We start from the raw sequence: 144,179 nt of genomic DNA on the forward strand, positions 1-144,179 counted from the left end.
CAGAGTAACTGTGAATTAAGGAATAATAAGCTCCTCTGAAGTGAATTTTTAATTACTGCACTGCCTCACTGCGATTCACTGGTGGCATGAATGTCATCCAGGATATATTTTTTAACAGCTTGCTTTTCCTTTAATGCACCTTTCTGCTAAGAACAGGTGACATTTTATCATTACTAAAACTGAAGTGCTGCAGGCATATCCCTTGTGAGTACACTTAAGTTGTTATTTACTGTAAAACATATAGGAGATTTAGACTTAGTATTAATTACTTTTGTGAATTTTTTCAAGTGTTACTTCTGTTAACTGAATTCTGAAAACAAAATATTTACTTTTATTTCATCAGTTAATGAATTTAATGTCAAATAATCAGTTAATGCCAAAATAACATCTTCTAGTTAATATGTTTAAATAACATTAGGAAAAGAGGCTATTTTTTGCCAAAAGTACACACTGACCATCTTTCATTCTGTCATTCAAGGCGAATTCCTATTTACAATTGCCAAAATTTTCAAATCAACCTGATGCACTCCCTAAAACATCCTGCATAGCATGTTCTGACTTTTGTTTAACCAATTGAAGAGCTCATGTACTGATCTCACAGAAAAGAATCAGCTTAAGAAAATGTTATTTAAAGTTTCTTAGTAGTAAGTTATACTTCCTGTCAATTTTATGGTACCTAGTCTCTCAGCAGCATACCAGGCTCAGGATCTTCACTGTGACCTGTATTTGTCTTTTCATGTCTATTACTTCCCAACACAAATGCTTTATCCATGCAAATGAAGTTATATAAACCATGGTGACTTCAACTGAAGGTAATAGTAGACAAAAGTCACATGATATCTGTAGGTGTAATACAGAGTTCTTGTTTGACAGCATCTCTTTTGTACAATGTAAACCTCAGCCGGTTTGATAAGAGCATGCTGCACTTGGAAGTGTTATTTGCAGGAGAATGAGTTCTTTCATTTGCCATTGAAGTGCTGCACTGGGTCTTTGATTTGCATAAAACCTAGTTACATTTAGCATCTCTTCATGTATTCATGCTAAATCAACATTGCGTCCTTGGCACACAGAGGTTATCCTTCTGCCTTTACTTCTTATAAGATCTTCCTAAGACTTCTTACTATTAGAAGGTATCATATTTCAGTTTAAAAATATGCATGAAATTGTACCTGTAATTCTCAGGGTACTCATGTCTCCTAAAATCCTGTCTTCCTGTTGAATTTGTTCTTCAACCTGCAATAAATGTATGCAACCAATATTCATTCCTCTGGCAGCTGTAGTGACTCCTGAGGTGCACAGAGCCTTTGTAAATGTATGAAATGATCAAAACTATAGCATCATAGAAGGTTAAAGGGTTTGAGGAGACCTCAAAGATCATTTAGTCCTCACCCTCCCCTGCCATGGGCAGGGGCACATCCCACTACACTAAAGGCTAAAAGCCTTGTCCAACCTGCCCTTGAACTGCCAGTGCTGGGGTATCCACAACCTCCCTGGGCAACCTGTTCCAGTGTCTCACCACTCTCACAGTAAATAATTTCTTCCTAATATCCAGACTAAATTTCCTCCTTTCCAACTTGTATCCATTACTTCTTGTCCTCTCTCTACAGTTCCTGAAGAAGAGTCCCTCTCCATCTTCCCTGCAGTCCTCTTCAGATACTGGAAGGTTGCTACGACATCTCTTCACAACCTTCTCTTCTCTGGGCTGAACTGACCCAGGTTTCTCAGACTTTATTTGTAAGGGACACATTTCAGCCTTACGAAGTTTGTGGCCCTGCTTTGAACTTGCTCCAACAGTTCCACGTTCTTTGTATGCTGAGGACACCAGAACTGTACACAGTATTCAATATGGGGTCTTCATCAGAGCAAAGCAGAGGGGGAGAATCTCCTCCTTCACCCTGCTGGCCACACTCCTTTTGATGCAGCCCAGGATTCTGCTGGCTTTCTGGGCTGTGAGCACACACTGCTGACTAATGTTCAGTTATCCAGCAATCATAAATCCCAAGCCTTTCTCCACAGGGCTGCTTTCAATTGCTTGTCTGCCCAACCTGTAAGTGTGCCTGGGATTGCCCCAACCCAGGTGTAGGACCTTGCACTTTACTTTGTTGAACTTCATGAGGTTCACACAGGCCCACTTTCAGGTCCCTCTGGATGGCATCTCTTCTCTTCAGTGTGTCAACTGCATTACACAGCTTGGTGTTGCCAGCAAATTTACTGAGGGTGCACTTGATCCCACTGTCCATGTCACAAACAAAGATGTTGAACGGTTTCAGCCCCAGTACTAACACTTGAGAGACACCACTCATCACTGGTCTCCATGTGGACAAAGAGCTGTAGACCACAAGTCTTTGCATGTGGCCATCGAGCCAGTTCTTCATCCATTGAGTGGTCCATCCATTAAATCCTTGTCTCTCCAATTTGGAGACAAGAATTATCATCCAGTACATTGTCAAACACTGTGCGTAAACACTTGTCCAAACTTTGTTAAACATTTTGCATATCCAGGTAGATGATGTCAGTTTCTCTGCCCCTATCCACCAATGCTCTAGTCCCATCATAGAAGGTCACCAGATTTGCCACGCATGATTTCCCCTTTGTAAAACCATGGTCAGCTGTTACCAATCACCTCTTTGTTTTCCATGTGCCTTAGTACAATTTTCAGGAGAATCTGCTCCATGATCTTGCCTGGCACAGAGATGAGACTGCCAATCTGTAGTTCCCCAGGTCTTCTGTTTTCTCCTTTTTAAAAACAGGGGTTATATTTTCCTTTTCCCAGTCGTCAGGGACTTCACCTGACTGCCACAAATTTTCAAAAATGATGGGTAGTGTCTTAGCAACTTCATCTGCCAGCTCTCTTGGGATCCACCGAGAAATCTTATTGGGTCCCATGGACTTGTGCACATTCAAGTTCCTTAAGATGATCTCAGACCTGATTCTCTCCTACAGTGGACTTAGAGTCTCCATTCTCACAGTCCCTGCATTTACCTTTCCTGAATTGGATGGTATGGCTGCACCACTTGCCATTAAAAACAGAGACATAGAACTTGTTGATAATCTCAGCCTTCTTTTTGTCCAGGGTAGCCAGGTCTCCTATTTCCTTCCAGAGAGAGCCCACATTATCTCTAGTCTTTCATTTGTTTTCAACTCTTGTATAGAAGCCCTTCCTGTTATGCTTAATATCTGTGGCCAGACTCAGTTCTAACTGGGCCTTGACTTCCCTAATTCTGTCCTCAGGTTCATATACAAATTTCCTGTATTCCTCCCAAGTCATCTGCCCTTGTTTACACCTCCTGAGACCTTCTTTCTTTTTCTGTGAGTCTACTCAGCAGCTCCCTATATATCCACAAATATCTCCTAGCATTTTTGCCCTATTTCCTTCTTGTCAAGACACATTGCTCTTGAGCTTGCAGGAGGTGATCCTTGAAATTCAGCCAGCATTTTTTGCACCCTTTGCCCTCCAGAACTCTATCCAATGGGACTCTCCCAAACAGATTCTTGAAGAGGACAAAGGCTGCTCCCCTGAAGTCTAGAGCAGTGAGCTTGCTGCATGCCCTCCTTCACTGCCATGAAGATCAGAAATTCCACCATCTTGTGATCAGTGCAGCCAAGGCCACCTCAGAGCACTACATTTCTCACCAGCTCCATCCTGTTGGTGAGCACAAGTCCAGGATGGCACCTCTTCCTGTCAACTTCTTAATCATTTGTGTAAAGAAGTTGTCATTGACACATTCAAGGAACCTCAAGGATTGCTTGTTCCCTGTCATGCTATCTCTCCAACAGATATTGGAGTGGTTGGAATCCCCCATGCGGACCAGGGTTTGTGAGCATGAGACTGCTCCTCTCTGCCTATAGAGGGCTTCACCCACACCATTCTCCTGATAAGGTCGCCTGTGGCAGACTCCCACCATAACATCATTTGTGCCTGCTGTCCCCTTTATCTTCACCTATATGCTCTCAGCTGGTTTCTCCATCCTTCCACAGGCAGAGTTCCATAGGCTCCAGCCAGTCATTGATGTAGACAGCTACACCCTCTCCTCATCTCCTAACCTGTCTTTCCTAAAAAGCCTCAAACCTCCCAGTCCAATGCTCCAGTCACAGGAGACATCCCACCGTGTCTCTGTAAGGTGCATGATATCACATTCCACGCAGGCATGTGCACGTCTCTAGTTTGTCTTGTTTGCCCCCTATAGTACGTACATTTGTGTGGAGGCATCTGAGCCCAGGAATGGATAAAACCATCCTCACTGGCTGGAGTATCTGGAATGCCTTTGCAATGTTCTGGGAATACATTACAGGTGTTAGCATTCAACTTGCAAGATTGGGATAGATAGGTGCCCTCCCACAACAAAAGTAGTTGGAAACCTGCTTCACCAATCTGGCAAGTCACCAACCAAAGAAAATTTTTCCCTTCTTTGTCAGATGGACCTCATCACTGCCCAGTAAACCAAGCTTGAAAAAGCATATGCTATGGTCTGAGTAACCAAAAACCTGACTACGGTACCATTGCTCTAACCATTTGTTTACCTGCCTAATTTGACTGGTCATTTTGAGCCCCTCTCCTTCTGGAAGGGGGTTACTAAATTATCTGGCTTTGGTTTTCTTAGAGGATACAATACTTGATCTCACAGGTGGATTTTTAATACATTGTCACATTAGCTAGTGATATCTTTAATTTTGTCCAGGTCATAACACAAAGTACATCACTGAGTTCGTGCACTAGTGTGTGGTATGTGTTAGTATGACAAAAATCATGTCCTATGCACAGCTATTACGGTTGGTTATTAGGACAACTCCTTTGGGGACAAATGCAAATATTCATAGAAGATTATGACATCAATGCAAAAGTAATATCAAACCACAAACATATGAAGAGGGCATAACATCATTCCTTTCTGTGGTATCTAGGCACTTTGTCATAGGCAAAAAGGAATTATATTAGGACAACATCCTAAATTTACAACAAACGGGTAGGTCTTGATTTGTCTACTTGATAAATAGAGAAATAATTGGAGTGGAAATGTCTTACTAGAAAACTTTGAACTCAAACTACAAAATCAGTTCTAAGAACCTTACCTTGAGTGGTTAGGAAAGGAGAGTAAAAATGTGACCATGTTGTCCAGTATAGTGGCAGAAAGGTACCTTCATTTCACCCTTATTTAGCCTTTATAAGGTCGCATTCATCACTCGGAGACATTGCCTCTGTATTATAAAGGTCAGTTGAACAATATGAGCATAAAGAGTTACATACACAGGAATACATGGGTTATAATTAAAATGTGTGTGATAAGAGAGCTCCTCAGTTTTCCACTCCTTGAAGATAACAAAAATTGGGCTCCTGTTGTAGAACGGAAGTGAATAAGACAAAGACCACAGATCTGCAGGGAACTGGGAAACAGACAATGTATGGAAAAGTATTTTACCTAGCCACATATAATTTATATTCCTCATTTTTCACAGTCCTGGCTGACAGCATTTATTATTTTTTTAGAAATATACTTTGACTAAAATGACCTTTTCATGTTTTACAAGTATGGATAAAATTTTCCAGATTAATAAGAACAACCTGAACTCACTGGATGCCAAAGATGAAAACAATACAACCTCTTACTAGGAAATGAGTAGCAAGACTCATTCTCTGCTACATCAGTGTTATAAGAGGATTTAACATATATAAATATATGAAGGAAGGGCATCAAGACGATGCAGCCAGGCTCTTCCCAGTGGTGGCAAGCAATAGGACATGAGGCAATGGGCAGAAACTGATGCACAGGAAGTTCCATCTGAATATGGAGAAGAAATTCTTTTCCATCAGGGTGACTGAGCACTGAGACAGATTGCCCAGAAAGGTTGTGGAGTCTTCTTCTCTGGAGACATTGAAACACTACCTGAACACAGTAATGTGCTCTAAGGACACCTGCTTGAGCAGGTATGCTTGACTTGTTGACCTTCAGTAGTCCCTTCCAGCCTTAAACCTTCTCTGATTCTTTGAAAAGTCATGAGTAATTCTTACATAAACAACAGACCCATATCAGGATAAAACTTCCATGGCTCAGTCTCAGAACCTATACATTTGTGCTGGCTTCTAACAAATGAAACTCTGTTTAGGAGCAGAAAGCTATCTGGGTTTTGCTGGCAGGTCCTATCAGGCCCAGGTCAGCTCATTACAGTACAGTGCCTCTGATGGTCTCACAGTTCTGGCAGTCCTAAAATAGAACACGAAGGAGCTACAATCCACAGAGGGAAGTTAAAAAGAAGATAGAAGCTCAGAAAGGACAAGAATTATTCCTGGTTTTAAAAGGTGGTTAAGAAAAGTTTTATTCATATTATAGAAGATCTTGTTCACAAATGGAGTGAAAAACAGTGAGGATGCCCTGCTTTGGAAGCACTTGGTCCTGTTGGTAGCAGTTGGTGTAAACAAAAATACACGCATCTCTACAAAAGTACTGCACACCAATGCTTCCCATTGTTGATAAGCTACAGAAAGTAGAACTTTTGCCATAGACACTAAATTGGGAAACTTATGTTCTCTTTTCGTGATAGATTCATATTCCTTATTTTAAGAAAGAGGTGCCTAAGCCCACAAACTTAGATTTTCAGAGCAGTTAGGCACCTTCTCTTTGAGCATGGCTGAAAGTATCGTGTGTATTTGAAGCCTGAAATTCTTGAGTTGCACACTTTGAACTTGGGTGAGAATTTCAGAGTTCCCTATCCAGCAGCTCCTAATATTTAATTTTGTCCTACTTGGTGCAAAATCCTTCTGAAAAATCTGACTACTATGGCACTCACATGGAAGTATAGTCCATAGCTCACCCAAAGGAAAATGAATTTCCACTGCAAGACTTAATACATATATTAAATAAGAACTGTTGCTCTAACTACAACTGTCTATGTCCCATGCTTTTGGTTATAAGAAAAATGCATCTGAGAAAGTACAGTTTTACTACATACTTTCCTTGAATTCTCTAATAGTAAAAACACCTTTTTTGGAATTTTCTTTTCTAAAAGTTGTTGCAGAAACCTAGAAAGTTTGAAAGTCCATATTTTTTTGCTACAAAGTGCATGAAGATAGAAGCATTAAGTGGAATTTACCACGCATCTTACCTACCTACCATACCTTAATACTGATTTTCCTTGCAAGAACAAGACGTAAATGTGTACAGTTTTGCTTTCAGTCCAGATCCTGAATCACCTGGCTGAGAAAATGATAGTGTACGTATATGCTAAATAAGCAAACCCGACATTTTAACCAGTGTGTTTGTTGTATTATCCATCAAAGTAAACACCAAAACACATCACAACCATCTTCATTAAGATAGCCTCAAATGGAACCAAGTAATTTGTTACCTTACCCAAGTGGTAATTTTGGATTAGCAAGTGCATTTATATAGAATTCATGATGGTTTACATTAAGATTTTCATAACATTGCTTATCAATGAGAAAGAACACCCTACCTCATACTGGGTAAAACCAATGGCCCAGGATTAAGCCAAGTATCAGGACAGTCATTAGTGGGCCTTGTTTATCCTTCTGGACAGCAAATATCCAAAGTATATTAACCTCTCAGGTATGAGTTGGGAAAAAAAAGACAGAATGGCATTAACTGAATAATGATTAAGAAATTACAGAATGCAGGCAAGAAGATGAGGCTGATATATTTTCAAAGGGAATAGAGAGAACAGGAAAAAATCCTTGCCTTCGTTCCCAGTATGGGTTTCTTTTCTGAAGCTGTAGGCTATGTATGTGCCCAAGGGCCAATACTCTAAACCATGATGTAGAAAAGCATGAATAGCTCTCTAACTACAGGGACAGAGAAATAAGCATTCTTTAGGAACTCAAGCTCTGACAAGCAGGAAAGAGAAACACAAGTAAGCAGAGTCAGATGAGTCTTTAAACACAGACAGTGAGGATGCAAGGGTCTGTAGGTTTTATGAATGACATGTTTACTTTTAGTTTGACCTAAACCACCTTGATCACAGTTGCACTAAACTAGCAAAATAACATGGCATGCTATCCAGCCAGCCATGGTAATATTTTAAAGAGAGAAAAGATCAATACCTGAAGTGCCTTTCACAGAAATATTGAGTAATTCTGAAGGTAAATGCCTACTTCTCTGCAAGAACAGCCTTGGACTTGGTTATCATGGTCTGTATGACCTGGATAACTAATCAATATCAATACCATTCAAGAAAAGATACTGACCACTGCAGATTAGCGTTGCAATGTCTAATACCATAGTCATATGAATTTTGTGTTACTCTTCTGTAACTGAGCAGAGATCAATTCTGCAAAAAGTGGGCTTCAATTCCATAATGGCACTTCATGAAAGAGCTTGACAAAACATAATTTTGATTAACGTATTTTACAATTTGTTCAGGTTTTTCACCTGGCAAGCAAGTGGGTGATGGTGATGGGGAATAGACAAAAATGGGCAGTAGGGAATTAAGTCCTGCAAATACAAGAGGGTTTTGAGCTGAAGCAGTAATTGGAGTGCTCTTACCAAAGTCAGTCACAACTTGCCTTCTGTTGTACAGGAAATTGAAGTGTGTTCTTAAAAAGGATAGAATGAAAACCTAGGTCATTCCCTTCTCTTTTATCCTCCCCAGCATCATATTTACCATGTTAGAAACATTTAGTACCCCCTGAGACACCATTACTCAGAAAGTTTTCTAGTGCAAAGCACCAGATTTAAGTACCAAGAGATCTGATCTCAAAGCACCTGGAATAAGCTCCAATAAGAAGAACTTTAACTGCATCCAAATCTGTAGCCATCAAAGCACTGTTGGCCACTGCAGTCTTGGCAGAATCAACCTACATATTTGGGCTGCCTTCACCTGTAGACTCTGAACACCTGGGATTCTGCAGTCAAGTATCACTCTGCATTAAAACAAGGTCCCTGTACCATGAAGTTCCTGAGCAGTCAACCAAGTAGAACCAGAAGACAAATATCAGAAAGATCTTTATGAATATAGATTAGATTGGATTAGATTAGATTAGATTAGATTAGATTAGATTAGATTAGATTAGATTAGATTAGAGCTCCAGCTGAGTTCAAGTGTGATTTTTTTCATACACAGTTAAGTTCTACTGAACTAGAACTGAGTTACACAAAACATTAAGAGGCAAACTCTCTAAGCATAAACACATACAGCTCTGTTTAGTTCAGGTATTGATGCCATGTTAAGTATAAGCACAGCTGTTTCCAAAATCCAGGTCTAGCCTAAATTACTTACACATGCAAATGCCAAAATGAATATGTGGAACAGTAAAATACACACACACATACTCAGAGCAAATATTACCCTCTCTCAATTTGGATGTACCTGAAGTGCCAGCAAGCAATGAGGTAAATGTGGGTTTCTTTTATTAGACTGCAGGAGAAGAAACTATCCTACTCTTATGAGAACATCAATTTTAGGTTTTAATTATTATTCCAATGGAATAACTTTCATTTGCAATTACACATTTCATTTATGATTTAATAAATCATCACATTATAAATCAGTAGACATTCATGCTTCAGCCTGAAATTTCTGATGTAATTTGCATAAAAGACATCATCTCAGGGAAAATACACTACTGGTTATATTTTCATATAGTGGAAATAACTGCAAAAAACTACAAAGCTTCATCAGGAACAGATTTATTTTAAAGAAAAGTCACATTGCTAAAATTTAAATATAATTGCATGATTTTATATAGCTCAGAAGTAGAAAAACTTCCTACTTAAACTCGTGATCTAAATGTTTTCTGAAATATTACATCAACATCTTAAAAAATCTACCCACATAGAAGTCATTAGTTTACTAACACTAATGCCTTGCATCCATAGGAAAAATAACTGAAAAATTATAAGTATTACTAAGCAGGAGTGTGCTCATGGATATTAAGTAGGTTGCATGAAGGAGCCACATTGTACCAATGACTTAGAGAGAGGGCAGAGGTTTTTGTAAGTCTTCATTCTTATAAAACCCAATTACTTACATTTTCATATTTTTTCTTCAAAATTAAAAAATACAGTCACAAAAGAGAAAAAAAGATTTTGATAACAGTGGTGCTTCTTCCAACTTTTAACTTCAGGTTGGAAATCAAACAATATATTGATGATATAGTACAACATATTATAAAATGTTTATGAAACTCCAAACAAAAGGATGTTGACACAGATTGAACCAACAATTCTCCCTGCTTTTTATGTAATTCCTCATCTTTATTTTACTTATACATTAGAGAGCTTTCAAATAAACTAGTTTTTAAACACAAATATATGCAAATAAATTCACAGGAAAGTATGTTCTTACTGGAATAGTCTTATTTCAGAAATTTAATACAGCAGTTGAACCCTGTATCAGATTTTTTCTTCATACCAATTGTTTTTCTACCTAAAGACAGTCTCCAAGAGCATCATTAAGATGCATTGTTTCTTTCTAGAAATGCAAGTAAACCAGAATGCCTCCAGTTTGGAGGAAGTCAATGATATCTGAGGTCTCTAGCTTGACCCACAAAAACAATACTAAGAACAATTTTCGTGCCTGTGATAGGAAAGGAATAAAAACTAGTATTTCAGTTTGCTGGCAGCATAAGATCCATAGAGTCATAATAAAGAGTTTCTCAACAGGGGGCATTAAGTGAAGATTTTATGGGGAAAAAAGGAATAAAGTCTCAATTGTTACAATACCTTTGCTGTTCTTTCTTTAAAGTTTGAAAGTTGAACAAGATTTCACAAATTAGTAACAATCCTCATAAAACTAGGAGAGCATTGAGACAAGAATCAGGAGGAGAAAATAGCTGGGATGCTAATTCTTTTCACCAAGAAACCAAATTTATGGATTAAAAAGTTTGAAATCATCATCATCATGGCCAGGCTTTGCAAACATGGATTTGGGCAGGGCTCTCCCCACGTGGGTGTGCCCTTCCAGCCTGCGCAGTGGATTTTTTAGGTGAGGCACAGCGTGCGCAGAACTGGCCCCACCCTTCTACTCCTGAGGTTCATCAGCCACGGCCAAGCGAGATTGGACAGTGACAGTGAAGTCCTCAGGACTAGAACCTACAGCCCCCGGTATTCCCAGGAGGTCTCTCATCCAAGCATTAACTGGGGTTGGCTCTGCTGAGCTTTCGAGAGCTTACAGGATTGTGTGTCAGGGTGGCATTTAACTGCCAAAAAATTTGAAATACAGCAGAGTAAAATAATGTGAAAATTCCACGGAACTGAGAAAAAAAAAGTGAAAGCAAAATAAAAAATACCCATAACTACAACATTTGACTCAGAAATGGGAGAAATACACAGACTATTAGAGTACCAAGTACACTCTTTACTCAAGAAAAAGATGAAAGATATTTCTTTACAGCATAAAGCATGTAAGCAGAGGATATGCATTAATCATACAGAAGCTATGCAAAAGGAAATGCATAAATGCAAAACTAGAGAGATGAACAAAATGAATTGCTTGAGCTGGTATAAAGAAAATGAAAAATGCACAGCCTAGTGAGCCACGTGGTAGCTGTGTTGCTGTGCTAAAGCTTGCAGGAAAGAAAAAAAATTCACACACTGAAAGCAAAAGAGCATCTTGGGGGAAAGTTTCTGGACTTTATTACTTTGATGCAATGTAAAAGAGTACAAAGAAATGGTTTCTAGACCTCAGACTAGTACCAGATGCAAGGACAAGACATCAATATGTAAACAGTAAACTGAGTGCCAAGCAGATAGTGGGGCACCAGGAAATCCATGAAGCTACAAAAAAGATATGGAAGGGAGAAAAGATGCAATTTTTCAGTCTCACATATGGAGCATTCAGCAACGCAAATTATAGGAAAATTTCTGAGGGGGCTAGGAGGGAGGAAAACCAAGACATGCTAAAATTTTAGGCAGGAAAAGAAAGGACATGAACCATAGAGTACATAAATATACATACAGGCAAAGCCACCAGTGCTAACAACATTCTCCCATGGCCCATAGTAACCACTGGCATCGCTACAAAGGTTTTAGAAATTATTATGGCATATTTACAGGACAAGAGCATCCTCTCGATAAACACACTAAACCAGATAAAAACACCTTAAGCAATACAGCATCCAGTTCACTGATTACTTTTTTGATACTAGAGTAATAGAAAGAGCAAATAGGAAAAGAAGACATTATCAGTAACATCATTTGTGCCAAAGAAATATTCAAATAAAGGGAAATAAGAGTCACAAACAGATTAGTCGGTGTTTGCAAGATTAAGAACACAGATGTTTAAGATGGATTATAGTCACAAAAGAATGTCCCAAAGAAACCTTTTAGTAATGGTCTGAAAACGTAGCATTCTCACTTCCCCAGGTTTGCACAGTGCCAGAGACTAACACCATGCTTTTTATTTAAAACTACCACTTTGTGTCTAAAATAGTTATACAGCTGGCCAAGAGAATCTGGACCACCTGGGAAAACAGAACTTAACTAGTTCCATGGCTTCAGAGAGAACAAAACTAAAACAAAACAAAAAAGAGAAGACTTTGTAAGATTATTTGCATCTGATGTTCTAACAAGCATCCACTTCTGAATGCTCTGCACTAAGATCATCAAGTGAGAAAACTGTCACTGTACAATACAGCATTGAAGTATTTGAGATACAGAATTCTCCATTAAATTCTTTTAAATTTATTGGGAATAAACAACCAGCTCTAAATAAATTTGACTTTGAAGTCAAGCCTACTACAGGCAGTTGTCAAGTATGACCACAGATATTCAACATACAGTGAGCAGTTGGTGGCACATATCAGGAAACACAATACAAGCAGCAAAAGCCAAAAGTTTCTTGAAAATTGTGTGCCTTCCTAGTTTTGGGGAGAGGAAAGGGGAGTTCTTCATTGACTGATGGACTTGCTGTGAGCCAAAACAGCATGGCAAATGAATAAAACAGAAATATAAATCTGCTTCTCAGCCACTAAGCACATGTTTTAACTTGCAACCTATTAAGTCAAAATATGAAGTTAGTAATGCACTACAAAGGGTGCTAAGGTAAAATACTGCTGGTTTGATTTCTATTTGATTTGAAAGATTGTAAGCACCCACAGCATTCAGGAACTGATTCACATTTCCTTAGTCTTGAGGCAGGAGCAGGGCATTTCCAGATGATATAGTCCCCATCACCACCACAAACAAATTATATTAACCATATGCCACTACCTTAGAAGTAAAGACATAACTGAAATGAACATATATGTAAGATTAACTCAGTTGGTTGGAGTATGGCAGTAATAATGCCAAGATCATGGTTTTGATGCCTGTACAGGTCATTCACTTATGAGTTTGATGATCCTTTTGTGTCCCTTCCAACTCTGTGACTACCTTGAGTAAATTCCCTGTATTGTTTCTATTGTGAGAATAACAGCCTCTACCTAAGAGGATTATGCAAGGTTGATCATGACCACCTTTGTCATCACCACAGCAAAAGCATGAAGGACACCACATCATCGGTTTCACTTAGACTTTGAGGTAGGCTTCATTCAGACTTTGAGGAATGTGGTGTCCTGCAGATGTTCTTTGCACAAACTCATGACAAGTGTCTGCAACACTGCACAAACTGTATTGTTTGACAACAGATGGCTGTTTTCTAGCAACATGTTCACACTCTTTAGCCAGGAATTCAGTCATATCACTATATTACAGCACCACACCCAGATAAAAGCCAAAGATTTTGGGTCAGCAGCTAAAATTTTAACCTTTTAACAGTTGCACGAAGCAAATAACTATGTCAAACCAGCCTTGAAAGAAATAACTGCACATGAAATCTCATTTACAAAGTCTCGACAAAACATTCAGTGTCAAGATGCAGGCCTGGATATCTGCAGCAGGACACAAAAGTGGAGTCAGACATACTACACAGAGGGGTTGTGAAGTCTCCCTTACGAGAGAAATACAAGAACTATTTGGATGCAATCCTGTGCAGCATGCTCTATTATGACCCTGCTTGAGCAGGGAGGTGGGGCCACATGACTCAGTGTGATCCCTTCCAATCTGATCCATTCCATGATTCTGTGATTCAGAGTGTGATGTTATGATGACACAAAACTTCCCAGGGACGCTGAGAGGAGAAAACTGTTTTCTAAGGATAAATTATGTTCTGGAAAAGAGCTGCATATGTGAAACAGAAAGCTGTATGGAGTTTGGTTTGTTCAGGTTTTGGTTTAAATGAATAGGTACATCTTTTTCAAAAACTACATATATGGACAACCATTATGAAAACACACATCCATAAAATACACGGAATCAGCAACCCGGGAAAATCATCTGCACTAATAAGTAGCCAGCATCATTGATGACATTCTCAAAACCACTGTATCTCCACAAAAAAAGAGCAAGAAAAGATACTGAAAAAAGAGTCCAACTACATGCACAAAACCCAATGCTTCATTCAACATTAGGACATAAAAGGAAAAACTTTCAGAGCAGACAAGGTTAGTTGTTAAACAGAGGGATGGAGTTGAATGCTGAGTTTAAAAGAATGAGGATAGTGATGACAAGTTTTACTATAATGAAAAAAAGACAATAAATGTAAGCAAAGTACAGTAGCTGAATTTGTCTTCTGTTGTGTAAACAGGGCAAAAGAGATATTACAATAATCAGCTACCTGACAACAAAGGCATGTTGTATGAGTGTACCAAGGATCTTAAAATATTAGCACTTGAGGGTATATAAGAAAACCAGACCTGTTCAGCTGTCTTTGTACATTCATTTTGCACTTCACTGATCCTGAATCACAGAATCACAGAATATACTGAGTTGGAAGGACCCATAGGAATTTTTGAGTCCAGCTTCTGTTTGAAGACAAATATCTTTTGGCTTTCAATACAGTTACAACAGAGAATCACATTGCATCTTCCAAGCCAGTCTACTGATAACATATAAAGAGAGGAGGAACTGAAAAAAAAAATAAAGTGAACTTTAAAAATGGCAAAATGAGTGAGACAAAGGATGCAAGTCTTTCAGCAGAATTTCAAAGCACTGAGTAAGCACAGAGGCTTGTCTCATTCTGTGCACAGATGGCAACATATGAAGACTTTGTTTTGCTGAGAAGCTGATCCAGTAACAGTTTCAGTTCCTTTTTTAATGCTTAAGACCTCTTACTTTATCTGAAGTATACAGTTAATCCTATAAAAATTATGGCACTGACTTCTGGAACACCAAATTAGAGATTTTGCTGTTAGAGATTTTTATTTCCCAAGTTAAAATTAATTAAAGCTTGGGTTCTTTAGAAAATACAGAATCTGTTGATCTTATTTTGTCTCATTGTCCCTATGTGTAGTCTGAATTTACCCTCATTTAGTTGAAAACCATTACCCCTTGTCTTATTTTTGCTGGCCTTATTAAAAAGTTTGGCCCCATCTTTATTTTAAGCCCCTCTATTAATAGGCCAGGTGGACGCCTTTGTTCAAAGAAGTCCTTGCTTTCTTCAAGAAATCACTTCAGTCATGTTTTCAAGGTTTTCTCTAAATATTGACAGCTGGAAATCTTTTTAGGATGACAGCTAAAGCTTACATGTAACCATGAACCCAGAAACATAAGCTGCAAGTCAAAGTAGTATATGAAACTGACATATTTGAGATGTGAGAAGCACATACAGATATGCTAGATTATTTGATTGTAATCTACATCCATGCCACAATATTGGAGGAGGATTTCATCAGCCTGAGAGCTGTTCAGTTTTTCTTTTCTGTTTAACACAGCAGGTATCAAACCTCCACATTTTTCATCATCATCCTGCAATTTGTTCAACCTCTTATGCATTCAAACCTATTTAAAAAAAGAATTTTTACATATGTTTGTTCACACTTCTGTTGTTACTCACTGAGAAGATACGAGGAAAAATATCTTCTAGTATATACATCTTTGAATAATCTAGGTACTTTTAAAAAATCAGCAAACTACCCCCACATTTTCTACAAGCTTACTTCTTTCCCTAGGAAGGGCACATAAATACAAAAATTACCAAGGCCTCCAATTACATGAAAAAAATACAGAATCAATATAATCAAGTGCTACTGGATGGAAAATATTAAAAAAACTATTAAATATTCCCTAAGATTGTTTACCCAGAATAGAGAAAGTTTTGACAGTTCTGGTGTATGAGCCGAGGCACATAGAATACAGCACTGGTATCTAAACAATTGATTTGAGCTTAATAAGAAATGAGACTAATTTGTTACACACAGAATTAGTAGAAGCATTTCAAAAAACAAATAACCAGAATCCACAGTTCCATGTAATTTATTACTCATTTTCCTTTCTAAGATTTTTAGTGTACCTAGTAATAAAACTTTGAAGCGGATAAGAGAGTAATTAGGTTTTGCATGGATTTTCTTTATCTGACAGTAATAGGAAGCTACACTGCCAGCTCATGGAATGCTACAAATTATGTCTAAGGTCCACAGTGAAAGAAAAGTGAACACTGTATACCAGATTGAAACAAAAAACCCTACCCACAGTTTTCTAGAACACAATAAACTGCAGTACAGCATGGCGGACTTTAGTCTGACAGACAAAAGCAACAAATGCATCCAAGTGTTTTGTGTTAATAATTATTTTTCAGCAAAAGGTTCACTAAGATACCTCACTGCCAGTACTAATAAACTGTGTATTTAGTCCTTATTTATGTTCATGACAGAATTTTACTTTTAAGGAAATGTAACAGAAAACATATGCCTCATCACATTAGTCTGTCTTGCTGTTTAACATCATCTGTAATGATCTTTTGAGAATCTGACTGAAAGCCTGGAGTTTCTCTACATGATGTCCCTTGGAAAACATCACAGAATTCCTGCCGTGTAAAATTATGCCTAATCTTAATTATCTTGCTGTTTCCTGAGCTTAATTAACTTTTATGAGTGCTTTTCTACATTGCAATGAGGACTAAACCCATTTCAACTTATTGAGCATTTCATAATTTTTTTTCTCACAGCTCCTAGGACAACAAAAACTCTTCATAGTCCTAATTGTTATGGCAAAAGCTAAGGTATGAAACTGAAAGAAAGCTATATCAAAAAATTGGTGAACATTCAGCCATGTATACAAATAGAAGGGCAGAAATCTGCACATGTTTAGAGAGAACGTACTGCATCCTCAAAACTAACAGACTTTAAATATTTAATTATCTTGTTAAGTAAATTTAGATTATAATACTCAAATCCTAGTCATTATAGGTCATGAGGCTGTTTTAGGTGAAGTACAAATTTTCTACAACTCACAATGCTCAGATAAATTTACAATAATACAGTAGCTAATTTACCCATATGGTCAAGGCTTCTCTCTTACTGCTTATTCAAATTTTCCTGTGATCTGGCCACTTTTGTCAAGAGAGAACAATACAAGGAAAGCTGAGCATGTACTGTAACATCTCACTTTCCTACCACTTGAATTTTGCTTTTTTTTTTTTTTCAGATTATAAAAATGATCCATATTCTTTGGGGGAAAAAAACCCACAAAGACTGCTTACTCCATTGTTTTCCCATTCATGGGAAAAAACTGAAGTTTTATTTAAAGGGACTCTCTAAAAATCCAATATGTTTCTTAGAGTTAAAGGAAAACTCTTTCAAGGTCAGATAACCTTCATTAGGTATTACAGTGCATTTATTACATATGATCCTCTCCATCTCCACCATGCCAGCAAGAAGTAGAGTTGTTTCCTCTCTAAGTAGGATCAGAGGAAGAAAACTCTGTGAATGATTAATCAATATGCAAATGTTCAGCTAAACTACTTTTTAATAACCCCAAAGGCAGAACAGACAAATGAAAATCCAGTAAGTGGACAGCAGTCACCCTCTAGATAACAAGTTTAATATCTACTAAATCTAAAGAATATTTTTTTGACTTCTCAGGATTTGATCCTGTCACCATTTTGACTATCAACATCAGAACACAGATTCAGACATTAAAATAACCAAAACTAAAGAAAAATAAATCAGCTCAAGCATCCATCCATAAAACAGGGAAATCGAAGCAATGCTTTCTGTTGCCACTTTTTCCATAACACACATAAAAACAACTAAAAATCCTAGCAATAACTTCATCAAAGTGAACAAGAAAGCCCAACAATCATAAATGACTAACATAAAATTAGCTATTGCCTCTCCTGATGAAGCAATAAGTCCATCCACTTGCCTCTTCTCTTCTGTCAACCTGGATATCAATAAAGTACCTTTTATACCAGAAAAAATGCACTGCAAGAGGAATAATGAGTGTCAAAGTTCAGGTCACTTCACTGCATGAATTTGTTTGCATGTGTATTTCAATCTTTATGATTGATCAAAGCCTCCCGCTTGTCAGCTGAGAAGTCACACAGGGTCCCTTTCAGAAGTTCTGGACTAAAACCTTACAAGTACTGCTGTCCCAAGCTCTCCATGTTTTAGTGATAACTTTCAGAATGAAGTTGCAATAAGGGTATATGGATGTACTGAATGACTAGCATTCTCTCCTTCAGCATCAGGAAGAGACATCAAGCACAAACATCATAACTCCTGGCTGTTATACAGTAGCTATAGTATACTTTACACAGTAGATCGTATTGTAAATCATTAATACAGTGCACATGTGTGCAATTGCACACCACACCTGTTACATCTAACCTAATCTTTGAACTTCATGCTAATGCTTCCCTGTCACAGGCTATGCTATGGCTTTATCAGGACTTTATAAGAAAGTAATAAATTGAGTTATGGACCAGAATATTTGCAAAAGCAGGTTAAAGAAAAAAAAGAGAGAGTCTTAATATGACCTATTATAATAAAGAACAAAATAAAGGAAAAAACAACTAGACTTCTACTAGACCTAGTTTCTACTTAATTTTTCCACATTAGTTTCCACAAACTTCAGTACTTAAACAATGGGTAACTTCAGTCTATATATGATCACTAATTTCCTGACTTTACTCTCCCTCCTCCAGATCACCAGAAAAGATGTGAAAAAAGGCAAAGGCTACTTAACAGAATGAAAGAGTGATCCCAGGTGGGCAAACTCAGTCTCAGAAGGAAGCAAACCAGGCCCCCAGGACTGGCACTACCAACACACCCAACCCTGACAGCTTGGCAGTATATAGAAAAGGAAGTCCCACCAGGAAAAGTAGCAAGCAATCGCTCTCTCCAACTTGTGAAGTGGGTCCAGGCTTGAACAGCTTTGGGCAGCCTTGTTATGCCTGTGTCACTTGTCCATAGCACAGTTTTGGCACATGGCTTATACACTTAACAAAGGTTGGCCATTTTACTTTAGAAATTTCAAGCTCAGCATGCACTGGAACAAAGTTTCTTCTGGATGCTTTGTAAACTGAAGTGCCTTTCCCTTCCAGGCAAATTCCTCTCAGGAAACAGAGCCCACAACAACTTACTAGTGACCCATTCTGAAAAGGTCTGTTAAGCCAGGGATGCTCACACTGCTCTGAACTCTGATCTGTCAATACAGAAATACCAAAACTTTAAGGCAGCTGAAAAGGTTTATTTCTATTTAAGTGACAAGGTGAAGGTTAGAGCTTTAATATATATTAAAAAAAAAAAAAAGAAAAGAAAAAGAGAGAGAGAAAGCTTAAAAAAAAAAAGAGAGAGAAACAACCTTCTCCTTAAATGGTTTAAGATTCAACTCACAGTTCCAACAGTCTGTGGACTTCTAAATTGTTTTCAGTTCATGAAGCAATTGTATTAATTTCCACTAAATTAAAGGGCAGTTTGATTAAAAGATCAAGCAAAATATTTGTCAGTTCCGAGCCTTCTAGCAGTAGGGTAATGGTGTAAGAAGCCGTTGTCTAGGCAAAGCAAAAGTGCTATGGTCCATAAACATATCACCTTACTGAATGTATTGTCTTTTGAAGTCAGTAATGTGCTCTGGAATTCAATTGTCATTGACAGATGGAGCCAAATATATATACATGTGTAAACCCTCTTGATGTATATATGAAAAATATGGGGGAGGACAAATATGTATATCCCTAGCTATTTGAAATGAAGAGTCTGAACAACTGGAAAAACTCAATACATGTACTCATATTCTCATATTTAATTACAGAGAGCAACAGGCAAATAAGTGCTGTGGAAGAAAGAATCACAGAAGTTCCGCAAGTTGCTTTTTCACAAAGAAAAAAGTGGCTGCATATTAAAAGTGAGAGTGTAGGTTTCACACCCATGCATGCTCCTTACAAAGCAGTATATATTCTGCTGTCTCTCTCATACAAAACAGGTTATTAGAAGCAAACAGATTGAGAGACAAATGTCATGTTGGCTAAGAAAGTAAGCTCATGTCATCCCAACTGCACCACCATAACACTTTCAACTATTACTTGCTTATCACAGTGAAGCAAAATGAACAACAAGGGAAACAAACAAGAACTAAAATAAACCCTTGATAATAGCACCTCAAAGCTTTTTTAACTAAAAAAAAAAAGGTTTCTAGAAGCAGTTAGGAAAATTTGCTCATGTCTGTATATGCTGTGAGTTTCCAGGTACACTTCATGATTGCTAGAAAATATATTAATTTTATTTGATCTAGATGAATGGGACAAAAAATAATTCCTGCATCTGCTGAAGCTACTAACAGCTTTTTTATATGTTCAACTGAGTCACTTCCAGGTTTTCTCTGCTTCATTAACATTTATCTTGGCAATAAGTAGAAACAACAAAACATAGTATTTCAGAAGGTAAGGAAAAATCCAATACATAGCTAAAAGAAAAACACACATGAAACTTCAGGCAACCTTTTTTCCTGTGCTTTTGCTTTTTCATCTTAGTGTGTGTCCCGATAGTTTTCTACAGTTATGTCTTTACAAAAGCTACCATTCAAATTAATATTAATTTAACATCTTAACGTATGCACACATTTCTCTGCTCTTGCAAGTCACAGATTTCTTCATGTATTTTATGGGGGTTTGAGATTACAGTTGCCATAAGACACAGAAGCATCACTTGACACAAACATAATGCACAAACATATCTGTGCATAACACACACACAGAAAGCTTGTGTCCATTCATTGATTCTTCTCTTCCCACCTGGCTTCCATAGCTACACAAGCGAATATACAGTCCTTCACTTTACAGATTCCAATAGACTTTAGCTTACAATATTTCCATGTAGAGATATTCCTAAGGTTTTTCTAGAAATTAAAACATTTTCATGACAAAAAAGAGTTATTAGAACAACATGCTTCTATGAAATGAGCATTATTTCTGAATTCTAACACCTCTGGGATAGTTTTAAATAGCATTGTATTAAGATCCTTTGTATACAGGGCTGACATAAATCAAAGGCAGGACCACTTTTTAATGTAGTCAGGGTAGATACATATATATTTATGTACACATAAATATATCTATAGCTGTATATATCCTGATTATTTTTAAAGGTAGTGTTGTGTTTGATTTATATCAACTGGTTTGCCATATAGTAGATAGCAGGATCAGAGGGAGTCCTGTGATTGTCGTGTGTTACTACTTTTTTTCAACCCTGACTCTCCCCTGTGATATTTGCAGCCTTAAGGACAGGCTTACTACATTTTGATCTGGCAATGTACTGAGATTTCCAAAACTCTGCAGATCCTACTCTTGTCCTTGATACCATTAGCTGAAGTCAAAATCAGGAAGCTGTGAGAGCTGAATATTCCATTGCTGTGAGACCTGAATATTCCATTATTTCTTTTCATTGTGTAAGTGGAATTTGCAAGAAACATGAATACCTCTTTTTCTGCCCTTCTTATCTGCATAATAATAACAAGATACACATCACTTTAAACACAATATACAAACACAAGGAAAGAATTCAGTCATCTATTTACCCTTTTCCAGTGTAATATTTTTTTGTTTTCAGTTACAAACAAATCTGCCGTTGGGCCCTGAAAGAAGGAAAGGACAATTCCAGTGTCCTAGTTTGAAGGAAACCGGAATGTGTATTTAAAATAGAGAAGGGAACTTCTTCTTCATAACCAACACTACACCCCTATGTGGGGAATAAATATATAGTATAGAACACTATTATTTAGATTATTATTTAGATTATGATTTGATACCTGTTGGAGGACAATTCTTATGAATTCAATGTGAAATCCAGATTTTTTTTCAGAAAAAAAACAATACAAAGTGTAGTTTTATAATATCATAAATGTGCATCTTTCTGTTACATTCAGATTCTGGAAAGGACCAAGTAACTGAAAACACAAGTTGAAAACTTGTGGCACAGTACAAATTGGTTTGGCTGGCAAGGTCAGAGTTTATGTTGCTTTCTGAGAGTACTAGCAGTGTCAGCCAGGCATCCAGAGTTGATGAGAATGTGCAATTCCCATGTTTAACAACAGAATGGAGCAGGATATAGGCTAGTTCTTCCCAAACACAGGAGCATCCTTTAAATACAAATATGAGACATAACCCTGGCTTGGAAGTGACAGAAAATAAATGTGGAAAGCAACTTAGATGAAGATAGGATAAAAATAACATTTCTGGTTCTTAGGAAGAGAAGCATGGGGAAAAAATCAATACCCTTCAGGAATGCAGACTTCTATAACCCTACAGCTGTGGTCACTGAGGTCTTCTGGGATGGATGTCTGGAAAAGAGAAGGAAATGAGGAGAGCTGGTGACCTGTAAGGGGCACAGGTGCAAGTTATCACAGTTGAATGAAAAGACAAAGAAGACTTGGACAGCACCAACTTGGCTAATTCAGTTTTTCAGTGATTTCAAAAAGAAATCTCAAAGTAGAAACTAGGTTAGATTATTCTTTAATACCACTAGTAATTTGGTGGTCCCGTGGTGTAATGGATAGCACTCTGGACTTTGAATCACAAGGTCCTGAGTTCGAGTCTCAGTGGGGACTGTCCCCTGACAGTTCAATGCCTCCCTGCCATCTGATCCTGTCAGATCTTGGATGCTCAGCAGGGTCAGCCCTGCTCAGTACCAGGTGCTGTGACAGTCCTGAGGACTTCACTGTCACTGTCCAAGCTCACTCAGCCGTGGCAAATGGACCTCAGGACTTAAACGGTGGGGCCAGTTCTGCGCACGCTGTGCCTGACATAAAAAATCCACTGCGCAGGCTGGAAGGGCACACCCACGTGGGGAGAGCCCTTCCCAAATCTTTGTTCATGAAGTTTGTCCATACATACATAACTAGTAATTTAAGGGAAAAAAAAAAAGGAAAAAAAAAGAAAAAAACACACAAGAAGACAATCTATAAAGACCAATCTTTGAAGAATTAAGGAGAAAATAAACATATTAGGTAAGTAATTTGATAAGAGGACAACCACAAAAGAGCTGGCTTGATACAGAGTGGAGAGGAAGCTCTGCTTTACAGTTCTCAGTGACTGATGTGTTCAATACCAGTTTGCATCCTTCTTCACTCAAGATGTGAACAATGTTTAACATGACCAGTCCAAGTAACAGAAAGGTAAAAACTCCACCAGGTTTAAGAGCAGCTCTGTTGCTGGCAGAAGTCAAGGATTTTACCTGTAACCACTCAAGAAGGGACATAACCTTGTCTTGAGGAGAGTAATGACTCACCGGAAAGCAAGAAAATGGAGTTACTACTATTCAATGTCTCATTTTGCAGGCTCTGCTAATTGAGATATGTGCTACTCAATAAATACATACCACACATGCTGTGAACACTTACAGGCCTTTTTCTGCCTCAGGTGTTGTGGAACCTGCAGTTTTAAAACAAATTGAATGTCATGCTCAAGATTAATTGAACTGGTGTTTTCTAAAGGCAAGGGAATGACTCCTTTGTGGTTTTGCAACAAAGTGTAGCTCTTGTGATTCGGAACCCAGTTTTTAATCTTCAGTTTCTTGTGATATCTTTGTACTCCATTCCAAAGAACTAGCACAGAATAAAAATTTTACTGTCACTTTATTGAACCAAGAGTATATTTTTAGAGTATTAATTTGAAAAAAGTACTTGAAAATACTATATAGCAAAACAGACATGGCACATGAAAGAATGAAATAACGTAATACAGATGCAAGTCACTGGTAGATCAGTTCAAAGCTCCTGATGCTTGATATGGCTATTATAATTAAATTATGGTTATGAAGTAATAAGTTTCAATACAGCTTTAGGACTTGCTCATGAAGCGGCAGCTAGACCATCAAGAAAATCTTCAGGATTGTGGCAAAGGTATTTCTGCATGTGTGAATGGTCCAAAATGAAAAAATTAATGAATGGAGTTCTCTAGGGAGTGCTTAATTTAAAATGTTTATAAGACACAACAGAATTTGTAGCTTTGCTCTCTGAATTTTAAATATAAAATGAAAGCATAGGATCGCATGCAAAGAAATGGGAGGCAGGGGTTGTATGCCACCCATTTGTACTGTTTTCAAAATGCACTTAGTGGTTTACTTCCAGTTGCTCATACAGAGCAGACATGAGCAGACTGCTGAAATCTGGGAGCATCACAGGAACTGTCCAGGTCAGAAAGAGTGCTGCTGAAATCACACAACACTTCTGAGGCTAAAGTAGAAGGAACTGGATGGTTTCCACATGGTACCTAGGACTTACCTCCTTTCCACCCCTGCAGCCAGTCCCAGCAGCTCTGCAAGCCCCTGGGGCTGTCCTGCCTCCCTTTGGGCACACATGGTTTCCCGTGGTTGTCCATTCTGGCAGCAGCCTCTGCTCTGGCCATCCCAAGGCTGCTGCATGCCCAAATCCCAGAAGGCCCTCCTAGCCCAGCTTGCACATGCAGCATAAATTACAATGTCTAAGGTAGGAACCACTCCACAACTCTAGGAGACTGGGCACTGGCTGCAGCCCCAACTCTGTCCATCACAACTCTGGCTCAAGCAGGCTCTCCCGTGGGAGCTCCAAAGCCACCACTTCAGCAAGGACAAGCACATTGCTGCATGTAGGACAGATTCCCAGCTGGGTAACCTCCTCAGTGGGGCACTTTGAGGCCTAATACTGGAGTCTTCCCTCTTTATTCCCAGTTGCCATCTCCTACAGACAATGGGATGTTGCCCTGCCCTGCCTGTGCCTACAGTCTTTCACAGCACTTGGATTTACTGCTCGGCTTCCGAGTCCAAACACTTGCAGCTCTGGAAATGACAAGCTTCCCCTCTTTTGTGCTTCAGCATGTCAGGACATAGGCTCCAGGCTGTGATTTCACCACCATGGAGCATCACGGTGATGTTTGAGAGCTTCCCCTTGAAACTTGCAGCCAGCCAGTGCCAGTGGTATTTGCTGTCTGGCAGGACAAGTCCAGCTGCCTAGGGACATACCTACAACTAGGAACCATTCTGCTCTAACCCTGAGAAGAATGTTCCAAGAGGAGCTACCTCCAGGAGAAATATCATTTGCTTCTGCTCAGAATGAGTTCCTTCACACAGAAGACTCAGTTTTTCCTGTCCCTCCAGGATGGGACAAGGGAACACCTTCTAATGCTGATCTAGTATCCCTCCAGGATAAAAAGCATTTCCAAACATGCAGTGATGGCCAAAGCATGAACAGAATCTATCCCCTGGGTTCAGAGGTGTGCTCAGGTGAAGCCGGTAACTTTGCCTTTCTAAAAAACTCTGGAAAATCGTTCAAAGCTGTTGGAATTTCATATGGTATTTCACCTAGAAAGCAAGCTATATGCTGAACTGCCTATGTAAATTAGTGTAATGTAGCTTTAAGAACTAATTAAGGACATAAAAAATGGGTGCTGCCTACTTTCTCAGCAGATGTGCATGGTCAGCCAATTATGAGACGTTTTGTAATGTAAACAGCATTGTTAGCCAAAAATCAGTGCCAAAGTGTCAAGCAGCCGCGGAAGAATACATTTTTAAAGGTGTGTATAAGTGTATGTGCGGATGAATAAAGTGGCCTGTTGCTGTTAACTCCTGTGGAGTCGTCTCTCAGGTCCAAAAACCTGTCTCCCTCGGTTACACAAACCCACCAGTTTCAGTCCATTTGTTGAGTTGATGATAGCATCTGTTTTACCATTGATGAAGAAGCCTTCTAAAGGGAAGGGCTGGCATGTAGAGAACTTCAGAGTTTTTTAAACTGACAGCATGAAGCTTCCCTTGCCAGCTCACATCTATTGATTCACCAAAATGCAACATGGCTCCAGTTACATCATGGTGCCCAGGGACTGGGGTCTCTGCCCAGGCTGAGGACCATGTCTGCAACTTTCCCATGTGCAGGCTGCCCCAGGAAAGAAGATGAGCACCTATCCCAGAGACACACACAGGAGACACAATATGTTGATGCAACCAGTCACACAAACTGCCACAGTCAAGGTATTGTGGTCAACAGCATCCAAGTACAGGATTTACGTAAAACTTAACACACACTGAGCTTCCTAGATTTACCTGCACACATACATTTCTGGATTCCAAGAGCAACAGCATGTGCCCTCAACTCCTCTCATGGATCGCTGCATGATCTTCTTAAGAGATCCCTGCATGGATCTCAGCCTACATTTAATTATGCATCTTCTGCAGTATAAAATGGAGTGTCTGCAAATTGAAGTTCTGATGTGGCACAAGTGCTGCCCTTAAACTGGTGCACAAGTCAGACCAACCACTTGCCCCCATATTTTTTCAAGAGTGTGCCAAAGTACGGGGTCTAATAGAGTTTTATGATCTCTCAGCACCTTGGGGGGAAGGTGGGGGACGGGGGGGAGGGGGAGAGTTTTTTGGTTTTGTTGGTTTGGGTTTTAACTGGTTTTCTTTCGGGGTTTGGGTTTGCTTCTTTTTGCAACAGTTGACTCCTTTGCATGTTTACAAGGACAGGACTCACTTCTGAGAATACACCTGAAATTACATGGACATACACAAAGTTATAGCATTTAGGCATCTTGGAAATTTACAAATTGTCCCTGTGGTTCAAGATGTGTAGCTATACCTGGGTTCTCTGTCTTTTATTACTGTGTTGAAATCATGTCCTAGCAATATCAAGGTTCAAGAATGTGAATGTATTTTCTAGCAAGCTTCAGCTGTCTGCACCCTAATTTCTGACAAAATGAAAGCCCAGTATTGATCAACCAAGGCATAGAATTATTTGATTTGGGGAAAAAAAATTACTGTAACTATACAAACCGTAAATTAGAGCAGACTGTTAAAAAAAAAGAAATCTTTCAAATTTTTTAACTTTTTCAGTATTAGCTGTATTTTCAGATACACTAACATTTTACAGGTGTACCCATTATCTCAGTTTAGAATGGCATTTAAAACCCTATGTGTGAAATGGCAGAGACTATTAGTCTGTTGAGTACAGCAGGAGCACGTTTTTTATCAAAAGAACCAAAGCAACTATGCAGAGACTGAATGAGACATCAAGAATAGAAGCTGAAGCCTCAGAGGGCAGGCACACATTTTGATGCTACATAACCCAAAATCAAAAGGCAGTGCAGGACCCAGTGCAGCCTTTGTTGTGTGCCCTCAGTATAAGCAACACAGGACAGGACAGATTTGCTTTCTTGGCTCCACTCCTTGCACATTTCACTAACATACTCTTTAACCTTTTAAAGGTTATGTGTTCTGAACCCTGGAATGAAAGCAAGGCATCATGAATTTCATATACCAGCTGAAGCTCCTCTGAGGATAAGGAGAGGCATGTTCAGCTAGTGAGACGGTCAAAAACTACACGATCCCAGCATGGGGAACAAAACTGGAATCCTTTATTGAACACCTGACTACTTTTTAAGGTTTCAGGGAGACACATGCTAATAGGTAGGAAGGGTTATGGTAATTTCAGGAATTTATGGAGGGAAGACAGCAGGAAATTACAACACAATCTGATAACATTCATTCTAGACTCTTTTCTTATGTTAAGGCAGGAGATAGCTTATCTTCAAGTTGAGTATTACCAAGACTTCCTCTGTTCTTGGTGATGGAATTTCTCTCAGCCTTCGTTGATCAAGGCTTGCTGTTTAGATTTCTAGCTCTTTATGCTGTAAGCTGGATTTCAGATTCCCACAAGCTAGCAGTTTTATCTAGCTTTATAACAGGCCTTGGAGATTGCATATCACCATCTGCACACTTTGGATTTAATTTCCATGGTTTGGGATGAGCTGAAAGGCCAGTTTGCCAACAGCACACAATTGCCTGCATTTTGATTGACTGGCAGATGAGGGAAGAGTTTTGTATTTATTACAATGAAGTTCATTGAATAAATAACACGGAAAGCATTACTAAAATTAATGGTTCTTTCTTGCCAAGGGTGTTGATTGTTGCAAAGAGTGTGCTGACACCTTTCTGCTTTCCTGCACACAAAGGCATCATCCAATAAAATCAAACACAATATGAAATCAAAACACCTTCAAGTCTTACTAGCACATCCAGTTGTTACCATAACAGCGACAAAAGGTACAGTGGATGAGACTTTATTTTCAATACTGAAATATGTGAAGAACTACTTTCCTCAGGAAAAAAATCAAGAGGATACTAAATATTCTTCTTTTGCAAAAGGATGGCAATCCTTTACAACTGAAAAGCTGTTTGGAGGAGGAAACCTACAAGAATATGAATGCAATTTAACAGAGGAAAAATAATGTGCTAATAGCCAGATTTGGAAAATCTGCAGCAAAGTTTTTTCCAGCCTTAACACTCCTGCTGTGTTGAGGTCAAAGGTACTATGCCAAGACACACTTAATGTAAAATAGAAAGATATTTAGTCCCTTATCTATGTAACTAAATAATGAAATTTAGCCCTTATGATGAAAAAGAGCTCAAGGACATTGAATCCCTCTATTAATTTGTGCAATACTGTTTCTCAAGCCTGCAAAGCTTCCTCTTATAAGCAAAAGTATAAAATATTTTATGTAAATATTATGCAAATATAGCTAGTCAGCAGTTCTAGCAATCCAGAATCCTGTCTATGGCCTTCGTGGCTATATGTATGCAGGAGGCAGAGCTACTCACAGCTTAGAAAAATTGGGCAAAAAAAATCAGTCTCCAGATCAGGAGATGAAGTTAGACACTGCAGAAGCCTTGAAAAGTCATGAGTTCATAAACAAACAGATGTAGGTAAAATGAAGGTAAAGTAGAACATATCAGCATATTTTATGGCAAAATTGATATTTCTGATCTCTCTTCCATCCATCTCCGTTGAGAAAGTGCAATTTATAAAATGTTGTTCAAATACTTTTGATCCTAAACATGCTAAATGGAAGTTTGGAGTACTTTTAGCCAGGGGGTGAGAGGTTGTTTTAAACACAAAAAAGCCAAAGGAAGGAAATCACACAATTTCGCCCCCACCCCCCTTTAAATAATTTTAAAGAGTTTGCATTGAATTTTCAGAATTCAGATATATACTCACTTCCACATATAATTTCAAGTACACTAGGTGTATCACTACAGGGCAAAAGCAAAAGTCAGATCCCAGAGATCTCGCAGTTACACAAAGTAGCCTCTCTGTCTTGATCATGTTTCTGTGCACCATCCTGGCAAAAGAAGCACCGTTATCAATGGGGCCTCTCCAAGCACGAACATGGCAACAACCTTAAAACCTAGTTTGGTCCACTGATAGATTATTGCACCATTTGCATCTGCAAGAATGTATCAGAGGCAATTTGAATCAGCTTTCATTATGTTAACAAATGTATTTCAGAAAACAGACAAACACTGGATTACACAGTTATCATGAATGGTTTGTGACTAAGCATAAATTCCCTAGTATATACAAAAGCAATTCTCCTTTCTAACGTCAAATTCCAGAAAACCTCCTTTGATGACACTTTTTTCCCAATCATATTCAGGACATACTCAATTCTTGTGTTTTGCAATCAGATCAGATTAGGATCTATTATGTGTCACTCTTCATAACTAATTCAAGACACGTGATTTAATATACCAAACACATAATATTTTAAAACTCTTTCATATGAATTGGATGATGAGAAATACCATGAGACCTAGAAAAGCTCGAGATTTGGGTCCATGGGAAGCTCATGAGACTTAACAAGATGATCTTTAATATCCCTTCCAACTATTCTATGATTCTGAGTCTATGAGTTCTTCTCCGTAACTTATACTTAACAAACCACAAACATTTACGTCACAAAATGAGACACAGCTTCTGTAGCAGATCTCACAAGTACTTGCTCAAACCTGATGGGCACATGTTCTATTCTGTTATCCAGCAATCTCAAATGTAGAAAATGCAATATTGACACATAATGTAGAGAACATTGAGTAAAAAGCCACATAATAAATCTTTTTCTCTATAAAGTAAAAATTTATAAAACTTCCTCCAGTCTATAAATTTCTTGCTTTATGTCATTTTCCATTAAAATTAGCAAATAACTCATAAGTAAATTTAACTAAACACTTGTTTTGATATCTGGCTGCTTTCAGATCTCAATTTTCTCACTTGTTCCATCATTCTTAGCTCAGCCTCTTAGAGTAACTTTAATTTCTATTTTTGCAAAAATAAACTACATTTAGACAACATTTTATGAGCCAGAAGGGGAAATGGATCACAGTGTAGTTTTCTTTGAAAGAAAGACCATTGCTGAAGACCTGTCTTAACTATTAATAAATCCACTGCAGGGAAAATCAAGAGCGTTCTCAAATGGGGAACTTTTGTCAAGGTTGCTTTTAGTCGAAGTGTTATCAGAATAGTTTTTAGAACAATTAAATAAATCAGTGGATTACTAAAGATCCAGAACTCACCCTAAGCTGGAGAAAAGTCATGCACTAAGTTTTTGCATAGTGTAGTTTATCATTTCCATTAGCCGCTATTCCAGGGAAATAGGAACTGGTAGCTGAAGTACCAGCAAAAGAGGTGCGGGGTGTGGCGCCCTGACTGCCGTTCCCAGGGAAGAGGCAGACGTCCCCCAGCACAGACCACCACGATGGCAGGACCCACTAGATGGTGCTGTTCGCCTGTATTTAGTACCTTTGCTTTAAAAGAAAAAAAACTCAGAATAGGAAAATAACCCACTGCGGGGAGCGGGTTTTTTTGGTTGATTAGTTGGTTTTTTGGAGGGGGGGGCGGGGAATAGGTTAAAACTTCAGAATAGTATTTTATCAGCTTTCTCATTATCTGTGTGAGTGGTGCTGTCTCCATTGCATCTTTTTCTTGAGGCAACATTAGATCAGAAAATTAAACTTTGCCCTAGTGTTACAAGCTTGGACAGGTGGTCTCCCTGTTTTAACTGTTGTCCTATAAAATAATCCAAGGTTTAGGCTGCTCCAATGAAAATGTATATTATTCAACCAAATACTACTTTATACCTTGGGAGAGTTTTCTTATTTTATTAATTCAAAGAAATAGTCAACAGGTTTGAAAATCATTTACACAGAAAATATCATTTATAATGCAGATTTTTTAAAAAATTAGATTGAAGGGAACAGAACCTGACCTTTTGTTTTCTGAACCTTTTCTATTTTACTCCCTGATAAATGTCATAAGTTCACTGCGCACAAAGAGGAAGACTATTGTTTCCAAATGGCTTATTCCTTTTTTATCTTCATTTCAAACAGTCTATGCATTTCCATAACCCTTGAGGGCATACCAGGAAGCAGGAGGAGGATATGTAGTATTTTCTGGAGATCTTGTTGTAAAAGTGGCAGCTGAACCACAAAAGGTGGTAATTTTATCGAGAAAGAAGTAAACTACACACACACACACACACACACAAAAACAAAAGTTATACATGTAGGATTGGTGAGGAGGAAGAACGGGTTGAGTCATAGGGAAACTTTACCGGATGTGAGAGGGAAAAAGTGTGTGAACTACTAAGCCATTGACACGCAGCAGACTGCATCAGAAAAATAGTCATAATGAAAATAAGTGGCAGAGCAATCATTAGCAGAGTCAATAGAATTTAGAAAATAGATGTCTTATTGCTGGAGGCTTAATTAAAATTTGAGAAGAATTCTAGATAGCAATTGCAGATTGTCAGTGAAGAATCATATTACAATCTACATTTCCTGGCTTCTCTGGGTAAGTCAGAAACAAGGCTGAACCCAAAAGCTAGCTTCAACATGTTGAGCTAATTAAAAATACAGTGCTTGTCTGAATAACAACACACAGAAAGAAATCTGCTGATGAAAACTGCTGCTACACATGCAAAGTGATCATCACACCCCAAGAACCTAGTGTAAAACAGTGAGTTTTAACAGCATTTTTAAGGGCATTTTTTAGAGATAGGACATAGCCTCAAGCTGTGCCAGGGAGGGTTGAGGTTGAATATCAGAAAGTTTTTCACTGAAGCGGTTTTAAGGCATTAGAACAGACTGCCTAGGGAAGTGGTGGAGTCACCATCCCTGGAGGTGTTCAAGAAACAACAGGACGTAGCACTTAGTGCTAAGGCTTAGTTGTCATAGTGGTGTTCAGTCAAAGGTTGGACCTGGTGATCTTGGAAGTCTTTTCCAACCTTAGTGATTCTATGATTCTGTGACACAACATTAGAATGGTGGATATAAAATCAAACTTCCTAAACTATGCAACCACCCTGATTATAAACCAAAATTGATACAAAATATTACTCCAGTGGTTTAATTTAGATATAAAACTGACAAAAATATTAAAGGTTACCAGCAAAACTAGCAAGTGAGGAAAAAAAGTATTTCTGATATTTTCTGCATTTCCTTAATACAAATAATTTACTATCAGGTTAAAAATTCAGCAAATTAATAAGAAATATTTATTACTATTTTAAATTGCTAGTTTAAATTAGGAATTTAAAGCTACATGTTATAAAGCCTTGAAGTGTTGTTTTCCATTTTACTGGAACATTGGACTATGTCTTCTGTTTAAGCATAAACAGACTTTATTCACTTAGGGTACTTTTGTATTATCATTAACAAATTAGTAGCTTGGCATAGCATATTGACACATAAATCTATACTTAATTTTCAACGTACAAGATTGTTCTGTGCACATCAACAACTTATTTGGGTTTCTTATGTTATTAGCTTACCAGGTAGTTTATTACAATTTTTTTCTTCACTGTGGAAGGTATTTTTCAATACAACACAATACAGATGGAAATTCCAATCCATCTCATTTTTAATAATAAACTATGTAACCACTGAAAAGTAAAAAAAGCTTGTTCTACTAGTATAGAATTTAAAAGTGCTTCCTTATATTTTCAAACTAATGACTAAAAGGCATGTGTGCAGAGATGAACAGAGCAAAATTACCATGGTTCAGTTCTTTGTAGTAGTACTACCTACTGAAAATTGAGCCAAACAATAGCTTTATGTAACTCATCTAAAGTATTACGTGCTTCAAGGACACAGTTCTGTATTGCTAGTCAAACTGAAGGCTCTCCCTGCCTCACTTTGAGTGACATTGGCTGCTTGAGCAGGCTTTTCAAACACTCAGCATTAATTGGTTACAGAGACTAGATCAAAATCAGTCGAGCTCTTTTAACCTTCCCAAAATACCTTCACATCTTCAAGTTTCACTTAATGTAATTGTAAAAACAGGTCTACTGTTATTCAACTCTCAAGGGTGGCATTACTTCATTAGGTGCTGTTTGTACAATGTGTTAACCTTCTCATTAGAACATGCACAGAGGTATTTTACACTAATGAGGCTCTATTGTTATAACCTATTCCTGCATAATTGCAATTTCTTTATAAGTAGCTAATGTGGTGCAAACTCTCTTAAATGGTAAATACTGGCCCAAAAACCAGTTTTAATTGATGTGTACTTTAAAATAAATCTTCCCATTAGGGACATGCAGGCTGTATGCCTACAAGCTTCAGAGAAAAAAAGTATTCTTGAAAGAAAAAAGAAAAAGAAAAATCCTGTCCAACACCTCACCCACTTGCAGAAGAGTGCTGCAGACTCCTTCCCTGCTCCACAACCAGACATACAGCAGCAGCAGATATGCTCTACAGCTACCACTGAAATAAAAGCATGGAATCATTTAGGCTGGAAAAGACTTCTAAATCATCGAGTCTGACTGCTAACCCAGCACTGCCAAGTCCACCACTAAACCATGTTCTGAAGACCCATATCTATGGGTCTTTTAAACACCTCCAGGGATAACAGAGTCCAGTTCACCTGTGTTTTTCAGCAGTAGCCTTTATTGACACATTCAGTTCAGGTAATTCACTGCATGAAGTAACTCACCCTAGAGGTCCAGATAGACAGTCTTCTCTCTCACGGGTGCACGGCACAGGGCCTGAACTGTGATATTGCAACTGTGCTCACAGAGTCAGGAGGGATAGATGGAGCCACTCAACTTGGCAAATGCCTCAAATAATGCTCTACATAGGAAAAGTATATACAGCAATTCACTTGAGATGAAAGAAATTAAGCAAATCAAGGGAAAAACAAGACGGAAACCAAATAAATAAATATCCAGGTTGCAAACAGGAATTTTGTTTCTGAACAATGTAATTTCTGTGCTCTTCTTTGTCTTTCATGCAGAAAATATCTGAGGCCTATGTAAATAGAAATTGTGCTAAATATAATAGCTTCAAGGGAAAAGAAATACACCTAAACCTTAATTCCCTTTTTGAACTGACAAGGCTCCTTCTAATGGTCATGTCTGAGCAAAAAGTGTTTTGCCTTTAACACAGTTACACAGAGAGAGACAGTAGATAAAAGCAGATGTCTGCATATGCAGGGATAGAAATATAAAGTTAAAAGGAATTCAAAAGGAAAAAGTTTCTTTCCAACAAAATACATACTTTTATTTTACTTTCAGGAAGCACTCTACTGGGCAATCATGTAAGATTAATCTTGTCTTTCCAAACCTTCCTCCTATTGTTTGTGTTAAATAAAAATATATGGTAAGAGCTAGGAAGGGAACACTTGAACAGCTGAGCTCATAATCTGATCAGGACTATGTCAGAGCAGTAAACTGCCATTTTTTTATAAGGAACAGAAAAACAGGTTTCAAGGCATCTGTTTGCCTTCCTTATGGGTTTGTCTAATCACTCCCTGAGAAAATCAAAGCAACCAAATCCATTACTTGTTCAGATCATCTTTATTGATTACTGTAGGCAATTTTCTCTCAAGTGACGTTTTCCTGTGCTTCCTATGTGCAAATTAAGTTCACTGTTGCAGCACAGGGTTGTCTGACAGTGACTGGATAAGAAGTCTGATGAAGCTTCTGTTCAGCTAGGCTGGATTTTGTGTAATGCCTCAAATGCCATTCCTGCTTTAACAATTTGTTACACTGACATACTAAAGCTGGCCTTGGAGTTTTATTCCTATTGACACCTTGTTGTTTTACTGACAACTGTATTACCAACTGTGATCTCGCTGATATTATTACTGTCTCATGCAACTTCTTGGTGCTGCTGCACTAGGTAAACACTGCTGGAATTTCTTGTTTTATTCACTAATGCCTTTGGCCATGCAGTGCTCAAGAGGAGGTGTCACTATACAGTCAGCAATGATATTTTGCACTATACAAACCAATACTTCCTTTACCAAGTAAAGTATTTAATAAAGCAGAGGTCTAGCCAGAAGACAGATAGCGTAAGTGCACCTCAGAGATCACGGCACTATGGATAAGGAGAAATCTCCAACATTTCACAATGCTGCTTACTGAATTTATCTCTTCCTTTCATGTCAGCAGCCACCAGCTTGGCAAAATATTGTCACTTCTGATTTGCAACAACATTTTAGTTCACATTTGACTGTAATCTTCATCACTACTACAGAAAGTATAAAATCATGACCTGGACAAACTCATCAGATAGAGCTGCATAAATAAAGATATTATTCGTAGTATTAGTATTCCAGTACTGAAGAGAATAGATTAATTCATATTTTTAGTGCTTGGACTGATATTACTTCAAGCTTCTAGCAATCACTTCAAGAATGGGAAAAGTAGTCATTACAAGGCTGAATTTATTTAACTTTTTAAAGCATATCCTGCAAATATCCAGGCTTTATAAACAGCAGTAATTTTTTACTCAACAAGACAATGTGGTTTTTTCTGCTAATTACAAACCCAAGTCTCTCACTCACACAGGGCAACAAACTCAGAGAATTTTTGTCTTATATTTCCCTATTAGTCCCAAGTTCTTCAGCATTAAAGTTTGACTTTTTAGACTTTGGCAAACTTTTTTCCCCTCTATTAAAAGAAAATTTTACAAAGCCTGATCTTCTAAGTTAAAGGTGCCTTTCATAACCTGACTACATCAGACCCAGTTCTCCACCCCAAAGGCTTTCTTCTAATTTCATTGGGTGATGGTTTTTTTTTAAAATAGGTTTTCCTGCCAGGAAGTAGAAACATCCAAATCCAGATATGCTAAAATATGTCAAGTGGGTTAGTCTCAGCTATGTGCCTCCAGAAGCTGAGCATGGGGGAGTTCTAGGGGGAAGAAGGGGATTAGCCATACAGTGGAGTAAGCAAAACAGCATCTCCTGAGGTGACCACCATGCCAGGGAGCGGAAAAGAAATAGTTTTAAGTGTACATTCCTACAGCGAGATTACTAAAGAGAAAAACAGTCACTGGCTTTCACAAACATGACTACCACACCATTCAGATCATTCCTATGTAACTCTAGGTGTCATTCTTCTATGTTACATATTCATCTACCTCTCTCACTGCACCTGACCAGTTAAGAAAATTTTCTGTCTCCTTGCTCTTTAAATGTGTTTGTGATTCTATCAGTTCTGGTCTTCTTCAGCATTCAAAGCAGGACAGAAGGATATACAGCAACCCATGATATCATTCAGTATCATCCCACATACTCAACACAGTATTTGTTTAAGGTTAAGCAGAAACAGGCACAACTCAAAACTTACTACATACAATCTGGGTGTATCTCGTTGCAAATCAAGCATAGAGTAGAACAGATCAAACCCTAGTTCAAGAGGAAAACCAGGAAATGTAAGAGTAGAGAAAGAAGTATCAGAAACTAGATATAAAACTTATCCAAAAATGTCCAAACCAATTTTAGAGTGCACTACATCTGATCCATATTTCCTCCTGGAATCATCTGTGGATAGGTGCACTTTCCAAATGTACAGGTCAGAGAAAAAATACTAATTTTTGCACAGACTTAGTCCAGGCAGCAAAAAGGAAAACAAAAATTGGAGGCAATCCTAACCATGAAAGACAATGTCAGTTCTGAATCAGAGAAGCTGCTTCTCTAAAACAAAACAAAAATTATCCGCACTAAACCTGTAAAGCAAGAACTCAGTTCTTCAGGCCACTAGTTAAATGTTGCTTCACCTATTCCCCTCCTGGTTATTCTAGAGATAATTATGCACAGTCTTATTTCAGTTTACAGGCCCAGAAGTTCAGAGACTCAGAACAAACTGATAAAATGCCCACTCATCTACTCCCTTGCTCTTTATCAAAAAATCTGTACAGTTTTATAGCTGCACTCCAGCCAAGATGTAAATTCTTATGTGATTCTTCATAATAGTGTTCACTACCATCCCAAATCACTGGTATGACATTCTGCCACAAGTACAGCAGCCGGTTTACTGTTGATTTGATTCATTCTTGTTTGGTAATAAATTTAAATGTTTTGTTCAGAATATGTTTCCCAAAATTTCTTTACGCATTTTGGTGAACATCTCCCTTTATCATCACTTCCACTTGCAATCTGCATGTAGTTTCTTAGCACTTACCTATCACATGGCACAAAGGCTTTCCCAGCATAAATGAAACCTGTTGTTCTGAATACAGAGATTTCATCACTTTTTTTCTTTCTATCTAATAACATGAGAACATTTTAGTAAAGACATAAGGGTGCAACACAATCAGCATTGTTAATATATTTCAAAGTATCTCTATCCTCAGCAAAAATACTCCAGGGTCGAGAAAGCAATAGTAATCTACCATTTCTTTTCCTGGAGTTAATTACTCCAGGAAAATTACTTTATTGTAAATTAAAAGAAAAAAAAATGCAGTAGTCAAGAGAACAAAAATAAGACAATAAATTTGTACATTTTTCAGGATAAATTCTAACCTTTTTGTGATGACTGCTGCAGACTGAGAATTAAATTGCATGAGGTTCAAGGACATCAACTTTTTTTTCCCCTCTGCTTGCCTATCAGAAAGAATTGCAACAGTGCTATACTCCACAAGATCTAGTCTAGCAGGTAAGCAATAACAGAGTGTCAGTGACAAAGGTCAGAATTAAAGGCCATAGTTTGATTATGAGAAAAAGAAGGGCACTCTGGATTGAATATGAATATGGAGTTGAAGAAAAGTAGACTAAAGGAAGAGGAATATAAAGGGGAAATACTGTTTTCATTGTATGAGACAGCAAGAGACAGAGTAAAACATGTATTCAAGCTTAGAAACCACTGAGTTACCATTTTTTTAAGAACATGAAGAACAATTCTCTGGGGAGAAGTCTGTGTACAGCAGATAGCCACACCATCAGGAGTATCACGTTCTCTCCACACCTGATCCACTGCATCAGAAAGAAAAAAGATATTGGTGTCTGTTAACTACTGCTAAGAGGTTTGAAGTGAGCAGATAAGGAAATTAAGTACTGTATCTGCGCCACAACTCTATGCATTAAATTTCTGGTGGTATCTATTTCCCCAGAAAACAATTATGGATACCAGGAATCAGAAAGATGGGGACAGATTTACTGTTGTAAAAATTTGCCTAGTGGTTAAAAACTACTAGGTTTGCTTACACTTGCACCAAAATAGGGCAATCCCAAAGCTGGTCATGCAGTCTAGATCCCCTTGGAATACAAATGGCATGAATTCAAGTCTTATCTTTTATACAGGCACTGTGAGGTCAGCCCTTTTGAGCTCCTAACTGCAGACAACCATCTGCTCTTTTCCAGCCCTAAAGCAATCTCCAAAACATCTTAAGATCACAGATGTGCAGAGCCACTAGAAATCAATAGTAAACTCAAGTTTTTACGAGCCTTATGATAAGGAGAGAAAATCTCTATCTTTGGGCATATGACAGCACAACCAGCACTACACTTCTCTGCTCCCACCAAAAATGTGTCTCATAGGCCTGCTCCTCTTTGCATCAGTCCAGGCAGTTATTGCTGCAATATTCAAGAAAGGTAAGACCTCTTAATAAGCAGCAGCGGTAAGTCTCAGGGTACTGTCACGCAAGCCTGTTTTGCTTTACATAACCATACAAAACACCACATGCCACTGCAACAAAGTTCAAAAGCAGACTCAGCAGTGCTAGGTTTAGAGTTGGACTTGATTTTAAATGTCTTTTTGAACATAAATGACACTATGGTTCTATGTAATCAGCCTGAGATAGACCTAAACTAGCTCAGTAACACCAGCTGTATAGGCATGAGAGCATTAAACACCCTGGCCTAGTACCTGACCTGGTTATGGCACTGGCAAGAACAAACCTAGAGGCCCTTTAGTACAGACATATGCAAGTAGTCATGTAATTGCAGGCTGGAAAGCATAGACTTACCCTGTGGTAGCATAGGATGGTTTAGAGGCAGGCACAGTACTCTGTGAGAGAATTTAACTGTTTTGTAGACAATGGCAAAGATGCATAAAATTGAAGGAAAAAACCATGTTGTAGTTGTTCCTTGCTAAAAATGTTCCTGTGATTACCCATTTGTGGAAAAATTCAATTGCTCTCTCTCTGTACTTGCTCTTTAACATATAGAATAAACACAGTTGGCATTTTGAGAGTTTTCATAACATTTTACTGTTCAAATAGACTGTTTTCAAAGATAAGTACCCCATATTAATGATTTATGAGCTCACCACGTCACTTAAGTTCTCTAATCAATTTTAAGAATGCTATTTTCTTGGAAAAGAACAAAGATGGTGAACAACAAAGCAGAGCCAAGGCAAATTCTCCCTGTGACTAGAGAAGGGAAAAGCTTTTATTTACTGTGTTTATTGAAGGTTATATCACCTGTTTTATGGAGGAGGAATAAAGTACAGAGACTTTGCCTAGCTGGCCAGCCCTTTGTAGCCAGTGATCATGCAGCACCAAGTGCAGAGTAACAAAGGTCTCGATGTCAGGAAACCAAAGGTGTACAGCACAGCTTCTCAAGGAGGCATTAATTCAGATTCCAAGTAGCTTAAATACAGCTCCTTAAGTACAAGTTCCACAGGAAAATACCTAAGATGATGAAGAGCATGTATTTCATTCCTTTTCTGCCTTTTTTCTTTCACAATTTCCACATTTTTTGGAACTTTTCACTTCCAAGCAAATAGTCATTTCATCTTTCCCTTTGTTTCTGAGCTATTATGCTAATATGGTATTTCAAGAGTTATTGTTTCACATATTTACAGATTTCATTACAGTTTTTTCAATACAGGTCACAAAACAAATTTTCTATTTAAAAAAGACCAGATATTTAGTTATGCAAAGAAACCAGAGACAAAAACTAAATCAAAATGAGAAATACATCATGGCTTGATAAAATGCCTGTAAGTTTATATAAAACCCCCTCTGAACAGTCCAAATTTATTTGTACCGTTTCACAATCTATTTATAGATGCTGAAAATAGAAAGCACTACATTCAACATCTTTGTTCAGTCTCATGCAGAAACCCTCATTATCATGCAGGTCCTAAATGAAGTTTAACATTCTGGACACCTTGAGTGCTGAACTGGTTGGTACTATAAAAGGATTTGCAATCTAAAGAAACATCACTGATCATTTCCTTGACTAGCTCAATCAACAAACAGGAAACTGTGCTAGTTTGTAGTTAATGTTTGCCAATTTCTATGGAAAAACTGGTTAGGCAAACTGGTTTTGCCCAGTTGCTGTTCAGGGCACTGAGAATTAAAATACTATCCATTTTTAAACTGAATTGCAATGATTTGACTTTATAGCAGCTACATGAAAATGTGTGCACAAATTTGCCACTGGAGTAGTGCAATGTAATAATTTGACATGTCAGGATGCATGGATGTAGTCACTTCTGAAACATATACATATGTTATTCAAACTTGGGTACTTAGAGACAGGTAGATAACTCACAAAGTAGAATGTATGACAGATCATGTTACAGTTTTTGGTAGAAACCTGTCAACAAGACATCATTTGAAATACAGTTCTTGTTTTACATTCCTTCTTAATACATCAAAACAAGTTATTGCTATTAATAATGACATTTCAAAGACAGAGTGCACCTAGACTTGTTTTCAAGTGAACTTACAAGTGCTGCAGATAAAAAAGAAACTCCCGTATGACATCACATCAATATGTTACTCATTAATAGATTTTTAAATCTGGCTTGAGCAGGAGTTGCACCAAGGCAGCACTTCCTACGCAGTGAAAGGCTGTGCGTTTCAAGGATCACTCTAGACTGAACTTACCCAAGTCTGCAGTTAACTCCATTAAAATGCTGAGAAAAGGAAACTCCTCGGAGGACTCTGTTTTTCATTCTGAAAGTTGGAACAGCTTCCGAAATTCAAGTAATGACACCCCAGTCAGTCCTACAGAGAGTACTGGATCAGTATTTATAAGGTAAATCCCAATATGTTAGACTGTATGCATTTGATGACAGGGGGAATAGGGCAGCAACACAGGAGGGCACTGGGACAAATTCAGCAATGACAATACTCAGATGAGGAAGCTTAATATGAGAAGGCAATGCAAGCAGAAATGATGTTATGCTACTGATTGCACTGGGAAAGGGAGTGCTACTGTAAAGGTGAATTTTTTAATGGGGGACAGAAGGTTGTTGTTCTTTCCGTCATTATCTGTGACACTAAAACAGGGGTTTGAATGTGTAAAACACTATTTACCAGTAAACTCAAACCCTAAAGTGACCCCTGCGAGGTTATCCAAGTATCTGTGATATTGGAGTGAATCTCTGTAAAAAAACAAATGTAAGCTTTGTTAGATCAGGGAGCTAACAAAATATTTTCATGTGTGTTTTGGCCTATAGGAACTTTGCAATGCTTATTAAATTATGTTTCAAGAGAAAAGCTGCCTTAATCACAAGGAGTATCCATGCAAATTGAACACTTGCATGAATGAATGCTGCTAAAGTGTTTCCTGACAGATCAATAGTAAAAACCGTTTTAAGGAGAAATCTGTTTTCTTACTTTGGAAGAGTGGACATTTTTGAATGCAGGCCCCCACTGTGGTGGAATGTCATTGCCATGAGGAGTTCTGGATAAATCATGAACATTTTAGACAGCACAGACAAATATGAGAAGGCAATGTCAGAGGGCTTCTGACACTTACAACTTATCCTTCCCCCTCTACCAAAGAAGCAAGAAAACATTCACAGTATTTATGTCAACCTATCATGAATAAAATAGCTATAAAAAGATATTCCAATATATTTTTAGACATTTATTGGTTCTTACTCCACTTGAAAATTCTTTACCAAACGCTTGTCCTTAGTATGTGCTAAGTGCCAAATAACCCTGAGGAGTGATTTGGAAGGATAACCTCCACATAACCTTTGTGTGGCTGAATTATATTTCTTTGTGGTTGTGCACAAATACTTTATATGGGATAACAGCTCATATTAGTAATTGGGTCACTACTATAAATGAGTCTGTTGGCCTCATTTTTTCTCTTTTGAAATGTTATTAGGGCTTTTTAATATTATATCTGCATATTGTACTTTCTTCCAACTCAGATGTCAGAGAGATAGTGTCCAACAGTTTGGAGAGATAATACAGAATCAGAAATTTTAAGTTTTAATTGGAACTTTCAAAGAGTCTTACCTACAGCTAATAATTTAGAGCTTTTTTAAAAAAAAAAAAAACAAACAAAAAACCAAAACCAACCAAATAAACAAAACCAAAACAAAAAAAACCCATGTGTTTTCATATGCGTCTCAGTCTCATTTTCCAATCAGGCATGGGTCGTAAGTCCATGCCTTGGCATATGGATGGACAAACAGATATAGGTGATGTTTAATCACTTCCTAAACTGGGCAATATAAAGTTTGTCCTCTTTTCTCTGTCCTGTCCAGAACACTGGGCAGACAAATTTACCTGCTTTTTTATTTACCTCTAGGCAACATTACACAAAAAGTTACCATATATGCTGTTAGCAGCATGACCAGCCCTTTACTTCAGAACAGAGTCCTTTACGTCAGATTTCTCAATATCCAACCTGCCTGCCAAGGATAAAGTCAGAGGGGCATAGGGGCAGGCCTTCTAGAAATTCAGTTTACTCAATTTCGGTTTCAGTAAGGATAGTATGACCATAAGGGCCTGCTGTGAACCTATACCTCCATCAATAGCAAAGACGGACTAGCAGAATGCAAATACTAAACAATCCAGTAAGAAGAATGCATGATAGCATAGAATGAGCTGGTAGCTGTACTGAGCTCTCACCAAACTTGCTTTTCACGTCTTTGTCACAGTCATGATACATTTATTCAAGAATGGGCCTGATGAAAAATCAGGTAAAATGCTCTGGGGAAAAATAAATGCAGGCTCTGCATTTTTAGGTACTATTTTCAACACAGTCCTGTTTTTCCTATATATGAAGATGCACCCACAGCAAAAAATTACTGTATTTAATGACTGTTCTTGTTCATCCTAATTATTCATGCCTGAGGACAAAAACTGACGATATGCCTAAGTTTTCATATACCTCTGTTTTCACCTCACTGTAATTGGCACCATGTGGATGAGCATGAATTTGCCAGAATCCAGGGGGTTATTAACACTTTATAAAGGGGAGATTACAGTTTATTACCATGACAGCATGTTATTCCTGACATAGAGCAGAACTGACTTCAGAAGCAAATTAAGTCTCTGGAGCTATAGCTGAGGTATCAGCCATGCATTATAGATCAGAAATTTGTGTTGATAAAAGTATTGGCCACATGTGTATGCAGCATTTTATCAGCATGAATATATAGAGTTGCTCAGATATTAGAAGAAAACCTTTTCCACTAGTCCAGGTCAAAATATGGGCTAAAACAATAGGGATCTCAACCTCCCAGGTGGAGCCCACCCCTATAACATGAGTATCCATGTCAGCATCCTTGTATTTCTAAACTTTAGAAAAATCTCAAGTCTTTTGGGTTTTACCAATCTTCAGAGTGATTCTGGGGAAAAAAAAAAAAAGTGATTTTTTTTTTCAGCAATTTAGATCAGGACTACTGACCCCTAGGTCTGTGAATGTCATACTGCTACATATGTTTACAGCAATCCTACAAATAATCACCTTGCAATTTGGATATTAAATGATTGGGGGGAAAAAAAAGATTTGGCATTTGTCAGTAACATCGATATTATTTCATATTAGGTGAAGGTTATAAAAAACCCTTTTAAAAACACAGAAAAATTTACAGCTTGGAGAGGTCTGTTTTCTAAATGTAAACTAATGGAAATGGGAGTCAAAAGAAATCTCAACTCTAATCCTGGCTGGGCAGCTCATTTGTTCCATTACAATACATAAATAAATTAAATACAATACTCATGTTTTGGATCTGTAATCTGGCATTAATATTTACCTATCTTTTGCGTACAGCAAAATAAGAGAAAAACTGTGAAACAACTAGTAACACACACTTTAAGGGTGGTTTTGTTACAGGTGGGTTTTTGACTGGACACAAGAAAGTATCCCCGCATTGAGGTTTTCTCTCTGAAGATTTTTTGATAGAAAAGCAAACTTTTTAAAAGTAGTTCCTGTATTGAAATCATACCACTCAGAATCTTCCAATGTACTGCTATAAAGTTGAGGCTTAGATCAGATTAAATCAAGCAGTCATGTCAAAAGATAGGCACATACTTACCACCTTCTAAAATGTGTGTTGTCTTTATAGTCCAATTATGACCACCTGGAACACTGGCAACCACTTTACTAATCAATGGCTTGCATCTGGGTTTGGCATTCACCCTTTGCAGCCTATGAAGACATATTTACATTTGGCGTTTTATTTCCCTGAGTAATAGAGCTCTAATACAGCCTCTCAGAGACAGAACAGTAACTCTTATCAGCTCAGTCAAACAGCATATTATTCACTACTCCATCTGATGTAATAACTGTGAGAAAACTGATAGAACGATTCATTTCTTCTCATTATCTTGTGTTCCTCACTTCAATCTGCCTCTTCCAAGGGTAAGAACAAATATTTACTAAGCTTCTGGAAGGTCTGGGCACTGTATTTTCTTGTCAAAGATTCAATTTATCCTCAAAGAATCTAATTTTCATTTTCTTATATACTTAACAAGGAGTACTACTGCTCTTCAGAGACTACTAGATGACTAAAGGTTTCTCTCAATAAAATGATCGCTATATTTAGACATATCATAAACGTTTGCAGGCATGTATGCACATCTAGTTCCAAAAAGGATCCAAGTGCATTCCTCTGTGATGCAGAGATTCAATAATTATGTACATGCACACACTTTATTCATTAGATGCACATAATCTATTTCATCTCCTAAACATACAGCTGTACCTGGATTGAAATTTTTGTCCCAGTTATATCTGTATACAGAGATGTCACATTTGGACATCACCCAGCATTTCCTTGGACATGTATAATGAGAGGATGACAAATCAAGATAATCTGATCCACCAGAGTAGAACAAGCAATATTTGTATTTATCTTTTCCAGCATAGCTAGGCAATATATTAAATGATAACATATATTTCTTTTATTATAAATGGAAATATATTTCTGCACTATAAATGGCAATTTACTTTTTGTATTATAAATGAAGAAAAATGCATTTCACTGCCATGGTGTTTGTTCCTGTAATTTTAAATTACAAGATCTAGGCATCACAGTATTCTAATGTGACAGCATTGCCATCCATGAGACATCCAGGACAATATATTGCATGGAAGATATGTCATAACTGCTTTTATTTTCTCAGGAACTAAGAGAAGACACTGACTTGGATGCCAGCTGGCTGAGTGCCTTTTCACACATAGCGAAACTGAACCATTATACGTCACAAGGTTGTTTTTTCACAATATAAGAAAGAGGCCAGGAACAATTTGGAGGTAGATGAATGTTCCTTTATTTCAATGCTTCTCCATTCACTCTCCTTCCCATACTGTTCTTTTGATCAGTATGGCCTCGTAAGACACAGCAGTAAGACTCAGTATGCAGTGTTTCTTCTGTGACCCTACATAGGTCATTGCGAAGGACATTGGTATCAAACTGGCCATAAATATGCCAATGGAGCACAAGTGCAATGTGTTACACGTTCACTGTGAGGTGGGCTGACACCGCATTACTAACACCCCAGAAGTTTTGTGTGCCAGTTTGTCTCCTTTTTCCTGCTGGGTGTTACAGTCCATGATTGCAGTGTAGTCTAGTCTATCCAACTCTTTCAGTATGAAGCCACAACGAACAGCCTCAACATGCATAAACATTTGTGATGAGAAGTGCTCTAACTGCCTTCCAGTTCAGCTCACTTCATTTGCCCCGTGTACTTACCTATCCAAAGAAGAGTTCAACCATTACCGTAATTCAGATTATCTTAAAAAAAAAAAAAAACAGGAATGGATAGGCAGATAAGACTTCCAGTAAACTGCTCCGAAGAAGAAAACAATTACCTGATATGGGTCTTCTACAAAGTAATCTCACAGTTTTAAAAACAAATAAATTACTGAACTCTTAACTCAGGCCAGGAACAAGAGTCAATTGGTCAAAATTGATTTTCACTCCTTACGAAATTGCACCACTCTCTGTGTTCTGGTGCTAGTTATCTTGCACAAGCTATTTTTGACCTTGGCTTACTCCCTCTATTTTGAGCACACTTCAAGTATACTGAGTTATTTGAACACTGGATTTGAACATTCCTGCTTGAGGCAGGAGTATCACCAACATCAGATCAGGCATAGCTTTGTCTAGCTGAATCTTGTGACCTCCAAAACCAGAGTGTACAGCCTCTCTGAGCAACTTCTTCCAAAGCTGCAAGACCCTTTCAGTGCACTTATTTTGTCTTTTCTACTGTACATCTCCCAAAGCAGTAAGCCTGGCTTCACTCTGGCTTGTGGCTGACTTGTAGATATTCTAGAAATCAGATTTTTCTCACTGTTTCAACATCTTTCCAATTGTCTTTTAGCTTGTGTGTCATACTATCACAGCTCCTATTTCTATAGTATTTAACATAAGACTGCTTTCTTATCACATTTCAACTGGAAGGACTTATTTAGCAGGTCTTACAACACTTAATGGCTTCCAAGGCATTTCTGTAGCTTTTAGAGAACCCTACCAATGCAGAAAATCGTATAGAAAACTGGAGACATGACATATATAATTACTTATAGGCCCAAAACACCTGTATTCAGGTACTATTAAGGCTGTATCTCCTAACGTGTTTTTGCACCTGCAATGAAACACAGAAGAATTCTCTATCTACTGTATTCAAAGTATACAGAATGCCTGCAATCACTGTGTTTATTTTCTGCTTTGTTTCTTCCCAAGGAAGTTTCCTAACATTCTGGCATGCTGATACTTGCCATATAAACTGAGAAATACTTATGAACATCCTTGACTGTACTGAAATAAACCTTATTTGTTGACTAAGACAATCTCTAACCCTATTTATTTCCAGTTGGGTTGTCTTTTTTATAGTTCAGTAGCAATCTCCTATCCAAGAATCTCTAGGCATGTGTAGCAGTTTCACTGCTTTTTATACTGACATTTTCAGTGTGCCTCATTAGGGTCTTTTACTCTTTTTAAAATTACATCATTCAAGATAGGATTCACAATTGTTCTGATAAATTGACAAAACAGGCTGGAAAATAAAAAAACAGAGCAAAATGCACAAAGGGTATGCAGACAGTCACACTCAGTCAGATCTAACAATTTGCAGCTACTGTACTAGAGGAGAAAAACATCTCAGTTGTCCTTTATAGAAGCTTCATGGGGTTATAGCAGTTGAACACTCTCCATAAGCCAGCCTCACCCTGTTGTGAAACACAAAATAAACACTTTACTGTGAAATGTGACTAATGGTAGTGTGCATAGGATAATGAAGTAATCTTTTAATCTCCTTCTATGCAGCCTTCTTAAGGCTACTGGTGTCCCGCTTGAACTTTCAGAAAAGATCTCAACTTATCTGAGGGATTTCATTGGGGGAAAAAAATCTAGAAAATACAATTTATATGTTTCATCTGAGATTAAAGATAAGATGGAAACGGGAAGAAGTTTTTCACTGTTCTTCATATTGAATAAATTAAAAAGTAATGGTTTTAAATTTCAGCAACAAGGATTCAGGACTATATTAGGGAATGAGGATGTCTTCTGGATGATAGCAAACTCTGGAACTGATTGCCAGGACACTGTTGACTTTTAAGAACAACTTAGAAAAGGGTCTTGTCAGGAGTGACACAGGAATAGTAGGCCTTACCTTGGGACAGGGAATGAACTCGATGACTCAGTGAGTCTCTCCCCATTCTGCTTTTCTATGATCTCATAGGTAACTGAAATTTTTTACAATGAATTTTTCCTATCATTTCATCTCTAATTTTTCATCCTTTGCTATGTTATACATAGTGTTAAAGGTCCTAATTAGTGAAAACCCTCAACCCTCTCTGAGGTTTAATGTACTCTTCGGAGAAGGAACATGTGAGATTTGCCTACATGGCATCACCAGTACTGCAGGCATTAAACAGTAAACACTAATTTTATAGTACACTACTTTCTCTCTTCAATCTGCACTTCACCAATTGAAGGAAAACCCAGCGCACATTATCAGTGGGTCTCTGTTGGTGACAGGTTAGTCTTCAAACATTTGCTTTACTGTATCTATAAAGATGCACAAGGGCGGTCCCGTGGTGTAACGGTGAGCACTCCGGACTCTGATCCACAAGGTCGTGAGTTCGAGTCTCAGTGGAGACTGTACCGGGCAGTTCAATGCCTCCCTGTCATCCGATCCCGTCAGATCTCAGATGCTCAGCAGGCTCAGCCCTGGTTAGTACTGGGTGCTGTAGACAGTCCTGAGGACTTCACTGTCACTGTCCAAGCTCACTCGGCTGTGACAGATGGACCTTCGGACTTAAATGGTGGAGCCAGTTCTGCGCACACTGAGCCTCATCTAAAAAATCCACTGCACAGGCTCGAAGGGCACACCCACGTGGGGAGAGCCCTTCCCAAATCTTCAGTCGTGAAGTCTGGCCGTACATACATACATAGATGCACAGTTATCACAGTCCAGTTAAAGGTCCTTTGCACTTTGAGTGTGTTTGTAAGTCTTAATCAAAATAAAAGCACATGGTTTTCAAGTATATTCCACTAACATGAGCAGCTGCACATTTGATTGTGTCATATAGAGCACTCCTCATCGTATACTACTGAGAATCCTGGTATTCAGAACTTTTATCATTCAAGACTGTGTCCTCTTACTTTGGAGCTGCTGGACCATGCACAGTTTGACAGAAATTGGCCACAGTTTCTTTTCAAATCCTCCAAACCACCCCCACAAGTTATAATCATTGCTCATTGCTTATTCCTTCCACTGTCATTATTAGATGGTAACAAACTGCACTAAGGAGACATGTATAGCAATTTACCAGAACCACGTCTATGACAAGAGTTAAGGTATCATGATATGGAAGAAAGTATTAAGCAAGGATTCATTTTTTAGTGTTTAGGCTCTAGGCATCAGTTTGAGTGTAAGTTTCTTCTACACTAAGTAACTTGACTGATTTATTTATATCAGAGAACTCTGCACACCTTGAGAATGTAGCCAGATGAAACAGAGATGGAGCTTCTGAGACCAAGTCACTCCTTTCCAGTTCTTGCACCACTGAGGCAGAGACAGGAACCCTCTGGAGATGAGTGAACAAAACAGCATTTATCTCCTGTAGCTAAATCTTCCAGACTGGAAGATTCTCACTTGCTGAAACCACCACTTTTATGCTGAAGTGCATATAGTTACACAGGAGTTATTGAACCACAAGTTTGCCTCATAATGTGGACTAAATTAGCAACATAGACATTTTAAGCACAATGAAAAGTCTCAAAAAACAAGATGAGTAGTAGGCAGTCACTTTTCCTGCTGATTCCAATCATCCTGTGCATGTCTTGATAGTGCACACTTATCTGAGAACAATCCCCAGGGAACATAAAACCTCACACTGATGGATGCACCCCAGAAACGGGTTCTAGGTCTGACGACACGCAGGATGCCAACCCCTCCTTCCCTAAACATTTCAGTTCCAACTCCACTCATTGTTCAGACAGCTGAAATCATCCCCATTCTGTCATCTCTGGATAAATGACAAGCTCTTATACAGTCACAAGTTGTGTCTGGCATAAGGGAGTAAAAGAGGCTCTGCATAGCACTGCCAAGTGCACTCAGGTGCTCCACAGGAAAGCATAATGCAACAATCAGTGTTTCACAGGTGTAGGACTTAAAAGGTCTGAATAATCTTTCTTGTAAATAACATCTCATTTTTTTCCACATATGCCTTGATTTTTGTGTTAAATAATACATAAACATCAGCTAATGGTGTTTCCCAAAAATACAGTCGTTTTAAATGTCTTCCTTTCTATGCAGCCTGGCATACAGTCTTTACATTTTCTTGGACTAGAGCTAATAAAACACACATAGTCTACGTAAGATCATACAGCAACCTCACATTTTCTGCAGGATCTGAGTGCCTAGGTAGCTGTGGCAGTCCTGAACCTTTTCACCAGTAACACCTTTTTCTTATCACTGATTTCCTCAATGTATTGCAACAATACCTAAAACTTATTTCTTACATCTCCAAAAGTCTAAGTAGTCTAGTAATGTTAACAGTGCCACTCAAAGGTGATTAATTTGCTTTGTACATCATTTAATCTGAAATGTACATTAGTATCTACCTCCTACACAGATATCCACTAACAGAAACCACTGTCCTGTACATATTTTCCCTTCACCTCATGTGAACAGTTGACTCTTAGGAAGAAAGCAATATATTCTATTATCAGTTCTATTAATATATTCTGACACATTAAAACATGAAACTAAACCTTTTTCTAGAGCTGCTTCTCTGAACTCACCCCAAGATTGGCCTTCTTTAGATTGTATCCTTACAACCACAGACTCCATCTTAGCTTTATGAGAATATTAGTTCATCAAACTGAAACCCAACTTGAGTATTTTAACCAGACAGTGAAAACATTTTTCATATGCTTGTTGACAGTTTGTGCCAACCATGCAAGATGACCTGTGCCAAATGCTGCCTTAAATTTAACTTTCCTGAAGGCACATAACTTGCCCACAGCTCTACCACCACAAGCTGAGGGAAGGCCAGGGGTAGGCCATAGTTGCTACTTTTGGCACAGTATTAGGTCATTTCGTTAGAGTTAGTAGATATGAGACAAGGAAGGCTAAGACTCATCTGGAATTAAATCTGTCCAAGGATGTCAAGGACAACAAGAGCATCTTCAAATACATCAATATATCAAAAAAGGAAAACTAAGAATATGGGTGCATTACTAAATGGAGGGGGGACCTTGGTACCAGAGGATGCAGAGAAGGCAGAGTTACTGTACACCTTCTTTGCACTGGTCTTCACTGGCAAGACCAGACCTCAGAAATCTCTTGCCCAAGTGACAAGGGTAAAAGAATTGTTGGATGGAAGATCTTTCCTTGGTCAAGGAGGATTAAATTAGACAACACCTATGCAAACTTGACATCCACAAGTCCATGGGCATTGACAGGATACATTCACGAGTGCTGAGAGGGCTGGTGGACAATATAGCTAGGCTCCTCATCACCATCACCTTTGAAAGGTAATGTTGATCAGGAAAGGAGTCTGAAGACTGGAAAAAAGCAAATGTCACATCAGTCTTCAAAAAGGGCAAGAAAGCCAGTCAGCCTCACCTGAAAAGCTGATGGAGTGCCACATTCCAGAGGACATCTCTGTCCACAAAGATGATGAGAAGGTGAAGTACTCAGCATGGATGCACTAAAGGTAAATCATGCTTGACCAACCTGATTGCCTTCTACAATGAAACAACTACACAGATGGATGAGGGGAGAACAACTTCAGCAAAGCTTCTGACACTGTTTCTCACCTTAGGAAGTGTGGACTGGATGAGTGGACAGTGAGCTGGATCAAGAACCATCTGAAAGGCAGATCCCAGAGGGTTATAACTGATGGCACAGAGTCCAGTTGGAGGCCTATCACTAATGATGTCTCAAAATGTTCAATACCAGGACCAGTACTGCTTAACTTGTCAACCAATGACCTGCATGAGGGAGCAGATGCCTCCTCAGCAAGTTCACTGATGACACAAAGCTGGGGCGGGTGGCCAGTAGCCCAGAGGGATGTGCAGCTCTTCAGAGGAACTCAACTGGCTGGAGAGATGGGCAGAGAGGAACTGCCTAAAATTCAACAAAGGCAAGTGCAGGTCCTGCACCTGGGGAGGGATAACCTCCTGCACCAGCACAGGCTGGTGGTGACCTGCTGGAAAGCCGCTCTGCAGAGAAGGATCTGGAGGTCCTGGTGGACAACAAGCTGTCCATGAACCAGCAGCAAAGCCTTGTGGCCAAGCAGTCCAATGATATCCTGGAGTGCAGTAGGAAGAACATTGCCAGTAGGTCAAGGGAGGTGATCCTGCCCTTCTACTCAGCGTTGGTGAGGCCTCACCTGGAGTACTGTGTCCAGTTCTGGACTCTTCAGTAAAAGAGAGACACAGAGCTCCTGGAGCAGATCCAGCAGAGGGCTATGAATATTAATGGACTGGTGCACCTCTCTTACAAGGAAAGGCTGATGATGCTGGACCTGTTCAGCCTCCAGAAGACATGACTTCATCGTGAGGAGGACCTCATCAATGTCTATGAGCATCTGAAGGGAGGGTGACAGGAGGATGGAGCCAGGCTCTTCTCAGTGGTGCCAAGTGATAGGACAAGACTCACTGGGCAGAAACTGATGTACAGGAAGACTCATCTGACTATATGGAAGAACTTCTTTACTATGGGGTGACTGCACACTGGAAGAGATTGCCCAGGGAGGTTGTGGAGTCTCCCTTATTGGGGAAATACAGGATCTGGACACAATCCTATGCCATGTGCTCTAGGATGATCCGGCTTGAGCAGGGAGGTTGAACCAGATGACCCACTGTGGTCCCTCCAACTCAATCCGTTTTGTCATTCTGTGATTTTCTGGGCAGACAAACCAGCCTGGGGTACTGCTCTTGAGAAATGAATCACAACCACCTGAGCCAGCCACAGGTGGAAATATCAGCTAGTTACCTCAGAAGTTCATGTTAGTACAAGCAGTCCAGAGGCCAGCATTGATATTTGGACCACTGCCTGCTTCCAAGAGTCACCGGGAAAAGGCGCTGACAGAAACGGGGGCCTCGGTGACCGCCACCTCCCCCCCGGGACGGCGGCTGTGTGACACCGTGAACCTCCTGTCCCCGGCATGAAACATTCAGGGCGGCTTTTGTCAGAGTCGGCGGGAGGCGGCGACTCCCGGACAACATTCCGACTGAATAATTTAAAGCTCGTAAGGGATCGGCGCCGACTGGAGCGCGGCGCGACAGCGCTTCCTGAGCTCTCGGCCCCGGCCTGGGCAGACACCAAGACCCACCTGGCCGGCTCGACCGGCTTTTGGCGGCTTTTGGCGGCTTTTGGCGGCCCCGAGCGGCGGGTCCCGCCCCGGGGCGGGGCAGGGCGGGGAGGGCGGAGCGGCGCGGCCCGGCCCGGCCCGGCCTGGCCCGCGGGCGGCGGAGCGCTGCGGGCTGGTCCGCGCTGCCGGCGCCGATGGTGCTCATGACCGAGCCGCGGGGCGATGCGGAGGAGCCGCGGGCTGCGCGGGCCGGGTGCCGGCGGGACATCAGGGGCGCTGCGCCGCTGTGAGTACTTCCCGGGCCGGGACAGCGGGACGCGCCGGGGCGCGGCTCCGCCCAGGCCGCCCCGCCGCGGAGCGGAGCAGGGAGGGCGCGGGGGCCGCTCGCCGGGGCCGGGGCGGGAACCGCGGGCCTGGGAGCGCCCGGGCAGGAGCCGCCAGGGGGATCCGCAGCCAGGCTGGAATCAGGGGCGTGAACACCCAGCCCAGGTCCCGGCGCGACCACAGCGCTCAACTCCAGTTACACTTCCATGAGCAAGGCGTATAAATACTGCTACTGGTCATTTCACGCAACAGCATGGAAATCTTTCTGAGCCGTGGCACAGAAATGCAGCAGCTGTGTGGCAATTGCATGGGCTCCAGTAAGGAGCTGTGATCCTCTCCTCTGGGTCCCAGGTAAACCCAGAGCTCTGTCGCAAGTTCACAAAGTCTGATGCAGGGCACGAGGCAGTAAAGTGGGAGCTCAGCGTGAATTCTGTCGCGACAGAGATGGGACAGGGCACTCCTCGCCTGCCTTGGCGTGGTTCCACACCGTGGTCCTTGCCCAGCGTGGTAGTCCCGTTCTGAGACCTCTGCTTTTTAACCTGAGCAGTACCGCAAAAATTGAGCAGGTGTACATAGCGAAAATATTTAATACTCTTCATGAGGAAGAGGCGACCTTGCTGGGTGGCAAAGGCTGGCAAAGGCTGGCTGCCTGGGTGAACTGCTGGAAGGTACGAAGTCAGAGGCTTCCCGTCGGCAGGAGGACTCCCTGTGCTCTGCCGAGGCTGCTGACATTCCCAGCCTTTCGTAGTGACTGGGGTCATCCGTAGTTGAAGGTTCATCTCCTACATTGGTTTGGCTTCTTGTGGAGGTCTCAGGTTGCTTAGGTGTTTGTGTGCCATGGCAATGACCATCACGTGAAAATGTTGCTGGAATTAAACAGCTGTTTTCATTCTAGTCCCCAATTCACGTGGGCAGTCTCAAGAATGGAACTCAAGCGTCTGCAAAACAAGAAACTAAAAAATGTGGAACTTTCTCCTGAAAAGAAATTTTTCAGAGTTGACTTTCTCCTAAACTGGGGTGATTCCTTTTCCCAAAGAGCTTTTCTTCCTGAAAATTTAATCTTAAACAGCCTCCAGGAGAAAGGCAAACAGGTTACTAGGAGCTGGCCCTCTCTCTCTGAAAAGAAAGTCTCAGAAGATCTGTGGTTTTGGTTGGTTTTTTGGAGTTTTTTTCCCAGCTGATCTATCCCTGATCTCTAAGCAGGTGTATTCCCAAAGTATGTATCACAGTGAAATCTGTTGCCAGAAATAACTTGGTTGTTAGAGAGCACTGGGAATCAGTGTCTTCTAAGTGTCCTTTATCCTGTATGGTATAATCATATCAGTGACTTCACATTACAAATGAGACATAATTCTTAGACCTTCTCAAGAGCCTCCGGACTTCAAGACGTGGATCCTGATCCCTCAATGCAGAATTATGCCAATGAGCCTTATGAAGTTCTTCAGGTATGCAAGATCTGTATCTGATTTTTCTCTTAACAGAACTAGGAGCCCAAGCCAGGGTATAGAAAGCTTGATCTCAGAGACAGTGGATGTACACCAGGTAACTGCCTGTCAGGTGTTTAAACTTTCAGTCCTGAAACAGCTACAGTTTTAGAAGCAAGGTCAGTCTTAATTAGTGTGATAAATAGGAAAGTCTCACTTACTGAGACACTGATATTTTTTTAGCTGTCAGTTCTTGCTGTTCATGGTGTCATGCAGGGGAAGGCTGGGTGGTCTGTTATTCTCTAAGCCAGTCTTCAGAAATATTGGCCTGGCCAGCAGGAGGGTGAAGGACAGGTAGGCAAAAAAAAACTTAAAATGCTCTGTCTTGAACTGGAAAGTTGTCAAACCATTTGCTGACTGGCAACAAAGTTGAAATTTGTTTACAAGTCCTATTTAGCTAGTAGCTGGATCCTTCTGAAAAACTTTTGTTTATTTGCCTGTGAGTTAGCTTCATAAGGCAGGTAATTTTGGATTGACTAATGAGAAGTTACCGGGGATTGTTCTTCTGAAGGAAAAGAGAATCACGATTTTGATTCAAGAAGAAGTGAGCTTTCCAGAAGTTGAATCGTTGAAAATTTATTTTCAAAAAATGTTCTGCCTAAGTTTATGTGGATGTGGTGGAGTTTCTTTCCCCGCATGTACTTCCAGGGAACAGTATGCAACCAACACAGCTCATGCTGACCTCTGGAAAAAAAAATTGCTAGCGGGGCTATGGAGGCTTATGGAATCTTTTCGTGTTTCCTGAATTTCAGGGGAGAGAGATTTACATGTGTAGAGAGGTTTATGTGTGTATAGTAGCCATACTTCCTGAAGGTATGCTTAAAATGTTGTTCAGTCTAGAGATGGACTTTATAGCTTGATATACTTCTGCTGTTATCATAAAGATGTCACTGGGGGGATAGGTGCTTCTGAAAGATTGAAGCTATAGAAGTATTTTGGGTTGGGGTTTTTTGTTGTTGAATTAGGTTTTCTTTATTATTTCAGGCTTGCTAACTGGGAAATTTCTATTTATCTGCCAGTGATTCAAGGATGTTATACAAAAAGAGTTAAGGCTATTCATGCTGACTTAGAAAATGGGCTTCTTTGGCATGTGTATATATAACGATAGTTATATATTTGCAAAGTTTGCAGTAGATCTACGTGAGTTTTACAACCACAGAGGTAACACTCTGCGTAAGATGGGCACTGCTATTATGTGGACCCAAAAGAGTGATGTGCCAAAAGATTGTCATTATGTGGAGCTCCTCCCAAAAAATTTCTGGACAGAAAAAACCTTCCAAGTGGCATTCCCTGACCATTGCATCCTGATGTGGCCTCATACCAAAAAGGAGTTAACCCTTGTATTGTATTTAGAGGATATTTAGTTTTCTGACCTGAAGGTGGAGTTTGTTACATTAGTGTGGCACTAGACCTGCCTTAGAAGCTGTCAGCCCTGCTGCAGGGACAGCTGGTGGAACAGATGTTTTAGTGTTGAAAACAGGAGTGTGGTACATCAAGGAGAAATGGCACAAGTGTGGTAGCAAACAATTCATAATCCATGTCAGCATCTTTCTGTTTCCATCCATAGTTGCTTCTACTGAAGTCAATATGGCACGTTCTGGTGTCACAGATAGTATTTGTCATGGTACAGTTCAATCTTTCCGTATTAGTGCAATGCGCTGAGTTACTGTATAGTAAAATACAGCTAATACTAAGTGGCATATTCTGTAACCCTTATGGTTACAGCATGAAGTATTGTCCAGTTACCAAGTGTAACATAGCAATGAAGAGGCTGGAACTTGAAAGTCTGAAAGGTGTTGAAGTTTTTAGATTTTTTTTTTCTTTTGGGAGCAAAACTGCATTGCAGCTACTGGGGAAAGTGTGCTACTGAAAGCAGTGGAAAATACTTGCAAGCAAATTGTGTACTTCTGGACTAAGAATGAATATGATTTTTATGGTTTATTTGTCTGAAAAATTAATCTACCATAACAGATGTTACCTAATAACTATTTATCAGCTGATAAGTTAAAAGAAAATTGACTGACCTGTGCATAATCACATTTCACCAATTTTTTTTTTACTTAAAATCTCTACCTGAGAGAAATACAAAATGCAGAGGAGAAAGGGGAGATTATTTATTTGATTCAAAGTTTTATTGCAACTTTGATTCAGGTTAACTTCTTTCCAGCAGCCAAACTTCTACTTCGTTTTTTTGTTTGGTTTTTTTTTTCAGAGGGAAAAAGTGTGTACTTTCAGTCAACAAAGATAGCATCGACACATAGCAAGTGTCATATTTTTAATTTTCCCTGGTAGTTCTTCCTTATTTTTATAGTGAAAATTGTAACATGATCTGAAAAGAAGGGTAAAAGTTTGCAAATAGAGCACTTAAACTTGAGGTGTCACAGCAAAGTTTTTTGACCTAAGTGACCTCTATTTGTTTGTGATGTTGGTTTTTTTAGACGCTTCTGTGTTTTCCTTTTTTCTCCCCGTTATTTTTACTTTATTCACTTTATGCGATGCTTTAGTTATAGAAGTAGCTTTTTAAAATAATTGTCCTGTGTGTGAGTGCATGTTATGTATCTGAACAGCCTTTTCTTTCTACCCATTTGCCTCATATGGCAAACCTGAAATCCTCAAAAAAGTGCTGCATTTATTGGTTAAATGCAGTCTTGTGAGTAATGCTCGTTAGGCAACATAATACTACAGATAAGCTTTGGGCATCAAGATTTGTTGCTGGTATTTGACAGGTGACGCATAAACATAGCTCCTGAATATTGTGTTCTTGCCACCTTCTCCATAAATGTTGCAAGCATGTGGTTGAAAATATGTGCTTATCCAATGATACCACTGCTGTGGTTAGTGATCACTGTGCTCTGTACACAGCTTTTGCAAAGTCCATATGTATCCTTTAAAATTAATATTTTTAGTCTTGTTTTACTGGTAAGCCACAGAGATCTTGTGTTTGGTCTAGGAAATTTTAGAATCTTTTGCAGTACTTATTTTAACTTAAATTCGGGTGCCAGTCTGGATCCAGCTAGCAAAAATCTCTTCAAATGTTGTCATCACAGAGGAAGTAATTTCTCTGAGTATGGTAGGATGAGTTGTGTTTCCCTGATTCTCCGCTTCTCCTTGAGAAGAAACGTCTTGCTTTATCTAGAGGATCTCTGAGCTACCCCAAAATTAGAGAGAGATTATGTTTTCTTGGCAGAGGGCTATAAACAAATATTTAAAACACCTGCTTTTTCTGCTAGGTAGTGCAAAGGGGAGTAGAAGATTGCAGGAGGACATGAGCAGCTGCTCCCTTCCCACCCACTTTATAGGGTCCCTTGTCCCATCTTCATAAAATGACATAATATCTTGTGCTGAGGTGATCACTACAGTAACTAATCAAGTACCAGGAGATGGGACAGTTGAATAAAAGGGAGAATAATGGATTGTAGGGGTACATACAAGGAGAACACTTGCCTTTTCTTAATTTCCTGGTAGTTTGAGCTTCAGTGCTGTACTGAAGTATTCACTTCCTTTAACTAAACTTCTGCCTGGAACTGACTGTTTTCTGCCTCTGTCCTTGAAAAATAGTACACTAAAGTTAGGGAGGTTAATAAGGTTCTGGGAAGAGTGGCAGGAAATAATATGCAAGCGGCAGATAGGCAGCAGGGAATTTCAGCAGAGTAGGTAGGGGCGGACTGCTCCTTTCGTCCTTGTCTTGGTTTGAGATAAGCAACTGCCAACCTCCCCAAGCACAGAGAGAAAAGCCTCCCTCCTAACACCAGGGAAAGGGAGGAAAAGAGAGGGGAAAGAAAAAAAACCACTTCAAACTGCATTTATACTAAATCTACATATATTTTTCACAGAAAGAAAAAGACAATTAGAAGAGAGTACAAATATTCACTCACACAAGGCTGCAACAGCAAGTTCCCCACCTCAACTTCTTAACGAACACACAAATTCTACTGTCCTAACTACACATTACTTAAGAAGAAGCTTATTCCCCAGGGAGACAAACCCAAGCAGAAAGGAGAGACCCAGAACAACACATTTTACTTTCCTGAGGTACCCTGTGAGCCAGTGGTGGGCCTGGTCCTCTCCATCCCCCCTGGGACAGCATCGTGAGTCCTCCCAAGAGGAGGGCTGAGAAGCGACTGCCTTAACCACTCCCACACTGGTTCCTACTTTCCTGGAGATGATGTCATAATGTGGTATGGAATACAAACTTACTGGCTAGAAGAGGTCAGCTGTTAGCTCAGCCCAGCTCAAGTCAGCTGACAGCTTCGGCCTAGTCCAGACTTCAGAGCCCAAATTTAGGCCCATCTAAGTGAACCCATAACAGTCCTCTGTGGATAGAATTGGGAAGCCTTCTCATTACCTGACTATACCCAGACCTGCCGGTGGCTCAGTTTAGCCCTCTGGGAATCTTTAGTGTGTTTATGAAAGACAGACCACTTAGGGAAACTTGACTCTTGATGGTAATTTTGTAGCTGTCATTAGTGCTACACTAGTTCAAAAAGAACCATTTAGGTTTGTTTAGCCTTTCTGGAGAAGAAGTGTTGCAGTACAAAAGTCCAGTAAATAACAGAATTACATATATGCCCATTTGTTTTTGTCAAATTTTAAAATACATGTAGGCATGCTGTGGCCAGCATAGGAGAGAGTGTGTTTTGCCATGATAGGCACTATGTGGCCAGTGGAAAAGCTCATGATGAAGAAGGAGGCTTAGAGAGCATTCGGACTCAATGTTCCTGTGACACAGAAAATAGAAACTCCAGCTGGCTTTAGCAGGGATCTGGCCACCATATGTCAATCTGATTCTCATGACTTTTTCCAAGACTTTAAAAGGAAAATGATTCCTTATATTCAGTGTCACAGTGAAAGGTACTGTTGTATTTAGTGTTGGTTAGACATATTGCTGGGAGCTAGTACTTCCTACTGTGAAATATGAGCTTTTTCATTAGATTATCTGTATTGTAACAAACTTTTCCATGAACACTTATGTAGGTCTGTAAGAAAAATCATAGACTGCAAAGATAATAATGGGAAATTCAGCATTGCCAGATCCTTGGTAAACAGTGAGCCTCCAACACTAATTTTACTTTGGTTCATGTCCGTCCTAGATGAAACATCAAAAATGTAATTGGGTATTCCTTGAAACTTCAAATTTTGCCTGTTCATTTATTGTTACCTTTCAAACAAGGAAGTTGTGATGAAATAGGGTAGAGAGACACAGATTATTTTCATTTCATTTGAAGTTTTTCCTTTTGCCTGGTTGTGCATTATTCTTGCTAGGGAACTTTACAAAAACTGTACGTAGATATGTAGGAACGGAATCTCTCTTTATTACACTTGAAACAGGGAAGCCTTATTCATGATTGTAAATTATCTATTATTAATGACAGTTCCCAATGAAACTGCTGCATGTTCAAACCCAACCATCCTTTTCTTTGTATATAACCTGTCAGAAGAACTAAAAATATTTTTTCTTATACACATTGATTAAAACACTTTATGTACCTCGTAGTGAGCTATTATTTCTGGAAGTGCTGTAAAAGCAAGGTTGCTGGTCATGTGATTCGTGGCAGCTTCACTTTTTGTAAGAAGAGAATGGAATAAAAGTGTTGGTAGGATTACTCCCAGATCTCTGCTTTCATTTCTAACTATTCTGCATTCTTAATAACAATTGTTAGTATAATTGCTGGTGTCTTTTTTTTTTGTTTTAATCCTATTTCAGGCAGATGTAACTGCTTAATTTTTTTCGAGAGCACAATTAATGCTGGGAAACTGGCAGCCGAGGCTCACATCATGTGGAGACATGTTTCTCCGAGTTCTTCCTCCAAAAACCAGAGATGTAGCTTCAGGTAATGAGACCAAACCTTTATGCTCATGCTCTGATGATTGGGCCTCATTTGTAAAGATGCCTGTGTTTTTTCACAGAGATATATGTTGTTTCTGCCTGATTTAAGGAGCAGCTCTAGTGGATAGATGCCTGTAGGTCGCATTGAACGTAGCAATTGTAGACAGATGCAGCACTTATCTTTTTTATTGGATTTGGTACAGAACAATTGATAGAGCTGGCATTTAAATGCCTTTGCCCTCTTTTCTGCACCTCGAAGATTTGTGTCACATGCTAGATTTGCCTGTGCTTATGTTCAGGTAAACAGTTGTTGGTCACCCTATTGAAACTCCCATGAAAACTGCATCATGGGAATTTGTGGAGTTGAATAAAGATACATGTGAGAGGGCTTTTGCTTTTTGGATATATGAAATGGAAACTCATGAAAAGGCAAAAGAGCTAAATGGTTTGTGTTCCTGTTCTAGTGTTAACTTAATAAAATATCTTGTTATAGTGTCTCTTGTTTCAGAGCACAGGGAATTCTTCTGTTTTTTTGTTTTTCTTTTTTTTTTTGTTCTATGGAACTTGACACCAGTCTGGTTTTGATTAGACAGGGAATACAAACAGTTAATAATAGATGGTATTTAGAGCAGAGAATTTACATACCTGCTAATGACGTCTGCAGTGTCACAGTGATCTTGCTGATGTCCAAGTGGTAAGGCAGTGTGAAACTTGATCTAGTTATTATGTGAAATGTCTTTTCAGTTGAAGAGAAAAACCCGACTTCCTCTAACAGTGTCGAAGGGATTTCTGTTCAGTATTAACTCAAAAATTTCATTCATGTTTTTAATAAAGATATAGCAATGCAGACATATGAAACTACTCACAGGTAAGTAATTGTGTTCCAAGAGATAGGTGTGGAATAGAGCACAGCAAGTATTTCTGAAATTAATTACCTTGATGTATAAAATTAGATTCATATTTGAAGGTAGTCTTTGACAATTGGGTTCGTTCCTCTTTTGGTGGCATCTGACATCGAGATTTCAGCTGTGCCTGCAGTTGTTTTTGATCCTGAAAATGCCTAGGGAAAGACGTGGTGTGTATGCATGTGTGCCCCCATCCATATGCATGTTCTATACAGTTAATGTGCAGCTATGTAATTCTGCCTCCATTATGCCTTGTTTGACTGTGATCTCGTAAGAAGAGAATTACTCTGCTCCTTAAACAGCCTGACATAGTTAAATCTCAGTCTGGCTCATATCTATTGATATTAACAAACCTGTCATGCAGGGGGTTGCATGTCTACACACATTAATGCTTTTCTGCTCTTGGTATTTGGTATAAATACATCTGCTGGCTATATATTTGCTATACAAAAAACATAAAATACATAAAATACTTCAGAATCAGCTGTTTTACTTACTTTAGATTTCAGCCTTAAGTACAAACTGTGTACTGAGTATATGTAATTATTTAAATACCAAGTGGATTGGTTATGGCCTTCTTAACATCTATTTTAGCAGCTGTTAAGGACATCTCTACTCCTAGGTGCTTAGGGTAAGTTTAGCTCATTAGTCAATGTTTGGCTTTCCGTTTGCATGTTTGGTATTTGGCCTTAGAAGTAGATTAAATCATGACATTATCTTGAGGCATTGTTTTCAGAAGATATGTTTTCTGACATAAACAGCGCTGTGTGTCACATAGCACTGGAGCATGGCTGTATTGCTACTAGAATCATTTTGCTTCTGAGTGATCAGACTATACAAATAGAAAACATCTAAGTCTTCAACTTGAGCACTATTGTTAGCTTTTTCAGTACAGAGACCACTCTAATCTGCTCTAATAGCACAGCAGTGGAGTTTAGTGTCGAAAGTGTTTTCTTCAGTCCAGGTGTGAAGTAATTGAACTGTGCACAGTATGAAAGCAAACTGATCAAACTCTCCAGAATCTGATTACACAAGCAAAAAAACTTAGTTCAAACTGGTGCAGTGTACCAAAGAATGTTTAGGGTAATGATGGGACATATCTTCTGAAAGAAGACTTAAGACTTTAGTCCTAGCAAAAAGGTAGTTTGAGGTGATTGCCTTGATATGGTAGGTCAAGGAAGGTCAGTGTCTAGGAGGAGATCTCTGACCTGCAGAATGCTTAGAAGAGTGTCCTTTCAAGCATTGGTGCATTCATCTTACCCTCTTGCAGTCATCTCTACTTGAAGCATATTTTTCATATGTCTCCTGGATACTGCCAAGATAGATTTCTTCATTATGCCTCATCTTTGCTTTTAAAGACTGCCAAAGTCTGTCATCTTGATCACAGTCTAGAACTTTCTCGTGGGGGGAAGAGGAGAGGCAGATAGTGGCCTCTTCTCTGTGGTGATCTGTGACATAGCCTGAGGGAGTGGCCTGAAGTTATATCAGGATAGGTTTAAGTTGGTTATTAGAAAGACGTTCTTCACCCAGAGGGACGTTGGGTGCTGGAACAGGCTCCCGAGGGAAATGGTCACTACACCAAGCCTGACAGAGTGCAAGAAGTGTTTGAGTGATACTCTTGGGCATCTGGTGTGACTCCTGGGAATGGTCCTATTCGGGGCTAAGGGTTGGACTCGATTATCCTTGTGAGTCCCTTTCAACTTGGCATATTCTGCGATTTTTTGATTTGGAATCCTTGAACATTTGCATCATTCCCTTTGACTTTTAGTTGCTGTAAAAACAACCAGTTCCTTTATCTGAATAGACTCATGTCAGGGCATAAGTGTGGCTCAAATAACATTATGTCTTAGCATTTGGACCTTTCACATACATTGATTCCTTTGTCAAATCTTTTCAGTCTGCCAACAGCTACCCAGTAAACTCAACAGAACTAAAGGATAGAGAATATCTTTGTAGTTGTGACATATATTTTCACAGATGATATACCAGGCATGGTTGTGGACAGTAGGGCAGAAATTATTCCACACTATTGGTTTATCATTTGCAGCAATATAGGAGTCTAACTGCTGTTGCAAAATTAATCCTTTTTGTATAAAAGAAACAAAGCAGGACAACAGGTCTTCTAAGGTAACATTTTGATATTTATGCTACATCCACAGACAGAACATTGCAACTCAGTGGGCTTAAACTCTAGGGACATACTGTTTTGACTCCAGTTACAAACAATTGAAGCTGTAGCTAATTTCTCTGGTTATTCAATGGGACTTTTTCCTCCTGCATACCTATCTGCAATTTGTGAACCAGAGATTGGTTTGTCACAATTTATTGTGGCTTCAGAGCTTTTAGACCTTTTATTAGGTGAACCAAGTGGTGTCCTGAGGAAGCTTTATAGAAGGATTTGTGTGGCTGTGGGGAATTGAAGACAATAACCACTATAGAGTTCTGGAATTTTTGGTGTCTTATGTATGCCTGAGAAGTGATTGTGTCTGTTTCTGTACTGGAGCTGTCAAAGACAACAGTTGTTCCTTATGGCTCACTTTCCAAACTGTGGCCTATTGTTTTTGTTCAGTGATTCTTACTCAAGCTAGTTTAGAAGGGAACAACGGAAAAGTTTGTGGTTTAGATTAATGTGTTTAATTTTTTTCTCCAGAATAATTCCCTTTACTATGGTTCATTATAACTTTCACAGAAAGTTTGAATTTTTCAGGTCCTCAAGAAAATTAATGTCAATCAAGGAAACCTTTTGAAATTCAGAAAATTTTACGCACTACAAATAACATGACACACATCTGCCAGAAAGTTCTTGCTTCACAGAAAACATTCAGATCAGATAAGATGAAATTCCTCTGACTGTTAAAATATATTGATGAATAATGTATTTCTGGACTTCATTAGAATGAAACTTAGTCCACTGCCTTTATGTATTTCATAGCACTTTCCCTTAAACACAACTAATGTTTATTTTCTCTAGCTTTGATACAATCTATGATCCCATAGTAAGTATAGGCCTTGGCTTTGAAAATACTGTGACAACTGTTGTCATTTGGAAACTAGAGACAACTTTCTCTTTTTTTTTCTTCTAGATGTTATTTTAAGTAAATTCGGTAGTAGTACCAATATATGTTCAATTTGAGAAATGTTTGGTTTTATACCAACAGTCTTGATGTAACAATGCAGTTCTTTTGTGTGCAACTACTGCTAACAGTTGTAGCAAACACTGCTTGTTTCTTAAATGCCTAGATCTAATCTTTTTTTTTTATGGGTTCCTGACTTTTGTGTGCTTTCTACAAAGCATTTATTAATACTGACTCACATGTGAAAATCTAAGAAGTGCTTTAATTTACTTGTGACTTGATAAACAAAATTTGACTGGTTTTGGAAAAGGAAAGGAAATTTTAGGAAGTAAAGGCCTTCTCCAGAAGGTCAGCTAAAATTCTTTTGATACTTAAAAAACACATGTTAAGTGCTGTGTGGAGCTATAGTGTTCAGAAGTGTGGGGACAAATCCGTATATAGCTTTTCACTATGTGAAAGAGGCATATAGGAGGTAGGGTGAAAGATAGACATAGTGAAACCAATCAGATAGTAGGAGTACACCCATTTGCTACTGCCAGTGGCATGTGATGCATGGGTGAGTCTCCTCACACCTGTGTTTGGGTACATTGTCACTGTTCTCAGCTGCAGAAGACTGTCCTAGAGAGGAGACCAGACTGGCATTAGTTAGCTCAGCATTTCCACACACAACAGTCAGCAGGATTAGCATGTTGAGATGCCCAGCTTAAGCTCTCTGCCATCCGATAGCAGCTAGATGGACTGAGTTCAGACAGCAGAGGTTCAGAAATAGTAAAGTTAGTAGGGAAGACAGATAGGACAGTACAGGCACATAGGTTTAACTCTGAAGTAGAAATTAATTAGGGAAATTAATTTCTCTCGAGGGAAAGAGAATAAGAATAGTAATTAAAAAAAGGCATTAAAGAGCAGGAAAGCATCTAACCATACAGGCAGGTGTAAATAAACACTAAAACCTGTGTTATATGTAGTACACAGGTGTGAGATGGGCCTCCTTGACCAGTTGATGTCATTGCCATGTAATAATAGCAGGCTGTCCAAGGCAGTGATGGGCTCCAATCAGACATCAGGCTCAAGCAGCTGCATCTTAAAAACACTGCTGTATTACGTAGTCCTAATCACTTGAGAGTTTCCACGCTAAGCTGCACTTTTGAAATGCAGGTGTGATTGAAGCAGAGAATTTTGCCTCACCGTGTTTCTTATCCCACTTGTGTCTGGTATTCTCTGGCTGCCCTTGGAGCCCAGGGATGTGTGGAATAGAAGTATAACAGTTAGCAAGACTGAATAAGATGTTTTCAGGTTTTGCAGACTCTTGTAATACAAACTCCCCTATGTTTGCAGGGAACACCTTGAGTGGGTGGTTCTGTCTGCTTAAAATCTCAAACAGCATAAAACTGCTTACTTGGGTTTTTTAAGGCAGATTGGGTTCACCATATTAATCCTTTATTACTGCTTTAGTCCTTTCAATTATACACAAAGTATTACTTAGGAAGTCTCAATTCAGTGCTTCTGTGATGAAGAGTGCTAAGGGTTGAGGAAGGGTTAGATGGGGAAATGGCTGCTGTATGTAAACATAAAATGCCTTGAGAATCAAGGCATTTGTGCTGTGCCATCAGCTCTAGTTTAGCTGTGAGATAGGATAACACCTCATTAGATCTCAATTAAGATGGTCTGATCTTATTCACTAGAGTATAGTAATAGCTAAGGATCTTTTTGCATCCTTCCTTAAAGAAGAGAAATTAAATCAGTCTGAGAATGTCTATTAGCAAAACTTTTGTCTTAGTAGGAAAAGAAACTTCCTGCTAAAGACACTGTCACGTGATGGCTGTGGTATTGCTGTAAAACTGCAGAAATTAAATATTGCAGTGGAAAGCTGCTGTGCGTAGAGTCATGCAGGCCAGGCATTAAATTAGTGGGCAGCATAGTTTGGCTTTGTTCTTTAGTGCCTAGAGTGTGCTGGAGTCTTTCTTAGGTGTCAGATTTCCACAGGCAGATATGTGTATATGTTTGTCATGTCCCTTTAAAATATTGTTACTCTTCAGACTCTGTTATTAAAGACAGCTTTTTTAATCCCTATTTTCAGAGTTAACAATTTATTAGAAAATTATGAAAAAGGAAACCAGGGAGAGGCTCTGATGGAACATGTCTGGGCCTTCAGTTCCTTAACATTTCTGAGGCAGTAGCTTGTGCTGTGAAAAGACAATTTATTGTGGTGGCAGTGCTGCTTTTGTAAAATAAAACCAATGATTTTTGTACTTGGAGAGGAACTCTTGTAAAAATTTTGCATGTGAACCTCACAGAAGAGGCATAATAGAGGCAAAATAGGACCTATCTTACTCTTGCAACACTGAACCACAAATAATCTGCTAAACACTAGGTACTGTTATGCAGAATGTTTTTCTCGCAAGTTGCCAATCAAGTTAATTTCCATTAGTCATCTGAGTCTAAGTACTGAAGATGGAATGCATTTTTCCGAAACATGGCATTGTCTTTGAAATCGAAACTAGAGCTACAAATTTTATGAGCGCTGAAATATCCGTGGCAGTATTTCAGTTTTCTCTCCTCATTGCTGAAATTCCAGTACTGGAGCTCAGACTACTGTTCAGATAATACTGTCAAGTCAGTAGATAAAGACTTTTCAGGACCTTAATATATAACATATATCATAATTTTGTTCTTTAATATGTGCTTTATTGTCACCATGTTGCAATGGCATTTCACATCACAATGAGTCCTGCAATACACATCTTTATCTGTTTTTTTAATTACTTATTTTTCCCTCTGCAGTTCAGATGGAGAAAATGGGACTGATGAAAAGAGAAAGGCAGGAAAATCGCCTACTCTGTTGCTGCAAACACCCACCAGCGAAATGGAGTATTTTGATGACCGGAAAAAAGTTGATGTTGCTAGGTAATGTCAGAAATACTGTCAATTTTCTTCTAGTCAGATTATTAGAATGATTACAACCCATTTAAAAAGCTAGACTGAGTAGCAATATTTATCAGACATCCTAGTTATGGGTTAGCTTGGACACTATGCAAGTAAACAGGAATCAGACTCACCTTTCAGGGTTGCTCTGTTACCCAACACAAGCAGTCAGAATAGTGGGAATTTAACGTTAGAGCTGGCTCAGTTTCCCTGTTCTAGAAAAGAATACATAGCTCTGTTTGATGCCACTGCTACTTACATCTCTTTCACAATGTTTGACAGGCAGTCAAACTGAGCTGCAGTTTGAGTCCTGGCTTGTTTCCTGAGCACTTTTGTGCTGGAATATTGATTGTCCATGGTAAAATTGTGACATAAGTTTTAATTTTGGACTCTCTGCTGTATATTGCATCAGATTACTGTAATGTCTCAAAAAAACCAGTCCTTCTTCCTTTGCTGGATATCTGAGTTTAGAAGAAACTAAGATATTTATATGGACCAGGAAAGGAGGTGATTCCCCCAAAGAATCACCACTGCTTTGAAATTTAGGAGTGGGTGTGGGGTATTGGCTCCTCCAAATGACTCATGTGGTAATACCAGTCACACCGGGCAGGATGGAATTGTTCTCAGGGCAGAGTAGGCTCTCACGCTCTCTCTCTGTGTCTCTCTCTCCCCTTGTGCCTTTGTTCGAAGAAGGAGGTGCTGGGAGCTGAGGGTGAGTGGGGTGGTGGTTCTCAGCAACCCCTTGCAGCTGAAAATCTGTGCTCAGGAAGTCCGTAGCTAACCCAAAAGGTTCCCTCTCTTTCCAAAGCCCAGGGGTGCACAGAGGAGTTTGAGGGGGAAGGCACGAAGAACCAAGCTAGGAAAAGGAGAGTTCACCAGCTCAGCAGATGGTAGCTTGCAGTCCCCGTGGAAATGAAGTGCAAACCAGGTCTGTGTTCCTCACCTCCACCCCACCATTAAGTTGGAATCTAGAGTCATCAAGCAGTCTTTTGTTCTCAGTCTTGGTACTTCAATCCCCCAAACCTTTGTGTTTGGAGAGAGAGAAAAATTTCTTCCCAGCCCCCACCCCACTTTTGTTTAAACCTTTAACACGGGAGATCTTGAATGTATTTTAAACTCTTCTAAAAGAAGATTAAATAATGCTAAAATCCCTCTTGCTTGGCTTTGCATTCTTTGCATTCTTTTCCCTTTGTCAGCTGAGCAGTCAGTTCAAAAGTCAGTGGTCAACCTGACATTGTGGTTTTGATCATAAGACAAATATTTTAAAAACATAATTTAATTTCATGAAACATTTTTCAGGAAGAAGTATTCAAAGGAATATGTCTTTTTTTTCTCCCAAATCTTTCTAGTTTTACCTCTCAGTATGTTTGGCAAGGGGTATGCAGGAGTTTTTTGTAAGGCCTACTGTTTGTTTTAGTTTGACCTATACTTTATGTAAGCACACAAATACATGTCCACATGTAATTTAGAGTTTTCTTCTTTGAGGAACCACCTGAGATAATGCAGCCACTTCTCCTCCTGTCTAAATCAGTCCTACTATACTGTCTCTTTCCAGCTGTGTCTACCCTGGGCTTTCTGTTCATCTCTCCCCCAGAGTATATACTGTAAATAGGGAACCTCTCCAGTTTAGACAAGTAAAGAAGACTTGTTTTGCAGGATATGGAAATTTTTCACAGAATCGCAGAATATACCAAGTTGAAAGGGACCCACAAAGATCATCAAGTCCAGCTCCTGGCCCTGCACATGACCATTCCCAGGAGTCGCACCGTGTGCCTGGGAGTGTTGTCCAAACACTTCTTGAACTCTCTCAGTCTTGGTGATGTGTCCTCTTCCCTAAGGAGCCTGTTCCAGCACCCAACCACCCTCTGAGTGAAGAACCTCTTTAATATCCAGCCTAAACTTCCCCTGCCACAACTTCAAGCCATTGCCTTGGGTTCTGTCACTGATCACCAGAGAAGAGATCAGTGTCTGCCCCTCCATTCCCCTCATGAGAAAGTTGTAGATTGCAGTGAGAGCTCCCCTCACTCTCCTCCAGGCTGAATAAACCAAGTGACCTCAACTGCTCCTCATATGAATTCCCCTCCAGACCCTTCACCATCTTCATTGCCATCCTTTGAACACTCTCTAACAGCCTAATATCTTTCTTACATGGGCTGCCCAAAACTGCACACAATATTCCAGATGAGGCTGCCCCAGTGCAGAGCAGAACGGCACAATCCCCTCCCTCGCCTGGCCGGTGATGCTGTGCCAGTTGGCCCTCCTGTCTGCCAGGGCACTGCTGACTCACATTCAACTTGCCATTGACCAGGACCCCCAGGTCCCTTTCCAAGGCACTGCTTTCCAGCATCTCATTCCCCAGTCTATATGTATATCCAGGGTTTGCCCCATCCCAGGTGCAGAATCTGGTACTTTCCCTTGTTGAACTTCATATGGTTGGTGATTGTCCAGTTCTCTACTTTGTCGAGGACTCTGTGCAGGGCCTCTCTGTTTTTGAGGGAGTCAACAGCTCATCCCAGTTTTGTATTGTCTGCAAACTTGCTTAGTATCCCTTCCAGTCCTGTGTGCAAGTCATTTATGAAGATGTTGAAGAGCACAGGGACCAAAATGGAGCTCTGCAGAACCTGACTGGTTACAGGTCACCACTCTGATATTACCACATCCACTATTACCCTCTCTTCTCCGGGGACACCCCCTTGTCGCGGGGGAGAAGCTTGCGTGCCCTCATGAGGTTGAGAGCTATGCTGGGGGTGGTTTGTGCCGCCAGTAGGGTCTCCCATGCCAGACAGGTCTCAGCTGAAGGGTCAGACAAAGTGTGTCCACGGGCAGGATAGGCTCGCTAGCCGCCTGGCAACCATCCTAGGAGAAGGACAACTCCAACCCCAAACCCGGGCAGATGGAGCTCGCTTAGCCCTGTAAGGCCATCCATCTAAGAGAAGGATACTCTAACCAAACCTATGTCCTGAGGTATTCGCTGTCACCATCCAAGCTCGCTAGGCCGTGGCAGATGAACCTTAGGAGTAAAGGGTGGGGCCAGTTCTACGCACGCTGTGCCTCACCTAAAAAATCCATTGCACAGGCTTGAAGGGTTCACCCACATTGCAAAGCCCTGTAGCGACAGGTGAGGGTCAAAAACAGCAGGTGATAGGAAGCAGCTGGAAGCTGCAGACCCAACCCTGCATGCAGGCGGTTCAGGATATGGGCCATTAGAGACTTGATCCCGGAGATGACAGTCTCTTGCAGCAGCATCCTGAATGACCAAGCAGCCTTTTCTAGGGACAGCACTGCTTGCTCCACGTGGAGAGGGGCCTAGCAAAGGTGGCCTAAACAAAGCTCATCTCCACACCCGGTTGGATAACCGTGGCCAACCGGCATCTTCCATGCGGTCAAACAAAAACAGAGATTGCAAAGGTGTGCTCAAACTAACACTCGCATGTTGGAACATCAGAACCATGCTTGATACTGGGGATAGTGGACGTCCTGAGCATCGTTCTGCTCTAATTGCCCACGAACTGTCACGGCTCAACATTGACATTGCTGCTCTCAGTGAAGTTCATCTTCATGAGGAAGGCAGCCTTAAAGAACATGGTGCTGGCTACACACTCTACTGGTCAGGCAAACCCAAAACCGAAAGACACCTTTCAGGAGTTGGCTTCATGATCAAAAACTCCATTGCCTCCAAACTTGAAAATCTGCCAACAGGTCATTCTGATCGCATTATGTCCTTACGCCTTCCCCTACACAACAAGCAACATGTTGTTCTTTTTAGGATATATGCACCAACTCTCCAAGCTGACCCAGTTGAAAAAGACAAATTCTACACAGACCTGCGCCGCCTCACCCAAAATGTTCCTGCAGATGATAAGATCATAATCCTTGGTGATTTCAATGCCAGAGTAGGTAAGAATTCTGAAGCCTGGAAAGGAGTCCTGGGCAAGCATGGCATTGGAAACTGCAACGACAGTGGACACCTCCTGCTAGAGTTTTGCGCAGAATGGCAGCTCACCATCACCAACACTATCTTTCAACAGAAAGACAGCCTGAAGACAACCTGGATGCGTCCTCGATCCAAGCACTGGCACCTCATTGACTATATCTTAGTGCAACAGAGACATGTCAGTGATGTCCGTCATACTCGAGTGATGCTGAGTGCAGAATGTCAAACAGACCACCGCCTTGTGCGCTGCAAACTTAACCTCCACTTCAAGCCCAAACCTAAGAGAGGTGGCATTCCAAGGAGGAGGCTCCAAGTCAGCAATCTTCAAACAGCCACAGTGAGAGACAGCTTCCAGGGAAACCTTCAAACTAGACTTAAAGATAATCCCATAGATCCCTCTCCTGAAGCGCTTTGGCAACATATTAAAAGTTGCATCCTGCAGTCCTCTGAAGAGTCCCTAGGGTTCTACTCCAAGAAAAACAAAGACTGGTTTGATGAGAACAATCAAGAGATCCAGGAATTGCTGAAGAAGAGAACTGCTCACCAAGCACACCTTGCTCAACCATCTTGCCATATAACAAAAGCCGCCTTTTGTCTTGCATGCAGTAAGCTCCAACAGAAACTTCGAGACATCCAGAACAAATGGTGGCTCGACCTAGCAGAAAAGACACAACTATGCGCAGATTTGGGTGACCAAAGAGGATTCTATGAGGCCCTGAAAGCAGTGTACAGACCCACACACCAGGTTCAAAGCCCCCTACTCAGTGCAGATGGTCAACTGCTTCTAACAGATAAAACATCCATCCTGAACCAATGGTCTGAGCACTTTCAGACTCTTCAGTGCCAACCGTGTAGTCCAAGGCTCAGCAATTCATCACATTAAACAACAACCGGTGAAACATGAATTGGATGCAGCCCCTACTATGGGAGAGATACTCCAGGCCATACAACAGGTGAAAACTGGCAAGGCAGCTGGGGTTGATGGAATTCCATCTGAAATCTGGAAGCATGGAGGTCAAGCACTCCATGCCAAATTCCATGAGCTTGTTGTCCGTTGCTGGCAACAAGGGGAACTACCACCAGATCTCCATGATGCAGTCATCATCACCCTGTACAAGAAGAAAGGAGAAAAATCAGACTGCTCAAATTACCGAGGTATTACTTTGCTCTCCATTGCTGGTAAAATCCTTGCAAGAATACTTCTGAACAGATTAGTACCCACTATTGCAGAAGATCTTCTAACTGAAAGCCAGTGTGGTTTCAGAGCCACTAGGAGCACCACAGACATGGTGTTTGTTCTCAGACAACTGCAAAAGAAGTGTAGGGAACAGAACAAAGGTCTCTATGTAACCTTCGTTGACCTCACCAAAGCTTTCGACACTGTGAGCAGAAAAGGCCTGGGGCAGATCTTGGAACATTTAGGATGTCCCCCCAAGTTCCTCAAAATGATCATCCTGCTACATGAGGATCAGCATGGACAAGTCAGATATGGCGATGCACTCTCTGAGCCCTTTCCAATAACCAATGGTGTGAAACAAGGTTGCGTTCTTGCACCAACTCTATTCACAATCTTCTTCAGCATGATGCTCCAAAGAGCCACGGCAGACCTTGATGAAGAAAACGGCATCTACATCCAATATTGTACCGATGGAAGGCTATTCAACCTAAGGCGACTGAAGGCCCACATCAAGACCCTGAATCACCTTGTCCGTGAGCTGCTTTTTGCTGATGATGCCGCCCTCGTTGCTCACACAGAAGCAGCTCTGCAGCGCTTAACATCCTGCTTTGCAGAGTCTGCTGAGCTTTTTGGGCTGGAAGTCAGCCCGAAGAAGACAGAAGTTCTCTACCAACCTGCACCTGAAGAAGTCTTCCATCATCCTCACATCACCATAGGCAATTCAGAGCTTAACAGTCCAGCAGTTCACCTATGTGGGAAGTATCATTTCCTCAGACAGTAAGATTGACAAAGAGATAGACAACAGGCTAGCAAAGGCATACAGAGCCTTCGGAAAACTCCATAAAAGAGTCTGGTCCAATAAACACCTGAAGAAATGTACAAAGATCAGTGTCTACAGAGCCATTGTACTGTCTACTCTTTTATATGGGTCTGAATCCTGGGTCATCTACCGCCACCACCTGCGGCTTCTCGAACGCTTCCATCAGCGCTGCCTCTGTTCAATCCTAAACATCCACTGGTCTGATTACGTGACCAATGTGTCTGTTCTTGACCAGGCAGGGGTCAGCTGAGAACGCAGCTGCGCTGGGCAGGGCACGTCTCCAGGATGGAGGATCACCGCCTTCCGAAGATTGTGCTCTATGGTGAACTCGCCACCAGCTGCCGCAAGAGAGGAGCCCCAAAGAAGAGATACAAGGACTCCCTGAAACAACACCTCAGTCTTGGCCATATTGACTGCCACCAATGGTCCACTCTGGCCTCCAATCGGGATTCATGGAGACACACCATTCACGACGCTGCTGCTTCCTTTGAGAATGCACGGAGAGTCAGTCTTGAGGAGAAAAGACAACGCAGAAAGAACCGTTCCTTGCCAGTGTCACCTAGGGAGACGTTCCACTGTGCCTTTTGTGACCGGACCTGCCTATCCCGTATCGGCCTTTTTAGCCACCTGCACGCTTGCAGCAAGCGTGGGTAGTGCCCTTCTCAAATCTTCGTTCGCGAAGCCGAGTCATGATGCTGATGATGATTACCCTCTGTGCTCAACCCACCATGTGATGTGTTTATCCAGCTGTGTGCTGGACATTTTGTCCAGAAGGGTCCTGTGAGAGACAGTGCTTTACTGATATCCAAAAAGATTTAATCAACTGCACCGCCTGATCAGCTGGGTGGGTTAACTTGTCATGAAAGGAAATCAGGTTTGATAAGAAAGATTCATGAAGCCATGCTGACTGTGACCAACGACTGCATTGTCTTTCATGTGTTTTTCAGTACCTCCCAGAATAATCTTCTCCATAACATTGCGAGCACATTTCTTTCCGCATTTTTTCTTTAGTGCAACATGTCCTTCTGGTCATTCAGTGTGAGAATCCTGTGATGTGTTTTGTCTTCTGCTCTTCAATCTGCAACTGAAGGCATCTGGAAAAGATCTGCCTGATTTTTATAGTGTATTCATACACATTTGTTCTGTGCTAAATAACTCTCACAGATAATGTTCTTCTCTTCTGGATTTATGAAACAATTATTGCACCTCTCTGTTTTTTTGAACACTCCATGCCATTAATTCCTCCCATATAAAACAAACAAAACTTATTTTTCCAGCCATCCACAGAGACTTTACTCAGTACAACTTCTCTAGTGTTGTATGAGGATTTTTTTTGGTTTTCCATTATAAATGCCTAGAGCTGTACAGGTATGGCTTCCCATACAAGTGGCACTCGGAATTTTGTTGCATCTCCTCTAGGGTTGCTGACTACCTTAATGATTTCATTACACTAGATTACACAGTTCATAGCCATCTTCTGACTTGTGCACCTGTGTTTCTTCTCTGTTACACTTTTCAAATGAGCTCACATCTTATAATACGCATTTCTAGGTTTCAGCACATACCTTCCACTCTCAACTACTAAGTTTTATCTTTATCTTGCATTAGTAAACAATCTGCTGCTTAGTATTAGTACTTCCCATGTTAGCAAGAAACAAATGAATGTGAAGCTAAGCACTGTGATAATTCATTAAGCTGTAAATTGTCCTGAATTTTTTTAACTTCCTTACAACTAGTAAGGAATTTAGAATATATCTTCTAGATTAAAAGACTACCTTCAGCGAGGACTGACATAATTTAAGAATAAGATATTCTCCTTTTTATTTCTATGCAATTCTTGATGAATTAGATAATAGTTATTTAAAAGATTAATATGTTTCATGGAAAAGCACATCCTCTTGGTACTTACCAAGACTAATGAACTGAGGCCAGGCTTATATCAGATGCTTTTTTTTTTTTTAAATCTTCAGGACAAAGAGCAGTACAGATAGTCCAGTCCTGACAATGGATATCAAGAGTGACTCCAAGATTGAAAGGAAAAAACGTGCCTCAAATCAGGTAAGGCAGAGAATTTGTTTGTTTACATATAGTAAGAGTAAACACATAGCCGTCACGAAAGGCCTTTTGCTTAGCATTCCTATAGTTCATGATTGTATAAGACCATAGATTCCTTTTCCATCAGTCTGTTAGGGTCTGGGTAAAGCAGATTATAGAGTTAATAGCCAGACAGAAAAAAATATTTTAAAACAAGTGGGCAAAATGAGAAGGTATGGGGAGAACAAGAAGTGGAGCAGGTCACTTGATTGTCAGACTGTCTAATAAAGTGTGTGTTTTTTGGGTGCGGGGCTTCTTGTTTTTTAGCTGAAGGCAAATGCACACTTTCATAAGCTGTTTCTAGATGTTCCCATTGATGAGCCACTGAAGCAAAGTAAGTATTAATTACTGTGTCGTTGTTGGCTGTGGATCCTAGATAATGTAGTTACCCACCAACTGTGGTGATGTACAAGACAAACCATCTAAATTAAATACCTCTAACTCCAGCTGCCTAGATCTAGCTACAGGACCTTCATCTACATGCAGTGGGCATGTTGTTGTAATCTTGCAGAACTTAAATCTTTGCTCATTGGGCCTGTTTGGGAATAGCAGCCCATTTTGCAATTCTTAGCAGATTGGCCTAGTCGAGTTCTTTTTGGTACTGAATCTTCCCTACTAAAGGCACTACTTGATACAGCACTGGTCAAGTGATTAGCGTGAGATTTTGCTGTTGATGATACTTTAATATTTAAAAACAATAATAGTAAAAGGACATCAAGTGTTTAAATATTTTACTGTTGCCTGTGGTTCTTTCAACAAGCGAATTCTACATGGACATGTATAACAAATGTTTCTTGAAAAGAATACAAAGAAGGCAGTTCATAAGTGATAAATGGTTTGCTCAATGTCTGTGAAGTAAAAGCAGTATTACTTTGTATGCTCTACCTCTGTTGATCATGTAGTTGAGACAATTGTTATAGAGTAGAAGTTCAAAGCTAAAACTTTCATTAAACTCTTTACATTCAAGTAACATAATTACCTGAAAGATAGTCAAAAAGTTTAGAGAAAGCTAGGTAGTACTCTGTCAGAAAGGATTTTTGACTTCTGGAGGCCAGTTGCATGTTATTATTCATGTCAGTCATCACTCTTCAAATATTTTGAATCTAAACTTAGACCTCTGACACCTTCTTAGCTCATCAGTATATGATAAACATTGAAATTTTCTAGGCTGGGCAATGTTTTTGAAAAAATACAAACCTGAACATATTATGGCTTTGAAAAAAGAATGAAACAAAAACCAAATTGGCTTGGCTTGTGTTGTGATTACCTTGAAGATTATAGAGTATCTATTTGTTTCAGGCTTTACCTGTGCTCTGCAGAAAGAAATTCTGTACCAAGGAAAGTTATTCCTTTCTGAAAACTGGATTTGCTTCCATTCCAAAGTTTTTGGTAAAGACACTAAGGTTAGTAAAATCTTTATGTACAGAACAGTAATGCTATTCTTAGTAATATGTTCATCACCAGAAGCTCAAATTATTATGCAAGTCCTACTTCTATGTTTTATTGAATACAATCATTATTTAGAGGTGATGCCCAAAATTCACTAGAACTGGAGCACTATTGTCATTATTAGAGATCAAGTCTCTTGCTGAAGGGCTTCCTGTCAGAAAAAAAAAAGAGATGAAAGGGGAGGATCTGACAAGCAGCAATGAGGACATTGCCAAACCCAGGTAGCACAAACTACAAAAATGTCTCCCTTGGGGTAAGTATGTGTCCTAGTTCAGCAGGAGGGACTAGCTAACCCTGTGTGGGGGTGATCAAAGCTGTGTATTCTACCCCCTCTATTCATTCCCCAAGGTCAATGGGCCATTAGCAGCAGCTGCCCAGGGAGCCATTATCACTTTCACACCCAGCCTGAGGGGGGCGGAGCTGCTAATGGGCCATCAACAGCTCAACACCCCCTGGCTCCCAGAGTTAATCACCCATTGTGTGAGTCCCCGCCCAGGGGGAGGGACTGAGTGCTCCCTGAGGGTACATAAGTAGTGGGTAAGAAGACCTCGGGAACCTCTCGTCGGATCCAGAGCAGCAGCAGGACCTTGACAGGAGATCACCGCTCTCGCCCAGACCACAGCCCTCGCCTGCATCAACAGGTTTTTCTTTTCCTTTTGCTCTGGACTGGGGGAAGCCACAGGGGTCTCAGCACAAGGGCAAACAAACCCCCTTGGGTTTGTGCCCCAGGACACTGGGTTATACTGCTGGGGTTTTGTGAGTTGAAAGCAATTTCCCTTGTGCGTCAGTGTTGTTATTGTAATATTATTATTAAATTTTAGGTCTGACTTATAATCTCTCTCGTGGTGAGTTCATTTCCCCTGCTGGTTCACCTTTAAACCAGCACAGTATGTAAAAGAGGAGGAGGAGGAATTATGAAGGTTGAAAAGTATTAAGGACTCCAAGACTATAGTTGGGGAACTGGAAAGAAGGATCAAGCATATTAAGGCAGTTAAAATAGAACTAAAACTTGCTTCTTGACTTAAGTGGCAAAGGTCTTTGAAAGACTCTTCTAGGACTCCAGTTTTGCATAAATAGTGAACAGGGAAAGAAAAACAATTTTGCAAGGTTTTTACTTCTGAGCCTAGTATACAGAGCAGTAATGAGATGTGTATGATCCACCTAAGGCTTAGTCCCACTGTTGTGTATCATATGCGTGTAGATAAAAACAAAGACTATGCAAAAAGATTTGTGTTCTGGCTCTGTAGATTTGGAGCTTTGAAGTGATTTTGTTTACATAAACTGGGGTTTTTTAGGGTTTTTTTGAGAAACAGTTCACTTCAAGGATTTCTTTGTCTTCTTTCTTTCAATTACATCGCTGAACAAAGTTCTTGATTAGATCCAGTGAATTGGATGCTGAGAGCAGTTTAGAGGTTGAGATTATCTAAATTCTCTGCTGTCAACCATTTTGATGAATACATCTGTCTTTGAAATGACTTTTAAGAAGGTGGAATAGGTTTAAAGAATGCTTAAAATTATTAACAGCATGTTGCTCATTAAAATTGAAGCTGCTAATCTAGCAATCTTCTATTCACCATGCACAAATGAGACTACTTCAAACTGTGGAACAGCTTTCTAAATTCTAAGCTAAGTGTTTACAAAATACACTAGAACTCTACTGAGTAGAAAAGCCTAGAAAAAATATGCGGAACGACAGTGATGGAGTACTAGAAAATTATCTTTGTCAACAGGGATTTAAATGCAGAAATATATAAATATTTATGTATAAGACGAAAAGTGGAAACATTTTACAAGATAGGGTAGAATTGACAGTATTTGTAAATGTGACTATAGTGAGATTCCAAATTAGTCAGTTCTGGGTTTTGTTTTCAGAAAATATGGTGGGCAAAATTAAGAGTGAAGGGGATAGTCCTTATTATAGCTTTTTTCAGTTTTCAGGAATACCATCAACAAAAAAGCAGGGAAATCATGGATACAATGAAAAATAATGTAGTGGGTGAAAGAGAAGGAAATCAAGCTGGACAAGAAGATGAATGTTCATAGTAGTCAGATACAGTGAAACAGTCTCCAAGATTACTGAATACTCAGAGATGCAAGGACAGCCATCATTAAAACCTCTACACAGGACTTCTGGAGGACAGATTTTGGCCTATTCAAAAGACTAACTCAGAGCATATCCTGGGAAACGACCCTTAGAAACAAGGGGGTCCAGGAGGGATGGACATGTTTCAAGCAGGAAATTTTGAGTGCACAGCAACAGGCTATACCAGTGTGCCGAAAGGCCAGCTGGAGGGGAAGACGGCCAGCTTGGTTAAATAGGGAGATTCTGCAAGAAATCAGGGATAAAAAGAAAGTTTACAGACTATGGAAAAAAGGGCTGGCTTACTTATGAAGAATTTACAAAGAGAGCTAGGTCATGCAGAAAAAAATCAGGGAAAGAAAAGTGCATTTTGAAGTTAATTTGGCTAATTCAGTTAGGGATAACAAAAAGTCCTTCTATAAATACATTAACAACAAAAGGAGGGGCAAGGAAAACCTCCATTCTCTGTTGGACTTGGAGGGAAATATAGTTACGGAAGATGAGGAGAAGGCTGAGGTACTCAGTTTTTAGCAGTAAGACAGGTGGCCCTCAAGACAACTGGCCTCTGGAGCTGACAGACAAAGAGAGGGAGCCGAATAGCCCCCCTGTATTCCAGGAGGAAATAAATAGTTACTTACTCAGCCAGCTGGCTCCTCACAAGTCTATGGGACCAGACGGGATCCATGCCAGGGTGATGAAGGAGCTGGCAGAAGAGCTTGCCAAGCCGCTCTCCATCATCTTCCAACAGTCCTGGCTCTCTGGGGAGGTCCCAGATGATTGGAAGTTGGCAAATGTCACCCCAATCCACAAAAAGGCTGCAAGGTGGACCCTGGCAACTACAGGCCTGTCAGCCTGACCTCCATGCCTGGCAGGGTTATGGAGCAGATCATCTGAGTGCAATCACACAGCACCTTCAGGATGGACAAGGGATTAGACCCAGCCAGCATGGGTATAGGAGGGGCAGGTCCTGCCTGACCAACCTGATCTCTTTTTACAATCAGGAGGAAATAAATAGTTACTTACTCAGCCAGCTGGCTCCTCACAAGTCTATGGGACCAGATGGGATCCATGCCAGGGTGATGAAGGAGCTGGCAGAAGAGCTTGCCAAGCCGCTCTCCATCATCTTCCAACAGTCCTGGCTCTCTGGGGAGGTCCCAGATGATTGGACGTTGGTGAATGTCACCCCAATCCACAAAAAGGCTGCAAGGTGGACCCTGGCAACTACAGGCCTGTCAGCCTGACCTCCATGCCTGGCAGGGTTATGGAGCAGATCATCTGAGTGCAATCACACAGCACCTTCAGGATGGACAAGGGATTAGACCCAGCCAGCATGGGTTTAGGAGGGGCAGGTCCTGCCTGACCAACCTGATCTCTTTTTACAATTAGGTGACCCACCTGGTGGATGAGGGGAAGGCTGTGGATGTGGTCTATCTGGACTTCAGCAAGGCCTTTGACATTGTCTCCCATAATATACTCCTGGAAAAGCTGGTAGCCCATGGCTTGGACAAGTGTACCCTCTCCTGGATTAGGAGCTGGCTGGAGGGTCGGGCGCAGAGAGTGCTGGTGAATGGAGCTGCATCCAACTGGCAGCCGGTCACTAGTTGTGTTCCCCAGGGGTCTGGGTTAGATCCAATCCTGTTCAACATCTTTATTGATGATTTAGATGAGGGGATTGAGTCCATCGTTAGCAAATTTGCTGATGACACCAAGCTGGGAGGGAGTGTCGACCTGCTGGAAGGCAGGAGGGCTCTGCAGAGGGATCTGGATAGAGTTGAGGGATGGGCTGATTCCAATGGGATGAAGTTCAACAAGGCCAAGTGCCGGGTCCTGCACTTTGGCCACAACAACCCCCTGCAGCGCTACAGGCTGGGCACAGAGTGGCTGGAAAGCAGCCAGGCAGAAAGGGACCTTGGAGTACTAATTGACAGGAAGCTCAACATGAGTCAACAGTGTGACCAGGTGGCCAAGAAGGTCAATGGGATCCTGTCCTGGATCAAAAACAGCGTGGCCAACAGGACCAGGGAAGTGATCCTTCCCCTGTACTCTGCATTGGTGAGGCCACACCTTGAGTACTGTGTTCAGTTCTGGGCCCCTCAGTTCAGAAAGGATATTGAGGTGCTGGAGCGGGTCCAGAGAAGAGCAACAAGGCTGGTGAAGGGACTGGAGCACAAGTCCTGTGGGGAGAGGCTGAGGGAGCTGGGGTTGTTTAGCCTGGAGAAGAGGAGGCTCAGAGGTGACCTCATCACTGTCTAGAACTACCTGAAGGGAAGTTATAGCCAGGTGGGGGCTGGTCTCTTCTCCCAGGCACTCAGCAATAGGACAAGGAGGCATGGGCTTAAGCTCTGCCAGGGAAATTTAAGTTGGATATCAGAAAAAAATTCTTTCCAGAGAGAGTAATCAGGCATTGGAATGGGCTGCCTAGAAAAGTGGTGGATTCACCATCCCTGGAGGTTTTTAAACTGAGATTGGACATGGCACTGAGTGCCATGATCTGGTAAAGGGACTGAAGTTGGACCAAGGGTTGGACTCGATGATCTCGGAGGTCTTTTCCAACCCAATCAATTCTATGATTCTGTGATTAAAAGCCTTTATTGATTATAACTTGTAAAACACTTTAAGCTTTGTGATACATTGTTTTATTGTGAGAAACAGCAGATCTATACATTGCAATAAATTTTTTACATGAATTCTACGTGCAGAATTTTTTGATTGAAAGCTTTGGTGCAGGTAACAGCCATGCAAACAATCAGGAATTTTGAATGTGCAGCAAAGACACTGTGCATATTCAGAAATAAAAAATTGCTTCTGCAGGGCTGAATAGACTTTGAAAGACATCACTTTCTTGCTAAGTAGATCTAATTTGGCTGTATGTTGGCCTTTAGTCTTTCTTGGATTTGAACATTATCTTACACTTGTAAATTGCTTTCCAAGTTACTTGCAGGTTAGCCTTGGATTCTGAAGTAATTATTACTTGAGATAGAAATAAAGTAGTGATCAAGCAGTGTTTTTACCATTTCATTCTAATGCTGGAGGAACAGTACAATAAGCAAGTGCTCAATCCCACTGAAGTACACTTTAGTCTTGATTGCAGTAATGTTGCCCATCAAAATAGCATGCAGTAGAATGCCATTCACATCTCTGATTTAAAGTTCTTTGAGGGGAACTGTGAAGTGAAATAGAAAACTGGTAAGCTGCTTTTTTTGTAACTTGTAGCAGGATTTCTGTTGGAACAGTATCTGACAGTCTTGTAACCAGCCTATTTGTCTTACCTGAAACAATGCTTCATTTTATGATTTTGCATTACTGTTCTGAACAGTAGTTAACAAGAAACTGCACAGAGTAACTTCATTCTCCTCCAATGACATGTTTTTAATTCACTTCTGTGATTGCTCAGTGAACAATCTGTGGACACTTTTAACTTTTTTCCAAATTTCTTGGGTAATTGTGACAGCCTGTGCCAAAGGATTTTTTAGACAGGATCTATATCTTAGAATATATACCCAGGATTATTCTATTTGCCTAACTTAGTAAGCCTTTATACTTTTCAGCTTAGTGTCAAACCAGATATTTGGTCCTTTGTGATATGGGCTTTACAAGACAGACCCAAGCAGAAATCTGGTGTGAAATACTGTGAAGCATAGCAGGCATTAAGCTAATTGGCTTGGATGTATACACAAAGCAGGAGGGAAAATTGAGAACTTTTTAGTGTAAATGTAGACAGACTTGTTGGCACACACAGGAATCAGTTTAAATCAGTGGGTGTGTGGATACTGGATCTTTCAGCTTTACTGAAGGATGGGCTATTGACTCACCTGCTTGTTGGAGATCTGCAAGTGGTGAGATTTTTATGTTCATTCTTCAATAGGCTTCATTAGTCTGATGTGTTCTGAAATGTTTGGTTTCTAAACAAAGAACCCTAGCTTTAAGACTGCTTTTTTCTGCAGATACACTAAGCCTATAGTCTTGTGAGAGCTAGAAGGGATCAGGAAAGGAAAGACACAAAAAAAAGCCTGGATTAGCATTTTATAATAACAGAAGGAAAAGTAGTTAAGAAATAGTAATAATCTGAAGTAGTAATAATCTGAAACATACCTGTTCCACATGAAATAATAGTAATCAGGGATGTAGTGGAGATCTCTAAATGAAAAGTGTTGAAGTTTTGGTTTATCCCAGTGGGTAGGCTGGCCCCTTGCAAAGGTTTGTGCTGCAAGTTTGTGTGTCCATGTTGGGATTTGAACACTACTTCGGTCTTGTTTCAGATTAGTATACCTGTGCTGTCAGTGACGCTTCTGAAGAAAACCAAAACTGCCCTGCTTGTGCCAAACGCTCTGATCATAGCAACAGTCACAGATAGGGTAAGTACTGGTAGCGGGCAATGGTATTGCACTCTGCCTGCTTTCTTTTTCCTTTCTACTATTTCCTTCTCTGTGCTTATCAGCAGTAATATGAAGGATTCTTGAAAGTACTAAGTGTCCACTTAAACAGCAATAGGAGTTGGTCACATGTGGGCATTTGGACTCAGAACCTTGAGGGATCTGTTCTCTTCGGGAATGATTCTAACTTCTCCTGCCTCCTCTCTTTTGACAGGAAAGGACAATTATATTTTCCTCTTACTAACTCCCTGTCTTGTTTCTTTGGATCTGCAGTAAACAAAGCTATATAGACTTTGATGAGAAAATAAAAAAGCAGAATCTCCATTTGCCACCTGCTGTCTGTAATCTTTCATTCCCTGTATTTCAAGATTACTCTGTCATAGCATAGTGGGAACTGAAACAGCTGGATCAGGAAGTGCATGCACAGAGGATTACCTGCCTTGGTAGCTCTGACAGTACTGTTTCATTTACTTGTATCTCTTACCTAAGCATACCTTAGACACACAAAACCCACTTGCTTGCAGTGATATTCAGGAATAGTAATTGCATCAATCTGTAGGAAATGTGATTATCCTAAGAGCAGCTTTAGAACCAACTCACTTTTATTGCACAAATATTTTTTGCATCCAGGAGGCTGTGCATAAAAGCAAGTTGTGGATTTGGGATTTTGTTTATTTGAATTCTTCCAAGGAGTAGGTAAAACATAGCATAGAAAATGTTTTTAAAAGAAAGAACAGATCTGGATTGTGCTCTGGTTCCTGCAGCAGAACACAGTAACTTTTATGTGCCTGTCATGTATTCTGTGTGATTAACCTCAGGTCATAGGCTTAAAAGAAGTGCAGGTTTTTCCTGCTATACTGAAGTTCTTGAAAATAGGTACTTGATCTGGAAAACCACCTGACAGTTTTATTTAGTGTCTTGGTTTGAGGGGAAAAAACAAAATGTTTACCCACAAGCGGGGGAGGGAGCCTTCTCCACAATAATCACACCACTCTTTATCAAATTTAAGAAGAGGAACTTTTAATACAAGAAGGATAACTGTTCTTAACTGATATATATACATATATGTAAACAGACTAGTGCAAACCGCTTCCCCAACACCACAAGAGGGAAAAAAACACAACAAAACCCAGCAGGTTTTCCTCCAGGAGGAAAGTTATACTTAGGCAATGTCAGTGTCACAGCCTGGCTGGCTGCGGAGTGAGTTTCCAGTCCCTCTCCAGCGAGACAGACGAGTGGTGAGCTCTCAGATGAACTCTGTCTCTTCCCCCTGTGTTCTTTGTCCAAGAAGCAGAAACACCAGCAGCCAGGAGCAGCAAAGAGCAGCAGTGAGCAGCCAGAAGCAGTCCGGGGCAGGCAGCAGCAGCAGCGAGACAGCCGGAAGCAGTCCGAGGCAGGCAGTGGCAGCAGCAAGAAGGCTTCCCCTCAACCCCACACACACGCAACTCCCCAGCCGTGTGTAGTCCCCAAGAACAAAAGAGACAAACCTGCCCCCACCCAAGTGATCAGCAGTTAACTACTTTTTTTGTTAACTACTGGCATGGGCAGTTAGTGGCAGGGGAGAGAATTTACATAATAGTTTCAAACTACAACATTTAGATAAAAGAAAGCTTGACTGTATGCCTTTTCTAAAACCATTGTGGAACCTCTGTTTTTCAGTACATGTTTGTCTCCTTACTCTCCAGAGATACCACCTACAAGCTGTTAAAATCTATCTGTAGACATCTTGAGGTAAGCACTAGTGGAAGTGAGGATGGTATGTAGCTTTGTGTTATTGTTCCTTTTCTGCTGTTAAATACTAGGTGGTTTCTGAGTGTGTACCTTGTTAATACTGCTGGTTTTTTTCAGGATACGAGCATGGGCAACAGTCCAAATCCCTCTTCTGCAGAAAACAGCTTCAGGGCTGATCGTCCTACAACCCTGCCCCTGGTAAATGGTGTAGAAGTTTGTTCTTTTGTTGCGTGGCATCTTTCATTGCAAGTACTATTTTTAATGTTTGAAAAAAGAAACTGAAGGAAATTAACAGAAACCAACTGGGGGCGGGACGGCTCCCCAAAGAACACCCACACACCGCGTGAGGGTGAACCAGAAAGCATTTATTAATGGAGGAACTGCTTGGAATGGGGTGGAAACACAAAAGGGATTGGGTAAAATGTGTGTTGGTTACCGTTAAACATCCAATGAGAGGAGATCCGAGGGGAGGATCCTGGAACTTGGTCATGATAGGTCAAGGGAAGAGGCAAACTGGGTAACTGGCACCTCAATAGCCAATGGGGAAACACCCATCAAGTGACAAGGGAGCTATCCAATAGGGGCTTAGGGATTGGGGCAGGAGAGACAGAAGAGACAGGCACCATTTCTGGCAGACTGCCAGCAGTGTGGGCAAGGCCAGCATCGTCAGGAGGCACCGTCCAGGCTCGGACCTGTTTGTGGGTTTGGGATGCTGTGGTCCCAGCATGCTGACCGTGGCTGCCACCCATGCCGCCTGTGCTACCCGGCGCAGGCGCAGCAGCGTTCCCAGGTGGCAGCAGGGAGGCCACAGCGCTGCCACTGAGTGATGGCAGCAGCAACCTTTCCTGGCGGCTGTGGGAGTCTGGCGGCCCCGCAGCAGGCAGCGTGCCTGAGCAGGACCAATCCAGCCCGGGAGAGATGGCACCAGCACCTCTCAGTGCTGAGACTCGTTAGGAGAAACCACAAGGAGACACAGTGGGGGGAAGGAATGTGGGGAGTGCAGGAACGGCAGGGGGGTGGGGAGAGGACACAGAACTTTTCCGAACTCAAACCTGTACAGAGAAAATGCATTAATTATAAACTCCAACAAGTACATGACCCACAGAACTCAGGGTGCCCTCCAGCGCCATCCCTCCTTGGGGTCCACTTCTCAGCATATTCCCACAGGATATCATGACATCGGTTTCTAAAACTTCAATTTTTTTAGACATTAGAAAACAGTGGGAATAATTAGCATAGATGTAATTTGGTCTGACTATATACAGTATATATACCTATGTACGCTTTGGGCTTATCTCAAGGTCTCTATGTTCTTTGTATCTCTGTTTCTCAGTCAGGTTTAACTGTACTTACTTAAAGTTGTTTCATCCTCTGCCATGAACAGTTTTGAAGTATCTCTAGTAGCACTTCTTCCTCTGTAGGCCAGTTCACACATATGAAAGAGCTGTGTAGCCACAGATGATGACCAGAGTCTAGGTCTAGTAATGTCCATTTTGTACTTCGAAATTTGTCTAACGTAACAGTCTGACTTTTACACACAGACTTAATTTCTTTACTTGAACAAAGGCAGGGGATGAGGCTTGAATTCTGGTGATCTTATGGAGCTTATTTTTCTAACCTAGTCTCATCATCTTTATATCAGAGATTGTTGCTGATTAAACAGTTTTAAAGCTTTAGACTTTGATTGTAATTCTAGACGGATGTTAGAAGAAATTAGATTTAGAGCAGTACTGAGCCTTTTTGTGATTCTATCTCCCCATCAGGATTTCAATGAAGATTATTCTGATCTGGATGGAATAGTGCAGCAACGAAGACAAGAGATGGAAGAGTCCAGCAGCACAGGCTCACAGACACCAGAGCTGGAATGCTTCCAAGGTGAGTGGGATCATGGAGCCCTAAGAAAATGAGTCTGGCTTAGCTCTCAATTTTAATTCTGTAATCCCCTTTTGATGTGAAATCTACATTCTCAAAAGTCTTGAAGAATTGTGGGAGTTTTGAGGTCTTCCTCAAGTCCCAGTACCTCCATTTTCATTATTATATCCCTTTGCAGTCCAGATTCAGGCAATGGCTTGGTCGTCAGCAGATCTGAATTATCACTACTGCCTCCAGTTGCTTACCCATGCTAGCAGAGATACAATGTAGTAGCTCTTCCTTCTTTAAAAAACAAAAGAAAAGCACTGCTGTTCGTAATCTCCTATTGTCTCAAGTTCTTGACCTAATTAGCAGCAACGCTGTATAGAAACTCACTGCGTGTAAGTTCACGAGTACAGCAGTACTTGTTTCAGGTAGCCCATGCTGAATATTACTTCATGGGTTGCTGTCTTTCAAGGGAGGGATCTGGAAATAAAAGTGCAACATGCATCATCCTGGTTCAATCCAAATGCTTGTTTTTATTTTGTGTTAGTGTGCAATTGTATATAAACTGTTTCAAGGATGCTAAACTAACTGCTGCTTTGTATCCAAGTACAGAAATGCACCTTTTAAAGTTCTTCTCTTCCCCTACTCCTTGACTAACGTAAACTACCAGCAATTTCCTTTGACTTCATATTTCAACTTTATTAAAATCTTGCTTTTTCCAGATTATCATGTCATTGAAACACAGACTCACTTGAAAGTTTCCAAGGCCGAGGCCAAGACTGTTCGTTCAGATGTACATAGTAAACGTGGACCTGATGGAAAAGCCCGAAACAGTCCTCAAAATGGTAAGGAATCAAGAGCAGAACTTCAGCTAGAGTTACTTGAGGTAAGTTTGCCTAGATATGTCAATTTACATAATTGGGAATATCTTTCTTGTTTATCTCTCTGTATTATCTGTTCCATGCTTGAGAACGCTGTAAGCTGTGGTGTGCTCTGTTCAAAGTGACATTTAATTCTTCTTGCAGGCTGTTCTGAAGCCTTCAGGTTCTTCCACAAAGTGAAGTCCCAGAAACTCTTATCTCTGAACCATGTACTTGTGTTTTACGCAGTTCTGTAAGTTAGCAATTACTACCAAGTTTTTCCAAATACTCGAATTTTATTATGTTCGCATAATTTATATAATCTGAACTTCACTGAAAAAGGGGAAATTACTGGGAATTGTGGCCCTTATACTTTTTAGAAGTACCTAAATAAGCCTGCTGGGACAGACTTACTTATGTGGCCTTTTAAATGCAAAGAATCTTTTGATTCAGGAAATGTTAAAAGTATTTAAGTATTTGCAGGTTCATTTTACACGTTGCTTGGCAAGGCCATACTCAAGGCTGAGACTTTCATAACTGTCTGAATGCCACTGATTGTATTGCTGAAGTGCTTCTATGAATGATACCTTTATTATTGAATATATACAAGTAAAATTTTAAATGGCTTTTAACATTGAATTTGTCAGGTACCACTAAAGTCTCCTTTATTTTTCTCTCTTACAGTGTTTGTGTGTTAATATTTTCTACCTTCTACATGAGATACAAAATCAGTGTCCTGGAGGAACGTCTTATGTCCCTCACATCCTTTGATTCACGTATTAAGGAGTAAGATACATTCTGTAAAACCCCCACTCTGGGGGTTTAAAATCTTTTTCAAGTATCTCTCATGCTTATCTGTTTTGTTCAGAAACCACTGCGATACTGTAGTACCCATAGTGTTTTGTAGTTCTTTTATCTATACTAGCCTTTCTTATCTTTCTGTTTAAGACTGTTAATACAAATGTGGTATATTGTGGTGTCCTCCTGCCTTGAGAATGTTTCATATAGCTGTGAGTAACTTCACTGTAAACTGCTGAAGTGAACAGTTCCTTTCCAGAACAGTCATTCCTGAAAATGATGTAACTTCTGTCTTTGGTCTTAATGTAATTTAATTAGCCAAAAATAACACAGTCTTTGCGAAAATAGTACTTCACAGTCTTTGTGCTAGTTCCTCTGTCTTCCTTGTATACCATTTTCTGAAGCTTTGGGCTGCCTGTATTCTCTTTAGAACTGATAATCCTGTCTTGCTAAAATAAAAAAAGCCCACACCAGAAAACCAAACCAAAATCCAAACACACTAAGGGAACAGTTCTTTGTGTATTTGAAGAGGAAATAGGAAAAGGGACCACCAGTGCATAAACAGTTGCTTTCTGTAGCTAATCATGGCTATCTTCTGCCCCTGTGGTTAGTTAGTTAGTTTGGTTTGGTTTATTGTTGTTTTGTCTCCATATTGCATAGATAGAGAATATGCAAACAGAAATGAAGAGGCAATGCAGAGACAGGTATGTTTTCCATAGCAGTTTGCCATTGTGTTGGCTTACTGCACCTGTCATAGGACAGAAGGCTGGATACTGCTGAGAATACTAATCAGTTTACTGAGCTTTATAATTTTGATTAACTCTTCTCCCCTTCTTATAACAGATTTTGTCCTAAACTGGACTGAAAAACATTGCTTCAAAAGTAATTTGTAAATTCAGTGCAAAAACTGCAGCCACATACAGCATGAATGGGAATGCTGCCTACTGGAGAAGCACTTCATGAAAAAAAGAGGGGGGAAATAAAATTCAAGACAAAGTTGATTCAGGAGTGGAACTGTCTTCAAAGTGTTTCAAACCTATAGCAAACTCTTAAATAATGCTTTTTGACTGAACTTTCTTTGATGACCTATTCATGACAAAACAGGTCACTCTGACTTTGCTCTTGTCATCTTGTGGACAATGACTGTGCTGCTTATGATCCAGCTGCTCTCAGCTCTCATCTGTGGAAAGCAGTAAGACTTGGATGCATGTGTCAGAAAACAGAGCTAGGTTCTTCATAAAAAATGGGTAGGAAGGAAACGGTTCTCTGCCTTAAACAGCCTTTGATTTATATGTTACCCATAATACAAGGAGTGAGGTTAACCTGCTTCACGTAGCAAGCAATGTCAAAAGCCTTTTTCTCACTTCTGGCACATTTTTATTAGCAGAATGCTGTGTGCCTCTTTAGAAACTCTGTAACACAAGAAATTCTGTTTCCATTGCTCTGATCCCAAACAGTACAAGATACAGAATGGAAGATCTAATGTGGACTTCTACAGTCTCAAGGGGTTGAGCTTTTTTTATTTCCTCCAAGTCATAGGATGTGAAACTTGTGCAGCTTTTCAGTGGAAATATTGTAAAGTTTTCCATCCAAAATTCTGGAGAATGAGACCTCATAAAGAATGTAGTCAAGTGACTTAGTACTTTGTTTCTGTAAACAAGTACAGTTCAGTGTTGCCGCTGTGTTTTTATCTACACGTGTATCTCAGTTCTTTTTTCCTCTTTTTCTGAGTCTGTTACACTTACGTTTTCATTCTGTTTGACAGACAGCCAGTGCACCAAGGTTTGGGATCCCATCTGCAAATTAATGCTGATGTCCTTTGTGATGAGTTAACTGCCAATCTCGTGAAATTGGAAAAGGTAACATCCTGATACAATGCAAATGCCGATAGACTGATCAGGTTCTTGTTGTGTTTGTATGATCTGTTATTTTGTAGGGTGTCAAGTTAACTCCACTTTTGAGACCAAAAACTGGTATTTTCTTAGACAAAGGAGTGGGTTTTGGACTATAAATTAACCCAATTATAACGATGATACATGTAAAAGTTTTGCCTTGACTTGAAGCTTATAACTAGGAATACTGTCTCTAAAGTGGACATTTCAGGGACGATTATTGCATGTAATCTCAATTTGTTTTTTTTAATCCATCAGGACTAAAGATTTTGAACTAAGCCTTTATTGCTATTTGATGAACTTTTCTGTTTGGGGCTTTTGTTAGAGGTTTTTTTTGTGGTTTTTTGTTTGTTTGTTTGTTTGGGGGGGGTTATTAAGAAAAATCATGCTGATTTTCATTTGTAGTCAGCTTCTTCATACAAAATGGCTGGAATCTGCCTGTTTTTCTTCAGTAACACAAATAGTGCTAGCACCAGTTGTCTGATTCCCTATACCTGACCTTTACCATTCTCTGCAAAATTAAACGTATTTGGTGATTTAAAATGGAAACCTATGCATAACGAGTGGATGTTCAGACCTTATTCCCACTTCAGGTATTGTGGTGTGCTAACTTTGGCCAGCAGTCAGATGCCGACACAGCCACTCTCACTCTGCTTTCCTAGTAGAGCATGGGGAGATAATAAGAGGAGAAAGCTTGTGGGTCAAGATAAAGGCAGAGAGATTGCTTACCACTTACCATTGCAGGCAAAACATACTTGACTTGGGGGAAAATCAGTTTAACATAGTTCTAGTTAAAATAGATTTGAGCACTGATAAACAAGGACAAGTGATAAAACACCTTTCCTGTCTCCTGTGCCTGGCTCAGCTTCACTCCTCTGCTCCTGACTCCTCAACCACGTGGCGCTGGTGGGGGATTGCACTTGATGCATAACTATTTTCCCTCTTCTGCTCCTTTTCCCGCTTCACCCATTTTCCCGCTTCACCCATTTTCCCGCTTCACCCATTTTCCCGCTTCACCCATTTTCCCGCTTCACCCATTTTCCCGCTTCACCCATTTTCCCGCTTCACCCATTTTCCCGCTTCACCCATTTTCCCGCTTCACCCATTTTCCCGCTTCACCCATTTTCCCGCTTCACCCATTTTCCCACTGCTGCAGTGTGAGCTTCTCCAAGGGCTCCAGTTCTTCAGGAAATGCCTTCTTCAGCATCCATTCTCCATGGACTGCAGCATAGACATCTCTGCCATGAAGCACCTCCTTCCCTGCCTCCTTCTCAGACCTGAGTGTTTGTTTTGCTGTTTCCCATCCTCTTACTCTCCTCCTGTCTGTGTTTGGTGTTTTCTCACCTTTTTAAAATACTTTATCAGAGGATCCACCACCATCATGGCTGGGTCTCAGCTGTGCCCTGCAGTGTGTCCACTGAAGGCTGCTGGAATGTCTGTGTCCAGCACAGGGCAGCCCCTGGCCCTTTCCCACAGCTGCTGCCCCTGCAGAGCTCATCCCACCCTGATAAATGCACCCAGTAGAGGTATATGAAATGTTGTGAGTTGGGAACATATACACAGGCCAAGCATGACAAAAGTACTAGTGGAATAAAACCAGAAGTTACTTGAATTTCTATGTGTTTAAGTCACATGGGATATTTTTCCTCTGTTTCTAAAACTGAGTCTGTGCCAAGATCTTCCAACACCTTTTTTCCCCAAATGAAGTTTCTCAAATAGCACAAAGCTAAGATTATATAATATCACCTGTGTGAATACTGCCAAAAAGGGGGTCCTTCCCCACATTTTCACCCCCTTGGCTGCAGAAATCAGTGATGGCATAACCCCTCCCTATGTTCTCAATAATAGCAGTGTGAGTTCAAGGGGAAAATGCTTACCAGATGATTACCAGATAGAATCTTTAGCCAAATTAGGTCATTTAAGAGGTTACTGCTTTCTAGCTGTCTGGTACAGGCTGGGAAGATGGTTCATGGGAGACGTTATTTCGGTGGGAAGTCAGCCAGGCAGCTCTTTACAGCAGGGTTAGGCACTTTCCCACTCCTTATATAGTCTCTGCTTGGAGACACAGTAATAAGACAGCTGGATGGTTGGATCATTCAGCTATTCCCAGAGAAGTGACCCACTCTCCTGAATCAGAGTCTTAAGTTGTGTACTTTTTTCGTTTAGTGTCTACAGGACTGGACTCTTAAAAACTTGCTTGAAAGGTATTCAAGACAATGAAGTGCTCTGCTTGCAAGCTAAATTAGTATTGTCTATAGCTGCATATGGCCACATCCTGATCCTCTCTAATCTAGATAAGCAGTGGCTAGAACAGGAGGTTTGACCCTACTCCTGTACTGCAAAACTGGTAGAAATCTAATAGCATTTTGTTCTCTTAGAAAAGTTCCTGCAGTTGCTTAACTGTTTCATATGCCTTAGTGAAAAGCACTAATAACTACTGCAGCAGCAAAGGTACCGTAAAAGTTACAGTGTAACTTGTCAACTCTCCCCTTGCTTTTCTCTGTGACTGCAGCACTGTAAACTAGACTTTTTCCAGTGTGACCTTGTTATTTTTACAAGCTTGCCTTTATACTTGGAGCCAAGGAACTGCTATGTCTTAGCAAAATTCTGCTAATTTGGCATTTAATTATACTTAACAGGTTGTTGAAATGCACTGTGTCTATCAGACAATAAAGCATTAAACTGAGGGAAAGAAAATATGGCCCAATATTACTCATTCCCTTACACTGGCTTAGCTTACTAAAAGGAAATTTCCCAGGTTTGTTGTAACTCTTAAAAAATTAAATTAAAAATCTTCTTACTGTTTCTCCTTCCTTAAAATGCCCCTCTTGAAAAAAAAGTACGCATCTGGGATAGAAATCATGAGGTAGAATTAAGAAGTATCCTTGAACAGGAAGTACAACGGCTTCTCAAATTAAAGACTGAAAGCAGCTGTGACTAAACGTTCTGTAACCAGTTGCTGTGACTTACTAAGGTACTGAGATACCAAGAACATGTGTGCCAGGGGATATGACCCACTATATTCCCTCTTCTCTGCTTTTAAGGACTAGATGAAAGGTGGAAAAATAGGCTGTGTAAAAATAGGTCTGCACAAATTATTCTTGAGGATGCATCCGGCTGGCATTGCCTTCAGAGTAACTAAAGGAAGATAACCCACAATCAGTACACTAAACCTGGCAAATGGGACACATCCACTAATGTTAGAAGACCTTATTTTGCTGTGCACAAATCATAGATGAAGCTGTTACAAAACTATTTGAATTATCCACTTAAATCATAGAGCTGTGATTTGGAAGTTTGAGGCTTTTATCATATTTTGATAAAGCTCAAAATAATTGGGTTTCTTATCCCGCTGCTTCCAGCTGTAATTTTTATTTGACTTATTTTCTCATACCTAATGAAGGAGAATCTGTAGGAGAAAATTGCAAGAGATACTCCTAATATGAAAGCTAGGTATCTTGCTGATTAGTTGTATCTAGGTGTTTCCTTTGATGCTAGTGCAGGAAGCATTTAACAGGAATACCGTTGGTGTGAATAGGTGTGACAAAATTAACATGCACATGGGAGTATATTGAGGAGCATGTCTTGATTTTATTTTATATAAAATGCAGTATAACAGTTCTTGCATCCCAAGTGTTTCCTTCTCTTTTTCTAAGATACAGGACAATTTACAAAAACTACTTGAAGATGGTGAATGAAACATCAATGTTCTTGGACTGCTCCAAACCTCATTGTTCTGTCTTGACAAACAGTTCCAAAGGAGCTCTGCTGGCCGGAGTTCAAGCTTCTTTATTTTCTGTCCAAGCCAAGCCTAAACTACTGTAAAGCTCATGTTATAATGCAACAAGTCAGTTTATTCTTGACTATGTATCTATATGTTTTGAAAACGTATATCCTTTGATCTACATGTATCTATGTGTTTTAAAAATATGGGGATTTTTCTTTCTCTATTGTGTATGAAGTAATGGATTTTTAGCTTGCTTGGTTTATAGCTTGCTTGATTTTTTAGTTTGCTTACACCAGTGCAAACCTGGTGCATATCCTTTCACCTCAACATTTGCTTTATGCCTATTGTCATACAAATGTAAATATGAAGAATTTCAGTATGACTCATTGCTAAGTGTGTGAATGAGCAGGTATCTCTTTTAGCTGTGGTTATGGATTGGTGCAGTGATCTTCGTTTTTACTTAGTTCTTTGCACCCTGACATCCCAAAGATCTGAAAACAGACACCTCTGGATTTGGATATGAATATTTGAGGTGTGCTTGGTTCTCAGGTGCTGTGAAAAGTTTCAATTCCACTTTGACATTGTATCACCACTGAGAAGAAGGTCTGTTTCCACTGGGCAGTTTCCGTTCAAGTCAAGTTTGAAGTCTGTGAACTTGCCAACTTACAACCTAGTTGCTTATGAATAGAAATATGGGTGTGACACACCTGCACAACTTAGAAAAGCTGCTTTTCTTTTGTCCACTCATGTGGTCTCCGTCCTTTAAGTTAATTGATGTGAAGACTCCAGTCAGCTTCCCTTGGAGCTGAATAGGGTTTTGGTTGACTAAGCCAGTGCAATTTGTACTCCAGTTAGTGGAAATCTAGGCTTGGTATGTGACTCCAGGGACTGGATATTTCCACATGATAGGGACTGGCAAATTAATGGTGTAGCAATACAAATAATCAGTAGAGTCAAAAAGTGGACACCTGCTTTGTTATATCACACTCTATTTTTCTCAAGAGTGCCTAACATGGGGATTTTTAGCTTTCTGATTCACCAAATAGGCTCATTAGTTTCTGAAAAGCAATATTCAGGATAATAACAACTACTATCTGTAAAGTGACTGTATTGTTTATAATATGCTATGCATTTTATAACCATTTCTGTGAAATGTACCTACTTTGTATAAATAAACTTTTTTAAAACAAGTGATTCTACTGTAATTTGAATAAACCCAGTTCCATCCACCCAGTTTTAGTCAAAGGTGATAATCATGAGGCTTATATCTCACAGTGCAAAGTTTGTGCAAAACCCAGTACCTGACACAAGGGGTTAAGAACTGCGTCCTGGCGCTGTCCTTGCTCTTTACTGTTGTGCATGAGGTCTTCTCAGGCTGCAACAAGAACAGTACAAGCAAATTTGGCCCACAGAGTTTTCTCAAATTTCTCAAGTTCCTCCTTGAAAGACATGGATGAGAATTGGAATATTTAGAAAGCTTGGAGAGCCCTGTGTGCTCCAGCATGCCTGCCTAGCTCAAAATTCTACTGGAGCACAGTATGTAAGAAATCTGAGATTTGACAGTTCTCACTACTGAAGCCTCTGCCTTTGCTTCCTCAGCTGTCATGACTTTATTGGAAAACTCACAGGAAAACTAAGAAATGTTTTTTTCTCTTTCCATCCTTTTCCCTACTCTCTTCTACAGTTACACAGCTTATGTAACATTTTGGACTCTGACCTCATCCTCTACCTTCTCTATTTCCCTCCCTGTAACTCTGTATCAGTAACAGAAGTGTGTAGCTCTGTTTGTGGTTGAACAATTGATGCCAAGAGTCACCTTTATCAAAGGAGCTATGAGAAAACTTATATCCAGCAGCTGAACTGAGTTAGCCTGTTACTCTATTACATCAGGAACTCTGCTTTGCTATAGGAGAACAAGGAGAGAGATAATACTTGGCATGTGTCTTAGGTAAATCTGGCAGGCTAACCCCTTATCATTAGCCATAAGCAAACAAAATAATTACTGGAGGGAATGAGTAATCAGAGGTGGAGGTGTGCCCTTTAGCCTGTTCCAGCAGCATGCCAGGTGAGGCGAGTCTGGACAAAGGTGTAACAGTGCCCTTCAAACAGGAAAAGGGATTAAGCTCTAGAGAAAGAACTGGCTTGTGACTTCGTGGTCACATGAGCTCACTGATGCAATTCACTGTGACCACTTTTTGCCCTTCAGTTGCTATCCTGACTCCTTTTGCCAGGGGAGAAGGGCATCTGGAGGATGCAACTGTTCAGATGTCAGTGTGCAGTCAGGCAGTGGGTAGTACTGAGGTATTTCAGCATGGGAGACAAAGCACATGCAAGACCCTGTGCAGACAAAGTTTAGAATTGAGAGGAGTGATTTAAATCCTGTAATTCGGTCTTATGATTGAAGAGGAGAGGTTTGCCACAATTGTGTTTGGGAGGGAAGTACCAACAGCAGTGATAAACAAGGAAAAGTTGCTTCCCATGAGGCTGTGAGCCTGTTAAAGAGTAGGGGGACTTCTCCGACCATCTGTAGTAGGTAATGCGAACAAAGTCTACAAGGAGGGGGTTTGCCTTTTGGCAAAAGTTCAAGTTTGCAGAAAAAGATGGGAAAGGTGTGTGACTTGAAAGAAGTCAGAAATCCACATAAAATTCATAGCACACACTCCTAATAGTGGGCATTCATAATCTGCTACATAGGCTTCACAGAAATTGCTTTAAAAAGCCAACTTTAATTTTTTTTTAACATGTTTTTCCCATTATGTCTATCTGCTGTCCTTCACAGCACAGAGGCTAGATAAACTGCTGACTTACACCAGCAATGATGGACCTACCTAATAGTAGTGCTAGGTTCTGGGAAGATGCTTTGAAATTGCAAAGGAAAGACAAGAGGACCACATCAGTAATGTAGTTGGTGACCCAACTATTTTTTTCTGAACAGTCTTAGCCCATCCTTCAGTTAATGAGAATGCATCTTGTAAGGGAGAAAAGGCAAACCAAAAAGCGCTTGATTTCCTTCCTTTTGGAAAAACTTAGAGGAAACTCTGAAGGCCCTTCGATGCTTGTTGGCAGGAACTGTAGAAAAGACCCAACTTTTCTACATATATTCTGCCAATGTCCAGCAAGTGGACTTTGAAAGAAAGTCCTGGTCTGCCAAGACTAATTTAAAGTGCTTTTCTTCACTTCATTAGTATGAACATATACCAAATACCTAATAAAGTTGCTGGGGGGTACAGGCGAGGGAGGACAGAAAAGAACATGGAGGTACATTACAGGCATGACTTTCTGATGTCTTGGAATTCCTCTGTCTTCAGGCTGCTGTCAAGGAAAAGAGTCCTCCTTTCCATTTCTCCCCTCTTCCAGATTCATGGCTGTTACTGTCTTGTGCATTTTTCAGACAAAGCAGAAAGGAGGCAAAAAAAAAGGTAACGTGCATTTGGAGAGGCTGGTTGGGTTGAGAGGTTGTTAAATTAATTTTCTGACAAATTACGTGCCAGATGTGTATCAAGTTTATGATACTGGTGCTGTGAAGGATGAACTAGCATTCTAAGGAGGAAGTATAAAGCCTCCCTCAGCAGAACATGAGAGGCAGTAACTCCCAGTAGCACTTGCAGGAAAGATAAGCAGTTTTGTGTTGTTTTGTGTGGATATGTTTAATACTATTAACTGCTTTCACATAAATCTTCATACAGGTGTGTAGTAATGCTTTCTCCTTCCTGCTACAGCCACACTTTTATTTCCATGTTTCCATCTAATGGTCAGCTGATAAATGCTAAATAAATCTCTAGGTTGGTGTTATCCAGGCTTTGGCAGGCTATTGCTCAGCTGGTTCAGCTGTAACTGCTAGTGAGGTATTACTCCCAAGTACATAGGAGATTTTGCATTTACAGAGCAGGTGTGACATGCAATGATGATCATGAAAAAGCTGGCTATTTGGACAGCAAACTGAGCAAACAGTTCCTTTTGTGCTGAGTGCCTGTGTGTATGCTTCTATAAACACTAGAGGAATAATGTTGGAAAGCATTTTACTGGCACCTGCTTTCACTTTGCCTGGTGAGACTATCCGAGTCTGATGGACAAATTTGTTCAGGAGGGAAAATTGACTACTCTCATATGACACTTCTAGGTTATGCTTTGAAGCCAGTGGAGCTTTCTGCTACACGTGGTTGCATGTAATGAGACTTTACAAAAGGGATATGGGTTTTGTGCTTTCTTGTGTTTTAAAATTGCTGTAATACCATTTTATGCTTGTAGAGTCTCTTGCTATCTTAATGTTCACTGAACAGCAGCAAGAAAATATATGCCAGTAAATTTCACTTGTGTCTTAAAGTGTCTTAAGTTCACTTGTCTCTTACTCCCTGTTTATCAGTAGCCATCATATATTTTTACAAAAAAAAAATCAAATGCATACAATAAAACAATGTACACTATACACTAATTCCACAGCACTTAGGAGAATTTATTCCCTGAGTTTCATGCAATGTTATGATGCCTGTCACTATTCCTGTTCAAAATACAGTCATTTCACTGACACTTTCTTTGTTTTTTTCATACCTTCTGTTTTTTCTTCCTGGTGGTTTTCACTGACCCTCAAGTTTCTGTTTAGTCAAACTGGCAAGCAAGACTGTGCCTCCTCATCTTAGATTAAATCTAAGATTATTTGGTGACCAGACATATATGCTGTGTTTAGGAAACCTTGACTACACCTGCTGTTGGTAGAACCCTTAAAGGCCATGATCCCAAGAAGGAACTGATGAGAATGTACTCTGAAAGGAGACCAGCAGGATTAGTATGATAATCAAATGGTTTTGTCTTTCTTCTGTACCTGGTTTCATACCATAATTTACAAACAAGCGGTCAGGCTGCAGCATCTTACCAAGCAGACTTTGTGCAGTGTCTCGGTTTGAGGGGAAAAACCCAAAATGTTTTACCCACAAGCAGGGGAGGGGCCTCCTCCACAATAATCACACCACTCTTTATCAAATTTAAGAAAAGGAATTTTAATACAAGAAGGATAACTGCTATATATATATATATATATATATATATATATATATATATATGTAAACAGACTAGTGCAACCCACTTCCCCAACACCATAAGAGAAAAAAAAAAACAACAACAAAACCCAGCAGGTTTTCCTCTGGGAGAAAAGGTTATACTTAAGTGTCCTTGTCACAGCCTGGCTGGCTGCAGAGTGAGTTTCAGTCCCTCTCCAGCGAAACAGACGAGCAGTGGGCTTTCAGATGGACTCAGTCTCTTCCCCCTGTGTTCCCCGTCCAAGAAGCAGAAAAAGGTACGAGCAACCAGCAGCAAATCCAAGGCAGGCAGCAGCACGGCAGGAAAAGGTGGTCCGAAGTAGGCAGCGGCAAGACAGCCAGGGAAAAACCCCAGCAGTAACCAGCAGGGCAGCCTGCCTCCTTGGAGTCCCCACTCCCCCCTTCCGCCGAGACAAGACTGAGCAGAATATCCAAAAAAAAACCAAAAGAGACAAACCTGCCCCCACCCCAGCGATCACAGTTAACTGCTTCTTTTGTTAACCGCTGGCCTGGGCAGTTAAGTGGCAGGGGAGAGAATTTACATAATAATCCCAAACTACAACATTATCCACCCCTAAATTCTCTTCCATGCCGATACTCTACATTAAACTTAAATTTTCTTTCAAATAATTAAGTGTTTACAAATACAGTAATATGAGTCGTTTACCCAGAGATAAGTTCCCCTTGAGGTATACATCGTGTCTCTCCATCTTCCTGCATCACCCACCAGGTGGAACCAGATCCTTGAGCAAAGACAACCCCACGAATGGGTTTGCCTTTGCCTGAGGCAGGGTTGATCCAGACTGTTTTCCCTAGCATACCTCTCAGGTGTATTACAGGGACTTTGTCTCCATCTACAGTGTGAAGGGGTTCTGATTAGGCAGGGCCGGCTCGATTGACAGAGCCTCTAGTGTTGACTAGCCATGTAGCCTTTGCTAAGTGTTGATCCCAGTGTTTGAAAGTCCCTCCACCCAACGCCTTTAAAGTGGTTTTCAACAGTCCATTACACCGCTCAACTTTCCCGGCAGCTGGTGCATGGTAGGGGATATGATACACCCACTCAATGCCATGTTCTCTCGCCCAGGTAGCAACTAAGCTGTTTTTGAAATGAGTTCCATTATCTGACTCAATTCGTTCTGGGGTGCCATGTCGCCACAGCACTTGTTTTTCCAGGCCTAGGATGGTGTTCCGAGCAGTGGCGTGAGGCACTGGGTGTGTCTCCAGCCACCCTGTGGTTGCTTCCACCATGGTGAGCACATAGCGCTTGCCTTGGCGGGTCTGTGGCAGTGTGATGTAGTCAACCTGCCAGGCCTCCCCGTACTTATACTTATCCCAGCGTCCACCATACCACAGGGGCTTCACTCTCTTAGCCTGCTTAATGGCAGCACATGTCTCGCAGTCGTGGATAACCTGAGAGATAATGTCCATGGTTAAATCCACCCCTCGGTCTCGTGCCCATTTATAAGTGGCATCTCTGCCCTGATGGCCCGAGGCATCATGGGCCCATCGAGCCAAGAACAGCTCTCCCTTGTGCTGCCAATCCAGATCTGTCTGTGATACTTTCACTTGCGCAGCTCGGTCTGCCTGTTGGTTGTTGAGATGTTCCTCATTGTCCCGATTTTTGGGCACGTGTGCGTCTACGTGGCGGACTCTCACAATCAGCTTCTCTACTCGGGTGGCAATATCTTGCCATATATCGGCAGCCCAGATGGGTTTCCCTCTGCGTTTCCAATTGGTTTTCTTCCATCGGTCTAACCATCCCCAGAGAGCATTGGCCACCATCCATGAGTCGGTGTAGAGGTAAAGCTTTGGCCATTTCTCTCGTTCAGCAATGTCCAGGGCCAACTGCACGGCTTTAAGCTCTGCAAACTGACTCGACCCACCTTCTCCTTCAGTAGCTTCTGCAACTTGTCGTGTGGGACTCCATACAGCTGCTTTCCATTTGCGATTAGTCCCTACAATGCGACAGGAGCCATCGGTGAAGAGGGCGTAGCGTATTTCCTCTTTTGGCAATTGATTGTATGGTGGAGCTTCTTCCGCACGTGTCACCTGCTCTTCCTCTTCATCTGCTAGACCAAAATTTTCACCTTCAGGCCAGTTTGTGATGATTTCCAGGATCCCAGGGCGATTTGATTTTCCTATACGGGCGCGCTGCGTAATCAGGGCAATCCACTTGCTCCAGGTAGCATCAGTGGCGTGATGTGTAGAGGCAGCCTGTCCTGACAACATCCACTTCAGCACTGGTAGTCGAGGTGCCAGAAAGAGCTGTGCTTCTGTGCCAATCACCTCTGAGGCGGCTTGAACTCCTTCATAGGCGGCTAGGATCTCTTTCTCTGTGGGGGTATAGTTGGCTTCAGATCCTCTGTAGCCTCGGCTCCAGAATCCAAGTGGTCGGCCTCGAGTCTCACCAGGCACCTTCTGCCAAAGGCTCCAAGACAGGCCATTATTCCCGGCGGCGGAGTAGAGCATGTTCTGTATGTCTGGTCCTGTCCTGACTGGTCCAAGGGCTACAGCCTGAGCAATCTCATGCTTGATCTGGTCAAAGGCTTGTTGCTGCTCAGGGCCCCAGTGGAAATCATTCTTCTTACGGGTTACCAAGTAGAGAGGGCTTACGATCTGACTGTATGCTGGGATATGCATCCTCCAGAACCCTATGGCACCCAGGAAGGCTTGTGTTTCCTTTTTGCTGGTAGGTGGAGACATTGCTGTGATCTTATTGATGACTTCTGTTGGAATCTGATGGCGTCCATCCTGCCACTTCACTCCCAGGAACTGGATCTCTTGGGCTGGTCCCTTAACCTTACTCCGTTTGATGGCAAAGCCAGCTCCCAAAAGGATCTGGATGATTTTCTCTCCTTTCTGAAAAACCTCTTCTGCTGTGTCCCCCCACACAATGATGTCATCAATGTATTGCAGGTGTTCTGGAGCCTCACCCTTCTCCAGTGCAGTCTGGATCAGTCCATGACAGATGGTGGGACTGTGTTTCCACCCCTGGGGTAGTCGGTTCCAGGTGTACTGCACGCCCCTCCAGGTAAAAGCAAACTGTGGCCTGCACTCTGGTGCCAGAGGAATGGAGAAGAACGCATTAGCAATGTCAATAGTGGCATACCACTTTGCTGCCCTGGACTCCAGTTCATACTGGAGCTCCAGCATGTCCGGCACAGCGGCACTCAGCGGTGGGGTAACTTCATTCAAGCCACGATAGTCCACAGTCAATCTCCATTCTCCATCAGACTTATGCACAGGCCAGATGGGGCTGTTGAAGGGTGAGTGGGTTTTGCTGACCACCCCTTGGCTCTCCAGTTCACGGATCATCTTATGGATGGGGATCACAGCATCACGGTTCGTTCGGTATTGCCGACGGTGCACTGTCGTGGTGGCAATTGGCACTTGCTGTTCCTCAACTTTCAACAGTCCAACAGCAGAAGGACTTTCTGAGAGACCTGGCAATGAGTTCAATTGTTCAATCCCTTCTGTCTGTACAGTGGCTATTCCAAAAGCCCATCTATGCCCCTTTGGGTCCTTAAAATATCCATTCCTGAGGTAGTCAATGCCCAGGATACATGGGGCGGCTGGACCAGTCACAATGGGGTGTTTCTGCCAATCTCTCCCTGTCAAGCTCACTTCAGCTTCTAGCACAGTCAACTCTTGAGATCCCCCTGTCACCCCAGAAATAGAAATAGTTTCTGAGCCCACATGTCCTGATGGCATTAATGTGCATTGAGCGCCAGTATCAACCAAAGCCTTATACTTTTGTGGGTCTGATGTACCAGGCCATCGAATCCACACAGTCCAATAGACACGGTTGTCCCGTGCCTCTACCTGGCTAGAGGCAGGGCCCCTCTAACACTGATCCTGGTCATAGCGGTCAGAACCTTTTCTCGATGAGTACACCTGGGAGGTGCCCTCCTGTGGGTCAGATTCTTGCCCGTGGGAAACTGGGACTGCACTTACTCTCACTGACCTTCTTCCATTCTCCTTCAGTTCTTGTACTCGGGCTGCAAGGGCACGGGTGGGTTTCCCATCCCACCGTCCCATGTCTTCTCCATGTTTGGCCAGGAAGTACCACATCTCAGTTCGTGAGGTCTGTCCACTTCCTCTGGCTGGGGGGCGTCTGGCTCTGACTTCAGAGGTTCTCATTCGCACTGGTGCCACTTGGAGACTTTCCCTAATTTCCTCTCTGATCGCTTTTACCTCTGCAGGCAGCGTCTTGAGACTCTCAACCAATGTCTCTACAGCAGAAATACGGGCCTGCATTGGGCTGTGGGTCATGCTTTCATATATCCGGAGCTTATTTGCTACTGCGCCCACTGTTTCATGGTTCTCTTCCCTATACATGGATGCCAGGAAATCGGTGTATTCAGCTGGCCCCGAGCGTGAAAGGTCCCACCACATATGTGGTGTGCATCTGACCTTGTCAGGGTCATTATTGGCTTGCCCACCTCTTCCAAAAAGCACGTCCATCATTGCCATCTCCCTCAGACGTAAAATTCCTTCTTCCATCGTCTTCCAAGTCTTCCTAATATGATGTTCCTGCAGGATTTCTCTATAAACAAACTTCTCTCTTACACTCGTTAGAAGTCGTGCCCAGAGTGAAAGGGGCTTTGATTCCCTCACGAACACCTGTTCAATAGCCACATCCTGGGCCAGAGCCCCCAAAAACCTGGCTTCAGCACCATCCAGTTGTAAGGTTTCACCCATAAGGTCCCAAACTCGGATCAACCAAGTCAGGATGGGCTCACCCGGGTGTCGAGCAATGTCTTTCCGCAAACTACGGAGATTATCAAATGACAATGACTCAGTGATGATCTCAGGCTCTGGGTCTGCTTGCTGTGGAGGTGCAGCAGCCCCCTCATCGTCTGCTGGATGGTCTAATTTGGTCTTATATTTCCTTTTCTGAATAGGGGCAACTTCCATAGGCTTGGCCTGTCCTCCTGGTTTAGCCTCATCCTTTTCTCCCTTCACTGTGGCATCAGGGGTTTTATTCTCTCGCTTTTCCCCCTTCACTGGGCTAGGTTTCTGAATGCATTCTGGAAAAACCCTGGCCCTACCTTCAAACATTCTGTAAGCTGCAGGGATACAACCCTGCAGAAAAACCATAAAGAGCAAGATATCTCTGGCATCCAGGGAGAATTTAAACATCTCAAAAGCTGTTGTAGCAGACTTGAATGGGGAATGGACAAAGGGTTGGGAGAAGAGATTCCCCTTTGTTCCTTCCCAAGGGTCCGTACTATTATCACTGAATCCCCAGAGGTAGCAGCTTAGGTTGCGGCAGGAAAACAGCCTGGAGAGCACCACCCACATGACATCCAAAGGCATCGAATTCATGGCACCATAAATCCAGAGTAAGAACTCAATAATAATTGCGGCTATTTGAGTTTTGCTCATTGATTTGTTGATAAGACTTAAACCTGCCGCTCCTTTTGGCATGAATTTGTACCAACAAAAAGCCAATATATTATACAGGATGGTCCTGATGAACCCTAAGCTCAAGACCCACATGGTGCCACAAAATAGCAGTTATCCTTCTTTGTTTACAAGCCCCACGTTGGGCGCCAAGAAATGTCTCGGTTTGAGGGGAAAAAACCAAAATGTTTTACCCACAAGCAGGGGAGGGGCCTCCTCCACAATAATCACACCACTCTTTATCAAATTTAAGAAAAGGAATTTTAATACAAGAAGGATAACTGCTATATATATATATATATATATGTAAACAGACTAGTGCAACCCACTTCCCCAACACCATAAGAGAAAAAAAAAAACAACAAAACCCAGCAGGTTTTCCTCCGGGAGAAAAGGTTATACTTAAGTGTCCTTGTCACAGCCTGGCTGGCTGCAGAGTGAGTTTCAGTCCCTCTCCAGCGAAACAGACGAGCAGTGGGCTTTCAGATGGACTCAGTCTCTTCCCCCTGTGTTCCCCGTCCAAGAAGCAGAAAAAGGTACGAGCAACCAGCAGCAAATCCAAGGCAGGCAGCAGCACGGCAGGAAAAGGTGGTCTGAAGTAGGCAGCGGCAAGACAGCCAGGGAAAAACCCCAGCAGTAACCAGCAGGGCAGCCTGCCTCCTTGGAGTCCCCACTCCCCCCTTCCGCCGAGACAAGACTGAGCAGAATATCCAAAAAAAAAACCAAAAGAGACAAACCTGCCCCCACCCCAGCGATCACAGTTAACTGCTTCTTTTGTTAACCGCTGGCCTGGGCAGTTAAGTGGCAGGGGAGAGAATTTACATAATAATCCCAAACTACAACATGCAGGAATTCAAGAAATATCAGCAAAGCTTTTCACAAGATTGTATTTCAAAAACAAAACTGTAAGAATATTCCAGCTACCCCTGTTGAAGTTACAAATGCTTTGCATGAATGACTTTGCCTATTTTCCCATAATGGACAGTATTTGTACCAAGAAACCTTCCCTCTCCTGCAAGGTCCAAGAGAGTAACTGTTGGTGTAAGGAATAGCAACCCTGAGTTGGATGTCTGTTCACTAAATAAACAACTGCACCAAAAACCCTGGAAATTAGCTCTTGAAGAGAGTTGTCTGAGAAAGTATTGCCCTCCATATATATTTCATACTGACAAGGCTCCCTAGCCACTAGACTCTGTGAATTCAGTCTAGATAACTCTTCCCCCCATTGCTTTTTTCCTTTTGTCTGTTGTGTGTAGAGCCTGTGCCAATGTATTGTATTGTATATGTGACTTTCTTGTTTTGCCAGTTTATGTACTGAGTTCATTTGGAAACTACTTAAAACTTCATTATGTCCTTAGATTTGAAAAGATATCTTTACCAGGCTTTACATAAGCAACAGCAAGCTAATGTCATGATGAAGTAGCTGCATCCATTCTGGAGCTGTGACATTCTACATTAAGCTTCATAACAAGGAGTTATTACTGTGGCAATGCAGGTAGTTTGACCTGTACAATAAAGGCCTCTTCAACTGCTGTTCTCACTTAATGGTATTGATAAGGTAATTTTCCACTGACTAGGCATTTTAGCATTGCTTAGCAGGAGATTAAAGGAAAATCATTCCAATGTGCTGTCAAGTACAAAATTAAAAACCAGCTCTTCACACTATCTACAGATAGATGGATAATGGCTCCCTCCAAGAAGAAAAGGTAATGAGTAACTTAATTATAACCTTACATGCTGAACCTGACATGTGGGGCAAAATATAGCTCTGAATCCTTCACACAATTAGCGTCCTGTCATGGCAATGTGCACGTGTGGGCGCCTTCTGGAGCAGGGTCAAGGTGGGAAGAAAGTCAGCTTGTACTAACAGCTGTTTCCATGATGTATGTAGTCAACTATGAACTTTCTTTCACAAATGAATCATGAAAAAGAAATGCTTTGACCCTGACTTATTATAGCAGCACAAAGAGACATCCTTCTGTGTTTTTCCCAAAAACTGTTCCAAGCAATGCCACTAACAGCACACATGATAAAAGCATAATCTCCATTAGCTGATTTGGAAATGGTCACACTTCTGAAGACTGATCAACAGTAATGGCTATAAGGAACAATATTGCTAAGTGAAAGACTTAAACTTCTTGTTTGTGGGAACGTATCTTCCACACTTTTCTTCCAAGTCCCTTCATGTGTTCTGAAATCACTCTTTGACCATCATGGTAGCTCCTACCACAAGAACTTGTGGTTTGGGATCTAACTGAACTAATGAAAGCACAAAATTTGGATTAGGTTTAGGACTATGGAAATGAGAAGGCTTAGAGCTGGATGTTCAGAGCTCCAGTAGTTAGTTACTCCCTGCTTCTGCTTATAGACCATTCTCTGCCTCCATCTCCCATCATGTTCTACCAGATTGTTGTAGTTTGGAATTATTATGTAAATTCTCTCCCCTGCCACTAACTGCCCATGCCAGCAGTTAACAAAAAGAAGTAGTTAACTGCTGATCACTTAGGTGGGGGCAGGTTGTCTCTTTTGGTTTTGGGGGCATTTTTCCATTCTTAGCTCGGCGGAACTCCGGAGCGGTGTGTGCAGCCGAGGAGGGAAGGTGTTCTTTTTTCTCTCCTGCTCGTGCTGCTGGCCACTGCTGGGGCTTCTTGCTGAGCCGCTGCTTTACTCCTCGCCACGGTTCTTCTCCTGGTTCCTGCATCTGGGGTCCCAGTCTCTGCTTCAGTCTCACCACCACCTGCAGCGTCACAGCCTGCCTGCCCCAGCTGGGGCAGTGACCCGGGAGAGAGAAGTTTGCAGCTGCTTTCCAGGACACCCGGCGGTTCCCCACTTTCAGCTTCCTTTCTTCATTTGGGACAAGAGACACAGAGTTCATCTGGGAACTCACCCTGCTGCCAGCCGGGCTGTGACACTGATACTGCCATAAGTATAACTTTTCTCCCAAAGGAAACTTGTGGGGGTTGTTGTTGTGGGGGTTGTTGTTTTGTTTCTTTTTTTTTTTTCTCTGTGGTGTTGGGGAAGCGGTTTGTTCTGGTTTGTTTATAGTTATACCTATACCTACATATATATATATATTTATATTTATAGCAGTTAGGGACAGTTATCTTTCTTGTATTAAAGTTCCTTTTCTTAAATTTGATAAAGAGTGGTGTGATTATTGTGGAGAAGGCCCCCTCCCCCGCTTGTGGGTAAACATTTTTTCCCCTCAAACCGAGACACAGATGTAGGCTGGATCCAAAAGCTGGTCTGCTAAATAGTAACCCATCCAAAAATAGTTTTCCACCAGAAATATAGAACAGAATCTGTAAGACGATTCAGTATCAAACACAGGCCTGTTGAGCAATGCCTGAAATAATGTTTTAGGAGTTTTGCCGACATTACTAGTTTTCCCTCTATTGTTTTCCATAACTGTATTCCATGTAAAGTGAAGCAATATTGGAAACTGCAAGAATATTCTGAGGTAACTTCTCTGTACACTTGCCCCCTACACCTACTTCTGTGCTTCCCCAAGGAGCCATGGGCACAGACAAGTGAGATGGACCAAATGTGTCAGTAGCAATAAGTTAGGCTTCTGCACAACTCAGGTTGTACTCTAGCTGTGAGCATCAGAGAAAAATCCTCTTTTTATTTTTGCTTGCATTCCCTCCAGGAGAAGATAAAGTTACCCAGTGCAATCAAGCCTGTACTACTACTTGCAGCCAGTGGGAATCAGACCTTTTTTTAAAGCTGTGACAACTTTTACTGGTAAAGTCGGGAGCATGTCTGTCACAGCAAGTATGCCTCAGGATAAGGTTGACTCCAGGCTATGTGCAATATTCTTTAATCTCCTGCAAAAGGAAGGTTATCTGCTGACACACTTTGTTGTAAATTTTCTTCTTTCTGAATAGTGAAATTAGTCTCCACGCACCAACACCAAACAGAAATAATCATATCCCTCATCTCTTACTTTCTCTGCTTACCAGTTTTCCTGTTCATCTCTCACAAATCAGTTCTGGTCTGCTGTAAGAAGCAGAGCCATTAAACCCTAGGTCTGTTTTAATGCTTACAGTAACTCTTTAATACTAGAAATTCTATTTATCTTTCTGCATTTTTGGAAAAAATGTGGTTCTTTTTGTGTTGCAGTAACAACTGTACAGTTTATTATAAAATGTTCTTTTCAGGACAGTTTTCCTGGTTTTCTGAAACCTACCTTTTTTTTTCTTTTTTTCCACCAGCTCTCAGACAGAGATCTTTAAGCTAGTTTGATTTGCAGAGTTTGCATATTTATTCTCATCTGAATTGATCTATTATTTCTTTCACAATGTGAAGAGTGTACAGCAAAATCCATTCAAATCCCATTGGAAAAATAGAGAAGGTTATGTCTAAATCATAAAAGGTGATTTTTTTTTCTCCAACATTAATTCTATCAGGTAAAAACCTATTACAGTGAACCCAAGCACAGCTGAGTAAGCATGTAACAACTATGTAATTTTAGCCACTAAAATATTATTGCATGGTGTCCCAGGCCATCTCAGAAGGGTGCTTGGGAGCCTGGACTTGGAAAGCTTGAAGCAGTACAAGATTTCCCCAACCATCTACTTCTTGATCTGCCTGGGGTAGTGTCCTGTGCAGAGCAGTTTTGCTCCTGTCACTGCCAGGCAAAGACCTTCCATAATGTACCTTCACTGGGAAAATTTTCTTCATCCCTTTCACTACTTTGGTAGCTGTTAGTTCTCCTGGTCATAATCACAACTTAAAGCTACAGGCCACTGCTGTTGTATACAGGGATGCCCTACTGGTGGGCATTCAACACTGGTCCCATTAGGGAGCATAAAAAGTCTGAGGAGGAGAGAACTGTTCCTCCTTACGTTGGACTTGACACAAAAATGTCGTAAGCAAGACGCTTACATACAAGCTAACAACTGCAGCCTCATGACAAGAAGCTGCAGTATTGTTACCAGGCTTGAAGGGATGAAAACTGTAGCTTTGAAAATTGCTGCAAAAGTTTGTTGTCATTGGAGATTAACATGGACATGCAATTCAAGCAAATGAAACACAGATAGATCAGCCATGCAATGAAATGAAATCTTCATGTTTCCTCCAACATATTTGCCCCAATATCTTCCATCAGTCTAGAAATTTTTGGCAACCTTTTTAAGAAAGTCAGTAGAAAATCTGCCCCATCAAAAAGAGAGTATTAACTGCTTAAATTATGTTCTCATCAAGAAATTGTTCAAAGGACAAAAGTCTCTGTATTGTTGGTCTTATTTGAAATCTCAGGGCATTTCCCCACTGCTTTGCATCACATACAATTGCATAACACATTATACAATGCATTGCTATACACTATGAATTGCTGCAGTGGGTGAGTGTATACTGGCTCAGAAGTCTAAGCAAACAGAGGTTTCTGGCTGAGGGCAGTGACAGCCTTTTGGCAGCAGCACAAATAACACACAAGCAACAATCTGCACTGTGCAAGTTGTTCCCAAGCTGCCACTTTCAAAGTAGGTATATGAACGGAAAAAAACCTCAGTAATTTTCCTACCAATAAGTATTTGGCCTAGTGAGGGCACAGTTCAGGAAGCCTGAAAAAGTTAAACCAGCAAAAAAAACCATTCACACCTCTGCCAAGGTTCAGTGGTTCTTCTTGCTTCTCTTAATTCAAGAGCAATTGATCAGTTTCTCTCATAGGGCTGGTTGCTGAGGGAGTTGCTCCCCTGGGATTTTACTGCCAACAGCATGAATCAGAAGCTCTGCCACAGGAGAGTAGGGTGCTTTGATAACCTACACTACCTGTGTTTCCACCACCTCTCTAGCACTTGCAGTGAACAATCCGTCTGCGAACACTTGTGACAAACTACATCATCATCATTATTATTATCAACAATAATAATTATTATATGTTTATTTATTTCACCACTCATAAGGTTGAGTGGCTACTGTCTACCCTGAGATTAAAACTTAATGTAAAGAAATCAGTATTGCCTAATCCTTAAGGATTCAGTAATTCATCTGCCTGAGTCACTTCAGACACAGGCACATTTCCATTTCCTCTGCCATTAAGCACTTAAATGAAGCCAGCTGTGACAGTTGTCTAACCTGCCAGCAGTTATCTTCATTAAAGAGTAGTATTACTGCCACCCTACCGTCACCACCTTCTTGGTCATGTGCTGCTGCTTCCTATCTGCACCAGTGGGCCTCTAGTGCAGTATATTGCTAGTTTGCTTCCAGGAAAATCAGCTGGGGTTATTTTGTGCAAAGTCCAGGGTGCAAAGGTATATCGCAACACCTCTGGTGCATCAGCTTTGCTGAATAGATCAGAGCACCTGAGTAATCAGTTTGGCAGAGCAAGGAGAAACTGGAAATATGAGTGTCTGGGGTAATAAGGCATTCATCTCCTATGAGTAGATGTGGTAGATGCTGCTTTAGGTTGCTAATTGTCTTTTGGCAGCACTTGTCTGTATTTAGGACCATGGTTAGGTAGGACCATCATGTACACGTATATATACACTCCTGAATATAAAAGTTACAACTAGGTTTTGTGAGATTCCCTGTCCTGCCTCAGAGAAAACTTTATCAATCAGGCTGCCAAATATTTTGGACAGCTACTGATACAGACTTTTCAGTGGGCTACAGAGGGAACAGCATTGTCTCAGAGAGCCCACGTCCTGTGTGGGAAACAGCTGGATGAGGCAACAGTTTAACCAAGATCCTGTTCAGCCTCTCATTCAGCCCACAGGCTACAATCCTGCTTTATAGTGCTCTGGCCACCGCTGTGTGAAGAAAGCTGTCTTTGTGTTGAAATCTCTGTTTTTACCTTGCAGTTACTAAACCATATGACTGTGAAGCAATAATAATTCCTGTGGAAATCTTGCAGATGGGAGCAGAACCCTCTCAGTCCAAGATGCTCATGCATTGCTCCCATCCTGCAGTCAGGCTGTTGAATTTGGCATTTGGTACCTCTGACCCCTGGCAATCAGACCTGCTGATGAGTAACTGGGAGGGCACCTGGTGGGTGAAGGCTTCCACCATGGGGCAGAATGGGCAGCAGGAAAGGGCAGAAAACTTTTCTCCTCTCTTGGACAAGTAGAACTGCACAATAGCATATTGCAGCAAAATACAGCTTCTCGCATGCTCTCTCCTGGGTCAGAGCTGTGAAGGAAACAATCAGAACAGAAATAAGGAAGAATTTGATTTCTGTGCATTGCCTACATTCACTGTATCATCTTGCCTTGATGAAAGAAAGCAAAAATTACTATCTTGAGTCTTAATTAAGTGGCCTGGTACATCCAGATTCTCTACCCCCTGCAAATACCAATCTAGGATAATTATACAGAATTATACAAACAGAAAGAGTGCTAAATCAGAATAATGAAGAAAGAACACAAATATTTTCTGCTCTGCTCCCATGATTTACTGAATCATAACAAAAGTTGATTAATCCCTCAGTGCTGAAGAATGAGAAGCTACAGAATGATGAAACAGATAATTTTAAAAAAATGCAAAGTCATGGAGATGCTATAGAGAACATTATGTTAGTCTACTGGTGTTTAGGGAAAAAGTAATTATTTTGACTTGGGTCATACCTGCCGTAATTCTATGACAGAACTTGGTAGGGAGATACTGAAAGACCACAATTTCTATGTTTTAACCCACATCACAGAAGAAGTTTTCTTAGCAGCTTAAATATAGAATTAAAAATATATTTTCTGATATAGTAGTATCAGAAGTAGAGTAGCTGAAGGCCATTGTAAGCCAAGCAAACAACTTAGTTTTTGCAACCCAGCAGACTCCAAAATATCAATGTCTTATCCCAGTTCCAAAAAAAAAAAAAAAAAAAAAGAAAAAAGAAATTGGCTAACACTCCGAGGAATGACAAACTCACTACAGTAATTAGGAACTTCATTATTTGAAGAACTCATAAAAATTGTGCAAAGGATTCTTCATATTTACTATTTCCCCTAGGAACAACACAACATGGAATAACACAGGCTCAGTACCAGGGAGGGTTAGGCTTTCTGTGAGCTTTCAGTATTTGTTGTTGAGGAAGAAGAAGGTAGTGAACAGCTAGAAGAGTAAATGATATGATCAGTGTGCAAGCTAGAGTACTTAGACAAACAATGGCTGACATTAATCTCAGAGATTTGAAATACATGGTTTGCAGCATCAGAGATGATTTTTAAAAACACAGACCAAAACGACTGCTGTGGCATTTTGGTTTAGTTTCTTTTTTTCACAGAACATGTTTAATGTCACTGAGACAATTTTGACAGCAAAGAAAACATTAATAAAAACACAACGATAAAAACACACACAAAAATGTTTTTCTGATTTGAGATTCCTTCCCTTGTGTTGGTGGTGGGTTTTTTCCTCAATCACAAGATAGTTTATTGACAGCCAGTTAAATTCATGCTCCAGTCAATGAATTCTGAACAGATTTGGAGGTTTGGGATGATATTGTACCATAGTGAATATGTCCATCTATGCTTCATCTGTCATACATGCAAGCTTAGTTGAAAATACATCTGGCTCCTTTGCCTGCTCTCCTCACACAATAATTCTGTTATCGTTTTATATATTCAAAAACATGCTCTTTCAATTTATCCTGGTTTTTTGCACTCAGCCCCACCTCCCATTTGCAATAGTCAGACCTCCCTCAGATGCTGTAATATCCAGCATCTAAAAACCCAGTACTAGGTCCTATCTATCCACAGTGCTGCCTGTGTCTTTCACCCTGGCTTCACGCCCTGCTTTTCTGGTGGTTCTGAATTCTTCATCCTCACGTTTAAGGCTCTTCTTTTTTCTGCAGCCAGTAATGGATTGCTGCCTTCCAATATGTTCCCCAGCACAGCTGCGGATCTTTTCAGACTTTGCAGGGACTCATTTCTGCTTTAAATTGGTAGGGGAAAAATGAAATAAACCGGTAACACAGGTAACCAAAAAATGTAAGAAGGAAATGAACAGGAGAAACAAGGGCCCAGCAGCCAGTGTTGGTTAAGTCAGTTGTGGAACAGCAATGCTTGACCTACCAATTTTAGATTTCCTACCTTGTGCTCCATCCCTCTTTTTATACCCTTAGTTTTCTGTCTCTTGCACCTTCACTCCATGATCCTAAATACTCTCTTTTCAACTAAAATACATTGTTTTTGTAACCTAAAAGGACTTAATAAAGTAGCAAAGCTTTGGAGGATAGTTCAGCTTGTACCGTAACATGAAACATCACCATAATCTTATTTTGCCATTTGCTCTGCTTTAAACCAAGACCATAAATCAAGTGCTGTCTGAGCAAATAGAGAGGAGAGGGAATGTCTTTACTCTTTATATGTCAAATAGATAGCCCCTATTTCTCAAACACATAATCAGGAGCACAAACTGTTGCAAGTGTATACAGTCACATATGAGCTAGAAGAAGGTTTATATTCTGGGATTCCATGGGAATCCCACATACTTCTTGTGAAAAATGTGTTCATATAAAAATACCAGCAATTGTAGTACAAACTGTAGTTAGAAGAAATACAACTCAGAGAAGAGGTATGTGCTATATACTTTTTAGATACTTTTCAAGTGCAGTTGCCACATTGGGTTGAGACATTTGTATCACCAAAGGTCAGTCTAAATCCCAGGCCAGTGTGTGAATAAATTGTTAAAATCCACAAAGATAGAAGACAATAAGCACTTAGTAACAGTTCAGGAACAAAATAAAATCCTTAGGAGCAAGAGATATTATATTTATCCCCTGTTCCTCCTCAATCTCCCATTTTAAAATTCTCATGCTGTAAGCTCATTACCTCTATAACACTCTCCTGAACATGGAAGCAGGTGATGTGAACTTCACTATCACATCTGAGGAGTTTTGAGACACTTGTAAGGATCGTGCCAGGGAAGCACAAAACAGAGTTGTCACCTATTGCCAGCTTTCCATACTTTAATGTAATGAAAAGATGTGCCTTCCCCTGAAGTTCAGTTGCACCATTTGTTCCCTGTAAGCCCACCTTGAAATGGGGCTGGAGGAAAAGAGCTGTAATGTTGGAGAACAGCAACATAACTGGGTAAGGTATGTATTAAACCATTTGTTCTTCCCTGGAAAGGAGTACTCAACTAAAACACTATTATTTTAATCCTTTGGCTTTTGAAGTTAATGTTTCGTGTAACAATTGCACTAATCAACTGAGGCTTTTGCAGAATAAAATGTATTTAATTACTAGCTCAGAAGCAGCATTCCCAGATGTACCAGAACATAAAAGACATTCAGACAAAGAGGTCTGTGTTTCACACAGCTGGCTAGCAAATGAGAAGGCTTTAGCCTGACCAACAGTGACACCAGGAGGAACAAAACGATTATTAAAAAGGTTCCACTATGCTCTACTGTGTAAGACCCTGCCCCAAAATGCAGGTGCATTTCCCTGTTATTTGGAGGAAAGTAGTGAGCTGCATGGAAAATTAGTGCTAATAATTTAGCAGAAATGAAAGATTGATAATAAATTATAGAATCATAGAATCGATTGGGTTGGAAAAGACCTTTGAGATCATCGGGTCCAACCCTTGGTCCAACTCCAGTCCATTTACTAGATCGTGGCACTCAGTGCCACAGCCAATCTCAGTTTTAAAATCTCCAGTGATGGTGAATCCACCCCCTCTCTGGGCAGCCCATTCCAATGCCTGATTACTCTCTCTGGAAAGAATTTTTTTCTGATATCCAACTTAAATTTCCCCTGGCAGAGCTTAAGCCCGTGCCCCCTTGTCCTATTGCTGAGTGCCTGGGAGAAGAGACCAACCCACCCCCCCACCTGGCTAGAACTTCCCTTCAGGTAGTTCTAGACAGTGATGAGGTCACCTCTGAGCCTCCTCTTCTCCAGGCTAAACAACCCCAGCTCCCTCAGCCTCTCCCCATAGGACTTATGCTCCAGTCCCTTCACCAGCCTTGTAGCTCTTCTCTGGACCCACTCCAGCCCCTCAATATCCTTTCTGACCTGAGGGGCCCAGAACTGAACACAGTACTCAAGGTGTGGCCTCACCAATGCAGAGTACAGGGGAAGGATCACTGCTCTGGTCCTGCTGGCCACGCTATTTTTGATACAGGCCAGGATCCCATTAGCCTTTTTGGCCACCTGGGCACACTGTTGACTCATGTTGAGCTTCCTGTCAATTAGTACCCCAAGGTCCCTTTCTGCCTGGCTGCTCTCCAGCCACTCTGTGCCCAGCCTGTAGCGCTGCATGGGGTTGTTGTGGTCAAAGTACAGGACCCGGCACTTGGCCTTATTGAACTTCATCCCATTGGAATCAGCCCATCTCTCAAGTCTATCCAGATCCCTCTGCAGAGCCGTCCTGAATTATAAACCTTTGTACCAGCTATCCACAGGCAACCATGTTTAAAACACAAGGTAAGGCATGACACTTCTCACTGCAAGCAGCACTTCACTGGCAGAAGTTTGCAAACTAAATGGAATCAATCCATTAGTTTCCAAACACCAGACATGTAGCAAATGACAGTATATTTCACTGATCAAGGATACTAAACAGAAGACATTAAAAAAAGTCTTTGCTAAGCCAGTGCTTTTTACTCAAGAATTTGATTCTTTGTGATTAAATTAGGAAAATAAAGTGTGTAAACTTGGGCAATACATGTCCATCACCTTAGTTCAGGATCAACATGGACAATGATTCAGAAGAAAATCCAGGCAAATACATAGTTTACACTTTTCCAAATTGTTCCCATTGCGATTCATGTAGAGACATGAATGGACCAGTACGGGCTAATGACTCTTGAACACAGCACCTATACATATGATTTCTCATACAGAAACATATACAGCTGTCATAAATTAGGAGTTCTGACAGCCACATGGTTTTCAGCTCATCCTGCAACAACAGAATGACAGAAATACCAGAGGAAAACAACGTGATATAACATGCATGGGCTGGTGTGTTAGTACTGAAAGATAATGGTGAGCACTTCCCTGGTTCTTTCAAATTCAGCACTGCTGGACTGCTTCTTGCAAAATCCCCAGCAGAGGCCTACTAGCGTCAAGTTCTTTTTGTTCCTGAAAACAGTCCCTGTACCCATACTGCACCCTCTGCAATTAGGAACTGTGACAGGATACAATGGAGAGAAGCAGCCTGAACCTCACATTTTCATCATTCATTTAAAAAAAAAAATTGTTCTGTTTATCAGCAAAAATGACAGGAGCAGAATTTTCATTTTTCTTCAGGTAATAATACCACAAAAAGAAAAAAAGCTACTTGCAAGACTGTTCCATCAAGGTCATTTCACAGTAAGCAATACTGTGCTAACAAATTAATTATTGATTACATGTCATTTAACAGTTGTTATTGACTGGTCTTACACACTCAGTGGTAATTAAGTTTATGCAACTGTGGAAGACGCTGATAGAATTTGTATTAAAACCTCAAGTTCCATTATGTTGCACATACTAGTAGCTCCAAGACACAATCTGTGAATTCTCAAAATTGCTTTCTTTGGGTGAGATAACCCACTGACAGCTAAAGCAGTTTACAATCTCCTGAGTGGACTTTCCAAATTAAAGCAGAAATTGAGAAACTGGGTGCTTATCATATCTTTAAACCTCCTTAAATATCTCATCATAACCATAACTGCTTACAGGCACCTAAATCCTTGCCGAAACACACTGCAATCTGCAGCTTTCTTTAAAAGGCATTCTCCCCAGAGCCCCTTCACTGGAAGTCATTCAGCTAGTCAATTCAGGCAGGATTCTTCAACACCACATAACTATATGTATAGAAAGGTGGGGAAAAGCAAACTGCAAAAATCATGTATGGAATTCAAAGATGTCTGGACAGCAGATGAAGCATTACGATTATGTGCTCCAAGGCCACACTAGTAGCCCAGCGTCAATGCAGATAACAGGATCTCTGCAAAAGTCCAGATGAATTTGTAATATACTTACAGTGACAGCCCATTCTCTGGTGTATTCAGATGTTATGAGATGCTATTATTTTTGGTCCATGCCTGGCCTTGATGCCTGCAAGAGTCTGTTCTTTTCTTATCAAGCTATGGAAAAACATGAACTGATAATTGGGACTGTGGCCTTGAAGGAGAAACTTCTTGGGTACACCAAAACTGTTTTGCGGCCTGGCTACTTGCCGACAGCCAGTCAAGGACAAGTCAAAAAAGGAGGATGATGAAGTAATGACCACCGACTCAAAAAGTGAGACCCTCAATATACACTGCGCAGGCGCATTTCCAGTTCCATTAAGGGGGAAGGGACTGGAGGCCTCTATCAGGGAGTGTGCTGGCCACATACGCCCAGATAGACATCACAGACCAAGTGCATAAAAAACAGACAGTCCCTGCTCCAGATGGAGGTGTGTGCTGGCACCGGGGACAACGCTGCCTCCCACAGGAATGCCCACTAAGCATGCCGAGCCTACTGATGCCCAAGGATGCAGCAGCTGGACATACTGGGGATTTTGAGCACGTTGGGGGCGGTACATGCAGTAACTATAACACAAGTGAGTGGGAATTGTCTTGGGGTTTTTTCTTTCCTGTTCTCAGTTTTTTCCTTTGATTTGCTATTTCTCTGCAATAAACACTCCTTGCTTGAATTTCAAACAGTGTCATAGCATCAGCACGGAATCCTTCCAAACCCTCCCTAGAACATCTGGACACATAAAGTCGATCCACCATGCTTACACACAGCATGTAGAGGTATTTCAAGCCAAATCCTCTGTAAGACTATGCGTATTTTGTATTAAAGAAGGCATTGTTATGTATCAAAATGTCAAGCTAACCCTCAAAAGCAGTTTAGCACATACGTTATAATCCCACCCTTGACCACATTCCTACAGTTTTTCCATTCATACTCATTTTCAGATAATGATTTGAAGAAAAAGTCAAATATCAGACTTGCCATCCCACTTTTGTTTCATTTGTGGTCTGAATTCACCTATCTGAGGCCAGATGGCAGAATTAACCATATTCTTGTAAATTACATCACTGGACTGGTGAAATTATTTTATCAAAAGAGTAAAACAGAGTATTTTTGAGAATTGGCCTGAGGCTATCAAAAAATTATTAATAAGTGGCAGAGAATTCTTATTTTTCATTGTTGAGAATGTCATAGTAACATGCAGTGCCACAGAACATGTAAGAATACAGTTTCTATAGACTTGTGCTATTTTCAGAATGATTAAATTTGGGAATTGAATTGTGTCTTTGTTCTGTCTGCTAGTGATTTATGTGTCTGCTTAGAGTATGCCAGTTCCTTCTATATGTTAGAACATTGAACATTCTTTAATGAAATGTGTTCTAGATAAATGGCCAAGTACAAGGAGGAGAGAGTTCACCTGGCTATAACAGACTCAGTAGGATAAAACTTCAGCTGCTTAATGTTTGATCTACAGAAAGCAACATCCAAAATACCTTCTATAAGACAGATGTAAAATTCTAAACACTATTCATTTTGAAACTAGATACTACGGTGAAAGAAGACCAATCAGCACTGTAGTATGGTAGACTTCCAGTACAGTTTACATGGCATTGCTACTATAACATCATCAAAATAAATTAAGTCAAATCAGACTCCTAGAATTTACGCCCAAAACGAACAATTCTGCCATTTTCAGAGACTGTGGAAATTTGGTCCATAAGGAAAGGAAAATTCCAAAACCAACACATTAAAAACCTCACAAGTTACTCCATGGAAAGCTAAAACCAGTTTAGTAGTATTGTGCTTTTTCTAATCCTGAATCCTGAGTAAGGTTCTAAATGAACTGTTGTTGGCTATAATCTCCAGTGGCCACAAGAAACTCCCATCTGAGGTGAAGCACATAAAAACAATTTGCCTTTCCCTATGATTCCCTCTGGAAGAGTATTCCCTGCTGACTGTATCTCCAGTTCTTCAGCTGGTTTGGTTGTAGGGTATCACAAGAACTGTGACAAACTTGAATTGGCTGTAAGCCCTGTGTGACGTTCAGATCTGCTTAATTTTTGATGCGGATTGAACTACAAGTTCGAATCATTCTCTTGAGCAAAATTAAAACTTAAACAAGTTATCTGTAAATACCAAAAACTGATTTTTATTAATTGATTGCAAGAGAGATGCGAAAGGAAAAGAGGAAAAATAAGAAAAGTTAGGAAAAATGCTTAAGATTATTTATAGAAGCAGAGAAAAGATACCACCATGAGAAACTACTTGAGTGCCTTATCCATGTAACTGAGAGGAAGGGGGGGGATGCAGATGCTCTCTCTGTTTCTGCCACGATGTTATCTCTTGGCTGCAAGAGGATGGTGAGTCTTTGAAATGCAAAATGCAGGACCGGCTGGCTTCTGGTGTAGCTGCAAAAGAGGGTGCTTTATTTTAGCCTGTAAGAGAAAAATTCAGAGAAAAGATATACCTCCACAGACAGTCACAGACCATTCAGGCTGGCAAGCAGTCTCGCTCTAGGCCGATGCCCTCTCTCCAGGCTGACAAACAGTCTCTCCTTCGAGGCAGATGACGGCTGGTGGTGTTGGAAGAAAGGTAAGACGAGCTGAGAAGAGAGATCAGAAGAAGACTAGGCGAGGCTTCCTAGTTTCTCCTTGTCTCTTGTTCCTCCAACTTCTGAATTCATCTTCAGGTTTTTATAATGCTTTCCCAATCTCTACACATGTTTTTTGGCACATACTCAGGTCCAGATGTGGGAAACTGATCACAAAAGGCAGGATTTTCTGGCAGGAAGTATTTCCTTGAGAAAGCTTTTCCACTAAAGCTGACATAGCAATGTTAGCAGAATGTATTGAGAGGCAGAAAACAATGGAGAAACATATTTTGACTTGTTTACACGCTACACCCTGCTAGCGTTAAGAGGAGGTTCCAAGAAACTACAGTAGCCCTTGGTCTTACCCTGTATCTCCCAGCAGGTACAGTGAAAGTCTCCTTTCTGAAAAAGCAGAAAAACTAAAGTGGTACTTTTAGTCCAATGATTATTCCCTTAGCCAGCAGCAGATTGTGTGAAAATGAACAGTCAGCTGAACATTCTTGCTCCAAAACAATGAACAAAACAAGTGAAAAACTCAAGTTACCTCACAAAATGTACCTTTATTTAGGCATTGAAAATAACCCTGTACTGTCCACCCCCACAGCACCAGTTGTCTGCAGGAAACTTGGCACACAGCTTGAAGCACAGATCTATGAGCAGGAAAGACGAGTGAAAGGCAGTGAAGGCAGGAGATATACACAGTGCTGGTTCTGAAATATTGTGGTAAGGCAACAGGTTATCTAGGCCACTTGAATTCGAGGTTTTAGTATCAGTCACCCTCCCTTCTTCCCAAAGACAATATACTTCTCTCATTTGAAGACTGAAGCAGTAAATTCAAACATAGAAAGTGAAGCCATTTTAGAGTAGATGATTTTCTGACATAATTGGTTTCAGGTAACTACTTTTTATCCCCATGATGCTTAGAAAGTGCTTGACTCAGAAATGATAGGACAGTTCATAGCGCAGCCATTCATAATGTTGTTACTGAAACTTGATTCCTTGAGCCAGAGGCAAATCCTTGCTGTAGTTGATTGTACTGGAAGAGAAACAAGTATTCAGAGATCAGACTTAATCACTGAGACAGATTATGCAGTCCACTTCCTACGTGCAAGGCTTCTGATTTCTGTCATATGTAAACAAGACTTCCACAAGCAGTTTGCCTATTTAAAGCTATGAACTGACTTTACTCCAGTTTTCAACACAGCAACTATGTACAGGGAAAGACCATATTCCCCATTATCTCTCCTTTGACAGAGAATCTATTTCTCTTTATCTGTTTAATCTTTTACTACAACTTCTAGATAGAAAAATCAAGGTGGGATTTCTCACATTCATAAATCCAAAATTAGCAGAGGTGAAGGCTATGGAGGGCAGCAGAGAATGTGAACTGTCAATCTCTATGCACTGTTGGTAGAACTGGGGATAGATAACCAAAATGTAGCAATAGTGGTCCTCTCTCCATGGTTGTCACTTTACATATATCCTGACAAGTTTCAGTCACTTAATTTTTAGACGAGTTTTAAATCAAGCAAGAAGGGGGAAAAGAAAAAAAGTTCTTTATAAAGACCCTTCAAATCATCTACTAGGCATGTGAAGAAAAGGCAATTACACTCATATAGAGTTATCTCATATTCAGCAATGATAAACCTCCTTGTAGTCAAACTTTTGAAAGCTTATCTGTAATTTACATTTATTCAGAATTTAAAAAGTGTCTTACCAAGTAGACCGTCTCATATAAAGTTTCCATGAATCACTTCCAGATTCTCTTCCTCCACCAGTGTGCTTTTCACCACCTGTAGAGAAAAAGTTGTAAATGAGAACTTAACGTTTGTTTTCTTTTGAGCATGGGAATGTGGACTAACTCCAAGAATTGAGACACTTTATAAAAATACATGGGAAAAACTATTTCCTTCCCTTGTCCTCTATCTGAACTAAATTACTACAACAACACTCCACACAATACATACAGGTAGCTCTCTCCCTCATGCCTGGTGTGAAAATATCTACCTGGAGTTGAAATCTCACCATGGTAGCAACCAACAACTTTGTTTTAAAGATATTTTGTCTTAACACAAGATAAGAGTACAAGAATGTGCTGGTTCTTGTACTGTTTAAACAGTAAGCTGAATATTTCTTCTACTTCCTCACTTCCTCAAGTATACACGAAAAAAGAAAAATAAAAGCAAAAATGTTTATTTAAAGATTTTTTTCCATGAAAGCACTATATGCTGTAAGTCTTATAGAAACATGCTTAAATAAAAATGCTCAAGACTGTTCTAATTAAAACTGTTTTAAATAGTTTTCCAGTGGCCATTTCTCTAAACACTTTCAGAACCTAACTCTGAGTTCCATTCATTTGAAGTATGAGGGGAAATAACACATGGACCTTTTAAAACCTAAATACATATATTTTAAAAATATCTGTATTTGGTAGTTTAAATCCAGCTCTAGTCAATATCTGTTTTTTGCTAAAGCGGTGTAACTCAAAATTAATTTTACTGATTTCTTCATATTAAGTCATGTTAATGGACTGATTACAACTTTGAAAAATAAAATGAGGAGACCTAAATTATAACAATATTACAGTGGTAATGCTTTATTCTCAGAGTTGATAGAAAATTAAAAAAAATCCTCAATTTAAGAAAAGATGAAGTCTGAGGAATAATACCAAACCTCTAGACCAAATGTTAGAGAATTTTACCATTTGAAGGATAAAGAAAAACAAAAGCGTAAGAAACTTACCAAAAGCACCTCCAATCTCAGCTCCACTGGTTGGGATGTTAACATTCACAATGCCACAGTCAGAGCCCTTTGGCCTACAAAAAAAGATAAGACACAATTTCTTCTTAGGATCAGGAAAGGCTCCTTCCCTTAAATGAAAACTGTGATCTTATGTCTCAGGAAAGTGGCAAAATAATTTAAGTTATACCCAAGCCAGCGGAAAATCCTTCCCAAATCCTTGGTAAAGATACTGCTGGAAAGACCTTGTTTTACTTCATTATTCCAGGCAAAAACCTCATCTTCCTCCTAGAAGGAGCATGTGTCAGTGGTTAAGCCACGACTATTCAAGGCAAAGCAGTTACAAAGAGCACTGTGAGAAAAAACCCATATCTCAGCCATAACACAAATGTACTGAACGCCACTGGGCAAACACACATGTATCAACCTCCACTGCTGCACAAAACACACTCTCTGCTTTCCAACAAATATGAACAGTATCAACAATAGAAATCTACTCCTGCACAGACTCTCATCTTAACTCCATTGGTCTTCACGTAAATGTAGTTACACAGTGAGGTGAGCTGCTACAGTGGATATTTCACAGGGCAGAAGAAGAGTTACCACTTCGTGAAGTTCTGGGACAATTGCCTGGACACAACACACATATGAGATCTCTCTCCTGACTCTTCTGTTAGCATCCTTGGCACCTGACTAGGTCCCCACTGTTATTTTACCTTAAATTTCAGCACATACAGTATGGGGGCAAACGTCTCAGTGTGGACAATGGGTGCATTATGAGGAAGGCCAGTCACAATGGTTGGTTCGACATAGTTTCCAGGGCGATTTATAACCTTCAAAACACATAAAAAAACCCCTAAGTAAGTTTAAATCACCATCCAGGTTAGTATTAGAATAGTAAAGGAATCTTTCATAGTCTGACTACTAGAGTTGTGCCTAGCAATCAGAAACAGGTCATGTAATCTGAGTAGGTAACTGAAATTTTAGTTAAGTATATTTAGTTGTTTAAAATACAGAAGTATAACTTATGCCCACTAAGGAGGTAATCAAATCATAAAGTCTAGCAGCTAAGACAAAAACCACTTCCTTTCTCCAACTTGTAAGCTGATTAGAATTTTAAAGGTATCAAGAATAAAGAAAGAGCCCATGGAAGACAAGAATTCACAGAATGTTACATCAATGAGAATTAAACATCCCATATGATGAAGATGCGCAAGTGACTGTCTTAAATCTTCAGTATTTCCTGAAGTTTGATATTGTGAGTTCAGGGACAGAGCTACAATTTTCCTTGTTAAGTGCTTGACATTCACCATTTGCAATGCTGTTTTTATTTTTACTATGATCTTCAGCTGAGGAATAGTATAAGAAAGAGTCAAAAGCTCTTAGAGGAGAAGGTAGCTTCTGAGTACCATCATCTACAGTGAAGACAGGAGTCCAGTTCAAACAACCTCAAAGTGACTAATATGCTGTAGTGAGTGCCTGACAGGACAAACTGAGATACAATCTTGGTCTAAGCCGCTATGTTACTATATTTTATCCTAGAGCACAAGATGTAGCAGGGAAAATAAAGTCACCTTTCCACCATAAACCACAGAGCCACCCTGCTGTTTTGCTTGTTCTACTGCATTCAGGAACATTTTCACTGCTTCTTTGGTATGAAGAGGTCCATACAGAGTGTCAGCTAAAAGCAAAAGATTCAGAGGCATACTTTCAGCAAAACTGTATACATTTGCAAATACTCTTATCATGACATTTTGGGACTAACTGTTTAATCTGTCCAAGAAGAACAGTATTAGCCAGATTCTTCATCTTCCTTTCAGAGTCTTCTAAATGAAACCAGCTATTTCCACTCCCCGGTAAAGTGCTAAAATTAGCTATTTTTTATCTATATTCCCTTTGGAATTTAAACAGAATGAAACAAACAGAAACTTGTCTTCTAAATCCAAAAGTTGGAAATAGGTACTTACAATCCCATGGATCACCAACTCGGACCTGGGCATAGGCCTTAGCCAGCTTTGACACCACCTCATCATGGATGCTCTCATGGAGAAACTAAAATGTAATAAAAAAGTTACAAGTCAGTGCAGCTTATGTAACTACTCCTTAAGTACTACTGCACTTTGAAGAGGGATGAATGAAGTGTGGAGATAGTGTTGCTCATATTCAGCAAATCCCATCCCAAAGTTAAAAGTAAACACAGAGCAAGGCCTCCAAACAGCACAAACACTAGAAAATGAAGATGTAAAATCATCACCATGAAGATTTAAAACAACCAAAGAAACAAAAACCCATTTTAATTTTACCCCATCTCATATCAATGGCATTGCTGTGTTCTACAAACACTTCAATTAAGTGTTTAGGATAAATACTCAAGCAATTTTATTGCTACAATTTGAGGAATCACTGCCCTTTCAATACACCCAAATCAATTAACCCACATCAATTTTGATTAATATTTACCCAATCAACCCAGCTCTGAAAAGACTATCAAACACTGGTTGACACTGTAATAATACCTTTAAACTTGTTGAAAATAATTGGTTAAAAATTAGTAACAAAGTAAGCAACACACACCTCCTTGCTTTGCTGAAATGTAAAACGTGCACCAAAATGTGTATCAGTCACAAGCAAAGAAGTTCTGACAATGAAAACTGAGAGAAATACAGAAGTATGCCCAGTATTATTTTCCTGGCTTTTAGTAACAGTTACTTTTTGAAACACATTGAAAGAAACTGCTTAGAGCTAGAATTATGGTAGAATGAAACTACATTCTTGTTTTTCCATCATACTCATTTTTTTGCAAGCTAAAAATATCTTTCAAATATTTTTGTTGGTCTTCCTAATAGTAGGAATTGTCAGGCATTTTCTGAGATAATTTGGAATTAAGTTAAAATTCAGAGCTACCCGAACCAGAGAACACACATTCACTCACCAGCCTTCTAGCAGTTGTGCACCTCTGACCTGCTGTTCCCACCGCAGCAAATAGAGCAGATGGGATGACTAGGTGCAGGTCTGCATCTTCAAACACTTTAAAAAAAGTAAAACACAGGCATATTACTGAAGAAAACAGGCAGTTCACAAGACTTAAGATGCTACACAATATTATAAACTGACAGGTTGGTTAAGAAACATGAAAACAGCTGCACTAGTACAGCACAGTTAAGATACACAGAAACATCTTAAAACTCTTACTATCTTTTTGCAACTGGAATAAGGTACATGTAATTGCACATAAATGCAGATCTGAACTACTGAAGAAAACCTTTTACAGTGAAGCTTGCAAAGAACTTCAGTTTCATTTTAACTCAAGAAACTACAAGCAACTGCTTTCAATTTCTCCATCTTGTCCTTCTGTCTCTGAGAAGTGTATCAGCATAAAGCAACAACGATAAGTGCATCCAGATGGCCTTCCTAAAAACACAGCTAGAACACACAGGTGTACAATAATATAAAATACACACTAAGTTGAACCAACTCCTCTGGCTAGAAGACATTGAGATGTTTTATGTCTCAAATGATTCCCAAAATATCACTTAGCTTAACCAGTTCCACAAAATTCTCTTAAGCCTCCAAAGCTGTTATCAATGATTATGTAATCATTCAAAGCCAATTCCAGAAAAAGCAGGACTTTGATATGACAAATAAAACAATTTTCAAAGTATAAAAACATTTATGCTACTGGTTGCAAAGCAGCACAAGGAAAAAGAAAGACCTACTCAAATGTGATTTTCCAAAGAGTAGATGAGACACAAGTAGATAAGCACATTTGTTCAGAATATGAGAAAGCTGAAACAAGTGACTATAACACAACAGTGTTAAATAGCAATTTAGCTATTTAATTTATATTTTCTTTCTGCCAAGTTGCTCAGCTTTATAGTATTCATGCTGTTTATCTGGGAAGTGGATCCCCTTCACAATACCAAAGACAGAAGAAAATTCCAACATTCTATTATGTACTTTTAAAAACCCAGTGCAAGGGGAAAAAAAAAAAACAAAAACCCCAAACAAATAAAAAACCCCCAAGAATCTACAACTAAAAAAAAAACAAAAAAAACCTAAAAAAACCCCACAAAACAAAACACAAAACAAACATAAAAAGGGACAACTTGCTACAAAATATCATCTATAGGACTAAATTTCTGCAGTGTGTATTACCAATAATGGCATTGTTTCCTCCTAGTTCCAGCAGACTTCGACCTAATGAAAACACACAAAATAAGTTATGTCATGCACACACATATTCACTGCACTTCAGTCAGTGAGGTCACCTCTAACTAGAGCTAAGGTTCATAAAACTTATTTTTCTGAATGAACAAAAGGTACCAGGCATCCCAGTCAACTCATCACTCTAGCTAAACCATAAAATTACACTAAATACTACATCTATCACATGTGAAGAAAGATACTTGAACAGTAGTTATGGCACAAAGAAGCTTAACAAAATAGGCAAAAACAGCACTGGAAAGGAAAAGATGAAAAGAGGAAAGAGTTGCAGCGTAAATAGTATGATACAAAAAATAAGAGGAATACAGAGTTCAAAGTGCATACGTAATATTTAACTAAAGGGCTTACTTATTTCTCTGGCAACTGTTTTATCTAAAATCTAAAAGAAAGAAGCCAAATCTATCTGAGTGAATATTCTCAACCTGTTCTGGGTTTTTTTGTTTGGTTTGGGTTTTTTACAGTTCTATGAACTTCAAATGTATAAAATGAGAAAACCATGTTCACAAAGTTTTCTGTTTAAAAGTAAAAAAATCCAGCAGCTCACATAGATTCATGCCTGTACACTTCTAAATATTTGCAATGAAAACAGCCCCTCAAAATCATCACTTTTCTCCTACATTTATAAGCAGTAAAAGGTGAGGGGGTATGTATTCCTAAGCAAATTGCCAAAAGACCATAGGGCATGGCTGCCTCCCTTGACAATCTACATACAATTACCTTCACAAACACCACCTCACCCTTCTCTCAGTGAGTTGCAGGACCACAGATTTGTGGATACCTTGGAAAAAAAAGGCTGATATGACACAGAATTAACTGAAAATGCCGTATCTATCTTTGAGCAGTTTCAGACTTGTATTTCTGCAAGTCAGCTGAAACAAGCTGTTAGTTTAAATCCTGTGGGGCTCCACTGCCCTTCACCATGGAAAAAAATGGAGGAGAATGCACACACTCACCAAATCTCTCCTGAACCATAAGTGCTACTTCCTTGCCCACTTTTGTGCTGCCAGTGAAGGACAACAGGTCCATTCTCTCATCTCTCGCCATGGCTGTCCTGCATAACAGGAGACATACCATTGTGTCCAATGGAAGGACACACAGATGGAAAAGCATCTTGCACCTTCTACTTACAGCAGCTTCAACCAGGGAGATCTTTAAAGCCAGCACCACTTCTTTGAGACGTTAGGTATGTGACTAAGCTAATGGCAAGAAACCTTCTTAGTCATGAAAAAAGAACAAGGCTGTTTCCCTCCACCTTTTCAGACTGTAAAAGCATAATTTGTTCTAACACTGAAATTCAGTCTCAAGTACTTAGAAAGATTAGCTCTAGGTGTTATGATCCCTAAGGAAAAAGCATATCTAAGACTATTGCTCACCATCCATTTTATCTTCTCTTAAAATGCTCAAAAGATACATCTGAACATATATTTGTACTGGGAATTCCCACATTGTTAAAAATCAAGCAAAACAGCTTCCAAGCACAGGGATACATCTATAAGCAAGTGCAGAACCCTGTGTGAGCAAGTAAAATGGGGACATATTCTCCTCCACAAGTAATCCAAAGGGCCAATGTACTACATCTAAAACTCCTAAGAACAAGAATGGAATTTAATATTAGCTATATTCTTTGGGTGTAAGCATATGCAGAAGTAAAATATAAACTCAGTCATGTCTCTTCATTTAATATCCAATAAGTTATTTGTTAGCAGCTGATCTCACAACATGAAGTAGAAATATTTATTGTAAATGGAGCAGGGCCAGAGTTTCAGACCAGCTGACAAAAATCATGGCAACATGTGTGTCTACTGGGAACTCCTGGAGACCAGAATAACTTTACTAGAAGTACCCCAAAGCATATTCCTTATTCTCTATACAGATTCACAAAAAATAAAAAATGTCACCTACCCAATGTCTGCTCCACCACAAACCAAAGAACAGATTGCTCCAGGCACCTTGTTATCCTCCAAGACTTTTGCAATTATCCTAGAATGAAAGATGCAAAATTTAGAGATTTCTGACAAGTGCAAATAGGGAATGAACCATTAAAACTGTCATGGGGTTTTGGGGTAGTAGTGGTTTGGGTCATTGTTCTCAGGAGTTAATATTAGAGCTACAGGCCTTAGCAATTAGCTACTTTAACGGGCCTACTTATATTTAGCATTTTAAAATAAATGTTTTTTGTAATACACAACAAATAAGTATTTTAAATGCTAATATATTATGTGAAGTAACAATAAACCAGAAGTAAGTATTACTATGTCATTTATTCTTCAGAGAATAACTGAAGAATAACAGAGAATAACGCTTTGAGAAAGCGTTTTGAACCCTGGAAACACAGGCTAAGGTCTTATTAGGTGTTGCATAATAAAGATTGTGTGGAAGCATCTTCAGGATATAAGCCTATGAAGTCAGCCAGAACAATTTGCCAAGAAACTGAACACTAAGGGTGGCCTGAGACTGAAAAAATGAGGGATGACTCTGAAACATGAATGCGTGATTGAGGGAGGCTGACCTTTATGAGCAGTTCATCTTCCACAAGGAAGCAAACCTCACAGCTAGCCCAACTTCAGCAGAAACACAGACCTAGTTCAATAAAAACGTGGCCAACAGTATAGCTTAACATCCTATATATACAGTTACTGGTAGGGGAACACATTTCTTCTGACCACTATGCACTACCTTGAACAGAAAAGAAGTTGTTTAAAAAGCAACAAAGAGAGCAAAGAAACCAGAACTTACTTTGTAACAGCAACACTAACAAGAGATGTTGAAGGAGCACCCTTCCTAAAAAGAAAAATAATATGTTTTTTTAATTCTTGAAGAAATAATTCAAACAAGCAATTTTTATGGTATCTGATACACAGCCCACTGTGGGTAGGCTAGTTTTCAGGTGTATGGTAAGACAGGAACTCAAGCATTTGTTTCCACAGCTGAGCATTCAGAGCTCCTACTGAAATTCATGTGAACAAGGACTAGGCCAGAGTGAAGTATGCAGACAAAAGCAAAGCAGGATGCAAGAGGAAGTAAAGCTACTTTTTATATTTTTAATCTTAGCTACACCAATTCTGAATACATTAACTGTTCATTACCACTACTGCAAGCCCTCAACCTAGTTTCTTTATTAACAGGCCATCTGGCTAAGTCCTGGATGCATCTGAATCTTAATATCTCAAGAAGAGGTTACCACAAAATAAAATAAAGCTCTTTGACTACAAATGGAGCTAAAAATAAAAAGAAATCAAGCCTACATTAGATAGTATCAAATATACAGAAACATCAGACATTCAGTACTAGTTTCATGCCTGAGATAATAGCTTTCTAATTTAAAAATCCTGCTAGCAGGTTGGAGAGCTAGATCTTACCAGAGGCAAGCATTTCCACAAATCATTGCAATTGCACTGTTCCACCCATAAACTGCTACAGGGAAGTTAAAGGCTGTGATGATTCCTACTAATCCAACTGGATTCCACTGCTCTATAAGGGCATGGCCAGGTCCTGAAAGCACAGACACAACATAATGCAATTTTTATCCCTTCAGTGATTTTTTTTTAACAAAGGAAAATATGTAAGCAAGGAGTCTAGCATCACTCCTCAGTCCACCACAGCATTAGCTTACGAAGAGCTGAATTACATGTGCACTGCAGCTTACTGGATCAAGGTTAGCTACACTGGGCAAACAGCTAATGACATGATAACATAATTAGCTACTCAGTTAACTCCATGGTGTCTGTGTGCTAATCAATAGCTGACAAAGAGGTCTCTCCTGTCTAAGTGCATTGCTGAACTTTCCTCTGTTGCCCTCCGTTGCTCACTTGCTTACCTGCCACTTCATTAGGTACTTCATTAGGTGGCGCTACTGCCCACCAGCACAACTATTCCTAAGTCTCCCTAAATACTGCTGAAAGAACAGAGATCCTGCTGGACTACGACATCATGTATCTAAGATACTTCTCCATCTCTTTATTTGTTAAAAAAAAAAAAACAACACAAATAAAACCAAAAAACGAACACATATACTTACTTTCTGAAGGCAAAATAGGTCCACCAATCATTCGAGACAAACCAACAGCATAGTCGCAGACATCAACATACTCCTGCACTTCCCCAACACCCTCAACAAAAATCTTTCCCATTTCCAAAGAGACCTGAGAAAATTAAGAGTTAGACAATTTTTTTTTAAATTTCCTTGAATACCCAATAAATACATTTTGTTGCCCACCAATGTCAGGTGTATCTATACACCAGGCAAGATTTTAGTACACGTTTTTTTATTAGAAGAGCATCACCTCTTCCTGAGTTATTCATAGCTTGAAGAAATAACACAATATAATTAGATAGGAGTCACATCCCCATACAATAGGCATAAATTAGAAGAGCTAATCAATGAATAGAGGAAAACTAACAAAACCTCAAATCTACTGGAAGGAGTATCCAACACTAATGAGGTTCTTAAGTTTAGATTAATAGAACACTGGATTTCCAACAACATATTTGAACACATCGCAGACCAGGCACGGAACATATTGGGAAAGCGGGATTACTCTGCTCCAGCTAAAGAAGGTGGTTATTTACATTTTTCATATGGAAACTACTCATTTTACAACATATCAAAGTGAATTGGAGAGACTTCATTTGCATACACTGCTGAAAATGTCTACATATCCTTAGTATTTTGTTATCCTGGGATGTTCAGGAACAATTTGAGATTTGGGGATTTTTTTCAGCTGAAGTCACCCTTAAACTATAACCTTCTGTTAAAAGCCTGTTAAATTTACTCAGCTGACATATAAATTATCAGTGAGAATAAGCTGGAATTTGAAGACATTCCCCTCTAAAATTGAGAAATTTTCCAAACTTAGGACTGAAAAGTCACCCATCTACCCCCATTTAATTTTACTGTCACATTCTGATAGCCAGGTATGACTTTCATGCAGATATTACCTACCACTCTAGACAGATAACTGTGTTTTGAAAAGGCTGTTGAATGACAAGTCAGGTTAAATGGATTGCTATGGAACTTTTCTCCCCATGCAAAGGTTAAAATAAAGGTGACTGAACATATTTCTACGATGCCTGTGGTCATCTCAAGCTAGAAGAAAGAGCCACTACCTGTGACCAAAAATGGAGGAGCATCAGACATATTTACTAAGAAACGCAACAGTTAGTCTGTAAGTGCAAAAGAAATACCTGGATGTTTCCCAAGGACACTGTGAAGTGAGGCTGGAAATTTCCAATGGCATAAGAGAAAGATGAATTTCTATTTGTTCCCTTTTACATATACTAAAACCTTAATACCTACTGCACCTCTTTCAACCTGAAGCTTATCCTCAATTGTAGAAATGCTGAACAGATGTATTATCTGTTTGGGAAAACTAGGAAAACATAGCAATAAGCCACAGAAGTTTTGTTCAAGGAACACAGAGTGAATTTCTGTCTGTCCACACTCACCAGGGAAGCAGTACTGGTTTTGAATACAAAAGTATGTTACCACTCTAATTCCACCACAGAAACTCTGCTGAGGAGACAACATAAAGGGAAAGTGCAGAACAAAGTTTTGAAGGTTAACAATATGGGCTTGACTACACATGGAGTTATTCATTGACAGCTGTTTCTGAACAGCAGCACATACAAGCAAATCCTGTAAAAGGAAAGTGACAAGTTCCCCACTTGTCTTCTTTGCTTCCCTAGCAACTAGCAAGTGTTTTAAAGGAGAGGTCTTTCAACCTTTATGTCCTGCACAGCACTGCAAGATCATCTCATTAAGACCATCTCAGCTTCTGAAGACTTCTACATGTCAGTTGGCAAAAACCTGCAGATCACCCGAAAGAGCTCAAGGTTTAAAGCTCTGTATTAGAGGAAGGTCTTTTTCAGGATACTTTTAGTATTTAGACAGTACCCTTTCTGACACGCAAGTGGGAAAATAGCTGGGCAACAGTTGTAACACTCCTCCCAGTCAGAGTAGAGGCTCAGAATGAATTAGGTTTTCTTTTCCTATTATATATTATCATTTCATAGAATCATAATCCTGAGTTGAAAGGGACCCACAAGGATCACCATGTCAACTGCTGGCCCTGTGCGGGACCATCCTGAGAGTTACATCATATGCCTGAGAGCATTGTCCAATGCTTCTTGAACTCTCTCAGGCTTGGTGCTGTGATCACTTCCCTGGGGAGCCTATTCCAGAGCCCAGCCACTCTCTGGGTGAAGCAACTTTTCTTAATATCTAATTGTCCCCTGCCACAGCTTCATGCCATTCCCATGCAGTACACTTTGTTTAAAATTTTTCCTTCTTTTTAAAATTAAAACTTCTTTAGGCACAGCCATTATTCAACAATTATTAAGGTTACTATTGCAGAGTGGTATATAAAAAACTGAGAAAAACTAGCTTTGACACACCTCTAGCCCTCATGCCCCACTCCTCCTTACCCCTCCCGCAAAGTTAAGCTACTTCTGAAAACACCTTACCAAGCTTCCTAGAAGTTTGATTTTTTGTCTCAGGGCATCACCAATCTGTCGCACTATTTCTCCACGCTTAGGTGCAGGGATCTAGTCAAAACAAAACAGAAGAATCTACATGAGATTGAACATTTGTGACTTCTGCTGCTGGGTTCTCTGCCCTTGTAGCAAGCAACCACTGACTGTTGTGCTCTTTCCCAAGACACTGTTACTTGTTCATTTTTATCATGTGCACTGCTTTACAAAAAAACTGTTCCCTGCCTCACACAGGCTGGTAACACTGCACACAGTAATGTCTGTTCAAAACTTCAGTTCCACTGGATATTGCCAGAAGCATTTACATTATTAGTTCTTTTGTTCAGCTACATCACCCACAATGCCACCAAACAAGTAACTGCATGCCAAAAACCAAGCATTTTTCATAAAAAGCACACTTACTGGTTTCTGAGCCATGGAAGTGTACTTAATACCACATTTTCAAACTTCTTTGCAGTATGACATTTATTTCTTAGCAGATGCTGAGACACACAGAAACCTCAATCATGGAAATATTAAGCCCATATACCCACAACAGATCTTTTCAATGTGGTATCAGTACACTAAAGAATAATCCACAGCCAGGATCAACTGCAGATCATACACATGCAACAGGATTTACATGATTAGAATAGCAGTTCTCTGTAAAAACAGGACTGAGTAATACATAAATCATGCAAGCTTATCTCCTTAAAGACAAAATCTTTCAGATAAGCTCATTATAAACAACAAAATTCACAAACTAATAGCAAACAGCTTTAAGAAAAGTCTTTAAAGGAACATTTGATGCATTGATTCTTTATCTGTTGGACTGCTTTCAGATTATTTCCAAGAATGTTACACGTCACCAACATTATACTCACAGACTATAACAAAAGAGTACATACTAATATATCCTGAGGGAGCTGAGGAAGCTGTAGTCTTTGTCCTAAACTTTGTTATCTTCAGAAAAGGCAAAACCTTCCTGGCTAAAATACAGAATGCCCAACACCTTACAAAATCCAGGTTTCAGCTTCTACCAAAGAAACAGCAGGTAACTGTAAGAACTAAGTCTGGCCATGAACAGAATGGGCGCTGGCTGGGCAGCTGTACATGTGCACGGCGAACTACAGCTTGCTAATGAAAAATAACTAAGCTTTGGAATAACACAGCTGTCTTGTGAAACACCAGGACAGCAGGTGAATCAAAAAAAGCATGTTTGCAACGAGCAGTCTTTCTCAGTGCACGAGAGGATTATGACCAACACAAGTTAAATACCCAAATACCCTGCAGAGTTCCTGCTGCAGAAAGCAGCAGCGACAGGAAAGTGAAATAGAAGCACAGGGACAGTTTGCTTGCTACAAGGTTTCTGAACTTCACCAGACCTGTGCCAACAGTTCGCAGGAACAAGCCTGGGTAAACCTGCCAGACTTTTCAAAACATTTTCCACAAGTCAGTGTCCTTATCTTCGTACTGGAATGCATAATCTGTGTGTGTTTCTTTCTTGATGCTTCCAATGCAGACTTTTTGCATTAATGCAACACACACAACATGAACACATTTTTACACCTCCACCTGATGGGGCAATTTAAAAGCCTGTATCTGCCAGAGATCTGTTATAAAAGAGAAGTCTCTGTTAACTTACATCAGCCCAGACCTTCCACGCCTCTTTAGCCTTCTTCACTGTATCTTCATAATCCTCCAAGCTAGCCTATATGAAGAAGCACATCAAAGAAAAAGTTAGGAAAATCAAAACCGCAAAACAAATGCCAAAGAAAAGCTCCAGCACTTCAGACGTTTCTTGGAGAGAGTATTTGCACTACAGGATATAACTTTCACAGGATGTTTCTATCTTGACACAGTTTGGTCCCAATCTGACCACTGTTTGAAGTCACTGCCGAGGAAAAGTGTATGCGCTGCCTAAAGAAAAAACCCCCATGAATGAAATTGTCCTTCAGATGTTAAAGGATGTTCCATAAAGAATAATGGTAAGGAAAACATCCATCTATCTATCTATCTATCTATCTATCTATCTACCTATCTACCTATCTATCTATGAATATATGCATACATGTATGTATATATGTATACATGTGTGTATATATATGTATACATGTATATATATATATGTATATACATACATATGTATACACATACATATATATGTATATACATACATATATATGTGTGTGTGTAAATAACGTATTCAAATATGCATGCATATATCTTAACTTAGATATGACTAACAGTATTTTTAAAAAGGGTGAGAGGGCTGTCCTACTCCATCAGTCTCACTGGGCATCAAAGGCTAATCCTAATATACAAAAGGAGCAGATTAGCAGCATAGCACTATTCTCACACTTCTTTTTTTTTTCCCCTACAATTTTACCACGTGCATGCCACGTCGCTCTCCTCCTCACTCCCCCGCGGCCACTCAGCCCCACTGACCAGCCGCAATCTGCCGTGTCCTGCAACTCTCACTAGGAACAAACCCAAAGGGGAAGGAAAGGAGAGGCCCTCGCCCCTCCAACAATACTCGCCAGAGTGGGAGACTGGGGTAGGACGGGGACGAAAGAAAGCAATGCCAACAGCTTGTTTTCTTCCAGGAAAGCCACTGGCGTATTTCCAGCAGTACTTCCAGCCTGCGACGAGCTCCAGTAGCCGCCTCTGAGCTCAACAGCTTATGGGCCACGGACCCAACACCTCCTCGGGCCACGGACCCACGGACCCAACACCTTTCGGGGCCACGGACCCACCACCCCCGGGCCCCCCAGACTCCACAACCCCGTGGGCGCTGCCGGCAGTGCCGTGCCCGTCTCCGGCCTGGCCGCGGGCAGGGGCCGCTCCCAGCACGCCTCGCTCGGGCCGCAGTGTCCGGGGGCCGCCCCGGCCCTCCCCGGCCGCGCTCACCTGCCGGACGCTGGCGATGGGCTCGTTGTTGGCGGGGCAGTACGTAGTCACCACCTAGGGCAGGACGGGAGCGGTGAGCGGCGGGTCCGAGCTCGCCCTTTCCCCCGGGGACACCCCGCGGTCCCCCGACCCCGCTCTCCCCCGCCCCCCCCCCACCAGCCCGCGCCCCCCACCTGCCCGCGGCCGCCCCAGCGCCCGTTGTACACGCCCGGGTTCTCCTCCTGCAGCCCCAGTTCCCGCAGCCACGCGTAGCGCTCCTGGCTGACGAGCATCGTGGCCATGGCGGCGGCGGGCGGCCCGGCCCGGGACAGCGGCAGCAGCGCGGCGGCGACGCGGCGGAGTCCCAGCATGGCCGGCAATGGCGCCCGCCCCGCCCGCCCGCGGCCATTGGCGGCCCGGCCCGCGTCCCCCGCTCCGCCCCGCCCCGGCACGGCACGACACGGCACGGCACGGCCCCGGTACAGCCCCGGCACGGCCTGGCACGGCCCCCGTACGGCCCCGACACGGCACGGCACGGCCCCGGCACGGACCGGCCCGGACCGGCACGGCCCCGGCACGGCGCGGCACCCACCCCAGCCCAGCTACCTCAGACAGCCGGTGGCTGAGTCCGAGCCTCAGAAACATCCCTGGGCATCTGCAGGGAGGGTGTCAGGAGGACAGAGCCAGGCTCTGATCGGTGGTGTCCAGCGATAGGACAAGAAGCAGAAACTGAATGCTCAGAAGTTTCACCTGAACACAAGAAAGAACTTTACCGTGCGGGTTACTGAGCACTGGAACGGATTGCCCAGGAACATTGTGGAGTCCCCCTCACTGATTCAAGAGCAGAAGGGGCAGAGGAGTCCCCCAAGTCGGATATTTCTAATTGCTGCAGAAAATAAGAGCACACTGGAGTCAAAGCAGGGAAAAACTGTAGCTATCCTTATACAACCAATAATAACAGTAATACATGGAGTGTGCACAGTTCCTATTCTGCAGTACTGTGACTGAATCTCAAAGAAAATAAATGTCTTCAGCTTCTAAACTGGCTACTTTATCCACACTAGCGTTTGTGACTTTACAACCTTTTTCTTTCCTCTATACAGGACCACACATTAACCTTGCAAATTTGTAAGTGATTTATATCCCATATTTTCTACTGTAATTCCCCTTAAAAACTTCAGAAATTTAGATGCCTCACTATGAATCATAGAACCTCCGGGATCATCAAGTCCAACCCTTAATCCAGCCCCACTTTGATTACTAAATCATGGCACTCAGTGCCATGTCCAATCTCACCTTAAAAACTTTCAGAGTTGGAGAATCCACCACCTCACTGGGCAGGCCATTCCAATGCCTGATCACTCTCTCTGTAAAGAACTTCTTCCTGATATCCAGCCTAAAGCCCCCTGGCAGAGCTTAAGGCCGTGCCCTCTTGTCCTACTGTTGGTTGCCTGAGAGAAGAGACAAATGCCCACCTGGCTACAACATCCTCTCAGGTAGTTGTAGAGAGTGATAAAAGTCTCCCCTGAAATATTTTGTTTTCAGGAATGCAGTATTTTCAGAATGACCAAACCAATTAGGAATAAACCCCAATACTAAGATTTAAAAGTCTTAGCACATATTTAAAGGTGAGAAGAAAAATATGACATCTTAAGACTGCCATAATTTATTTTTTGATTTTCACAGCTAAACAATTTTGCTTAATATGAATTGCACTAGCTCTAAATAATTTGCTCTTTAAGAAGAAGTGATTTTTCAAGTAATTTTGTAGAACAAGAAGTATTTTTGGATTATGTAAAAAGATCAGCAGTAGTCTTAAGACTACTTGGCCAAGTAGTTTTGGCAGGGTTCAAGAACTGGCTTTGCCTTTGGCTTCCCTGCGTGCAACATGAAATTGTCTCTTGTACAGGGAAACTGGGTTCAGATACTATAAAATTCCATCAAAAAGGCAGCAATCTGTTCATCTTTGTGGGTAATATATAAAGACTCTCAAGCAGAAGCAACTCAAAAGGGAAATTAGTACAACTGAAAGGTAAAACTTTTAATTGGAGGATGAAACCTTATATATATCTGTAGAGCAAATACCATCAAGAGAACAGCAGTACAGGCTTTCTTCCTCTGCTTTGACACTCTGTTTTGATAACCTTGACCTCAAGAAACTATCCTGTAGATGATAGATCAGTCCCCAGAGCTGTTTGTTCATCATCTGGCTGTCAGAGACTACTGAAAACCTCTTGAATAGGTCTTCATAGCATCTGATCTGGAGTGAGTTTGCTCTGATCTAGTGACCCAGGGTGTGAAGAATTTCTTGAGCTATTCTATCTCCTGATGACTGTTACTTGTAGTGCAAACCTTTTTCTCAGAAGGTTGAGTTAGTATATAGATCAAATATATAGATGAATAGGCTCCAGCTGGCTGCACAGCACACAGCTTCTGGTGATGCTGTGGCAGCTCCACACATGTCTTGAGGAAGAAAAACCTACTGAGGGAGTATCCTATCCCTTTAACTGAGAGGATTGCATGGCCGTAATTGTCCTTGCATAGTGTTCACTGGTGTAATGAAATTTCAGAACAGGACACAGTTTTGTGTTTGAAATTGATCAGATACCCATCAGAAATCACACAGTCCACTGAATTCAGGGAAACTTTGCAGACCTTTCTTCTAAGGTCTGGCCCTGACACCTCACAGAGGGAAGGAGGGATACACTCCAGTGCAAGGATGCAGGCCTGCTCTTCAAATTAAATACCAAGGTTGTCAACCCACTACTTTGAGAGTGTTGATGACATCAGTGAGCTTTAGTGGATCTGATCAGTCTTACCCAGGACCTGAAACTCAGTCCTGGGCCTTTAGTCCTTCCTGCCATCTCTCAGCCAGAGCCATGTGTCTGCTTGGATAAGGATGTGGCAAGCCACACCCTGAGGACTCAGAGCCTCTGCCCTTCACCATGGGATCTAGTGATGCTGCTGGTTGTACTGACTCTGACCAGAAGGCTGGCTTCCTGGCTTCTGAGGCTGATATAGTGCCTCTTAAGCTGGGCTGTGACTTCAACTCATGAGGTCCCTGTCTTGACTCCCAGCTCCACATCTCCAGGGAGCAATGGTTCTTGCTTCTCCCTGATGGAGAGGGTGCTGGCGGCACTGAGGACAGTGGTCTTAGAGAGGTGATGTTTTCTAATGTGTTGCACAATCCTCTATAGACTTTCACCTTTTTTGGCCTTCTATAATTTTACATGGTCAGAGGGGTACTTCACAATCAAACAGCTGCAAGATATGTTCAACACATACATTGGATTCTAGAAAAAGCTCTCAAATGTTTAGGGCAGTAGCTGATGCATGGGCAATTTAGTTTCAATCCCAAAATCTTTATCCGTCATCATAAGCAAGCAATTTCTCCAGCACACATATATATGACAGTAGATACTGGTCAAAGCACAGAGAAAATTTGAAACCCTGGCAGTGTTCCTGACTTGGATCTGTTCACATTTTTTGCTCCAGAGTGTCCAAGCAGATGAAATCATCACCGTCAAAGGTGGTGCTAAAGTCCTTTCAAGAGGGACCTGGAGCCAACTTGTCTGCAGTTGGTCAGTGATCAGATATGCAGGACTGGCTCTGTGAGTTGTGTTACTATTCAGCCATCCACTGTGGTAAAGGGGTGGTTAGACCTGCATTAAACCTTGGTGTGGGGCCCAAGCTTTTTTCTTCCTACCTTGTCCAAATTCTCATCTAAACCTAGATACACCTCCAGAAGCTCCAAGTGCAACAGGAGTGGGATTTCAGGCCTGTGCCCAAAATAGAGCACAGACACAACCTGTGCTTCTGTCCCACAGTTACAGAGCAAGGCTAATTGCAGGAGAGTTTGCAAGAGAGAAAAACATTGTGCAACAAAGGGGTATATGGGGGAGGAGGCGTTAGCCCCATATCACATTACAGTATGTATTTGCTTTTTCTGTTTGTTCTACATGGGCATCCTGAGCTTGATATTTCAAATCTTTATTTGTTAAGCAGACTTTTAGTGAGAAATTACCTTTTTGTGGTAAGCTTACTTTGCAGTGTGATCATGCTAACAATACAAATTACTTTCTCTTTGATTTAGATGTGATGTATCAACTGGTGAGAGTACATCTTGGAATTTGTGATATTTAAAACTAGTCGTGGAGCATTATTCTGCCATAAGGATGTAATTAAAGTTGCTAAAATATTTACTTTTAACATAACTTTCAAATAGATGGGAAAAGATTAATTTCAGCAATGCTTATTAAAGTCAGTAAAAACATGTCCTCATCTTGTCCATCACAGTTTACTTATTTCCAGATCTGAATCAGCTGAGCATTGTCACAGGAGCTCTTGGCTCCAGCTTAGGGAAAGCAACATGGTCATAGAAGAGGGCTTGGAAAGGGAAAGAGTTCAACAATATCCCAGTTCTAAGTTAGACCCTGGAATCCTATGAAACCATCCTTTTGGGTCTTGGAGTCATTTCAGGAGTCTTCAGATGTAACCCTTCTGCTCTGTGCTTCATTTTCTCATCTGTAGGGAAAAGTACAAATTCCTTCCATCTTTAAAGGAATATCCAGGGAACAGTAACTGGACACAATGAGAACGGAGGTCAAATGCCTATGTTCAGGGTATCCTAGAGCTTTTGTGCTTGTGTGAAGTTAGAGCTGCTTCAACACAGCACAAGCAATGCAGACATTTGGGAATGGGGAGGAAAAGGAGAAAAGCTTCAAAAATATTCTTAAAGTTTTCCTACCTTTTACACATTTTCGAAGCATGACAATGGCTTGACCCAGAGCAGAAGGCTCCACTGTCAAGTTTACACAACAGTTGTCTCTCTTCATTTTCAGAAGGAACAGTGTATTTTTCTCAGTGTTAGTATATAAGGGATGCAAAGAATTATGGTGATTCATCCTCTCAAAACAGTGAAGTCTGTGGCGGGGGAAGAAAATTAAATTTTTTGCCTTACTAGAGGTGTTTCAAATCTAGAGCTTTTTGATTTTGTTGTCTGATAGTTCCTCATGTTTTAAAGTTTCCTATTTACACTGTACTTGTTAGCAATAGCTGTTAAAAATCACTTCAATCCTAAGAAATAGGCTTATGTAGTTGTATAGCCCATATAGATAGTAAACAGTTTGAGATATTACAAAAGGCCAAACAAACAAGGCAAAACCTCAAAAACCCAACCAAACCTAGTACCTTGTCATGTGGGCAATATACCAGGGAATTTAGCACGCACATAAACAGACTTTGCATATTTAGCTCTAAGTGACAGTGTAATAGGCAACATTACACTATCTGACATCAATCAGTAATGATTTAATACAAGGAATGATCAGAAGAACAGTGAGATCTAAGGCTGAAAAGGAAGTTGGCTCAGCAACAACCTCTGCACTTGGCTTGTCTTTCCTTCCTTGCTGTCCGTGCACTGGAAACCAGGGAGTTCCACTCATTCTCCTTAACTACACCTCAGAAAGTAATCCCTGTCCTGGAAGAAATATGTATTTCCAGACAAAAGGCACGAATCCACAGGTAGTCTTTAGATTATGCAAATAAAAATAATATAAAATGAAAGCATTCTTGGGTGCAGCTTGAAGATCTGTTACATAACAAAGTCCTCTGCCTCTCAAAGAGCCTTTATAAAAGTGGTTTATAAAGCAAGTGACCGTCATTAGAACCATTTCTGCACCAAGGAAATGGAAGTCCAGTGGATTCACTTCATACACTAATTAGGGAATTCCCTTTGGACTTAGGTTTCAGTCTTGCATTTAGCCCCGAGGCTTTGCTGCTGTATCATTATCAATGTACTACTGTGTGACAGCTGCAGAGCTCTCATCTAGTCTGTAGCAGTATCAAAAGCACTTGTAGACATTTTCTTTCTTGCAAGGAATAGGGTCTTAATAATATAAAAACCCACCCTTACACAGTCTTGGCTTGTCATGAGAGCTGGGTACATCTTTAAACAAATGAGTGAAATAAATGCATTTTACTCAGTCTGTCAGTCTGTCACCACTTGGGCTCTGACAGGGGTTGAAACTGAGCCCCTCACATCTCCATAAACTATCTGGATGATGGGATTAAAAGAACCCTTACTAACTTTGCTGATGATGTCAAACTGGATGATGAGGTGGATATATCAAAAGGGAGAGCCATCTTAGGGAGAGATCCTAACAGGATGAAAGAGTGGGCAGAAAAGAACAGGATGAAGATAAGTGCAAAGTCCTGCATCTGGGACATAATCAGAGAGCCCAACACAGACCTGTACCTGTGTGGCAGTGGAGCAGCCTCGGTAAAAGGGACCAGAGGATCCTGGAGGACAACAAGCCAAACATGAGTGACCAGTGCACTGCAGCAGCAACAATGGCTAAGTCTAGAGAACCTGCCATATGAGGAAAGATTGAAGAAGTTAGGTCTCTTCTACCTGAAAAAGAGAAGACTCAGGGGGACTTTATCATACTATTCCAGTATTTAAGGGGCATCCACAATGATGGAAGCTCTTTCTTCACAAGGTTCTACATGTAGAAGACAAGGGGGAATGGTACAAGTTGCACTGGGTGAGGTTTCAACATGATTTAAGAAAGTAATTTTTTACAATGAGAACAATCAATCACTGGAATAACCTCACCAGGGACTTGGTAGATTTCCCATTGCTTGTAGTTGTCAAGATGCAATTGAAGGAAGTGCTAAATAATCTCATAGGCTTCTTTCCCACAAGGTGTTGGACTAGATGATCTTTCAAGGTCCTTTCTATGACATTTGCAGGGTGTGTTGTCCTAGAGCCCAATATATAAGCAATGGAGAGAAGAACAAAGAGGAACAAAAGAATTTAGAAAATGCTTGAACAATTCTGTTGGATTTTGAATGATGTTGAGAACTGGATCATCTGGGAGGAAAAAAAAAGAGCAATGTTTTATACATACATGTTGATTCTTGAGCAGATTTGTTATCAACAAAGGCCAAGACTGCCTATGTCAAATGGACATCCCACAAAGAGCTTCCTCATCAATTTTCATGATGACACCATCCCCATTAAACCTGTAATCTGTCCGGGTCAGTTGTAATTTCTCACCAACTTTCTTCTGCTATTTATAGTAATAATCCTTGTCTAGAAAATAGACCACACTGAACAACGACCAATCTAGAATTTTCAAGGTGTGCTTTCTTTCAGACTTTAAATAGAAGAAACATTTGTAGAAAAATTAGGAGAATTAAAGAAGATTTGCTGACATTTAGTCAATTTCAGGGTAAAGACACAAACTACCACAGTGCTTCCCCACATTTTCCAGCAAAAAGGGCAAAAAAAGGAAATGTCTTCAGACTTCTCTTTGAAATATTGGCAGCTCACAACTTACAAACCTTTAAG

General features: G+C 40.6%; 2 protein-coding genes across 7 annotated transcripts; one reads left to right on the forward strand and one right to left on the reverse strand.

The window, feature by feature from the left end:
- The first annotated feature begins 41,076 nt into the window (after positions 1 to 41,076).
- Positions 41,077 to 95,869, forward strand: GRAMD2B (GRAM domain containing 2B). 6 transcript variants are annotated; one of them, XM_071579943.1, is made up of 14 exons: positions 41,077 to 41,276; positions 67,657 to 67,779; positions 75,699 to 75,786; positions 76,090 to 76,156; positions 77,122 to 77,225; positions 83,611 to 83,706; positions 85,384 to 85,455; positions 85,573 to 85,653; positions 87,219 to 87,330; positions 88,035 to 88,157; positions 88,338 to 88,425; positions 88,857 to 88,958; positions 90,736 to 90,829; positions 94,525 to 95,869. In XM_071579943.1, the coding sequence occupies exons 1-14, from the start codon at positions 41,152 to 41,154 to the stop codon at positions 94,558 to 94,560; spliced, it is 1,311 nt and encodes a 436-aa protein (XP_071436044.1). In that variant the 5' UTR covers positions 41,077 to 41,151; the 3' UTR covers positions 94,561 to 95,869. The 6 variants fall into 6 exon arrangements, with proteins under 6 accessions (XP_071436044.1, XP_071436043.1, XP_071436045.1 ...); XM_071579942.1 differs by having other exon boundaries at positions 94,519 to 95,868; XM_071579944.1 differs by lacking the exon at positions 41,077 to 41,276 and adding an exon at positions 53,372 to 53,547 and having other exon boundaries at positions 94,519 to 95,868.
- Positions 95,870 to 121,045: 25,176 nt separating this feature from the next.
- On the reverse strand, positions 121,046 to 137,226 carry ALDH7A1 (aldehyde dehydrogenase 7 family member A1). Its single transcript, XM_071580195.1, has 18 exons — positions 137,020 to 137,226; positions 136,847 to 136,900; positions 135,582 to 135,647; positions 133,931 to 134,011; positions 131,487 to 131,610; positions 130,828 to 130,960; positions 130,205 to 130,249; positions 129,371 to 129,448; positions 128,422 to 128,519; positions 127,400 to 127,441; positions 126,177 to 126,271; positions 125,212 to 125,296; positions 124,819 to 124,925; positions 123,961 to 124,077; positions 123,435 to 123,532; positions 123,248 to 123,321; positions 122,223 to 122,298; positions 121,046 to 121,541 (listed from the first exon to the last, which is right to left on the reverse strand). Exons 1-18 carry the CDS (start codon positions 137,194 to 137,196, stop codon positions 121,487 to 121,489), a joined length of 1,605 nt encoding a protein of 534 aa, XP_071436296.1. The 5' UTR covers positions 137,197 to 137,226; the 3' UTR covers positions 121,046 to 121,486.
- Between the last annotated feature and the right edge of the window lie 6,953 nt (positions 137,227 to 144,179).

This window comes from Pithys albifrons, chromosome Z (assembly GCF_047495875.1).
Source record: "Pithys albifrons albifrons isolate INPA30051 chromosome Z, PitAlb_v1, whole genome shotgun sequence".
Taxonomy (NCBI): domain Eukaryota; kingdom Metazoa; phylum Chordata; class Aves; order Passeriformes; family Thamnophilidae; genus Pithys; species Pithys albifrons.

Coding starts and splice junctions, on each gene's coding strand:
- GRAMD2B (XM_071579942.1), top strand. CDS start 41,152: ATGCTGAGAAAAGGAAACTCCTCGGAGGACTCTGTTTTTCATTCTGAA. Junction 75,787..76,089: donor AAAAACGTGCCTCAAATCAG/GTAAGGCAGAGA, acceptor CTTGTTTTTTAG/CTGAAGGCAAATGCACACTT. Junction 76,157..77,121: donor TGATGAGCCACTGAAGCAAA/GTAAGTATTAAT, acceptor TATTTGTTTCAG/GCTTTACCTGTGCTCTGCAG.
- ALDH7A1 (XM_071580195.1), bottom strand. CDS start 137,196: ATGCTGGGACTCCGCCGCGTCGCCGCCGCGCTGCTGCCGCTGTCCCGG. Junction 130,250..130,827: donor TGTGGAAATGCTTGCCTCTG/GTAAGATCTAGC, acceptor TTTTCTTTTTAG/GAAGGGTGCTCCTTCAACAT. Junction 123,322..123,434: donor AGGATTTTCCGCTGGCTTGG/GTATAACTTAAA, acceptor CTTTTTTTGTAG/GCCAAAGGGCTCTGACTGTG.